Below are 144179 nucleotides of genomic sequence, written 5' to 3'. Positions count from 1 at the left end.
TGCATCACGGGTCGTCCACTGGTTTCTCCAGGGAGCCCATCTAAACCGTCCTTCACCCAGAGTTGCATTGCATCACGAGGTCTTGAAAATCTTGACTTAACCGGTCTTGGTTATTAAATTAATCTCGCATCACTCGTGATAAACTCTCAACGAGAACCCCGTCTACACAAGCATAGCAATATAGAATTTTTCGTCCCGGGCCAAGTAACGGGGTTGTTGGGTGCCTACCACATGATACTACAACAAGTAACCAAATTTCCAAGTACCTACTCAGCATGCAATAGGGTGTTTGAAGGGTAGAACTACAATGCATAAAACATAGGTAATACATAATCAAATGACTTGCCTTGCTGATAGTTGTTGTTATCGAGCGCTTCTAAGTAGCACGCTTCACACTCCGGGTGATCTATCGATACAAAAAATGCACACAATAAGTATTACAATCACTAACAAACAAAATAACATCACAAACATATAAACACCATTGCATAAAGTGAAGAAAATCACCAAACCTAAGCAAAACAGAATCTGTTTTTGATTAAACCCCAACTAAAAATATTTAAATTTTTTTGAAACTTAAACCACTAAAATATATTATCACTAGTAAGCAGCAGCAAAAAGAATAAAATGAAAAGCTATTTTTAAACTCCTGGAATAAGCAAAACAATATTTAAACTAAATCTGATCTAATTCAAATTTTGAAATTTCAAACATAGGAAATAATATGTTTTCAGAAACTACAAGCAAATTGTGATCTACTGGAAAAATAATCAACCTCATTGGGACTCTAGACCAAAAGTTATAGGGAAAACAAAATTGAAAGTCTCTCTGTTTTCTAACTAAAATAGAAAAAAGAAAAAATTAGATCTAGTAAACAGTGGGTAGGTGGCAGCTCCTGATTGGCTTAGGTGGTGTGTGCTGCGGGGCTAACTAGCAAACGGCCGATAACTAAACAAAACTCCAACTAACTAATAAGTGAATAAGAAGACCTTTTCGGTTTTTTGTCTAAAGCCGAAGGGGTATTCTGCGTTCTAATCTATACCGCTCATCTACGATCGAACGACTATGGAGGGGTTGGAGAGATAACTCACACGGGCTGCCGGCTGAGCCTCTTCTCCGGCGAGGCAGATAAGGTGGCGAGGTCGGGGTTGCGGCTCCGGCGAGCTCCGATGGCGTCCGAGGTGTCGGGGAGGTTGCGGCGGGGCTCCGGCGTCGAGTGGCGGCGTCACGGAGTCGAGGGAGCATCGAGGGCGAGCAGCAGGGAGGCTCCTTGTTTCGGTTTGCAGGATGAACTCCGGCGAGGAGTGGGGTGAGGCGTGGGCCGGTGAGGGGGCGGTCTAGGGGGAAAATGGGGTGCAGTGGAGGCGGCGAGCTCTCTGGTGGGGTTGGTTGGTGCGGGAAGGCGAGGTGGTGGCCGGGGCGGGGCGGAGTCGTTCCCTAGAGCTTTGCTCCGGCGAGCAGCAGGGCAGGGGCGGCGATGGGTGGCTACGAGGGGGGGCAAGGTGTGGAGGGGCTCTGTTTATATAGGGGAGAGGGGCGTCGTTCGGGGGGAAGGAGATCGGCTCCGAGGGGAAAGAGATCCGGTCCGATCGGGCCCCGTGGTGCCGTAGACGAGGAAGGAAAGAGAAGGGGCTCGGGAAGGAAGAAGATGGCCGAGGGAGGGAAGGAGATCGAGCGTGGGGCCCACGGCCAGAGAGAGAGAGAGGCGAGGGGGCAAGGTGCGGGCGGCCGATCCGTAATCCCTGCGGATCTGGTGATGGAGTGATTCGGCCGAGACACTAAAAGACGCCGTGGGCGCTTTCCTATTAATAAATTTTTTTCCTATTTTTTTTTAAAACACAAAGTGCAAAAATAAAAGGGGAATAAAATAAATTCCAAATATAGGGGTATTATATACCAAAATTTTCAGAAAAAAAATCTCTACACGTTTAACATTTTTCCAAGACCAAAATAAACACTTAAAAATGTTTTTTTCAGAAAAACCCCTAAAGGCTTTATTTTCTTTTTGTAATTATTTTCTCAATAAAGTTTTGATTTTCTAGGCTAAAAATATTTCAGTAAAGCCCCTGGTTATTGGAGGGTCATATTCCTCCTCTCTTTCTTGTTTGCAAGAATTATTTCCCGGCATTTCTCGCATGAAGAAAAAATAGAAATGCAAAAGCAAAATTTGAAAGAATTCAAATGCAAATCATTATTTCATTCAATATGCATAGATGCTTAGGTACAATTGTAAAACATTCCAAATTAGGAAATTTGGGATGTTACAAACGTACCCACCATAAGATGAATCTCGCCCTCGAGATTTGGGTTGGCCAGAAAATAGGTGCGGGTGGTCTCGACGAAGATCCTCTTCTTGTTCCGAGGTGTCCTCTTCCTCGGTGTGGTGACTCCACAAAACCTTGCAAAACTTGATGATCTTGCTGCGGGTAACTCTGTTGGCTGTCTCGAGAATCCTGATGGGTTTCTCCTCATACGTCAAGTCAGTGTCAAGCTGTATGGCCTCTAGGGGCACTGTATCTCTCAACGGAACATCAGCCATCTCAGCATGGCATTTCTTCAACTGGGAAACATGGAAGACATCATGAACTCCGGACAATCCTTCCAGCAATTCCAGTTTATAAGCAACTTCGCCTCTATGTTCAAGAATTTTGTAGGGGCCAATGAATCAGGGTGCTAACTTTCCTTTTACACCAAATCTCTTGATTCCTCAAAGTGGAGACACCCGAAGGTATGCTCGGTCTCCCACTTCGTACGTTACTTCCTTGCGTTTGTTGTCAGCCTAACTTTTCTGCCTAGACTGAGCTATCTTGAGTCAGTCACGAATCAGCTTGACCTTCTCTTCAGAATCTCGGATAAGGTCGGGACCAAAAAGTTGTCGCTCTCCAACTCCATCCCACATCAACGGTGTTCTGCACCTCCTTCCGTATAGAGCTTCGAAAGGGGCCATCTTCAGACTGGTCTGATAGCTGTTGTTATATGAGAACTCGGCATAAGGCAAATTGTCATCCCAGCTAGACCCATAGTCTAGTGTGCAAGCTCTCAGCATGTCCTCTAGAATCTGATTGACTCTCTCGGTCTGTCCGTCGGTCTGAGGGTGAAAAGCTGTACTGAACTCCAATCTTGTTCCCAAGGTTTCGTGTAGTTGGTGCCAGAATTTTGACGTGAATTGAGTCCCTCTATCTGACACAATACTCTTTGGTACTCCATGTAGGCATACGATCCTCGTCATATATATCTTGGCTAGCTTGGCACTCATGTAAGTAGTCTTCACGGGAATGAAGTGAGCTACCTTGGTCAAACGATCGACCACAACCCAGATAGAATCATAACCAGAACGGGTCCTCGGTAACCCTGTGATGAAGTCCATACTAAGCTTCTCCCATTTCCACTCAGGTATCGACAGAGGTTGAAGCAATCCTGCTGGCTTCTGATGCTCGGCCTTTACTCGCTGACAAACATCGCATATTGCTACAAACTCAGCAATGTCCTTCTTCATTCCTGTCCACCAGAAACTTTCTTTCAAGTCCAGATACATCTTGGTGTTGCCTGGATGTATCGAGTACGGGGAATCGTGGGCCTCCTGAAGTATCAACTTCCTGAGTTCTGGATCATTGGGCACATAGATGTGATCCTGAAACCATAAAGTTCCGTGTTCATCCTCACGAAAACCTTTAGCCTTCCCATCATTCATTCTCTGCTTTATCTCAGCTATCTCCTTGTCTGGTTTCTGTGCTTCACGGATCTTTTCGGTCAAAGTGAACTGAATTTCCAGCGTTGCTACAAATCTCTTGGAACTATCTCCAATTTGGGCTCTCTGAGATCATCGACTAACTCCTGGGGTAGTCCTCCCGCTATGAGTGTGTTCACATAACTCTTGTGGCTCAAAGCATCGGCTACAACATTTGCCTTGCCTGGGTGATAATGTAATCTCATGTCATAGTCCTTGATCAACTCTAGCCATCTCCTCTGTCTGAGGTTCAACTCCTTCTGTGTGAAGATATATTTCAGGCTCTTGTGATCAGTGTAAACATCACAACTATTTCCGATCAGGAAATGTCTCCAGGTCTTGAGAGCGTGCACTACGGCTGCTAGTTCCAAGTCATGTGTGGCATAATTCAACTCATGGGTTCTGAGCTGTCTCGATGCATAGGCTACAACTTTTCCTTCTTGCATGAGCACTCCTCCAAGTCCTTGACGAGAAGCGTCACAATAAACCTGGAAATCCTTCCGAATGTTCGGTAATATCAGCACTGGGGCTGTAACCAGACGTTTCTTCAGCTCTTGGAAGCTGGCTTCACATTCCTCGGTCCAAACATACTTGGACTCCTTCTTCAACAACTCTGTCATGGGCTTGGCGATCTTTGAGAAATTCTCAATGAACCTCCGGTAATATTCAGCAAGTCTGAGGAAACTGCGGATCTCCTTAACTGAAGTGGGTGCTACCTATTCGGTGACTGTTGCGACCTTGGCAGGGTCCACTGCTATTCCTTCTCCTGAAATGACGTGTCCGAGGAATCCGACTTCCTTCACCAAAATTCACATTTACTGAACTTCGCATACAGCTGATGCTCTCGAAGTTTCTCCAACACCAGACGTAAGTGTTCCTTATGTTCCTCCTCATTCTTGGAGAATATCAGTATGTCATTGATGAACACCACGAAAAACTTGTCCAAGTATTCCATAAATACCTTGTTCATCAGATTCATAAAATATGTCGGAGCATTAGACAGTCCAAATGACATGACTGTGTACTCATACAGACCATACCAGGTGGTGAAGGCTGTCTTGGGTATATCTTGTTCACAAATTTTCAGCTGATGATACCCGGATCGAAGATCGATCTTGGAGAACACTCGGGCTCCAACTAACTGGTCAAACAGATCATTGATCATCGGCAAGGGATACTTGTTCTTGATGGTCGCCTCGTTCAATGCACGATAATCGACAACCATTCTCAAGGACTTATCCTTCTTTTCAACCAAGAGCACTAGGGCTCCCCAAGGTGAAGAACTTGGGCGGATATACCCTTTGTCCAACAACTCCTTAATTTGCTTCTTGATTTCTACTAAATCATTTGCGGGCATCCGATAGGGTCTCTTGGATATCGGGGCTGTTCCGGGTAATAGCTCAATCAAGAACTCAATTTCTCTATCCGGTGGCATGCCCGGCAATTCCTCCGGAAATACATGTGGGTATTCTTGCACAATTGGTACTTCCTCCAGGACTACTGCCGTGAGAGAGTTTACCCGATTACTCCGTGTTGGGCGCTAGGATACGTACTTAATCCTCTTTTGCTCGGGGGTGGTGAGCAAAATAGACTTAAGGGCACAATCAATATTCCCTTCGTACTTGCCCAAACCATCCATGCCTAGGATTACATCCAATCCCTGAGACTCTAATACGATGAGGTCGGTGGCAAACTTATGGTTCCCGATGTTGAGACTCAAAGCATGGCATCCTATCCCGGCTGTCATCATGCCTCCTGAGGAATTGACTTTAATAGGCTGGCTGAGGGTTCTAGTTGGCAAACTATACTTTTCGACAACTACCCTTGATATGAATGAATGCGTTGCACCAGACTCAAAAAGTACCAATACTGGACGTGAATTTAGCAAAAACTTACCAACCACAGTATCGGGGTGATCATAGACCTCTTCAACATCAATGTGATTCACCTGAGATTGGGGAAAAGGATTGGGCTTCTTTGCTGTAGAGTTGTCGTTGCCGTTTCCATGTCCCTGCTTGTTCTGAGGACATTAAATGGCATAGGGTCCCGTCTTCTGGCACTTGAAGCAGGTGATGTGATTCAGATCCTTCTGAGCTGGAGCAAAATGATGCTGAGTGCCGATACCGCCATTCTTGAAGTTGTTGTTGTTGTGGTGGTTCCCATTTCCTCCATGGTTGTGCACTGGGTGGTTATGCTAGACGTGTCGTCCAAACTTACCGGATCCAGTCCCGGTATTCCTTGAATAGGGGGTGTAGCGAGGCTTCTGCTGAGTGCCGGAGTTGAACTTCCCATTGCCATACTTCCGCTTGCGGTTCTCCATCTGCTGATGTTTCCCCTCCAAGATGAGGGCCTTATCTACCAGCTCCTGGTAGTTGTTGAAGTTGGCTACAATCAGCTGAATGCTCAGCTCATCATTGAGTCCCTCCAAGAACTTTTCCTGCTTGGCCGCATCATCGGCCACATCTCTAGGTGCATAGAGAGCGACCATGCTGAATTCATCAACATACTGAGACACAGCGATTTCCCTGGCGTAAGTTGCGAAACTCACGCTTCTTTAGACTCATGGCCCTAGCTGAGACATGAGCGGTGCAGAAGGCTTGCTTGAACTGCTCCCAAGTGACTTCGGCAATGGGGTATGTGGTGGTGTAGTTCTCCCACCATGCAGCTACAGGGCCTTCAAGTTGATGCATGGCAAAGCGCACCTTCTCAGCTTCAGTACATCCAACGGTGATTAGTTCTCGGTCCATCTTGCGGAGCCAATCATCTGCCACAATGGGCCCAATGCTGCTAGAGAAAGTCAGAGGGTTCAACCTCAGAAAACGGGTGAGATTGTCGGCCTGGGTGGATGATGGTTGTTGTTATTGATCTAGTTCTGAATGATCAGCTGCATCAGGGTATTCTGTTGCTGAATCAACTGTGTGAGTTCCGGCGGGAAGTTGGAAGCAGGGTCACACCTCGGAGGCATTTGGTGTTTGTAGAGGGGTGGGATTAGCATAGAAAAAGGGTCTAAAGAGTAATTACACTACCCATATGAAATGCAACAAACAAGTATCAGACCACACATTTTATTCAATACCATCACAAAAGGGTCACACACGGGGATACAAGTTTTGATAACCTAAACATCGGCCTAAGCATTTAACGATAAGATAAATTGGTGGACTAGTCTAAATGTCCTCCTCAGAAAAGCATGGTGGTGGGTCCTTCGGTGGAGCTTGCTTCATAGTCCTCCTCATTGCTGATCAAGGGGGCTACGTCTCCTTCGGGATGAAGGTTCTCGCCCATGTCCAGTTCTTCCTCCAGATATGCGACACGAGCCTGCAGCTTCTCGATGCTTTCCAAGAAGTCCTTCACCTCCAATTCGTGCTCATAGTGGGCTTCTCGGGCTGCTTCTTCGAGTTCGAGTTCGCAGAGCGACAGTTGCTTGATCTTCCTGGCGTCCTTGACCACACGATGCTCCAGAGTCCCGCTGTGCTTCTCTAAGGTCTGGGCATAGGACAGGAGAGCGTCTTTGGTCTTGATTGAGATGACTTCTCCATCTTCTCCTCTCCGGGATACCGTGAATAGGTCCGGGAAATAGGGCAGCCTCTGTACACTTCCTTGATACGTCCGAGTGCACAATGGACCACCATGTCCCTTCCGAGAATCGAGCTGGGTGCGATGAACTTGAAGTCCACAGGTTCAGTGCGCGGCTCGAAGGTCCTTCCGAGGATGTGCACCTCAATCTTGTAGCGTGAATCCTCCGGGTAAGACGAAGTAGGCTTCCCTGTGATAGTCGGCAGAGCAATCCTCAAGTACTTGGTGATCTGCATCAGCTCCTTTCCGAAAGGCATAGTGGCGTCGGGCTGGCAAAACTCCGTGAACTTAACGGGATGAAGGTGGCCATCTAAAAATATTGGAAAATCAGAGAGAAGTCAGAAATGAGCAGAAGAGGAAATAGAAGATTTATAGACATAAGAAAAATAGTTTTCTTCCTAAGGCTTTTCCATTCCTAGAGGTTACATCCTACGGTCAGCCTGTGCTCTGATACCATATCTGTAGCGACCCGACCTGAAACGGCCAAGTCTCTGGTGTTTCTGTACCATCCCAAGATCATGCTGGTACACACACAGTACATCAATGTATATATTGAGAGTTCAATCACACAGCTTTATTAATCGAAATCTCATATCACGTACTTTATTACAATAATAAATTACAATAAAGTGGTTGAAGGCCATCTCATGAGATAACTAACGAAGACTAGCGGAAGCTTCAAAGGTAGACGAGTCCATCCGACTCCAGGGCATATCACCGAGCGTAGATCGTAGCCTCACTCCTGGTCGGAAAAGTACTCTGCAACATGATGCCTTGCAGCCGTGTAGGTCAGCATATGGAATATGCCGGCAAGTCATCAAAGAGAGGGGGGTGAAAATAATAATCATCTATTCTACATGCATATATGGCAGGTGGGGCTATAAGTTTTTAGCGAAAAGCAAGTTTTCTCCTACATCAAGAGAGGGCTAAAAGCAAAATGTTACTACATTGTTGGTTGTTAACGAGATGGTTCCGCCAACCAATTCTCGTACCCGAGTTGTCAATAATTTCCACATCATTATTAAATTGTGTTGAGAGTTCAGGAAAATTTCAATGCCTTCGGCTCAAGTTGTCCATGACCGTGGACACGGCTAATTGATTAGGTTTGGGTACTCTGCAGAGTTTTGCACACGTTCCCCACAAGATTTGATCACCTCCGGGTATGTCCTCGCATTTCAGGGTGTTTGAAGACCGGATGATCAAAACATGGTCTTTCAACGGGTCCCTCTGATCCCCGGTCGGTGCCCATCCAATCCTACCGCTCTTCTACATCTACTAGCACTGCCCGTCCAGAGTCGCCACGTTGTCCAACCAAGCCAGAGCCCATAATGACTTGTGGCTGTGCAGGTAAGCCTTGGGTCTTGAAGCCTCCGTCCATCCCTTCGAGCCTGGGTGAAGCTTTCCGCAAGATGTCATTACACTTCCCCATGCATCCCGGGTCGTCCACTGGTTTCTCCAGGGAGCCCATCTAAACCGTCCTTCACCCAGAGTTGCATTGCATCACGAGGTCTTGAAAATCTTGACTTAACCGGTCTTGGTTATTAAATTAATCTCGCATCACTCGTGATAAACTCTCAACCAGAACCCCGTCTACACAAGCATAGCAATATAGAATTTGTTGTCCCGGGCCAAGTAACGGGGTTGTTGGTGCCTACCACATGATACTACAACAAGTAACCAAATTTCCAAGTACCTACTCAGCATGCAATAGGGTGTTTGAAGGGTAGAACTACAATGCATAAAACATAGGTAATACATGATCAAATGACTTGCCTTGCTGATAGTTGTCGTTATCGAGCGCTTCCAAGTAGCACACTTCGCACTCCGGGTGATCTATTGATACAAACAAAATGCACACAATAAGTATTACAATCACTAACAAACAAAATAACATCACAAACATATAAACACCATTGCATAAAGTGAAGAAAATCACCCAACCTAAGCAAAACAGAATATGTTTTTGATAAAACCCCAACTAACAATATTTAAAAAAGTTGAAACTTAAACCACTGAAAGATTATATCACTAGGAAGCAGCAGCAAAAAGAATAAAATTAAAATCTATTTTTAAACTCCTGGAATAAGCAAAACAATATTTAAACTGAATCTGATCTAATTCAAAATTTTAAATTCCAAACATAGGCAAATAATATGTTTTCAGAAACTACAAGAAAATTTTGATCTAATGGAAAAAGAATCAACCTCATTGGACCTCTAGATCAAAAGTTATAGGGAAAACAAAATTGAAACTCTCTGTGTTTTCTAACTGAAACAGAAAAAAGGAAAAAATTAGATCTAGTAAACAGGGGGTAGGTGGCAGCTCCTGATTGGCTCAGGTGGTGTGTGCTGTGGGGCTAACTAGCAAACGGCCGATAACTAAACAAAACTCCGGCTAACTAATAAGTGAAGAAGAAAACCGTTTCGGTTTTTTGTCTAAAGCCGAAGGGGTATTCTGCATTCTAATCTGTACCGCTCATCTATGATCGAACGACTATGGAGGGGTTGGAGAGATAACTCACAGGGGCTGCCGGCTGAGCCTCTTCTCCGAGGAGGCAGAGAAGGTGGCGAGGTCGGGGTTGCGGCTCCGGCGAGCTCCGGCGGCGTCCGAGGTGTCGGGGAGGTTGCGGCGGGGCTCCGGCGTCGAGTGGCGGCGTCGGGGAGTCGAGGGAGCGTCGAGGGCGAGCCGCAGGGAGACTCCTGGCTTCGCTTTGCAGGTCGAACTCCGGTGAGGAGTGGGGTGAGGCATGGGGCGGCGAGGGGCGGTCTAGGGGGGAAAATGGGGTGCAGTGGAGGCGGCGAGCTCTCTGGTGGGGTTGGTTGGTGCGGGGAGGCGAGGTGGTGGCCGGGGCGGGGCAGAGTCGTTCCCTGGAGGTTTGCTCCGGCGAGCAGTAGGGCAGGGGCGGCGATGTGTGGCTACGGGGGGGGGGGCAAGATGCGGAGGGGCGCTGTTTATATACGGGAGAGGGACGTCGCTTGGGGGGAAGGAGATCGGCTCCGAGGGGCAAAGAGATACGGTCCGATCGGGCCCCGTGGTGCTGTAGACGAGGAAGGAAAGAGAAGGGGCTCGGGAAGGAAGAAGATGGTCGAGGGAGGGAAGGAGATCGGGCGTGGGGCCCACGGCCAGAGAGAGAGAGGCGAGGGGGCAAGGTGCGGGCGGCCGATCCATAATCCGTGCGGATCTGGCGATAGGGTGATTTGGCCCAGACACTAAAAGACGCCCCGGGCGCTTTCCTATTAATATTTTTTTTCCTATTTTCTATTTTTTTTAAAAACAGAAAGTGAAAAAATAAAAGGGGAATAAAATAAATTCCAAATATAGGGGTATTATATACCAAAATTTCCAGAAAAAAAATCACTACACGTTTAACATTTTTCCAGGACCAAAATAGAAACTTAAAAAAAATGTTTTTTTCAAAAACTAAAGGCTTTATTTTCTTTTTGTAATTATTTTCTCAATAAAGTTTTGATTTTCTAGGCTAAAAATATTTCAATAAATCCCCTGGTTATTGGAGGATCATATTCGTCCTCTCTTTCTTGCTTGCAAGAATTATTTCCCGGCATTTCTCGCACGAAGAAAAAATAGAAATGCAAAAGCAAAATTTGAAAGAATTCAAATGCAAATCTTTATTTCATTCAATATGCATAGATGCTTAGCTACAATTGTAAAACATTCCAAATTAGGAAATTTGGGATGTTACATCCACCCAATGTGAGGGTTTTGTTCATATTGAATCTCGATTGTGATGACACTCATGTCCATAACATTGAGACCAAAAGATGTAGAGTTAATAATGATAGCGTCACTTTCTTGTGGCACTACCGCTTAGGTCATATTGGTATAAAGCGCATGAAGAAACTCCATGTTGATGCTCTTTTGGAGTCACTTGATTTTGAATCACTTGACACATGCGAACCATGTCCCATGGGCAAGATGACTAAGACTCCGTTCTCCAGAATAATGGAGCTTGCAAGTGACTTGTTGGAGATCATACATATTGATGTGTGCGGACCGATGAGCATAGAGGCACGCAGCGGATACCGTTATTTTCTCACCTTCACTGACGATTTGGATAGGTATGGTCATATCTACTTGATGAAGCACAAGTCTGAAACGTTTGAAAAGTTCAAGCAATTTCAGAGTGAAGTTGAAAATCATCGTAACAAGAAGATCAAGTTCCAATGATCTGATCGAGGAGGTGAATATCTGAGTTACGAGTTTGGTGATCACTTAAGACAATGTTGAATTGTTTCAAAGTTGACACCGCCTGGAACACCACATCGCAATGGTGTGTTCGAAAGTCGTAATCATACTTTATTAGATATGGTGCATTCTATGATGTCTCCTACCGATTTGCTGTTATCATTTTGGGGCTATGCATTGGAGACAGCTGCATTCACTTTAAATAGGGCACCATCAAAATCTGTTGAGATGACACCATATGAGCTGTGGTATGGCAAGAAGCCAAAGTTGTCATTTCTCAAAGTTTGGGGATGTGATGCTTATGCCAAAAAGCTTCAGCCTGAAAAGCTGGAACCCAAAGTGGAAAAGTGCGTCTGCATAGGTTACCAAAAGAGCCAGTTGGGTATACCTTCTATCTCAGATCTGAGTTCAAAGTGTTTGTCGCTAAGAACAAAGCTTTTCTTGAGAAAGAGTTTCTCTCAAAAGAATTGAGTGGGAGTAAGATAGAACTTGATGAGGTTCTGGAACTTCTACATCAACAAGATGGTGGCGCAGGGCAGAAAGAAATTTCTGTCGAGGCAACACCAGTTGAAGAGGAAGCTAGTGATGGTGATCATGAAGCTTCAGATCAAGTTGCCATCGGACCTCACAGGTCAACAAGAGCACGTACTGCTCCTGAGTGTTACGAGATTCCTGTCTTGTGAATCATGTTGTTGGACAACAATGAGCCTGCGAATTATGGAGAAGAAATGGTGGGCCTAGATTCCAACACATGGTTAGAATCCATGAAATCCGAGATAGGATCTATGTATGAAAACAAAGTATGGACTTTGGAAGTATTACCTGAAGGTCGAAAGGCTATTCAGAAGTAATGTGATCGTTTATAAAGCTCGACTTGTGGAAAAGGGTTTTTCACAAGTTCAAGGAGTTGACTATGATGAGACTTTCTCACCCGTAGCGATGCTTAAGTCTGTTCGAATCATGTTAGCAATAGCTGCATTTTTCGATTATGAAATCTTGCAGATGGACGTCAAAACGGTGTTCCTTAATGGGTTTCTTAAGGAAGAGTTGTATATGATGCAACCCGAAGGTTTTGTCGATCCAGAGAATGCTGACAAAGTGTGCAAGCTCCAGTGATTCATTTATGGACTAGTGCAAGCATCTCGGAGTTGGAATCAACGCTTCGATGAGGTGATCAAGGCGTTTGGGTTTATACAAGTTTTTGGAGAAGCTTGTATTTACAAGAAAGTGAGTGGGAGCTCTATAACATTTCTAATATTATATGTGGATGACATATTGCTAATTGGAAATAATGTAGAGTTTTTGGAAACTATAAAGAATTACTTGAATAAAAGTTTTTCAATGAAGGACCTATGAGAAGCTGCTTACATATTGGGCATAAAGATCTATAGAGATAGGTCAAGGCATCTGATAGCTCTTTCACAAAGCACATACCTTGATAAAGTTTTGAAGAAGTTCAAAATGGAACAATCCACGAAGGGGTTCTTGCGTGTGTTACAAGGTATAATGTTGAGTAAGACTCAATGTCAAGTAACTACAGAAGATATAGAAAAGATGAGTGTCGTCCCCTATGCTTCAGCCATAGGGTCTATCATGCAATGCTGTGCACAAGACCGGATGTCAGCCTAGCCATAAGTATGGCAGGCACGTTTCAAAGTGATCCAGGAGTGGAGCACTGGGCAGCGGTCAAAAATATTCTAATGTTCCTGAAAAGGACTAAGGAAATGTTTCTCATTTATGGAGGTGACGAAGAGCTCGTCGTAAAGGGTTATGTCGATGCAAGATTTGACACTGATCCGGATGACTCTTAGTCTCAAACCTGATACGTATTTATTCTTAACGGGGGTGCGGTAAGCTGGTGCAGTTCCAAGCAAAGCGTCGTAACTGATTCTACCCGTGAAGCGGAGTACATAGCTGCCTCAGAGGCGGCGAAGGAGGGTGTCGGGATGAAGCAGTTCATGTCAGATCTTGGAGTAGTGCCAAATGCACTGGACCCAATCAATCTGTTCTATGACAACACTAGTGCCATTGCTCTAGCCAAGGAACCAAGGTTTCACAAGAGGACCAGACACATAAAGCGACGCTTCAATGCCATCCGCGATTACATCAAGGAGGAGGACATAAATATTTGCAAAGCCCACACGGATCTGAATGTTGCACATCCGCTGCCTAAGCCTCTTCCACGAGCAAAGCATGATCAACACCAGAACTGTATGGGTGTTAGATTAATTATATTGTAAATCACATAGAGATGTGAAGCTAGATTATTGACTCTAGTGCAAATGGGAGACTGTTGGAAATATGCCCTAGTGGCAATAATAAAATAATAATAATTATATTTCCCGTTTCAAGATAATAGTTTATTATCCATACTATAATTGTATTGAATGGAACATAAATGCATGTGTGGATATATAGACAAAACAATGTCCCTAGTGAGCCTCTAGTTGACTAGCTTGTTGATCAAGGATGGTTAAGGTTCCCTAGCCATAGACAAGTGTTGTCACTTGATGACGGGATCACATCGTTAGGAGAATGATGTGATGGACAAGACCCAAACTATAAATGTAGCATATCATCGTGTCATTTTGTTGCTATTATTTTCTGCATGTCAAGTATACATTCCTATGACCATGATATCATGTAACTCACTGACACTAGAGGAATGCCTTGTGTGTATCAAACGTCGCAATGTTACTAGGTGACTATAAAGGTGCTCTACAGGTATCTCCGACGGTGTCTGTTGAGTTAGCATGGATCAAGACTAGGATTTGTCACTCCGTGTGACGGAGAGGCATCTCGGGGCCCACTCGGTAATACAACATCACAAACAAAGCCTTGCAAGCAATGTGACTAAAGAGTTAGCCATGATATCTTGTATTACGGAACGTGTAAAGAAACTTGCTGGTAACGAAATTGAAATAGGTATGTCGGTACCGACAATCGAATCTCGAGCAAGTAACATACCGAAGGACAAGGGGAACAATATGCGGGATTGTGGGAATCCTTGACATAGAGGTTCAACCGATAAGATCTTCGTACAATATGTAGGATCCAATATGGATGTGTGATGTCTACGCACGCTTCTATTCTTGTAGACTATGTTGGGCCTCCAAGAGCAGAGGTTTGTAGGACAACAACAATTTCCCTCAAGTGGATGACCTAAGGTTTATCGAACTCACGGAAGTAGAGGTTGAAGATGGTCTCTCTCAAGCAACCCCGCAATTAAGAAACAAGAAGTCTCTTGTGTCCCCAACACACCTAATACAATTGTCAGTTGTATAGGTGCACCAGTTAGGCGAAGAGATGTTAAAAGGCAAGTGGTATGGATGGTAAAGCAAGGTATTGTAAATCTCAAATAAAAATGGCAGCAATCAAACATGAAACAAAACTGAAAATAAAGGGTGTTCAATGGTGGAAAGCAAGGCCTAGGCTTCATACTTTCACTAGTGGCAACTCCCAACAACATTAACATAATCTAATCACATAATATTTCCACTAAAACATGCAATGGAGACGTACTCGGAGGTCATTCCTTTGTGATAAAGAGAGGATGAGAATTATGTAGGGCTACAAAAGCACACCTCAGAGTTCGTAGTTCTCATCTATGGATTTCCCAATGTCACCGCGGCCATCCAAAGAGAGTACCACAATCACCACAACATATCTCAAGGATACTCAAGGACAAGCACCGAAAGACTCTCAATCTTCAATCAATTCACAAAAGAGGAAATCACTCATGAAAATATTCTTCTAATCCATGTTCAATAGACCGATGTTACCATGGTCTCGGGGCTTATACTAGATAAGATCAAGTGAGTACATCAATCCAATACATAAAAGAAGGGGCAACATCATGGGATCACCCTAGATTAACATAGCCTATGATCACAATCAAGATCACATCATGTGAGAGAGAGATAGCCACATAACTACACATAGAGCCCTCAGACCTGAGGGAGACTACTCACACATGGCCAAGGTGAGCAAGAGGTTGATGGAGAGGTGCAGCTCGGAGAGGAGAATACGGCCACGGCGGCGGCCGCGGCCCTTGGGGGCGGCGGCCCATGCCCCCCTTATTCCTTGGATATGGTGCTGGTATGATGGTGGTTCTCCACCCCAAGGCGGCTGCCTGGGAGGAGGAAATGTCGTAGCTTTTGGTGGCTCCCGAGAAATCAGATTTTCCCTCTCCTTATATGAGTCGGGACGATCATCCTTGGCCCTCCGATGGATGCCCCTTTGATCCAAGGGCTCTTGGGCACCTCTAGAATCTTCGTAGGAATCCCTCTTAGCCCTAATGAGGTCCCCAAGTCATGGCTTGGCTGAATCCATCTAATATGGTAAGAGTTGGACTTAATCACGTCACCGATTTCCGTAATCCTGTAATCAGATATTTGTCCTCTAGAAAAACGGGCTTTCCTGTTGCGTCCGAACTCCAAATGGGCCGAATGTTATGTCTAGAATTATCAACATAAAATTCCCCACAACTTTAGCATATATTGTTTTTCCATTTGACGTTATCTTCGAGGAGGAAACAGACAATCTCTAAAATCTGCAGGGGACATATTTCAGGAAAGTCAGAGTCCCACTCCAACAAGGTTTCCTCTTCTATTTTTGATACTTCCTACACATCAAAGTGTAAAACAAGAACATTGTGCACTTCTGCAACTATTAGTAGGTTAGTCCAAATAAATCATATACTTAATATAAAAACAATTAGCAAAAGCAAAAAGTAGCATGAAACCATAAAAAAATATAGATACGTTTTTGACGTATCAACATCCCCAAGCTTAGTTCCTACTCGTCCTCGAGTAGGTGAAACGATAAAAACAAAATAATTTTTGAGGTAACATCCTACCAACATAATCTTGATCATCATATTTGTAAAAGCATTTGTTAGCTGAGATCGTAGCCCTCTAAACATAGGCATGATAGATATAATTCTAACAATGAAACTTAGCAACCATGTTGCAACATGAAAAGTAACACAAACAAAAGATCATGAATAATAATGCACTTGAAAGTTATACGTTTGTTTCGAGCATAAAGAAAACATAGCAAATTGGTATTTCGCTTGTCCTTAAGATTTGGGCAAAACATAAATGCCAGGACACCTTCGAAGTTCAAGTGGTGACTAGATACGAATAATTTGAGAACAAGTAATAACATAATTATGAATCAATCAATAATAAATTTTGGGACTATGCACATTATACTCAGAATGACAACTATGCTCTCTTAATTGGTACATAAAGTTATAAGATGAAGACTCAACATAAAAGTAAAAGAAAGGCCCTTCGTAGAGGGGAGAAGGGATTACTCATGTGCTAGAGCTTTTAGAGATTTTTGAAATCTATAAGATTGTAAAACAAGCTTTTGGGAGGTGCATAATTTGTTAATGAATGCTAGTAGATAGCCCAATACTTCTCATGCTGGACATGTTTTGAGGATCGGCTCCCAAGGTGGGGATGATCACATCCCCTTAGTCTCCTTTGTTTATCAGTATTCTTATTTCTCATGAACAAAGCGTGAAGGAGGTTTTGATTGTTGCTATTATCTTTTATGAGCTGAGCCCACTCATGCCAGTCCCTCCTCATATTAGGGGTTCGCAGATTAGACATGCAAACCCAAGATAAAGCTTGTCAAGTATGTGAAGATCATGAATTATCTACTACTTCCTCATGAGCTAAAACAGAGGCACAAAACAGGAATAATTTTGAAAGTTTTAAAGGTAGCACATGAGAAATTTACTTGGAGAGGCGGTTAAATACCACATGTAGGTAGGTATGGTGGACACATTTGGCAAACTTTTTTTGGGAGTTGGATGCACGAGTAGAGCTCATACTCAGTAGAGGTGGAGGCTAACAAGAGAATGGGAGCGACGAACTAAGAGAGCAATAACGACCATAATCATGCATAGCGACAAAAAATTATTAATCAAAGCATAAATAATATTTCAAGTCAAAAACTAAATGATCATAGAGGCTAGAGGTGAATGGTTTGTAGTCATAACATGGTGTGAGAGTGCGCCAAGTCAACCCAAATGAAGCAGTAAAGGAGAATACCACAATATTATGCTTCGATATGATCAAAACAACACATGATTCTTTCAATGGCACATTAAGCACTCTCAGCTATTTGAGACAAGTCATGCTACAAAAATAACTACTAAGCATACAATTAAGATAATATCTAACATGACATGTTAAAGTCTAAGCCACAGCCTAAACAAGCTTCCTGTTGCACCACTATAAGCATGAAATATTTTACTCTTCTCCAACACCAATCAACTTTCTTGAAACAACTCTCATAGATAATTTAATTAAAGACCAGAGAGATAATCATATATAACTGGAGCAAACTAACAAGCTCTAAAAAAATACGAGTGGAAAACAAGAGCTAAACGTAGTACTCCCTCCATTCCCTTATAAAAGGCCACAAACTCAGATTACACGTACCAAGGTAAAATTTAATGACTACTTTACAAGATAACTTTTCTTCTCATTAACTGGAATCATTAATATGCTGCATGCATGCAAGGAAGAAAATAAGAAGAAAGTAGCTAAGTGTCATTATGACTATATGCATGCGAGCATTAAACAAGAAAACATCATTAATTTTTACCTCGGTAACTGTTTGTGGCCTTGTATAGATACAAAATGTATTTTTCATAGTGGCCTTGTATAAGGGAATGGAGAGAGTACTAGCAAAAAGTGAACACTCACCAAACAATAAGGTTGAAAACCAGAGTGTTCTAACCAATAAAAAAGGAGCGTGTCTCTCTCCCAAATAAGAATGATAGGATGTAACTTATTTATAACCATCAAGAAAAACTAAAACAAACTAAAAAGTAAAGAGCGGGATGCTCCAAGCATAGCACCTAACATATGAAGTGATAAAAATATAGCATGGAGATGGACGAACTGATGATTGTTGATAGAGAAGGGGATGCACGGGGACATACCCAAGCTTAGACACTTGAGTCTTGTTGAATAATTCTTGGGGGTGCATGGGGGCATCCCCAAGCTTGAGCTCTTGACACTCCTGGATCTTCTTTCATCATCTTCCATCGCATACTTGAAAACTCCCTTCATACGAAACTCATCATAAGCTGATTAGAGTGGTTAGTACCCATGATAACATAATTCATTATCTACTAGAAATAAATATTTTCATGAAAAGCTATTGTTTCTCATGATTGCCAAAAGGTTTTTGCAAAGGAAAAGCAAGCTTAAGATTTGCAAAATGATGAAAACGCAAAACGTGGCAGAATCTGTGAAAAACAGAACAATAGGTAGTAAATAATTTTTTTGGGGCACTTCTGCAGCTCAAATCAAAAACTCAGAACAAATTCCAGAAGGACAATTATATAGATCATGCTTTCAAAAAAATCAGATCAAAAAGATGATGTGGTGATTTTGGCGATTTGTTTCGTCAAGCACACAAAATCTGTTTGTGGACAACATGTCACAACTTCTGAACTTTCTTGCAATTGGAGGCTAAAAATTGGCACAAAGCTTGAAAATAAAGATACAATGATATTGATACAGTAGTAACAAGAATCAACACCACTAAAAACTGAAAGTAAAACTAAAAGTAAAGATAAGAAGGGTTGTCTCCCTAGAGCTCTTTTTTTATAGACATAAAGATAGGCTTAAGATTTTAATGATGCTCTCGTAGGAATAAGAGTTGTATAACAAAACAGAGCATCAAGAAGAAAATAGCAAACACATTTAAGTCTAACATGCTTCTTATGCATAAGAATATTGTAATAGAATAATTCATTGAAGCACAAAGCAATAAGCATAGGAAGGCAAAACAAGTGCAACTTCAAAACCTTCAACATAAAGAGAGGGAACTTGATATTATTGAAATATCTATAAGAATATGTTCCCTTCTCATAATAATTTTTAGTGGGATCATGAATAAACTCAACAATACAAGTATCACATAAAGCATTGTTACCATGATCCACATGCAAAAAGGTACTCTTACTCTCCACATAAGCATAATCTTTCTCATTGGTAATAGTGGGAGTAGGACTATCATTATCATCATGGTAATCATCATACAAAATTTTCTCCTCAAAAGTTGGGGGACTAAAAATATCATGTTCATCAAACCCGTCATCCCCAAACTTAGAGCTTTCCATGTCATTATTAATACTGATATTCAAAGGAAGCATACTAATAAGATTGCCACCATCATAATTGTTATGCAAACAATGAAGTTCCATAGGTTTTTTAATTTTCTCCTCAAACACTTCATGTCCTAGTTCAAGATAAAGTTTATAAAGCTCTCTCATATTTTTGTTGTTTTTCATTAAGCCTAACTAGTGAAAATAAAAACAAGAAACGAAAAGATTGAATTGCAAGATCTAAAGATATACCTTCAAGCACTCACCTCTCCGGCAACGGCGCCGTAAATAGATTGATGTCTACGGACGCTTCTATTCTTGTAGACTATGTTGGGCCTCCAAGCACAAAGATTTGTAGGACAGCAGCGATTTCCCTCAAGTGGATGACCTAAGGTTTATCGAACTCAGGTAAGTAGAGGTTGAAGATGGTCTCTCTCAAGCAACCATCCAATTAAGATACAAGAAGTCTCTTGTGTCCCCAACACACCTAATACAATTGTCAGTTGTATAGGTGCACTAGTTCGGCGAAGGGATGTTAAAAGGCATGTGATATGGATGGTAAAACAAGGTATTGTAAATCTGAAATAAAAATGGCAGCAACCAAACATGAAACAAAACTGAAAGTAAAAGGTGTTCATTGGTGAAAAACAAGGCCTAGGTTTCATACTTTCACTAGTGGCAACTCCCAACAACATTAACATAATCTAATCACATTATATTTCCACTAAAACATGCAATAGAGACGTACTCGGAGGTCATTCCTTTGTGATCAAGAGAGGACGAGAATTATGTAGGGCTACAAAAGCACACCTCAGTGTTTGTAGTTCTCATCTATGGATTTCTCAATGTCACCCCGACCATCCAAAGAGAGTACAACAATCAACACAACCTATCTCAAGGATAGCCAAAGACAAGCACCAAAAGACTCTAAATCTCCAATCAATTCACAAAAGAGGAAATCACTCATGAAAATATTCTTCTAATCCATGTCCAATAGACCGCTGTCACCGTGGTCTGGGGCATTATACTAGATAACTTCAAGTGAGTACATCAATCCAATACATAGAAGAACAGGAAACATCATGGGATCACCCTAGATTAACATAGCCTATGATCACAATCAAGATCATATCATGGGAGAGAGAGATAACCACATAGCTACACGTAAAGCCCTCAGCCCTGAGGGAGACTACTTACACAAGGCCAAGGTGAGCAAGAGGTTGATGGAGAGGTGCAACCCGGAGAGGAGACGACGGCCACGGCGGTGGCCACGACCCTTTGGGGTGGCGGCCCTTGCCCCCCTTCTTCCTTGGAGATGGTGCTAGTATGGAGGTGGTTCTCCACCCCAAGGCGGCTGTGTGGGAGGAGGAAATCTCGTAAATCTTGGTGGCTCTCGAGAAATTAGGTTTTTCCTCTCCTTATATGAGTCGGACGATCATCCTTGGCCCTCCGATGGAAGCCCCTTTGATCCAAGGTCTCTTGGGCACCTATAGAACCTTCCTAGGAACCCCTCTCAGCCCTAATGAGGTCCCTAAGTTGTGTCTTGGCCGACTCCATATAATATGGTAAGAGTTGGACTCAATCACGTCACCATTTCCCGTAATCGTGTAATAAGATATTTGTCCTCTAGTAAAACGGGCTTTCCTAGAGCGTGTGAACTCCAAATGGGCTGAACTGTATGTCTAGAATTATCAGCATAAAATTCCCCACAACTTGCGAATCCATTATTTTTCCATTTTACGCCATCTTCAAGGCGGAAACATATGATCTCTAAAATCTGTAGGGGGGACAGATTTCAAGAAAGTCAGAGTCCCACTGCAACAATGTTTCCTCTTCTATTTTTGATAGTTCCTACACATCAAAGTGTAATACAAGAACATTATGCACTTTTGCAACTATTAGTAGGTTAGTCCAAATAAATCATAAACTTAATATAAAAACAATTATGAAAAGCATAAAAGTAGCATGAAACCATCAAAAATTATAGATACGTTTTGGACGTATCAATGTCCAGGTCCCATTATTGGATATTGACCGGAGAGTGGCTCGGTCATGTGTGCATAGTTCTCGAACCCGTAGGGTCTGGACACTTAAGGATCGGTGACGTTTTCGGTATAGTTGAATTATTGATGTTGGTAACTGAATGTTGTTCGGAGTCCCGGATAAGATCCGGACATCACGAGGGTCTCCGAAATGGTCCGGAAACAAAGATTGATATATAGTACTGTTGCATTTGGCTTCCGAAAAGAGTTCGGGCATTACCGATAATGTACCGGGAGTGATGATTGGGTTCAGGGGTTTTAGCGGGAGGGGTCACCCACCCGGGAGAGGACCTAATAGGCCCAGGGGTGGTGCACCAGGCCTTAGTGGGCTGGTGAGGCCAGTCCAATAAGCCTATTTCGGCCAAAGCAATAATAAGAAGGAAAAGAAAAAAAAGAAGGAAGGAGGTGGACAAGATGGGAAGGAGTCCTTCCACCAAACTGAATTGGAGGTGGACTCCTCCCTCTTGGCTCGGCCGACTCCTCCTACTTGGAGTCGCAGGCAAGCCACCCTCCCACTTGTTCCTCCTATATATAGTGGAGGCTTGAGAGGATTTTTGCACCTCAAGCCTTTGTGCAGCCCTCTATCCCTCCACTACTTTGTGACACCCCATAGCTAGTTCGGTACGGCACGAAGAAGCCCTACCGGAGTAGATCCACCATCATCACCGCCACGCCGTCGTGTTGCCGGAGAATTCAGCTACCTCTTCGTTTCTCATGCTGGATCAAGAAGGCGGAGATCATCATCGAGCTGTACGTGTGCTGAACACAGAGGTGCCGTCCGTTCGGCGCTAGATCGGGACAGATCGTGGGACGGCGGTGATTTGGATCGTGAAGATGTTCCACTACATCAACACGTTTCTTAACGCTTCCCGTTTAGCGATCTACAAGGGTATGTGGATCCGATATCCCTCTCGTTGATGATCATCACCATGATAGGTCTTCGTGTGCGTTGGAAATTTTTTGTTTCCCATGCAACATTCCCAAACAATTAGTTCCTGGTTCTCTCCATTCTCGCTGATGAACATTTCGAGACCAACCACACAGGCACGTACCCGTCACACCATTAAAATATTGTTTTTAAAAGTATGGATAAAATTTTCTTAGAATGGGTTGAACGTTGGAGTGTAGTCTTATTTTATTATATGCAAACCGCGTGCCAAATTTCGTCGCATTCGGAGGTTGTTTGATACTTGAACCATTAAACCTATAGCGGCACTATAGACTGTAAAACTGCACATGTTTTGGTATTTAAAAATCTGCCACATGTTGTTCAGTTTTCAATCTTCTCAGCGCAACCCCCTCTACACATCCTACCAAGCCCAACCTACCCTATCTCCGTGATCAGAGCCGTCCTATCGCGATCAGAGGGCTCGAATCAGTGCAAACCCCTCCCGCTAAACCTAGTTACCCCGACTATATAAGGGAAGTTATCCCTACCAGATCCTGCCTAACCTAGCTCCCTCCTCGATCCGCATGCAACCATCCACCTGCAGCTGCCAGGGCCTCCCACCTCCAGCCGTTGGGTCGTGAAGCCCAGATGTGGCCCGCCCTAGGTCCGATCTGGGCCAAGCCACAGCCGCCGCCACTGCCCGTTCGCCGCAGACCGCGCGCGGCCTCAAGTCCCGCTCCCGCAGCTACCCTGCACCCGATCCTCCCCGAGCAGCCGCCTCACCCGACCACTGCCGACCGGTCACCAGGGAGCCACCGGACACCGCCCCTCCGGGTCGCCAGACCTCCCTTGCGCGACCTCTGCTCTCCTCCCTTCTCTTCCTTCTCCCTCTCCCTAATCCTCTCTCCCTCTCTCCAATGGCACGAAGCCATGGTCACCCGAAGTAGCTTCGCCGTCGGCCGCCTCGACCCTCACCACCGTTACCCCCATCGGATTTGGTGTTTCCTTGCCCGTATCTCCCCATGGATAACATTCCCATAGCCTTCCGCTGGCCTCCACTCCCGGACGCGCCGCCTTTGGCCTCCCGGTCGCACTCATGACCTTGCCTCGCAAGAGGACGACGACTTGTACATAGCCGCTTGCATGGGCCAACCTCCTAGCGCCCACATGGGCCTTGTCTCGTATCAAAAGAGACGGCCCATCTCCGCTAGTGTAGCCCCCCAGCCCGCCTCCGCCTCAAGGCCGAGCTCGCCCTCGTCCTAGTGGCCGCTAGGTGAGCGCCCCCACTTCTATCCTTCACCTTGGCCGACTCTTTGTATCCTGTGCCTTGCCGTTTTGGCCCATTAGTATATTTTTCTGTCCATCAAATTTGCCTAATTATTCTTTGCATTGCAATTACAGAAATGCCATTTTTTTTAAATGTTAATAGATAAATAACCGTGCATGGGAATAAAATGTTTTATATATGTAAAATGTGTAGATGCCCAATATCCAACTTTCACACATGTTAAAAATGTTTAAAATTGATGTTTGCATTGTTTTGCGTAAATACCATGTTAAAATGATTTATTTCATAACAAAATAACCATAGCTCCAATTTAAATAAACTTTATATAAAAATGTTCTACTCTTTGTGCTCTACATGATTGTGGCATTTGCATGCATAATAGGGTGCATCTACATGCTCAAATATGTGTAGCAGGTGCTTCATGAGTTAGTCTAAATCTGTTATTTTGGTTAAACTTTGGTGGATGATTATATCTTATCCCTAAGTATTTTTGCATGCGGTACTGATACGTCTCCAACGTATCGATAATTTATGAAATGTTCATGCCATGTTTGCCTGTGTTTACAATACCTCTGTATGGTTTTGATGGACTTTATATGATTTATTTAGAACTAACCCGGAGGCATTGTTTTGAGAAAATTACCATGGTGTTGTTTTTGTGCAGAAAATGAAATTTCTCGGAATCGCCCGAAACCTTTTTATATTTTTTCGGGAGGAAATAAGTAATATTGGAGTGAAGAAGCACGGGAGGGGAGCCACCTATGGGGCACAAGCCAACATGGCGCCCCCTAGGCCGCGCCCTGATGGCTTGTGGGGCCGACGGGGCTCCGTTTGGCATGATTCCAACACTGAAAAAATCCTATATGTACCAAAAAACCTAGAAATAAAGAGAGAACTTCCGCTCCGCTGCCACAACTCAGTGTATCGACGAAAAACTCATCTGGAGCCTTTCAAGTACCCTACTAGAAAGGGGAAATCATCTCTGGTGGCCATATTCATCATCCCGGCGGAGGCCAGGACGAGGAGCGGAATAGTTCACTCTCGGGGCTAAGGGTATGTAGCAGTAGCTATGTATTCAATCTCTCCCCCTCTCTCTCTCTTGTGTTCTTGAGATGGCATGATCTTAATGTATCACGGGCCGTGTTAATCTAGTTGGATCATATGATGTTATTCCCTTGCTACCTTGTTGTGATGAATTGAATCTATCCCTTTAATATCTCGTTATTTTGGATTGAATATTTTGGTTTGAAACACTTGATTTATGTCTTGCATGTGGATACCCGTAGTGACATTGGGGAATTCAAGTGATTCACTTGATATATGTTATGGCGTCAACTTACGGATTCCGGTGACCTTGGGGATCTATGGGTAGGGGTTGATTACACATTTTCATACTATGTTCTCCTATCGAAATCGTGGGGTGCTCCTTGAAGTTCTTTGTGTTGGATTGAATATGATAGATCTGAAATTGTTTGATGCATGTAGCATAATTTACCCACTAACACTTGAGACGATGTTGGAGTATCTAGGTGACATTAGGGTTGATTGATATGTATCGTGGGTGTTATTCTAGTACGAACTCTAGGGTTGTTTGTGACACTTAAAGGAATATCTCAAAAGATTGATCAGAAATAATAACTTTGAGGTGGTTCTACTACCTATGCCAATTTCATCTTATTGTTCTCCGCAGTGTAGGAACTTTGTAGTGATTTTTTATTGCATTTTGAGGGATGATCATATGATTCTACTATGTTAGCATCATTGAGATATTCCACTAGTGAAAGTATGAACCCTAGGACTTATTACCAAGCATTTATACAACATTTTGCTCATTGTTTTACACTTGCTATCATGTTGTTTTTTATATTTTCAGATTAGGAAAACCTATATCTACTATCCATACTACACTTGTATCACCATCAATTCGCTGAACTAGTGCACCTATACAATTTGCCATTGTATTGGGTGTGTTGGGGACATAAGAGATTTTTTGTATTTGATTGGAGGGTTGTTTAACAGAGACCATCCTCATACTACACCTCCCACGGGCTGATAAATCTTAGGTCATCCACTAGAGGAAAAATTGCTGCTGTCCTACAAAACTCTATGCTTGGAGGCCCAATAGAGTCCACAAGAATAAAGTTGCATAGTAGACATCAAGCTTTTTTCTGGCGCCAGTGCCGGGGAGGTGAGTGCTTGAAGGCATCAATTAAATCTTTTAGTTTCTTGCTTTCAGTAGTCTGGTTTTATAGAAAAAAACTATGAAAAATGGTATTTAGGTTGCCTCATTTGCTTTGTCTCTATAATGTCTTTCCTGAAAATGATGGTTTGGGAAATTGTGCTCAATTTCTAGAGGAATGATGACCCACAAGTATAGGGGATCAATCATAGTCCTTTCAATAAGTAAGAGTGTCGAACCCAACAAGGAGTAGAAGGCTCTGATAAACGGGTTTCAGCAAGGTAATAACTGCAAGCACTGAAAGTAGCGGTAACAAGTGATTGTGTAGCGAGGTCAAACGTAGCGAGCAAAAAGTAACAAGTAACAAGTAGTAGCAACGGTGCAGCAAGTGGCCCAATCCCTTTTCTAGCAAGGGAGAAGCCCGAACAAAGTCTTATAGGAGGAAAAACGCTCCCGAGGACACATGGGAATTTCTGTCATGCTAGTTTCATCATGTTCATATGATTCGCGTTCGTTACTTTGATAGTTTGATATGTGGGTGGACCGGCGCTTGGGTACTGCCCTTACTTGGACAAGCATCCCACTTATAATTAACATCTCTCGCAAGCATCCACAACTACAAAAGAAGAATTAAGACAAAGTCTAACCACAACATTAAACTAGGGGATCCAAATCAGCCCCTCACAAAGCAACACATAGACTGGGGTTTAAGCTTCTGTCACTCCAGCAACCCATCATCTACTTACTACTTCCCAATGGCTTCCTCTAGGCCCAAATATGGTGAAGTGCTATGTAGGCGACGTTCACATAACACCACTAGAGGAAAAGACAACATACAACATATCAAAATACCGAACGAATATCAAATTCACATGACTATTATTAACATGACTTATCCCATGTCCTCATGAACAAAAGTAACTACTTACAAAACATAATCATAATCATGATCAGAGGTGTAATGAATAGCATCAAGGATCTGAACATAAACTCTTCCACCAAGTAATCCAACTAGCATCAACTACAAAGAGTAATCAACACTACTAGCAACCTTACAAGTACCAATCGGAGTTGCGAGATGAAGATTGGTTACAAGAGATGAACTAGGGATTGGAGAGGAGATGGTGCTGATGAAGATGTTGATGAAGATGCCTCCCCTCCGACAAGAGGAGTGTTGGTGATGACGATGGCGACGATTTCCCCCTTCGGGAGGGAAGTTTCCCTGACACCATTTTATACGGTGACATGCTTTACCGTATAACATTTTATACGGTGACATGCCCATGGGATTCTTATAAGCAGTCCTAAGCCTATAGTGCATCGTCAAGTTTGCTAGACCAGTTCTTTCGAGATCTATTGACGGTCTTTTGTAGGATTAACTTGATCTCCCTATTACTCAATTCTACTTGACCACTAGACTGAGGATGATAAGGAGATGCAACTCTATGGTTGACATCATACTTAGCTAGCATCTTGCGGAAAACACCATGAATGAAGTATGAACCTGTTGGGGAACGTCGCATGGGAAACAAAAAATTTCCTACGCGCACGAAGACCTATCATGGTGATGTCCATCTACGAGAGGGGATGAGTGATCTACGTACCCTTGTAGACCGTACAGCAGAAGCGTTAGAGAACGCGGTTGATGTAGTGGAACGTCCTCACGTCCCTCGATCCGCCCCGCGAACAATCCCGCGATCAGTCCCACGATCTAGTACCGAACGGACGGCACCTCCGCGTTCAGCACACGTACAACTCGACGATGATCTCGGCCTTCTTGATCCAGCAAGAGAGACGGAGAGGTAGAAGAGTCTCCGGCAGCGTGACGGCGCTCCGGAGGTTGGTGATGACCTTGTCTCAGCAGGGCTCCGCCCGGGCTCCGCAGAAACGCGATCTAGAGGAAAAACTATGGAGGTATGTGGTCGGGCTGCCGTGGAAAAGTCGTCTCAAATCAGCCCTAAAACCTCCGTATATATAGGTGGGAGGGAGGGGACCTTGCCTTGGGGCTCAAGGAGCCCCAAGGGGGTCGGCGGAGTCCAAGGGGGAGGACTCTCCCCCCCCCCCAAACCGAGTTGGACTAGGTTTGGTGGGAGGGAGTCCCCCTTCCTTCCCACCTCCTCCTTTTTTTTTCTTTCTCTCTTGATTTTATTCTCCTTGGCGCATAGAGCCTTTTGGGCTGTCCCACCAGCCCACTAAGGGCTGGTGTGCCACCCTCAAGGCCTATGGGCTTCCCCGGGGTGGGTTGCCCCCCCGGTGAACTCCCGGAACCCATTCGTCATTCCCGGTACATTCCCGGTAACTCCGAAAAACCTTCCGGTAATCAAATGAGGTCATCCTATATATCAATCTTCGTTTCCGGACCATTCCGGAAACCCTCGTGACGTCCGTGATTTCATCCGGGACTCCGAACAACATTCGGTAACCAACCATATAACTCTAATACGCATAAAACAACGTCGAACCTTAAGTATGCAGACCCTGCGGGTTCGAGAACTATGTAGACATGACCCGAGAGACTCCTCGGTCAACATCCAATAGCGGGACCTGGATGCCCATATTGGATCCTACATATTCTACGAAGATCTTATCGTTTGAACCTCAGTGCCAAGGATTCATATAATCCCGTATGTCATTCCCTTTGTCCTTCGGTATGTTACTTGCCCGAGATTCGATCGTCAGTATCCGTATACCTATTTCAATATCGTTTACTGGCAAGTCTCTTTACTCGTTCCGTAATACAAGATCCCGCAACTTACACTAAGTTACTTTGCTTGCAAGGCTTGTGTGTGATGTTGTATTACCGAGTGGGCCCCGAGATACCTCTCCGTTCACACGGAGTGACAAATCCCAGTCTTGATCCATACTAACTCAACTAACACCTTCGGAGATACCTGTAGAGCATCTTTATAGTCACCCAGTTACGTTGCGACGTTTGATACACACAAAGCATTCCTCTGGTGTTGGTGAGTTATATGATCTCATGGTCATAGGAATAAATACTTGACACGCAGAAAACAGTAGCAACAAAATGACACGATCAACATGCTACGTCCATTAGTTTGGGTCTAGTCCATCACGTGATTCTCCTAATGACGTGATCCAGTTATCAATCAACAACACCTTGTTCATAATCAGAAGACACTAACTATCTTTGATCAACTGGCTAGCCAACTAGAGGCTTGCTAGGGACGGTGTTTTGTCTATGTATCCACACATGTAAATGAGTCTTCATTCAATACAATTATAGCATGGATAATAAACGATTATCTTGATACAGGAATTATAATAATAACTATATTTATTATTGCCTCTAGGGCATAATTCCAACAGTCTCCCACTTGCACTAGAGTCAATAATCTAGCCCTCACATCACTATGTGAATTACATTGTAATAAATCAACACCCATGCAGTTCTGGTGTTGATCATGCTTTGGCCGTGGAAGAGGTTTAGTCAGCGGGTCCGCTACATTCAGATCCGTGTGCACTTTGCATATATTCACGTCCTCTCCCTCGACGTAGTCGCGGATGAGGTTGAAGCGTCGTTTGATGTGTCTGGTCTTCTTGTGAAACCGTGGTTCCTTTGCTAAGGCAATGGCACCAGTGTTGTCACAGAACAAGGTTATTGGATTCAGTGCGCTTGGCACCACTCCAAGATCCGTCATGAACTGCTTCATCCAGACACCCTCCTTAGCCGCCTCCGAGGCAGCCATGTACTCCGTTTCACATGTAGAATCTGCTATGACGCTTTGCTTGGAACTGCACCAGCTTACTGCACCCCCATTAAGAATAAATACGTATCCGGTTTGCGACTTAGAGTCGTCCGGATCTGTGTCAAAACTTGCATCGACGTAACCTTTTACGGCGAGCTCTTCGTCACCTCCATATACGAGAAACATCTCCTTAGTCCTTTTCAGGTACTTTAGGATATTCTTGACCGCTGTCCAGTGATCCACTCCTCGATTACTTTGGAACCTACCTGCCATACTTATGGCCAGGCTAACATCCGGTCTAGTGCACAGCATCGCATACATGATAGAACCTATGGCTGAAGCACAGGGGACGGAGTGCATATGCTCTCTATCTTCATCAGTTGCTGGGCACTGAGTCTTACTCAATCTCGTACCTTGTAAAACTGGCAAGAACCCTTTCTTGGACTGTTCCATTTTGAACCTCTTCAAAACTTTATCAAGGTATGTGCTTTGTGAAAGTCCTATCAGGCGTTTTGATCTATCCCTATAGATCTTAATGCCTAGAATGTAAGCAGCTTCTCCTAGGTCCTTCATAGAGAAACTTTTATTCAAGTAACCTTTTATGCTCTCCAAAATCTCTACGTTGTTTCCAATCAGTAATATGTCATCCACATATAATATTAGAAACGCCACAGAGCTCCCACTCACTTTCTTGTAAATACAAGATTCTCCAACCACTTGTATAAACCCAAATGCTTTGATCACCTCATCAAAGCGTTTGTTCCAACTCCGAGATGCTTGCACCAGTCCATAAATGGATCGCTGGAGCTTGCACACCTTGTTAGCATTCTTAGGATCGACAAAACCTTCGGGTTGCATCATATACAACTCTTCCTTAAGGAAACCGTTAAGGAACGCCATTTTGATATCCATCTGCCAGATTTCATAATCGAAAAATGCAGCTATTGCTAACATGATTCTGACGGACTTAAGCATCGCTACGGGTGAGAAAGTCTCATCGTAGTCAACTCCTGGAACTTGTGAAAAACCCTTTGCCACAAGTCGAGCTTTATAAACGGTCACATTGCCGTCAGCGTCCGTCTTCTTCTTAAAGATCCATTTGTTCTGAATAGCCTTGCGGCCCTCAGGTAGTATCTCCAAAGTCCACACTTTGTTCTCATACATGGATCCTATCTCGGACTTCATGGCTTCTAGCCATTTGTTGGAATCTGGGCCCACCATTGCTTCTTCATAATTTGCAGGTTCATTGTTGTCTAACAACATGATTGATAAGACGGGATTACCGTACCACTCTGGAGCAGCACGTGATTTCGTCGACCTGCGTGGTTCAACAGAAACTTGAACTGGAGTTTCATGATCATCATCATTAACTTCCTCCTCAACCGGCATCGCAACGACAGAGGTTTCCCCTTGCCCTGCGCCACCATCTAGAGGGATGAGAGGTTCGACAACCTCGTCAAGTTCTATCTTCCTCCCACTCAATTCTCTCGAGAGAAACTCCTTCTCGAGAAAAGCTCCGTTCTTAGCAACAAACACTTTGCCCTCGGATTTGAGATAGAAGGTGTACCCAACTGTTTCTTTTGGGTAACCTATGAAGACGCACCTTTCCGCTTTGGGTTCCAGCTTTTCAGGCTGAAGCTTTTTGACATAAGCATCACATCCCCAAACTTTAAGAAACGACAATTTTGGCCTTTTGCCATACCACAGTTCGTATGGTGTCGTCTCAACGGATTTTGATGGTGCCCTATTTAAAGTGAATGTAGCTGTTTCTAATGCATAGCCCCAAAATGATAACGGCAAATCAGTAAGAGACATCATAGATCGCACCATCTCTAATAGAGTACGATTACGACGTTCGGACACACCATTACGCTGTGGTGTTCCAGGCGGTGTTAACTGTGAAACAATTCCACATTGTCTTAAGTGAGCACCAAACTCGAAACTCAGATATTCACCCCCACGATCAGACCGCGGGAACTTGATCTTCTTGTTACGACGATTCTCCACTTCACACTAAAATTGCTTGAACTTTTCAAATGTTTCAGACTTGTGCTTCATCAAGTAGACATAACCATATCTACTTAAATCGCCAGTGAAGGTGAGAAAATAACGATATCCCCCGCGTGCCTCCACGCTCATCGGACCACACACATCGGTATGTATGATTTCCAACAAGTCACTTGCACGCTCCATTGTTCCGGAGAACGGAGTCTTAGTCATCTTGCCCATGAGGCATGGTTCGCACGTGTCAAGTGAATCAAAGTCAAGTGACTCCAAAAGTCCATCAGCATGGAGTTTCTTCATGCGCTTTACACCAATATGACCTAAGCGGCAGTGCCACAAAAATATGGCGCTATCATTGTTTACTCTAACTCTTTTGGTCTCAATGTTATGTATATGCGTATCGCTATCAAGATTTAATATGAACAATCCTCTCACATTTGGTGCATGACCATAAAAGATGTTACTCATAGAAACAGAACAACCATTATTCTCTGACTTAAAAGAGTAACCGTCTCGCAATAAACAAGATCCAGATATAATGTTCATGCTCAACGCAGGCACTAAATAACAATGATTTAAGTTCATCACTAATCCTGACGGTAACTGAAGTGACACTGTGCCGACGGCGATTGCATCAACCTTGGAACCATTTCCTACGCGCATCGTCACTTCATCTTTCGCCAGCCTTCGCCTATTCCGCAGTTCCTGTTTCGAGTTGCAAATATGAGCAACAGAACCGGTATCGAATACCCAGGCACTACTACGAGGGCCGGTTAAGTACACATCAATAACATGTATATCAAATATACCTGATTTTTCTTTGCCCGCCTTCTTATCTGCCAGATACTTGGGGCAATTGCGCTTCCAGTGACCCATACCCTTGCAATAGTAACACTCCGTTTCAGGCTTAGGTCCAGCTTTGGGTTTCTTCGGCGGATTGGCAACAGCCTTGCCGCTCTTCTTCGAATTGCTCTTCTTGCCTTTGCCGTTTCTCTTGAAACTAGTGGTCTTATTCACCATCAACACTTGATGCTCTTTACGGAGTTCAGACTCTGCGACTTTAAGCATTGCAAACAACTCGCCGGGAGACTTGTTCGTCCCTTGCATGTTGTAGTTCAACACAAAGCCTTTATAGCTTGGCGACAGTGATTGAAGGATTCTGTCAGTGATAGCCTCTTGCGGGAGTTCAATCCCGAGCACAGCTAGACGGTTTGAGTACCCAGACATTTTGAGCACATGTTCACTGACAGACGAGTTTTCCTCCATCTTGCAAGCATAGAATTTATCGGAGGTCTCATTCCTCTCGATCCGGGCGTTCTTCTGAAAGATAAACTTCAACTCCTGGAACATCTCAAATGCTCCATGACGCTCAAAGCGACGTTGAAGTCCCGGTTCTAAGCCATACAAGACTGCACATTGAACTATTGAGTAGTCCTCCTTATGTGCTAACCAAGCGTTCTTAACATCCTGATCAGCCGTAGCGGGTGGTTCATCTCCTAGCGCAACATTAAGGACATAATCCTTTTTCCCAGCTTGTAAGATTAGCTTAAGATTACGAGCCCAGTCTACAAAGTTGCTTCCATCATCTTTCAACTTAGCTTTCTCTAGGAACGTATTAAAATTCAGGATGACTGTCGCGTGAGCCATGATCTACAACACAAATATATTCAAAGTGGACTTTAGACTATGTTCAAGATAATTAGAGTTTAACTTAATCAAATTATATGCTAAACTCCCACTCAAAAAGTACATCTCTCTAGTCATTTGAGTGGTTCATGATCCACTTACACTATCCCAAGTCCGATCATCACGTGAGTTGAGTATAGTTTCAGTGGTAAGCATCCCTATGCAAATCATCTCATCTATATGATTCATGATCGACCTTTCGGTCATGTGTTCCGAGGCCATGTCTGCACATGCTAGGCTCGTCAAGTTTAACCCGAGTGTTCCGCGTGCGCAACTGTTTTGCACCCGTTGTATGTGAACGTTGAGTCTATCACACCCGATCATCACGTGGTGTCTCGAAACGACGAACTGTAGCAACGATGCACAGTCGGGGAGAACACAATTTCGTCTTGAAATTTTAGTGAGAGATCACCTCATAATGCTACCGTCGTTCTAAGCAAAATAAGGTGCATAAAAGGATTAACATCACATGCAATTCATAAGTGACATGATATGGCCATCATCACGTGCTTCTTGATCTCCATCACCAAAGCACCGGCACGATCTTCTTGTCACCGGCGCCACACCATGATCATCCATCAACTTGTTGCCATCGGGGTTGTCGTGCTACTCATGCTATTACTACTAAAGCTACATCCTAGCAAAATAGTAAACGCATCTGCAAGCACAAACGTTAGTATAAAGACAACCCTATGGCTCCTGCCGGTTGCCGTACCATCGACGTGCAAGTCGATATTTCTATTACAACATGATCATCTCATACATCCAATATATCACATCACATCGTTGGCCATATCACATCACAAGCATACCCTGCAAAAACAAGTTAGACCTCCTCTAATTTTGTTGTTGCATGTTTTACGTGGTGACCAAGGGTATCTAGTAGGATCGCATCTTACTTACGCAAACACCACAACGGAGATATATGAGTTGCTATTTAACCTCATCCAAGGACCTCCTCGGTCAAATATGATTCAACTAAAGTTGGAGAAACCGACACTTGCCAGTCATCTTTGAGCAAAGGGGGTTACTCGTAACGATGAAACCAGTCTCTCGTAAGCGTACGAGTAATGTCGGTCCAAGCCGCTTCAATCCAACAATACCGCGGAATCAAGAAAAGACTAAGGAGGGAAGCAAAATGCACATCACCGCCCACAAAACCTTTTGTGATCTACTCGAGAAGACATCTACGCATGAACCTAGCTCATGATGCCACTGTTGGGGAACGTCGCATGGGAAACAAAAAATTTCCTACGCGCACGAAGACCTATCATGGTGATGTCCATCTACGAGAGGGGATGAGTGATCTACGTACCCTTGTAGACCGTACAGCAGAAGCGTTAGAGAACGTGGTTGATGTAGTGGAACGTCCTCACGTCCCTCGATCCGCCCCGCGAACAATCCCGCGATCAGTCCCACGATCTAGTACCGAACGGACGGCACCTCCGCGTTCAGCACACGTACAGCTCGACGATGATCTCGGCCTTCTTGATCGAGCAAGAGAGACGGAGAGGTAGAAGAGTTCTCCGGCAGCGTGACGGCGCTCCGGAGGTTGGTGATGACCTTGTCTCAGCAGGGCTCCGCCCGGGCTCCGCAGAAACGCGATCTAGAGGAAAAACGGTGGAGGTATGTGGTCGGGCTGCCGTGGAAAAGTCGTCTCAAATCAGCCCTAAAACCTCCGTATATATAGGTGGGAGGGAGGGGACCTTGCCTTGGGGCTCAAGGAGCCCCAAGGGGGTCGGCCGAGTCCAAGGGGGAGGACTCTCCCCCCCCAAACCGAGTTGGACTAGGTTTGGTGGGAGGGAGTCCCCCTTCCTTCCCACCTCCTCCTTTTTTTTTCTTTCTCTCTTGATTTTTTCTCCTTGGCGCATAGAGCCTTTTGGCCTGTCCCACCAGCCCACTAAGGGCTGGTGTGCCACCCTCAAGGCCTATGGGCTTCCCCGGGGTGGGTTGCCCCCCCGGTGAACTCCCGGAACCCATTCGTCATTCTCGGTACATTCCCGGTAACTCCGAAAAACCTTCCGGTAATCAAATGAGGTCATCCTATATATCAATCTTCGTTTCCGGACCATTCCGGAAACCCTCGCGACGTCTGTGATCTCATCCGGGACTCCGAACAACATTCGTTAACCAACCATATAACTCTAATACGCATAAAACAACGTCGAACCTTAAGTGTGCAGACCGTGCTGGTTCGAGAACTATGTAGACATGACCCGAGAGACTCCTCGGTCAACATCCAATAGCGGGACCTGGATGCCCATATTGGATCCTACATATTCTACGGAGATCTTATCGTTTGAACCTCAGTGCCAAGGATTCATATAATCCCGTATGTCATTCCCTTTGTCCTTCGGTATGTTACTTGCCCGAGATCCGATCGTCAGTATCCGTATACCTATTTCAATCTCGTTTACTGGCAAGTCTCTTTACTCGTTCCGTAATACAAGATCCCGCAACTGACACTAAGTTACATTGCTTGCAAGGCTTGTGTGTGATGTTGTATTACCGAGTGGGCCCCGAGATACCTCTCCGTTCACACGGAGTGACAAATCCCAGTCTTGATCCGTACTGACTCAACTAACACCTTCGGAGATACCTGTAGAGCATCTTTATAGTCACCCAGTTACGTTTCGACGTTTGATACACACAAAGCATTCCTTCGGTGTAAGTGAGTTATATGATCTCATGGTCATAGGAATAAATACTTGACACGCAGAAAACAGTAGCAACAAAATGACACGATCAACATGCTACGTCCATTAGTTTGGGTCTAGTCCATCACGTGATTCTCCTAATGACGTGATCCAGTTATCAATCAACAACACCTTGTTCATAATCAGAAGACACTAACTATCTTTGATCAACTGGCTAGCCAACTAGAGGCTTGCTAGGGACGGTGTTTTGTCTATGTATCCACACATGTAAATGAGTCTTCATTCAATACAATTATAGCATGGATAATAAACGATTATCTTGATACAGGAATTATAATAATAACTATATTTATTATTGCCTCTAGGGCATAATTCCAACAGAACCGCCATCAGTCATCAAGTATCCAGGGACTCCAAATCTTGGGAATATGATTTCTTTAAGCATCTTAATAGAGGTGTGGTGATCGACATTTTTAGTGGGGATAGCCTCTACCCACTTGTAACGTAATCCACAGCAACTAAGATGTGAGTGTACCCATTGGAACTCGGGAAGGGTCCCATATAATCAAAGCCCCAAACATCAAATGGTTCAATGACAAGTGAATAGTTCATAGGCATTTCCTGACGCTTACTGATGTTCCCTATTCTTTGGCATTCGTCACAAGACAAGACAAACTTACGGGCATCCTTGAAGAGAGTGGGCCAATAGAAATCTGATTGCAATACCTTATGGGAAGTTCTATCTCAAGCGTGGTGTCCTCCGTAGGCTTCAGAATGACACTTCTGCAAGATCTGCCCCTGTTCATGTTCAGGCACACAACGTCTAATAACACCATCTAGAACGTCTATAACGTCCTTATAAAGGTGAGGATCATCCCAAAAGTAGTGTCTCAAATCAAAGAAGAATTTCTTCTTTTGCTGATAGGTGAAACTAGGTGGTATGTATTTGGCTACAATATAGTTTGCATAATCTGCATACCACGGTGCACTATGTGAAGTGCGGATGACATTTAGTTGCTCATCAGGAAAGCTATCATCAATAGGTAGTGGGTCATCAAGGACATTCTCTAGCCTAGACAAGTTATCTGCTACAGGGTTATCAGCACCCTTTCGGTCAACGACGTGCAAATCAAATTCCTGTAGCAGGAGAACCCATCTGATTAGCCTAGGCTTAGCGTCCTTCTTCTCCATGAGGTACTTAATAGCAGCATGATCAGAGTGAATAGTGACTTTGGAGTCAACTATATAAGATCTGAACTTTTCACATGCAAACACGACTGCTAAAATTTCCTTCTCCGTAGTGGCATAGTTTCTTTGGGCACTGTCTAGAGTTCTACTAGCGTAGTGAATAACATTCAACTTCTTGTCAACTCTCTGTCCTAGAACAACACCAACAGCGTAATCACTAGTGTCACACATGATTTCAAAGGGTAAGTTCCAGTCAGGTGGTTGAACAATAGGTGCGGTTATCAAAGCCTTCTTAAGTATTTCGAAGGCTTCCTCACAATCCTCATCAAAACCAAAAAGAACATCCTGATGCAAGAGGTTGGTAAGAGGCCTAGAAATCTTAGAGAAGTCTTTAATGAACCTTCTATAGAAACCAGCATGACCTAGGAAACTTCGTATACCTCTGATATCTGTGGGGCAATGCATTTTCTCAATTGCATCAACCTTAGCCTTATCAACTTCAATGCCTCTTTCAGAGATTTTGTGTCCTAAGAAGATACCTTCATTAACCATAAAGTGGCACTTCTCCAAATTCAAGATGAGGTTGGTTTCTTTGCATCTCTGTAAGACTCGATCAAGGTTGCTAAGGAAATTATCAAAGGAAGACCCGTAAACGGAGAAGTCATCCATGAAAACCTCGACAATCTTTTCACAAAAGTCAGAGAATATAGCCATCATACATCTTTGGAAGGTGGCAGGAGCATTGCATAAGCCAAAAGGCATGCGTCTGTAGGCAAAGGTACCGAAAGTCCAGGTAAAAGTGGTTTTCTCTTGATTAGATTGTGCAACAAGTATTTGCGAGAAACCTGAATAACCATCTAGAAAGCAGAAGTGTGTGTGTTTTGATAGCCTTTCTAGCATTTGGTCGATGAACGACAAAGGATAATGATCTTTCCTAGTTGCCTTGTTCAGTTTCCGGAAGTCTATCACCATCCTATAGCCAGTAATAATCCTTTGTGGGACTAGTTCATCTTTATCATTAGGAACGACGGTGATACCTCCCTTCTTAGGTACGCAATGTACTGGACTTACCCAATCACCATGAGCAACATGATAAATGATTCCTGCTTCCAGAAGCTTTAATATTTCTTTTCTAACGACCTCTTTCATCTTAGGATTTAATCTCCTTTGATGATCAGCAACTGGTTTAAAGTCGGGATCGATTTTAATCTTGTGCTGACATAGAGTAGGACTAATACCCTTAAAATCATCAAGAGTATATTCAATAGCAACACGATGCTTCCTTAGAGTCCTTAGTAAGTTCTTCTCTTCGTGCTCTGAGAGGAGAGCACTAATAATGACAGGATATATCTCCTTCTCATCAAGATAGGCATACTTAAGAGTATCAGGCAACTGTTTAAGCTCGAACATAGGATCACCCTTTGGTGGGGGAGGATCCCCAAGCAGTTCAACAGGCAGATTATTCTTGAGAATAGGATATTGTTCTAGGACAATTTTATCTATCTCATCTCTCTCCTCCATATGCATATCATTTTCATGCTCAAGAAGATATTGCTCTGAAGGATCCGTAGGAGGTACGTCAATAGAGGCAAGAGCAATAATTTCATCCCTACCAGACGACTCTCTTTCATGGGGTTGCCTTCCAAACTTGGAGAAGTTAAATTCATGAGACACACCCTCGGAACTAACTGTGACAGTCTGCTTAATGCAATCAATGTGAGCATTGACAATGTTGAGAAAGGGTCTACCGAATATGATGGGACAAAAGCTATCTTGTGCAGTACCAAGGACGAGGAAATCAGTAGGATACTTCGTCTTACCACACAGGACGTCTACGTCTCTCACAATTCCCAGAGGGCAAATAGTGTCTCTATTAGCTAGCATGATAGTGACATCAATGGGTTCTAACTCAGCAGGTGCAATCTCATCCTTGGTTTCATCATATAGAGAACGGGGTATTGCACTAACACTAGATCCCATTTCACATAAACCATGGTAACAGTGATCTCCTATCTTAACAGAAACAACGGGCAGGCCAGCTAAAGGTCCGCGTTTGTCTTTCGCGTGAGGTTTAGCAATTCTAGCGGAGTCCTCACAGAATTTGATAACATGCCCATCTATGTCTTCGGCTAAGAGATCTTTGATAATAGAAACACTAGGTTCAACTCTAATCTCTTCAGGGGGTGCAAGTGGACTAATGTAACCCCTACGTATCACAGTTGGAGATTTAGAATAATCCTTTATCCTAGCAGGGTATGGTGGTTTCTCAGTGTAAGCACAAGGAACAACAGGATCACTAAAAGCAATGACTTTCTCTTCAACTAGATTGGTTTTAGCTATGTTGCTTTCTACACGAGGATGATATTTACACCACTTCTCTTTGGGAAGATCAACATGAGCAGCAAAAGATTCACATAGAGAAGCTACTATCTCAGATTCAAGTCCATACTTAGCGCTAAAATCTCTAGAAGTGTTTGTCTCAACAAAAGATTTAACGCAATCAAACTGGAAATTCATACCTGACTCCTTACCTTCCTCCAGCTCCCAATCTTCAGAGTTGCATTTGATTCTTTCCAATAAATTCCACTTGTGACCAATATCCTTCTTCATAAAAGAACCGGTACAAGAAGTGACAAGCATGGTACGATCTTCATGAGAAAGCCGAGCATAAAAGTTTTGAGTGATGATTTCTCTCGAGAGCTCATGATTGGGGCATGCATATAGCATTGACTTAAGCCTCCCCCAAGCTTGAGCTATGCTTTCCCTGTCACGAGGCCAAAAGTTATAAATAAAGTTCCGATCATGATGTACTAAATGCATAGGATAGAACTTTTGATGAAATTCCAATTTCAACCGATTGTAGCCCCATGATCCAGTATCATCACATAGCCTATACCATGTCAACGCCTTATCCTTCAAAGATAAAGGAAGGACTTTCTTATTTACCTCATCCTCGGGCAAACCTGCAAGCTTAAATAAACCACAAACTTCATCTACATAGATGAGATGCAAGTCTGGATGTGAAGATCCATCTCGTGTGAAAGGATTAGCCAACAGTTTCTCAAGCATACCTGAAGGAATTTCATAAAAGATATTTTCAGTAGGTACCTCAGGTTGAGGAACAACTCCTCGTGCTTCCATTCAAGGTGAAGATACCCCAAAAAAACTCCTCAAAGGAACAGTTTCCATAGTGACAAGTGACAATAAATTTCAAGACAGTATATAAATGTTTCCTTACCAATTTCCACTTACCAAAGGCGCTTCACTCCCCGGCAACGGTGGTAGAAAAGAGTCTTGATGACCCACAAGTATAGGGGGTCAATCGTAGTCCTTTCGATAAGTAAGAGTGTCGAACCCAACGAGGAGCAGAAGGCTCTGATAAACGGATTTCAGCAAGGTAATAACTGCAAGCACTGAAAGTAGCGGTAACAAATGATTGTGTAGCGAGGTGAAACGTAGCGAGCAAAAAGTAACAAGTAACAAGTAGTAGCAACGGTGCAGCAAATGGCCCAATCCCTTTTGTAGCAAGGGACAAGCCCGAACAAAGTCTTATAGGAGGAAAAACGCTCCCGAGGACACACGGGAATTTCTGTCATGCTAGTTTCATCATGTTCATATGATTCGCGTTCGTTACTTTGATAGTTTGATATGTGGGTGGACTGGCGCTTGGGTACTGCCCTTACTTCGACAAGCATCCCACTTATAATTAACATCTCTCGCAAGCATCCACAACTACAAAAGAAGAATTAAGACAAAGTCTAACCACAACATTAAACTAGTGGATCCAAATCAGCCCCTCACGAAGCAACACATAGACTGGGGTTTAAGCTTCTGTCACTCCAGCAACCCATCATCTACTTACTACTTCCCAATGCCTTCCTCTAGGCCCAAATATGGTTAAGTGTTATGTAGTCGATGTTCACATAACACCACTAGAGGAAAAGACAACATACAACATATCAAAATACCGAACGAATATTAAATTCACATGACTATTATTAACATGACTTATCCCATGTCCTCAGGAACAAAAGTTACTACTCACAAAACATAATCATAATCATGATCAGAGGTGTAATGAATAGCATCAACGATCTGAACATAAACTCTTCCACCAAGTAATCCAACTAGCATGAACTACAAAGAGTAATCAACACTACTAGCAACCTTACAAGTACCAATCGGAGTTGCGAGACGAAGATTGGTTACAAGAAATGAACTAGGGATTGGAGAGGAGATGGTGCTGATGAAGATGTTGATGAAGATACCTCCCCTCCGACGAGAGGAGTGTTGGTGATGACGATGGCGACGATTTCCCCCTCCGGGAGGGAAGTTTCTCCGATACCATCGTCCTGCCGGAGCTCTAGATTGGATCTGCTCAAGTTCCGCCTCGTGGCGGCGGCGAAACCGCGAAAAAGCTCCCGTCTGATTTTTTCTGGACCAAGACGCTTCATATAGCAAAAGAGGGGGGCTAGTGGGCCGTTAGGGAGCCCACAAGCCCCCACTCCGCCACCCGGGGGGGGGGTGGCGGTGTCAGGGCTTGTGGCGCCCCGGCAGCCCTCCTCTAGTGGTTCTTTCGCCCAATATTTTTTATATAATCCCAAAAAAATCCACGTAACTTTTCAGGGCATTTGGAGATGTGCAGAATAGTGGACTTGGATTTGCTCGTTTTCCAGTCCAGAATTCCAGCTGCCTGAATTCTCCCTCTTCAAATAAACCTTGCAAAATAAGAGAGAAAAGTCATAAATATGGTAACACAAGTAATATAACAGCCCAAAAAGCAATAAATATCAACATGAAAGCATGATGCAAAATGGATGTATCAAGGAAGAATTTATGAAAATGCTTAATGTGAAATCCTTGATTGATTAGCATGATAGAAATATTGTTGGTATGAATTCTCTGAATATCCATGATGCTAATGATATGCAAAGTCACAAGCTTGGGGATGCTATGTTTGATGAAGATTCTATTTTTAGTCCCCCAAGTTTTAATGAGAAAATTTATTATGATGAAATCATGCCTCCTATCTATGATGATTGTTGTGATGCCATTTATGCTATAAACAATAAGGATAACCATGAAACTTGTCATCGTGATTTTAATTTTCACATGGATTATAACAATCAAGTATCTCATGATAGTTATTTTGTCGAGTTTCCTCCCACTACTATGAATGATAAGAATTTTGCTTGTGTGGGTAGTAATAAAAATTATATGCTTGTGCATCATGAAAAGAATGCTTTATGTGATAGTTATCTTGTTGAATTTCTTCATGATCCTACTAAAAATTATCACGAGGGAGGAACATATGCTTGTAGGAATTGCAATAATATCAAGTTTCCTCCATATATGTTCAAAGTTTTGAAGTCATACTTGTTTTGCCTTCCTACGAAAGTTGATTACTGCATGCCTCAGTGGGACATTATTTTCTTGCAAAATCCCTATGCATAGGAAGTGGGTTAGACTTAAATTTTCTTGTCATGTGATTCATGATGCTCTCTTGCATGCCTCAGTTACTAATTTTTATACGAGCATCATTGAAATCATCATGCCTAGCTAAAATGCATTAAAGAAAAGAGCTAGTTGGGGGCTACCTCTTGAGCTCGCGTTTGTTCTCCCTTGAAGAGGAAAGGGTGATGCAGCAAAGTAGATAAGTATTTCCCTTAGTTTGTTGAGAACCAAGGTATCAATCCAGTAGGAGGAACAAGGAAGGCCCCAATCGTAGTACCTACACAAGTAATCAAACTGTTGAACCCAACGCTAAAAAGGGGTTGTCAATCCCTTCAGAGTTATTTGCAAGGATGAGATCTGATAGAGATAGATATAAAAGATTGCGGAAACAAAAGTAAGTAAATTGCATCAAGATATTTTTGGTATTTTTGGTTTATAGATCTGAAAGTATAATATGGAAAATAGACCCGGGGGCCATAGGGTTTCACTAGAGGCTTTTCTCATAAAGGAAAATAATACGGTTCGTGTAAAGTGTCGAGAAATTGATAGAAAAACAAATAATTATGAAGATATCCAAGGCAATGATTATGCATATAGGCATCACGTCCGTGTAAAGTAGACCGGAACGATTCTGCATCTACTACTATTACTCCGCACATCGACTTACTCATGCCTACATCTAGAGCATTAAGTTCATGACGAATAGAGTAACGCATTAAGTAAGATGACATGATGTAGAGGGATAAACTCAAGAAATATGATGAAAACCCCATCTTTTATCCTTGATGGAAACAAAACAATACGTGCCTCGCTACCCCTACTATGTCACTTGGGGAGGACACTGCAAGATGGAACCCAAAACTAAGAACTTCTCCTATTGCAAGAATAACCAATCTAGTTGGCCAAACCAAACCAATAACTCGAAGAGACTTGTTAAGATATGAAATCATGCATATAAGAATTCAGAAGACATTCAAATAACATTCATATATAATCTGAACATAAACTTACAATTCATCGGATCTCGACAAACACACCCCAAAAGAGTATTACATCGGATAGATCTCCATGAAGATCATGACGAACATGGTATTGAAGATCAAAGAGAGAGAAGAAGCCATCTAGCTACTAGCTATGGCCCCATAGGTGTGTGGTGAACTACTGACGCATCATCGGAGGGGCAATTGAGTTGATGTAGATGCCCTCCGTGATTAATTCCCTCTTCGGCATATTATCGGAAAAAGGCTCCCAGATTGGATCTCACGGGAACAGAGGCTCCAAGTGGGGTAAAAATATTTTCGTGGCTATTTTTGGCGATACGAGAATATTTGGGAATTTATAGGCCAAAGAATAGGGTTAGGAGACCTGCAGGGGGCCCACAAGCTAGGGGGCGCGACCACCCCCGAGGGTGCGCCCTGCAGGCTGTGGCCTTCCGGCAGTTGCCCTGCCCCCTACTCCAAGTCTCGTGGGTGTCTTCTGGTCCAAGAAAAATCTTTTCGGAGATTTTGTTCCGTTTGAACTCCGTTTAATATTCCTGTCTGCAATATTCAAAAACGTGGAAAAACAGAAACTAGCACTAGGCTCTAGATTAATAGGTTAGTCCTAAAAATATTATAAAATAGCATATTAATGCATATAAAACATCCAAAACAGATAATATAATAGCATGGAACAATAAAAAATTATAGCATGGAACAATAAAAAATTATATAACTGTTGGGTTCGCAAGAACGTTTCTTACCTACATCACAGCCACAACGTTGATATGCCAATGCTATTTACCCTTCATAAGGACCCTTTTCATCGAATCCAATTCGACTAATGTGGGAGAGACAGATACCCGCTAGCCACCTTATGCAACAAGTGCATGTCAGGCGGTGGAACCACTCTCACGTAAGCGTACGTGTAAAGTCGGTCCGGGCCGCTTCATCCCACAATACCGCCGGAAAAAGATTGGACTATTAACGGCAAGCAATTGACAAAATCATCACCCACAACTTTTGTGTTCTACTCGTGCATAGAATCTACAGCTAGACCTAGATCGGATGCCACTGTTGGGTAACGTAGTAGTAATTCAAAAACAATTCTACGTCATACCAAGATTTATCTAGGATAAACCAGCAACGAGATAGGTTGTAGAGCATCTTCATACCTTTGAAGATCGCAAAGCGGAAGCGTTATTATGAACACGGTTGATGGAGTCGTACTCGTAGCGATTTAGATCGCGAAAGATTCCGATCTATGCGCCGAACAACGGCACCTCCGCGTTCAACACACGTGCAACCCGATGACGTCTCCTTCACCTTGATCCAGCAAGGAGAAATGATAAGTTGAGTGAGAGCTCCAGCAGCACGACGGCGTGGTGACAGTGGAGTTGCGTGGTACTCCGACAGGGCTTCGCCAAGCGCTACGGAGAGGAGGAGGAGGAAGAGCAGGGCTGCGCCGAGGAAGGAAGAAAACTTGTGTGTTTGCAGCCCCAAACCCTTGGGTATATATAGGAGGAAGAGGAGGAGGAGGCCGGCCACCCTAGGATTTCCCCTAGGTGGTGCGGCGGCCAAGGAGGGGGCGGCGGCCAGGGTTGAGGTGGCTTGCCTCCCAAGTTTGGAGGTGGGCCACCATCGCCCTAGGGTTCCCAGCCCTAGGCGCCCATGGGCCTTGGTTCGGCTGATACAGCCCACCTAGGTGGCTGGCTCCCACCTTATTTCGTCCCTTGTGGCCCTCCGTGGCTGGTGGCCCCTCCCGGTGGGCCTCCGACACCCTTTCGGTGGTCCCGGTACAATACCGATATACCCCAAACCTTTCCGATGACCGAAATTCGACTTTCTATATATAAATCTTTACATCCGAAGCTCCTCGTGACGTCCGAGATCTTATCAGGGACTTCGAACAACCTTCGGTAACCACACACTATTCACATTACAACTCTAGCGTCATCGAACCTTAAGTGTGTAGACACCGCAGGTTCAGAAATCATGCAGACATGACTGAGATACCTCTCTAGTCAATAACCAAAAGCGGGATCTGGATATCCATGGTGGCTCCCACATTGTGACAGCCCAAGACCGACGTTCTAGAAGATTCCCCCTTTAGTCCGTGGTTGCCGTGTGTTTATTTTATTTGTGGCATCATCATCACAGCATGCGCATCATCTACATTGCATCCGCATCCCGTTGCCGCCAGTTTTCAAACTTGCACACGTTATTAGTTGCTGGTTCTCTCCGTGTTCGTCCTTGCCCGTTCTGAGCCTGACCACACTTGCACGCGCCCGCAGCATTTTCAAAGTCTTGTTTTTAAAAGTGTGTATAAAACTTTCTCTGATTTGGTTGAAACTTGACGTGCGGTCGTATTTCGTTGTAGTTAGGCCGCCTGTCAAATTTTGTCGCAATCGGAGTCCGTCTGGTACCCGAACGGTCGACCGTAGCGGCACCGTATTCGGTGTATCGTTGGACGTTTTATCGGTGTTTTAATTACGTTGCCGGGTGCCCGTTTTCCCTCTCATCTCCGGCTAACCTACTCTACACGGCACTTAGCCCGTTCCGCGTTCTAGATCGTTGGATTCCGATCACACGGTTGGATCCGGGACGAAAAACTGCTAAACCTAGCCCCCCCAATTGTTATAAATAGACCTCCCATGCATTTTAGACAACAATACCTAATCCCCCTCGAGATCTGTGCCCCTCAAACCCTAGCCGCGCAGCCTCCCACCTCTCTCTCCCCCTCCAGCCGCCGGGCCCGCGAAGCCCATCCGGGGCCCGCCCGAGTCCGGATCTGCCACCGCCGTTTGGAGCCCGAGGATCCCGCAGCTCCTCCCGAGCCCCTCCATGGTAGGCCGTCGGCCTCCTCCCGAGCTCCACTGGAGCCTGGCTTCCCCGCCGAAGCCGCCGTAATCTGCCACCGTCGGCGAGCCGTCGGATGCAGCCGCCCCTCGGTATCCATGCTCGTGCTCGCCTCAAGCCGCCGCAGACCCTGCCTCCTCGATCCATGCGGGATCGGGAGATGCCCGACGAGGCCAGCGCAAGGCATCGCCCTGCATTGACCGGCCTCGCCAGGCTCGCCACCAACCGTGGCCCAGCACGCAAGCCGGCCCACCTGGCGAGTCCTCCTCCCAGGCCAGGCCGCGCCTCACGCCCAGGCCAGCGCTTCCCTCCCTCGGCCCGCGTTGACCGGCCCAGCAGCACTCTCCTCCCCCGCCGACATGGGCCGAGGCCACTCAGGGGAGCAATCCCCCAGCCCCTCTATATTACGCCTAGCCGCGTCTTAGTTAATTTACGGCCTTAGTTTCAGCCCGTAGTATTTTAGGATTTTTCCTATGAATTAGTATTTTCAGCGGAATTGCTAGTTATTAAAATGGCCGTAGTTATTAAACCGTATGTTGGATCGAGGCGAGTCATATATGGAAATCATATAGTTTTCCGCGTAGATTAATAATTTGCAACTTTCATGCATGTTTGAAATGATTTGACTTCACATATGCCTAGTTTTGCGTGCTGTCCCAATAGGGGGTTGTCCCGTATATATTTTCGTGCGTGTCCAGATTGCTCAAACCCCGTAGATAAAATGCTCATGTTTTTAGGGACCCTTTGCCATGTATTTTAGAGTAGTTGTTTGTATTTTTGCATCTATGATTCCGTCGCTAGTTTGTTATACCGTGTTTAGGACATACTCTCGCATATTCGTGTGGCGTTATTTTTGTTTTGCAACCCCACATGTTATATATGTTTTAGGGGTAGAAAAGTCCATAGAATTTAACTATGCATTTAGTTTTAGATTTTGAGGAAGTTAGTGCGTGTGATATTTTGCCATGTTGCCCTTTTGTTTATTTTGTGGGATTTTATCCGTGCATGATATAAAGGACTTGTCAACTAGAGATTTGCCCTTGGATGTGTAGGCTAGCCTCTGGTAATTTTGGTTGTAATAGAAATCCATGTTTAGGTGTGGTTTGCTTGCTCTCAACTTGCTAGAAAATAGTGCTGATTTGGAGATGCTGAAATATTTCTAAGTCTGAAATCTGTTATATTTTGTTGCTGTCGTGTCATGAGTTTATCTGGTGATCTGTAGCTCTTTTGAGGTTGGTCCAATAGAGTTAGTTGTAGACTTTAGGATTCTCTAGCATGCTGTCAATTTTCATTCCATTTGAAGTCCTGTATATTATGGTTTTGCTGCTGTCAATATGCCTTGAGATCGAAAACTGCACTTTTATAAACTGTGTTTTTCACTAAGTCTTAAACTGCTTGTGAGCAACCATTTTGTGACTTCTTTTCCTAGTGATCCATGCTTCCATGCTAGGTGTTATTAGTTGTATGTTGTAGTGCATCTTGCCCTCTGTTACCTCATGCCTTGGTTGAGCATATTGGATTTGTGTAGCTCGTAGTTATGGGGTGTAGAAAATGCTATGTGGCTGATTTTGGCAGATTGTAGTGATTTGTTGTTTAGCTCGTAGTTGTTGAACCCTTGCTCCGTTTTGATCGTGTCCTATATGAAACTTGCTTAGAATCTCGTGCATTTCATAATATCTTGCTGGTTGTGTGTTTTGGATTGCTTGTGGCTGTCGTTGCACACATTTTGCATTCATGCCATCATATCTTGCGGTGTTCGTATCTTTTGAACTGTACCTCCGTTGGAGATGTTCTCTATGTGTAAATTGTTTGTAATGATTCGTAGAATCATGTGAACCTATTTATTTTTTTGTTTAACAAACATTTAAATGTGTTAGTTCAGATCTGGGCATAATTATAAATTAACGTATGAGGTCATCTCGGAGATGCTATATGACATTTCCGACCTCATTTAAAATGCCTAGATAAGTAGATTAATTAGCTTCACTGCTTTCCATGTTTTACCACATTTAATATTGCCGTGTACTTAATCTGGATAGAACTAAATAATTCGTATGTGGAGTTTCATCAATATGCAACTCGTTGCATATTGAACTTCATGTAATGTGTAGTGTTTGATTGTTGTGATTCGCCGTGCCATGTATTTCATATCTTCAGTTGTTCATGCATCATTTGTGTTGTGCATCGTGTGGTGAATCTTGTGTGGTGATTCCTGTTTCCGGTTTGCTTCGTCTTGATAGAGTTCCGCAAGCGTGTCGGATTGTGAGGACCCGTTCGACTTCATCGGTTTGTCAGCTTCACGGAGTCATTCTTCTTCCAAGCGGGATCTCAGGCAAGATGACCATTTCCCCAAATACCATTACTATCATTGCCATGCTAGTTTTACCATTTCTATCGATTATGTCTCGTTGCCTACCACCTATTAAATATCGGCCTCCCAACATTGCCATGAAACCTTCAACCTGTTCACCACCTAGCAAACCATTGTTTGGCTATGTTACTGCTTTCTTAATCATTTGTTAGCGTTTCTAGTTGCAGGTGTAGTTGCTTCCATGTGATAACATGGGTTCCTTGTTATATCACCCTACTAAATGCTATTTAATTAATGCACCTATATACTTGGTAAAAGGCGGAAGGCTCGACCTTTCTAGCCTGGTGTTTTGTTCCACCTTTTTCCCCTTAGTTTCGGCTACCGGTGTTATGTTCCATAATTGAGCGCTCCTAACACGATCGGGGTTGTTATGGGGACCCCCTTAATAATTCGTTCTAGATTAAAGCTGGTCTGGCAAGGCCCAACATTGGTACTACATTTTCCCAACATAATAATTTTGTTAATACTGAAAGCATAGGGCGTCATGAACCCGAGGAGTAATTTTACATAATACAAGGAGGGCCAGTGCTGATGGTGCTGGTCCAAAACAGAGCACTGTGCGGGGCCAACCCAGGGCAACTTGGGTGATTTCTATCAGGACACCGTACACGTCGCTCAACCGTCGTGTCCTGAGAACGAGATACGCGGCTCCTATCAGGATCGTCGACACGCCGGGTAGACTTGCTGGATTAGTTTTACCTTTGACGAGATATCTTGTACATCGGGATTCCGATGATGCTTTGGGTAATCTCAGAGTTGAGGTTTTCCACTAAGGAGTCCGACGAGATTGCGAGTTTCGTGATCGAGGATTCCTATGCGGCTTGTGGTAATTTGTGATGGATTAGTTGGAGCATCCCTACAGGGTTAAATATTTTTGGAAAGTCATGCCCGCGGTTATGTGGCAACATGGAAATGTTGTTTAACACTGGTTCTAGATAACTTGAAGTTAACTTAATTAATATATGCCAACTGAGTGCGTAACCGTGATTGTCTCTTTCGCGAGTTCCTTCTCCGATCGAGGACACGGTGGGGTTATGTTTGATGTAAGTAGGTGTTCAGGATCATTCATTTGATCATCACTAATTCACGTCCGTTATGGGTAGATCACCCCTCTCTTATTCTTGTACTTGTAAGTTAGCCACCAAATAAATGCTTAGCCGCTGCTGCAACCTCACCACTTAACCATATCTCACCTATCAAGCTTTGTTAGTCTTGATACCTTTGGAAATGAGATTGCTGAGTCCCCTGTTGCTCACAGATTACTACAACACCAGTTGGAGGTTCAGGTAAAGGTTACTTGACGCGAGCTCATTGATTGTTCATTTGGAGTTGCTTCTTCTTCTTCTTCATCGATCCAGGATGGGTTCCAGGCCGGCAGCCTGGGATAGCAAGGATGGACGTCGTTTTATTTTCTCATTTGTTTTCGTCCATAGTCGGACCCTGCTCTTCTTCATGATGTTTATATATTGTACTGATGTGACTCTGATTTGGCTTGTGGCGAGTGTAAGCCAATTCCATATATCTCTTCTTTTCAGTACATGTACTTGTAACGATATCCATTCTTGCGAAACGACGAGATGCGCTTCTATCCCTGACGCGGCCCTCGTGCCAAATTAAGGATAGGGTCGCATCTTGGGCGTTACAAGTTGGTTCAGAGCAGTACCGACCTAGGAGCCCCCTTGATTGATCGAACTTGGCCGAGTCGAGTCTAGTTAAAAATTGCTTTGAGTCTAGTTATATGTCGGAGAGTAGGATTCTTTTTTTCTCCTCTTCTATGCTCTGGTGAGGAATCTTGACGTAATAATTTTAATTCTACTCCTCTTGTCACTCAATTTTTTTAGGATCACTCAGATATTCTTGGAATCTATATGATGCCGATGTGACGGAGTTCTGTCTTGGTGCCTCCTATCTGACTTGATTTCTTCCGGGGAGTTGAGCTCCAGGGGATTCTCGAGCACATCGTTATCATTCAGATTTCTTAGTATCTCAGGACGAAGGATGTTCGAAATTGCTTCAATACTAGTAGTGGCAAGAGGAGTCCGGCGTCCCCAGTACTTGTGCAGAGAGTTCCAGATGTACCACCATACTTTGTATCGTTGTGATTACGAGTGTCTGAGATATATATGAGGTTCCGAGATTCTAGTTGTGTGTTGATGGATGTGATACACTGGACGCGTTAAAATAGGAGTTGAGTGATATACTACCCCTTGTATCCGTGGAACAGATTGCATGACCAGAAATTTCGGGAGTTCTTAGGTGGGAATTCAAGTAGTTGCTTATAGGACAATCTTCCAACAAATGCATGATGTTAGGTTGGGGTTCGACATCTAGTGGATTCATTTGTTCATGGTCGACTTACAGCGGTTCTCGTTGGGTCTTAAAGAGCCCTTGTACCTTGCTACGACTCGGCGACGCTTCGTATGTCGTGTGCACTGCCTTGCACAGGATGGCTACTGTAAGGTTCGAGCCCGTGCGATCCTGTCCATGAAAATATCGGACGAAATCTCTCTCATGATTTTGTTCTGGCTTGTTTCATAAGCCTCACCTTTTGTTTTGGTGGAAGATGGTAATTCGAGTTGCTTCGATGTCAAATGGTGCTTCATTTTTTTTCCAAGAGGTGTTCTCATAATTGTATGCGAATGCTGATTCTTTGGCTTAATCAAGTTGTCTTTTCAATTCTTCTCAACCGGAGTTGTTGTATCAATTCTTTTCCAACCAGTGTGCTTCTCTTCAAGTGAATTCAATCCTCTCTAATTTTTGCAAGATCATTCTCTCATTTCTTCCGGAGTTGTCTCATCTGTCCCAAGTGGTCTTTGTTTTCCCCACCCTCCCGCCCTTTTCTTCAGTGATTGGATTTCATCCAAGTGCATTTCATTTCATTGGTGCTTCCGCTATCTTTATTCCGTGTCCTATCCGGTGATTCATTATGAAGATTCTCAGGAGCTTTGTGTTCATCTTTATTCAATCTTGTTATTTTTCCGGTGAATTCAATTCAGTTATCTGTGTTCATCATATCCTTTTTATCCTTTACATTCTTTCCTATTTTGGAGATTCTTATCAAGTCCTTTTGTTGTCATTTCTCTCTATTATATCCGGAGTGTTGAAGGTACCTCAGAAATTTCTTGTTTTCAATTCTTTCAATTATTTCGAGGTGCTCACCTCATCTAGTTTCATTATACTGGTGCAATATCTCTCTTCTAAGCAATCTTTTCAATGGTGGTTTCTTTGAGTAGCCCCATAACCCACAGGTTATTTCCCACGATCTTTTCTGGCTCTTGTAATCTTTATGGAGTTCTCTTATTCTTTTCAACTATGACGTAAGTATGAATTTCATCAGTCATATCCCTTCTTCAAGGTCAATTTGAATTTATTTTCGTCGTTGGATCAACTATACCTTGTTCTTATTCCGGTGTGTCTCAGTCATTCGTGGGGTTGTTTCTCGTCGTCATTTGAGCTTGTTGTTATCATCTTGAATTTGTTTTCAGTCATGAGTAATCCCTTTCTTACTATTCGGTGCATTTCAATGTTGTGTTCATTTTTCGATCCTCCGAAGGCCATCATTTCAGAAGATTCTTCGTTCTCAGCTTTCAGCTTTCATCCTCAATTCTTCTCAATTGTTGCCTCGTCGTTCGTCTCTCAATTATTCTGGTGTCTTGTTTAAGTTTTCTATTAGGTGGCTAATGATCTTTTCGTTCTCACGTATCTCCATTTATTATTGTCATATGCCCATTCAATCCAATTATTACCGATGTCTCCTTCAAGACTTCTTCTAGTTTGTGCAAATATATCTCCTCAATCATTTCTAGAAGAATAAGTGGTACGCTGAATCCGTTGCTTGTCATCAATTAAACTTGATGAAGGATAAGCATAACATAATTCTTATTCTTGTTCATAGTGATCTGAATTATTCTTCCGGGGTGGCTCATGATATCAATTCTTTGTCTCAAGTTGTTCTTCAAGAATCTAGTGGGAGTAGTTCTCAATTTCTTCTTCATTCTTTTCTTGCCAAGAGCTAGTTTATATTCTTTCTAACGGAGGCCTTGTGATGTTGCTCTCTTCAATATATCATTTTGTCTTTTCAAGATCATGTTGTTCTATCAAGATCATATTGTTCCCTTGTTCAATTTAGTTAATTTTTTGTGAATTGTATCAAGATCTGTCCATCTTATCAATTTTTTCCCCTTGTCCTACCGAAGTGCTGCCGAAATGTTCTGTGAATTCTTTCTTGTTTCTCATATCATTCTTCATCTCTTTGCAACCTTCAAGGATCGTTGGTTTCACTCGTTTGTCAAAGAAGCGGCTAAGTTTTATCTTTTGCTCTTTCTCATCCTCTTCCCCTTTCATTCTTGGATCTCGGGTCGGGATACTCTTGTAGTGTAGGAGAGTTGTGACAGCCCGAGACCGATGTTCCAGAAGATTCCCCCTTTAGTCCGTGGTTGCCGTGTGTTCATTTTATTTGTCGCATCATCGTCGCATCATGCGCATCATCTGCATTGCATCGGCATCTCGTTGCCACCAGTTTTCAAACTTGCACACGTTATTAGTTGCCGGTTCTCTCCGTGTTCATCGTTGCCCGTTCTTAGCCTGACCACACTCGCACGCGCCGGCGGCATCGTCAAAGTCTTATTTTTAAAAGTGTGTATAAAACTTTATCTGATTCGGCTGAAACTTGACGTGCGGTCGTATTTAGTTGTAGCTAGGACGTCTGTCAAATTTCGTCGTAATCGGAGTCCGTCTGGTGCCCGAACGGTCGACCGTAGCGGCACCGTATTCGGTCTATCCTCAGACGTTTTATCGGTGTTTTAATTACAGACTTTGTGCTCACGAAATTATTTTTCATTCCTACCCAGAGAGAGATATTGAGCTGATTCTTTTTGCTGCTGATTGATATACAAATTTCCCTAATTTTCATAATTTTTCAGAATGTTTGGAGGTGCAGAAGTATGGTTATTGTTCAGATCATTACAGATTGTTCTGTTTTTGACAGATTCTGTTTTCAATGCATAGTTTGCTTGTTTTAGTGTTTCCATAAATTATATTAAGTGATATAAATTTTGGAAATTATAATATACAGTAGGCATTGTGTGAAAATAATTATGAGTCATGTTTTGATAGTACCCAAGTTATTGATTTGCTCGTTATCATACTAACCCATCTCACGAAGTTCCGTTAAGTTTTGTGTTGTGAAGTTTTCAAGTTTTGGGTAGAGTTTCGATGGACTATGGAACAAGGAGTGGAAATAGCCTAAGCTTGGGGATGCCCAAGGCAACCCAAAGCCATATTCAAGGACACCCAAGAGCCTAAGCTTGGGGATGCCCCAGGAAGGCATCCCCTCTTTCGTCTTCAATCCATCGATAACTTTCTTGGGGATATATTTTTATTCACCACATGATATGTGTTTTGCTTGGAGCATCATTTTATTTTGTTTGAATAAGGCACTTAGGATCTGAAATTCTTAGTCGGGAGAGTCTTCACATAGCCAAATAATTATTCAACTACTCATTGAGCTTCACTTATATCTTTTGGAGTAGTTTGCCTTTTGCTCTAGTACTTCACTTATATCTTTTTGGAGCACGGCGGTGTCATATTTTGTAGAAATAAAAACTCTCGATCTTCACTTATATCTTTTTGAGAGTGCTCTCTCTAAGTAACTTGGTAATTGGCGTGTGGTATGAAATTAGTTCCAAATATGATAGGCATCCAAAGAGGATATAACAAAAACTTCCATATTCAAGTGCATCGATTAGTAAGAAAAGTTTGATTCCTCACAATTAGTTTTGAGATATGGTAATATTAGAGTCATGTTAGTAGGGTGTTGTGAATCTAGAAATACTTGTGTTGAAGTTAGTGATTCCCGTGAATGCACGTATGGTGAACCACTATGTTAGGAAGTCGGAGCATAATTGATTTATTGATTGTCATCCTTTGTGTGGCGGTCGGGATCGCGCGATGGTTAACACCTACCAACCCTCCCCGTAGGAGTATTCGTTTAGCTCTTTGTTTCGATTACTAATAAGAAATTTCGCAATAAGTATATGAGTTCTTCATGACTAATGTGAGTGCATGTTATAGATGCACTTTTACCTTCCACCATTGCTAGTCTCTCTAGTATCGCGCAACTTTCGCCGGTGCACAAACCCACCATATACCTTCCTCAAAACAGCCACCATACCTACCTATTATGGCATTTTCATAGCCATTCCGAGATATATTGCCATGTAACTCCCACCGTTCCGTCTCATGACATGTGTCGTCACTTTCATATTGCCATTGCATGATCGTAAGATAGCTAGCGAGATGTTTCAACGCCATACGCTAAGCTAGATCGTTGCACATCCCGGTACACTACCGAAGGCATTTCATATAGAGTCATCATTGCTCTAAGTATTGAGTTGTGAGTAAATAAAAGTGTGATGATCATCATTACTAGCGCATTGTCCCATGTGAGGAAATAAAAAAAGAGGCCAAAGATGCCCACCAAAAAATAATAATGAAAAGAGGCCAAAGAACCCAAACAAAAGAGAGAGAGAGAAAAAAAAAGAGAGAAGGGACAATGCTACTATCTTTTTCCACACTTGTGCTTCAAAAAGCACCATGTTCTTCATGATAGAGAGTCTCTTGTTTCGACACTTCCATATACTTGTGGGAATTTTCATTATATAACTTGGCTTGTATATTCCAATGACGGGCTTCCTCAAAATTGTCCTAAGTCTTCGTGAGCAAGCAAGTTGGGTGCACACCCACTAGTTCTCCTTTTGAGCTTTCACACACTTATAGCTCTAAGTGCACCCGTTGCATGGTAATCCCTACTCATTCACATTGATATCTATTGATGGGCATCTCCATAACCCGTTGATACGTCGAGTCGATGTGACCATCTCCTCCTTTTTGCCTCACAACCTCCACCACACTCTATTCCACCTATAGTGCTATATCCATGGCTCACGCTCATGTATTGCGTGAGAGTTGAAAAAGTTTGAGAAAGTAAGAGTGCAAAAACCATTACTTGCCCAATACCAGGGTTGTGTATGATTTAAATTCATTGTGTGGGGATGATGGAGAATAGCCAGACTATATGATTTTGTAGGGATAACTTTCTTTGGCCTTGTTATTTCAAAAGTTCATGATTATGTTGCTAGTATGCTTGACGTATTATTGTTTTCATGACAGTAGTAAACTATTGTTTTGAATATTACGGATCTGAACATTCATGCCACAAGAAAGAAGTTACAAAGGACAAATATGTTAGGTAGCATTCCACATCAAAAAATCGGTCTTTATCACTTCCCTACTCGAGGACGAGCAGGAGTTAAGCTTGGGGATGCTTGATACGTCTCCAACGTATCTATAATTTTTGATGGTTCCATGCTATTATCTTGTCAACTTTGGATGTTTTATATGCATGAATACGCTATTTTATATCTGTCGTGGGTATAAGCCTGACAGTAGATGTGTAGGGTACGAAAAGGATGGGCAGAGCCTTAGCTACGGCGAGGTTGTATGAGTTCAGGCCCCTCTGCGGTGGAGGTAATAGCCCTACGTCTCAGTGCTCAGGGAGCTTGTTGTCGAGTAGAATATAGAATACAATGAGTTGCTAACCCTTGCACCAGTGGGGAAGGGTGGCTTATATAGAGTGCGCTGCCGTTCACAACGGTTGGTGCACAGGGGTGGAATTATGGCAAATAAATGCCTACGTTACAGGTAACGTACGGCCTAAATGCTAATAAAAGCGTGGGAAACGTACGACCGTTTCCCTTCTCGGGGGTTACGATGTACAGAGTGGAATCCAGTCGGTCCGTTCGATACGCTCCGAATGTTCGCCTTCGACTGGATGGTCGGATGTCTGTTACCGACTGGATGATGGGAACTCCTTAGTTCAGTCGGAGCTGACTAAGGGCCTTGTCCCTTATGAAGGGTGGTCCTTGGGTAGGACCTATGAGGCAGGCTTATGACCCTATCCTAGGACTATAACCCCATCATTAGTCCCCAAATGGATTGAGGTTGAAATGACGAAGTGATGCTTGAGGTTTGGATCCGACTAGCATGGACGTGACTTTGGCATTGCTTGCCTCGGTCCATTTTATCTTTTTCGATCGACGACCCGAGTGGAAGTACTCGCGAAACAGACTGTCGGAAACCGAGTGCTTCCGCGGCATCTTCTGACGCGACCGGTCAACTGACAGCGGCGGATTTTCCGGGATCCTCAAATTTCGGTTTCCGCGCGCCCAGCGGGGATGTCGCCATCGCGCTCGAGTAGCGCCTGATGCCTCGATTCTCGCGCCTTCAACCTCTCCACTAATATCACCGCGGTGGGTTGGGGGATAAGGTTTCGGGGCCACCTGCCAGCGACCCAGTCGGAACCTTACTTAAATCTCGGCAGCGAGGGTTCTTCGTTACGCTCGCCGAATCTCTTGCCTTCGCTTTCTCCGTCCTTCTCGCCACCTCCAGCGCCTCTACACTCCTTCCTCCTCCTTCCTCCCGTGGGTTCGCAGCTTCCGCCATGACCAAGGGTCAGACCAGCAAGATGGAGGCGAGGAAGAAGAAGGGGAAGGCGGCGGCTCCTGCTCAGCGGCGGCAGCGGCCGCTGCCGGCGGGGTGGATTCAAGGCGACTTCCTCCCCTCCACGGTGACAGAGGGGGATCTGCTGCAGCTGGTGGAGCACGGGATGATCATGCACAAGTCTTGGAGGCTGCCGGCGGAGAACGAGGTCGAGCCGGCGCCCCGGGAGGGGGAGCGCGTCTTGCTGCTCAGCCACGTCCATCGAGGTTTCTCCTTGCCCCCACATCCTTTCTTCAAGGGCGTCATGAATCACTTAGGGGCACAACTTCACCATTTTCCCCCGAACGCCATTGCTCATCTCTCTGCTTTTATAGTTCTGTGCAAGTGTTACATTGGCTGTCCTCCCCATTGGGGGCTGTTCAAGCACATATTTTCTGCTAGATCCCAAACCATCAAACGACTCAGCCAGTCGGATGATAAGACACATTTTCTCCAGCTCTGCGGGGGCTTAGGTTTCCAGAAAAAGAGTCGGAGTAGTTATCCTGCCCTCCAGCTAAGTGAGTCGGTCAGGAACTGGTAGTCGACGTGGTTCTATTTCCAGGATATTGCCTGTCCGAATGCCGCGACAGAGCTGCCTTCCTTTAGCTTAGATCGGCCCGCCCCGCCTAAGCAGCTCGCGCTCACGAAGGCGGATAAGAACGACATCCAGCCTCTGGTTGAGGCACTCGTTGATGTCGTTAGGAGGGGGGTCACCGGCATAGACTTGCTGGAGGTCTTCCTCGGTCGGCGTATCCAACCCCTGCAGGCTCGCGACCACGCCATGTGGCATTATACGGGGCCCGAGGATTCCACTCGGACCATCGTTGTGGGCGTGACTGAGGAGAAGGTGACTTCGTGGGTGCTCCAGATCACAGACCCCTGCGAGAATCCCAAAGGATCTCGGCGAGTGAAGCCTTTCTGCGCGGATAATCCTCCTCCGAATTAGGTGAGCAACATTTGTCGAGTGCGCTTAACTGTCTTATCGTTTGCTTGAATCTCTGTGTGATGTCTAATGTCGCCGACTGAATTTTATGTAGAAGTGGACCAACTGGTTTTCTCCCGTCTCGAACGGGAACCCGGCCGAGGAGGAGGAGGAAGGCAGCCAGGAAGGCAGCATGGAGAGCGCTGAGTATGTCTCCGACCGCGGGGAATCGGAGGAAGAGACTAGCGAGGAAGAGGAGGAAGATGAAGACCAGGACTCGCCGCCTCCGCAATTAGAGCATCGGACCAAGCGCCGACACGAGCCTGCCATTCCCTCGGTCCCTCCGGCATCGTCGAGTGCTCCGCCCACTGCCCCAGTGGTCCCGAGTGCTCGGAGCACGAAGAGGGCCAGGGATGCTGCTGCTGAGCCTGCGGGTCAGTCTTCCAAGGCGGCCAAACCGAGTGGGCCCAAGCCTCGGAAGGCTCTACCGCGGATGAGGGTTGCTGTCCCCGTCACCTCCACGTAAGTGCATCGATCTTTTAATTTCTTCTGATATCCGAGTGGACTTCTGTTTTCTTGGTCGAATGGATTTCCCTCGACAGAGTTGCTACTTCTGCCACCTCTCCGGCGCGCCAGGAGGATGACCCCATGGACACGGACAACGTCGTCTCGTCCCAGCCAGGTGCGTTGTAGTGACTCCGAGAGTTTTGTACTATCGCGTCTCGAATTCTATCGTAGGTCTTGCTTCTTTCTTTTTCTGAGATCTCGCGCCGTTCGGTCTATCAGGGGCGATTTGCATGGACGAGGGTGACCAGGGGAGAGCTGAACAAGCTGCGGAGCCTGTTCTTGAGGCTACTCCGCCTGTTGCTGCTCTCGCCGCAGACGTGCTGCCGACAGAGGCGCTGCCGCAGACTGAACCGGCGCTGGTGGTTGAAGAACCCACTGGAACGGACCTTGGGATGCCTCAGGAACTTCCGACGATGCCAGGCTCGTCGAATGTCGAGTTCAACATCCAGCGTCTCCTGGAGGAGCAGGTGGGAGCGGCCAAGGGAGCCATGGTGCAGGCAGAGCTGATGGTTGGAGAAGCCAAGAGGGCCTACGACTCCGTTGCATCCTTGTACCAGCGGAGCTTGGAGCTGCGGGATGATATCCGAGTAAGTGGGCTAGTAAGTATTTACTTTTCTCTTGTAACCCACTGGGTGTTCTTGGATAGCATCTGTTGTTTGCAATGGGTTCACTCTGAGTGAACCCAGTGGGTGTAGTCCCCGAGACTTCTGTCGAGTGCTTGCACTGGCAATTGTCTTTATACATAGTGTCTTTGCTTTGGTCAGGTCTGACTGCGAATAGTTGTGTCACTCGGGGTGCACTTACTGTAAGAGTCCCCGAGAGTAATTTGTACTCAGGTCGGGTAGTACTGGCCTCGTAGGCGTAGGTGGAACATGCATCTCAATAAGGCGGACCTGCTTGAGTTGCATGCCAGTGGGGTCACTCTTAGTGAACCCACTGGGTGTAGTCCCCGAGACTGCTGTCGACTGCTTGCGTCGGCAGGGGTCTGAAGAACTTAGACGTTTATTGTTGAATTTTCTGATTGTCCCTTGGTGTTTGCTGGCAGAAAACATGTGAAATGGGAACTGCCTATGAGACTCTCAGGGCGGAGAAGAATCAGTTAGCTGGTGAGCTTGATGCGGCGCTGCTTGCAATGGCTGGCATGAAGGATGCTCTGGCGGGACGAGAGAAGTCATTGGAGCAGGCTCGTGAAGCGAACTAACTGCTGACTGAGGAGGTTGAGAAGATGGGGAAACAGAGGACTGCTCTGATGGGGCAGATGGACGTGCTGAACAAACGATGCATAGCTCAGGAGAAATAAGTCAGCGACTGGGCTCGGCAGATGATGACGCGTCTGGCTGGTAAGTCCTGTTTTTTGCCGAGTGGTTGTGGTATGTGCGTCACACTCGGCGCTTATTGTTTGCGTGTCCTTCTGTTGCAGATTTTTGCATTGATGCTGAGGTTGAAGCAGCTGACGTGGAGCGGTCGATTCGCGATAACGTTCCACTCGGCGAGGACGCCAATCGGGACCTGCTCCGGGTGCACATCCGCGTGGGCAAAGTTGGCCCTTTCATCGGCCGAATCAACAAGTATCTTTGGCCAGAAGATGAGTCGCGGCAGGAGATGGAGAACTTGATGGCTCGACTGGAGGAGATTCCGAACCGAGTGCAGTCGTGGAAGAAATCTGCAGCTCGTTGTGGTGCAGATGTTGCTCTGTCCCTGGTCCGAGTCCATTGCAAGGAGGTGCGTGAAGAGAAGCTGAAGACATTGAAGGTCGCCAACACGAAGAAACTTCAATTCGAAGACTTCATGGAAAACTTTCCTTGAGAGTGCTACCCGCATCGCCGACGGTATTGATCTGGACACGTTCATAGAGCCCTCCAGTCCTGGCGTTAATCCAGATGATGCGTAAGAAGACTTTTATCCTCGGTATGCCGAGTGTTGATCTGTAAGGAACTTTGGCCACTGCTGTTGGCCATCACATTCTTGGATCGGTGCGGGTAAGCTTGAACCGCACCGAGTGAACTATCTTTGTTAGAACTTTTGAAGCTGAATCAAAGCGTTTGCTCTTGTGTTGCAATGTTTTTCGTGTTTTTCTGTTTGGCGTTTCTTGGTGAAGCCAAAGGCAAACAAGCGTAGCATGTAAGTGTTAATCATGTATTTAGGCGATTCTGTATCACAGCTAAATCTCCGAGTGTAAGCTCGGAGGAAGTTGGTACTTAGGCGATTCTTGATCGCATCTAAGTCCCCGAGTGTGGCGTGAAGTGCACACTCGAAGAAATTGAATACTTAGGCGATTCTTGATCGCAGCTAAGTCTCCGAGTGTGACGTTGAGTGCACAATCGAAGAATTTTAGTACTTAGGCGATTCGTGATCGCAGCTAAGTCGTCGAGTGCAACGTTTAGTGCGCACTCGGAGAAAGTTATTACTTAGGTGATTCTTGATCACAGCTAAGTCCCTTAGTGCGACGTTTAGTGCACACTCGGAGAAAGTTATTACTTAGGTGATTCTTGATCACAGCTGAGTCCCCGAGTGCGACGTTTAGTGCGCACTTGGAGAAAGTTATTACTTAGGTGATTCTTGATCACAGCTAAGTCCCTGAGTGCGACGTTTAGTGCAAACTCGGAGAAATTTATTACTTAGGTGACTCTTGATCACAGCTAAGTCCCCGAGTGCGACGTTTAGTGCAAACTCGGAGAAATTTATTACTTAGGTGATTCTTGATCACAGCTAAGTCTCCGAGTGCGACGTTTAGTGCACACTCGGAGAAAGTCATTACTTAGGTGATTCTTGATCACAGCTAAGTCTCCGAGTGCGATGTTTAGTGCACACTCAGAGAAAGTTATTACTTAGGTGATTCTTGATCACAACTAAGTCCATGAGTGCGACGTTTAGTGCACACTCGGAGAAATTTATTACTTAGGTGATTCTTGATCACAGCTAAGTCCCCGAGTGCGACGTTTAGTGCACACTCGGAGGAACTTAGAACTTAGGCGATTCTGGATCGCAACTAAGTTTTTTTTGTGACCGGAGTCTGCTACCGCGGAGGAATTCTGAATCTGCAAAAACTGAATCTGCTTTATATTATTTCATCAATACTTGTTCTTTTACACTGGCTCAGTCGACGATCACGTGTAGAAGCGCTTCAGGAGGTCTCCGTTCCATGCACGTGGCTCGTCTGTCTCCCTCTCGATGTTGTAGAGTCTATATGCTCCGTTGTTCAGCACCTTGGAGATGATGAAAGGTCCTTCCCAGGCCGGACCCAACTTGTGAGGTCTTTGCTGATCCACTCGGAGCACCAGGTCGCCTGCTTGGAACGTGCGACTCCTGACGTGGCGTGCATGAAAACGCCGTAGATGTTGTTGATAAATGGTTGAGCGAGTCAGTGCCATCTCGCGCTCCTCCTCCAGAAGGTCCACTCCATCTTGCCTTGCTTGTTCTGCTTCAGCTTCGGAGAAGAGTTCGACTCGTGGCGCATTGTGAAGCAAGTCACTCGGAAGGACCGCTTCTGCTCCATAAACGAGGAAGAACGGTGATCGCCCTGTAGATCTGTTCGGGGTTGTGCGGAGACCCCAAAGTACTGAAGGTAACTCGGTGACCCATGCACCAGCGGCGTGTCCTACCTCTCGCAGGAGTCGGGGCTTCAAACCTTGAAGAATAAGCCCATTCGCCCGCTCTGCTTGTCCATTGGATTGAGGATGTGCTACGGAATAAAAATCCACTCGGATACCTTGGCTTCCACAGAAACCTTTGAATCTGTCCGAGTCAAAGTTTGTCCCGTTGTCTGTGATTATGCTGTGAGGTACACCGAATCTGGAGATGATGTCCCTGATAAACTTGACGGCTGTTGAGGCGTCGAGTTTCTTGATGGGCTTGGCTTCGATCGATTTCGTGAACTTGTCGACTGCCACCAACATATGTGTGTATCCCCCTTGGCCTGTCTTGAACGGTCCGACTGTATCTAATCCCCAAACTGCAAATGGCCACACAAGAGGGATTGTCTTCAACGCAGATGTCGGCTTGTGGGACTTGTTGGAGTAGAACTGACAGCCCTCACATCGGCCGACTATATCTTTAGCCATCTCGTTTGCCTGCAGCCAGAAAAAACCAGCCCTGAATGCCTTGGCGACGATTGCGCTCGAAGAGGCGTGATGACCCCAGGTCCCCGAGTGAATATCTTCCAGGATCAGCTGCCCCTCCTCTGGGAGATGCATCGTTGGAGAACGCCTGACACGCTCTCCTTGTACAATTGGCCATCAATGACAGTGAATGACTTCGACCTGCGGACTATCTGCCTGGCCTGGACTTCGTCTTCTCGTAGTTCCTGTCTGAGGATATACGCAATGATCGGCACAGTCCAATCGGGGATGACAGCAAGAATCTCCATGACCAGATCAACCACAGCAGGTACATCGACTTCAGTCGGATTTGTTGAACTTTTTGGTTTTACTGGTTCCTCTGTAAAAGGATCTTCTTTGACTGAAGGGAGGTGAAGGTGCTCGAGGCAGACGTCACTCGGGACTAGTCTTCGAGTGGATCCGAGTTTTGCCAACTCATCAGCTGCTAGGTTCTTCAGTCTCGGAACGTGATGAAGTTCTAGACCTTCGAACTTCTTCTCAAGCTTCCTCACTGCATTGCAATATGTGGTCATGGTGGGGTTCCTGACATCCCACTCTTTCATCACTTGATTGACCACCAAATCTGAATCGTTGTAGACCATCAGGCGACGGACGCCGAGTGAGATGGCCATGCGCAATCCGTAGAGGAGAGCTTCATACTCTGCCTCGTTGTTGGAGGAACCGAAGTGTATCTGCAGCACATACTTGAGTTTGTCGCCCTTTGGCGATATGATCACAACGCCAGCGCCACAGCCATTCAACATCTTGGACCCATCAAAGAACATTGTCCAATGGGCCGAGTAGATGTGGGTCGGTTGCTGTTGTTCTACCCATTCTTCTATGAAGTCAGCCAGAGCTTGATACTTAATAGCTTTCTTGGCCTCGAACTTGATATCGCAGTACAACATCTCCATTGCCCACTTCGCCACTCGGCCTGACGCGTCTCGATTGTGGAGAATTTCCGACAACGGAGCATCAGAAACGACAGACACCGAGTGGTCTTGGAAATAATGAGCCACCTTCTTCGCAGTCATGTAAATCCCGTAGATAAGTTTTTGATAGTGGGGATACCTCTGCTTGGAAGGAGTCAGGACTTCGGAGACGTAGTACACTGGCCGCTGAACTTTGTATGCTTTGCCTTCTTCTTCTCGTTCGACTGTAAGAACAGTACTGACGACTTGATTTGTAGCCGCGATATACAGAAGAAGGGGCTCTTTACTGACCGGAGCAGTAAGAACCGGCTGGGTGGAAAGTAGGACTTTGAGGTCATCGAATGCGACTTGGGCTTCGTCTGTCCACTCGAAAGTATCTGATTTCTTCATGAGTCGGTACAGAGGAAGTGCTTTCTTGCCGAGTCGACTGATGAACCTGCTCAAAGCCGCTAGGCAACCTATGAGCCGTTGAACATCGTGTATTCTGACCGGCCACTCCATTCGGACGATGGTCCCGATCTTTTCGGGGTTGACATCGATCCCTCGTTCGGAAACGAAGAAACCGAGTAACTTTCCGCTGGGAACGCCGAATGAACATTTGGCGGGGTTGAGCTTGACATCGAACCTACGAAGGTTGGCGAATGTTTCTGCCAAGTCAGTCAGCAGGTCGGAACCTTTGCGTGACTTGACTACGATATCATCCATATATGCCTCCACATTCCGACCGATCTGGTCGAGAAGGCATTTTTGGATCATGCGCATAAAGGTAGCTCCTGCATTCTTCAAACCAAATGGCATAGTGATGTAGCAGAAGCACCCGAATGGGGTGATAAAGGCTGTCTTTAATTCATCGGGGCCATACAGACTGATCTGATGATAGCCCGAGTAGGCATCAAGAAATGACAAACGCTCGCACCCCGCAGTCGAATCGACAATTTGATCTATGCGGGGGAGCGGAAAATGGTCCTTCGGCCAGACCTTATTGAGATGCTTGAAGTCAATGCACATTCGGAGCGACTTGTCCTTCTTGGGCACCATGACAACATTGGCGAGCCACTCGGAGTGGTGAACCTCGCGAATGAAGTTGGCTGCCAGCAGCTTGGCCACCTCCTCTCCAATTGCTTTCCTCTTGTGCGCGGCGGACCGACGCAAGCGCTCTCGGACGGGCCGAGCGACGGGGTCCACATGCAGTCGGTGCTCAGCCAACTCCCTAGGTACACCTGGCATGTCAGAGGGTTTCCATACGAAGATGTCCCAGTTCTCACGGAGGAATTGGGTGAGCTCGGCTTCCTATTTAGGATCGAGGGTGGTGGAGATGTTCGTCGGGGCAGCAGTGTCGTCCGTCGGGTGAATGCTGACCTTCTTCGTCTCTCCCGCCGACTGGAATGCGGATTCTGAAGCTGGCTTCTTTGAACGCATCAGGTCGGCGGGGTCGACTGTTTTCTTGTACTCGTCGAGCTCGAGGACGGCCATCTGCTGGTCGGCGATTCTTGACCCCTGCTGCAGGCACTCTTCGGCTCGCTGTCGATTGCCCGTGATGGTGATCACGCCTTTTGGGCGTGGCATCTTCAACTTCAAGTATACGTAACATGGACGGGCCATGAAACTCACATACGCTGGGCGGCCCAGAATTGCGTGGTAAGCGCTCTGGAAATCCACCACCTCAAACGTGAGCTTTTCCTTGCGAAAGTTCTTGTCGGAGCCGAAAACGACGTCCAACGCGATCTGGCCGAGTGACTTGGCCTTCCGTCCAGGGACGACTCCATGGAACTGCATGCTGCTCTCGCTGAGTTTGGACATCGGAATGCCCATCCCCTTGAGAGTGTCGGCGTACAGGATGTTCAAACCGCTGCCGCCGTCCATGAGGACTTTGCGCAGTCGGACTCCTTCTACCACCGGGTCGACGACCAGAGCTTGTCTTCCTGGGGTGGGTACATGTGCTGGATGATCCGACTGGTCAAAGGTGATTGCAGTCTGAGACCATTTGAGGAACTTGGGGCTGGTAGGGGTGGCCATGTTCACCTCCCTGTTCACCAGCTTCAGTCGACTCTTGCTCTCGACGTCAGCAAAAATCATGAGTGTCGCATGGACTTGGGGGAACGGATCCTCCTTATCCTCCTCATCTTGTTCATTGACCTTCTCACTCGGTTGCCCTTCGCTGAACCCCTGGATCAGGAGGCGACACTGACGAGTGGTATGCTTTGGATATATGGGGTTGCCCTCTTTGTCCATCTTCGTATGAACTGGGCATGGCTGGTCCAGGATGGGATTATTGAACTGCTTCTTCTTGGGGGTAAACTGCGCCTTCCCTTTGCCCTTGAACTTGGCTTTGGTCACGACTGCAGCTTCTGCCTACGGAGTGGATGGAGCTTTTTGCTTTTGCTTCCGAGTGTTGCTTCCATCTCCGTCGCCGACTGTCTTGTGCTTGCCGCTTCGGATGCGGTCCTCTTCTTCGCCATTTGCGTAGCGAGCTGCTATCTCCATCATCTTGCTCATGGAGATGTCACCTGTTCGGCCGAACTTTAGGTACATATCTCTGTACCGCACGCCTGCCTTGAAAGCGCAGACTGCTTGATGCTCGGTGACGTTCTCCACCGTGTGATAGAGAGTTGTCCAACGCTGAATGAAGTCACGCAGGGGCTCATTCTGCTTCTGGACGCAATGCTGGAGCTCCACGAGGCCTGCAGGGCGCTTGCACATCCCTTCGAAGGTCTTGATGAACACTCGGGCCAGATCTGCCCAACTGTAGATGCTTGAGGGGGCCAAATGATTCAGCCACGTTAGCCTCGAGCCATCGAGCATCAGAGGGAGGTGCTTCATGGCGACATGGTCGTCCTCTCCTCCGATCTGTACCGCCACTCGGTAGTCATCTAGCCATGTTTCCGGCTTGGAATCTCCTGTAAACTTGCTGATTCCCATCGCCAATCGGAAGTTGGGCGGGATGTCAGCCGAGCGGATGGCTCGACTAAAACACTCGGGACCAGACACGATGGTCCTGCTTCCACTTGGACGGTCCATATCGTGACCATCGCGGTGGGCTCGGCCCCTGTCGACCCTTCGCTGGGCGATGCGCCCTCTTGCGTCGGGCCTTGGGTCGTAAGTGTCGCCGACTGAACGCCGATCATCATGATGTCGGGACCCATAGGGCCCACCCCGTGGAGGGGTGCGTGAACGGCGGCGATCTTCGTGATTCATGGAACGGCTGCCTCCCCTGTGCCGCTGATGGGAACCAGGGCTGTGAACCGATCGATGCGTATTCGCATGAACAGAACTATTATGGATCCTGTTGTGCGACTGGGAGACTGCCGAATTCTGCTGCTGCACCGTGTGCAACAGGGCTCGGATCTGCTAGATCCCTCTACCAGCCTCTGAATCAGTCGGCTGGAGGGAATCGGCTATCTTGGCAGCCGCAGCCAAGTTGAGGAGGGGTGTGCGAAACAATTCCACGTTGCTCCGCCGAGTGTGCCGACTAGCAGAACGGCGAGGTGCGCGCCGGACGTTTCGCCGACCTCGCGCTTGCTCCGACCAGCTTGACGGGGATCTTCGTGGGAGTTGGCCATGTGTACTTCTGCTGTAGGCCCGCGACCCTCATACTCGGAAGGAAACTTAGTCGGAACCGAGTCCGAGTGCTGGGACAGCGGGGCAACCACAACGGACTCTAGAACCGCCACTTGTGAAGACGCGTTCTGGCGCGCCTGGGCGTGTTGCACCCAACGCTGGAGCCGCGGACGGCAGGACCGCTTGCTGCGGCGCGTGACGGCGGTGCAGGTCGACACCGGAGCCGACTGTTGGAGAAGAAGAATGCCGGGGGCGCCGGCACGGAAGTGCGTAGCCCCACGATGGGGAAGCGCCTCGACGTCGAGAGGAGCATCCCGAAGCCACGCCGAATCGTCGACGATGAAGGAGAGAGCGCCGAAGAAGATCTGGTGACCCAAGCTCGAACCTCCACCGGACAACATGACGAAAGGAAGTAGTCGCAAACTCACCGGAAGTCGCTTAGACGCCTGCCCCGCGGTGGGCGCCAACTGTCGTGGGTATAAGCCTGATAGTAGATGTGTAGGGTACGAAAAGGATGGGCAGAGCCTTAGGTACGGCGAGGTTTTATGAGTTCAGGGCCCTCTGCGGTGGAGGTAATAGCCCTACGTCTCAGTGCTCAGGGAGCTTGTTGTCGAGTGGAATATAGAATACAATGAGTTGCTAACCCTTGCACCAGTGGGGAAGGGTGGCTTATATAGAGTGCGCTGCCCTTCACAACGGTTGGTGCACAGGGGTGGAATACTGGCGAATAAATGCCTACGTTACAGGTAACGTACGGCCTAAATGCTAATAAAAGCGTGGGAAACGTACGACCGTTTCCCTTCTGGGGGTATCCAGTCGGTCCGTTCGATACGCTCCGAATGTTTGCCTTCGACTGGATGGTCGGATGTCTGTTACCGACTGGATGATGGGAACTCCTTAGTTCAGTCGGAGCTGACTAAGGGCCTTGTCCCTTATGAAGGGTAGTCCTTGGGTAGGACCTATAAGGCAGGCTTATGACCCTATCCTAGGACTATAACCCCATCAATATCTTTTTGGGACTAACCTATTAACTCAGTGCCAAGTGCTAGTTTCTGTTTTTTCCGTGTTTTTCACCCTTTTACAGACGGTGTCCAAATAGAATAAAACTTTCGCAATGATTTTTTTGGACCAAAAGAGACCCCCGAAGCTTTGGAAGAAGTCCAAAAGAGCCGCGAGGGAGTCACAAGCCCAGGAGGCGCCCCCACCCCCCTAGGCCGCCCCAACCAGGCTTGTGACCTTCTCATGGGCCCAACCGATGTAATTCCAACGCCATAAATTCCTATAAATTCAGAAACCCCCAAAAAGAAACCTAGATCAGGAGTTCTGCCGCCACAAGCCTCTGTAGCCACCAAAAACCAATCGGGAGCCCGTGCCGGCACCCTGCCGGAGGGGGAATCCATCTCCGGTGGCCATCTTCATCATCCCGGCGATATCCATGACAAGGAGGGAGTAGTTCTCCCTTGGGCCTGAGAGTATGTACCAGTAGCTATGTGTTTGATCTCTCTCTCTCTCGTGTTCTTGAGATGTCTTGATCTTGATGTACCGCGGGCTTTGCCACTATAGTTGGATCTTATGATGTTCTTCCCCCTCTCCCTTCTTGTAATGAATTGAGTTTTCCCTTTGGAGTTATCTTATCGGATTGAGTCCTTAAGAACACTTGATGTATGTCTTGCACGTGTCTATATGTGGTGACAATGGGATATTCATGTGAGTAATTGATGTATGTTTTGGTGATCAACTTGCGGGTTTCGTGGCATCGGGAACCTATGCATATGGGTTGGCACACGTTTTGACTCTCCAGTAGAAACTTCAGGGCACTCTTTGAAGTTCTATGTGTTGGTTGAATAGATGATTCTGAGATTGTGTGATGCATATCGTATAATGAAGCCCATGGATACTTGGGGTGACAATGGAGTATCTAGGTGACATTAGGGTCTTGGTTGAAATGTGTCTTAAGGTGTTATTCTAGTACAAACTCTATGATGGATCGAACGGAAATAATAGCTTCGTGTTATTTTACAACGGACTCTTGAATAGATCGATCAGAAAGAATAACTTTGTGGTGGTTCCGTACCCGACAATAATCTCTTCGTTTTTGCTCTGCTATTGGTGACTTTGGAGTGACTCTTTGTTGCATGTTGAGGGCTAGTTATATGATTCAATTATGTTATTATTGTTGAGAGAACTTCACTAGTGAAAGTATGAACCCTAGGCCTTGTTTCCATGCATTGTAATACCGTTCATGCTCCCTTTTACTTTTAGTTACCTTGTTGTTTTGTAATTTCAGATTACAAAAACCTATATCTACCATCCATTTTGCACTTGTATCACCATCTCTTCGCCGAACTAGTGCACCTATACAATTTACCATTGTATTGGGTGTGTTGGGGACACAAGAGACTCTTTGTTATTTGGTTGCAGGGTTGCTTGAGAGAGACCATCTTCATCCTACGCCTCCCGCGGATTGATAAACCTTAGGTCACCCACTTGAGGGAAAATTGCTACTGGCCTACAAACCTCTGTACTTGGAGGCCCAACAACGTCTACAAGGAGAAGGTTGCGTAGTAGACATCAAGCTCTTTTCTGGCGCCGTTGCCGGGGAGGTTAGGGCTTGAAGGTATATCTTTAGATCTTGCAATCGAATCTTTTAGTTTCTTGTTTTATCACTAGTTTAGTCTATAAAAGAAAATTACAAAAAAATGGAATTGAGTTGGCCTCATATGCTTCATCTTTTCAATGTCTTTCGTGAAAATGATGGAAATGAAAATTGTGCTCAAGTGCTAAAAGAAGAATTACATAGAATGTTTGGCATAAAATATGTGAATGATGAGCATGTTTGCAATGTTGTTAGTATGAATTCTTTGAATACCCTTGATGCTAATGATATGCAAAGCCACAAGCTTGGGGATGCTATGTTTGATGAAGATGATCTTTTTAGTTGCCCCACTTTGAATGATCAAAATTATTATGATGAAAGCATGCCCCCTATCTATGATGATTATTGTGATGATACTTGTGCTATAAAGAAGAGGGACGATAAAACTTGTCATACTCTTGAGTACCCTCTTACTGAACACTACTCTTTTAATGTGGAAACAATTCATAGTGTTCAAGTCTTTTACGATACTCCGACTACTATTGATGAGAATAAAATTCCTTATGTGGAGAGTAGTAAAATTTCTATGCTTGTAGATCATGAAATGAATGTTTTAGGTGCTTGTTATATTGTTGAATTCATTCATGATGCTACTGAAAATTATTATGAGAGAGGATCATATTCTTCTACGTATTGCAATAATATCAAGTTTCCCCTCTATGTGTTGAAATTTTTGAAGCTATGCTTGTTTTGCCTTCCTATGCTAGTTGATTCTTGCTCCAATAAATTGTTTCCTCACAAAATCCCTATGCATAGGAAGTGGGTTAGACTTAAATATGCTAGTCATATGCTCCATGACGCTACCATTATGTTTCAATCCTTATCTTATATGTGAGCATCATTGAAATCATCATGCCTAGCTTGAAAGGCATTAAAGAAAAGTGCTTGTTGGGAGACAACCCAATATGTATCCTTACTGTTTTTGTGTGTTCACAAGATTAAACTGTTGTATTAATCATGTTTTATTTCCTTAGTTTCAATAAAGTGCCAAGTAAAGCCTTTATGATTAGTTTGGGTGATAGTTGTTTGATCATGCTGAAAAAGACAGAAACTTTGCGCTCACAAAATTATTTTTCATTCCTATCCAGAGAGAGATATTGAGCTTATTCTTTTTGATTCTGATTGATATACAAATTTCCCTAATTTTCATAATGTTTCAGAATTTTTGGAGGTGTAGAAGTATGGTCATTGTTCATATCATTACAGATTGTTCTGTTTTTGATAGATTCTGTTTTCAATGCATAGTTTGCTTGTTTTAGTGTTTCCATAGATTATATTAAGCGATATAAATTGTGGAAATGATAACATACAGTAGGCATTCTGTGAAAATAATTATGAGTCTTGTTTTGACAGTACCCAAGTGATTGATTTGCTCGTTATCATACTAACCCATCTCACGAAGTTCCGTTAAGTTTTGTGTTGTGAAGTTTTCAAGTTTTGGGTAGAGTTTGGATGGACTATGGAACAAGGAGTGGCAATAGCCTAAGCTTGGGGATGCCCAAGGCACCCCAAATCCATATTCAAGGACACCCAAGAGCCTAAGCTTGGGGATGCCCCGCGAAGGAATACCCTCTTTCATCTTCAATCCATCGGTAACTTTACTTGGGGCTATATTTTTATTCACCACATGATATGTGTTTTGCTTGGAGCGTCATTTTATTTTGTTTGAATAAGGTACCACTAGTAGAAAAAGGGCCTTTTGTCCCGGTTCATAAGGGCCTTCTGTCCAGGTTTTGGAACTGGGACAAAAAGGTCGTTACTAATGCCCTTTGCCTATAGTCCCGGTTCTTACACGAACCGGGACAGGTGGGCCTCCACGTGGCCGCTGCGACCAAGCCAGGCAGGGGGGCCTTTAGTCCCGGTTGATGACACCAACCGGGACCAAAAGGCATCCACGCGTCAGCACCTGGCTGGAGCTGAGTTTTTTAAAGGGGCTGGTTTAGGGGTTAATTTAGGTTGTTATTAGCTAGATAATAGAGAAAAGTGTCCTCTCTTATATATCTTCGTGCTTGGTCATCCGTCGTGCTTTGTTGAACATATTTACAAAATGTAGACACGAGTTACATGCACATATATGCATCTTTTTTACACTATATCATTTCATATCATTTTCGTCGAATGGCAATAGTATTCTAATCGATCATCTAACAACTCATCATCAACTTAATCATATACCAAGTTATCATATGATACACATAAAATAAAACAGAGAAATATCATAATATATATATAGTCATCATATGCATCATGCATCCTAATTAATCGATCATGTCAAGTAATAATATAAACTAGAATAACTTGTCTCTCATAAGACCTAGTCCTCGCTCTTAGATATAATGTCACAAAATAGAATAACACCTATGGCTCCATGATGAATCACAGAGATCCAACGGTCTCCAGCTTGTGGCTTGCGAACCTTCTTTATTTCTCTCCATGCTTCAATTTGGAGGCTTTTTGATCTTGATTTGAAGTTAATCAAGTATGGAGCATAGAACTCAGCCCTCAGCGGGCTTCTAATTCTCATTTGACCTTCTGGGTCCATTAACGGAGGCACTACATCATGTGACAGTTGCTGTTGAAGAACATAATAATAACCTAGTTAGCACTGTAATCAACACCATTTATGCAATAGTGGAGCGTACTTAATTAGGAAACTCTTAACAAGACATTTCGGCGAATGTCATCTGGACTCAACCTATGCACTAGTGGCATGTAAAATGAATAATTTTGGCCAATTCCAAAATGATACGGGAAGGTATCCTTAGAAGCCAGAACACCAGCAACAAGAAAGTGGAGAAGATGGTCCTTCTCCTCCCAAGTTAGATGTGATCCATACGTGTAGTGTGTCGTGTCAATTAATTTTCGTAATTCAGTCAAAGCAACGAAATAAGCTGTAAATTATAATTTAACAAATTTAGTATATAGATGAACACCAACTATTTCTAAATATAAATGCAAATTACTTCACATGGAGGTAAAACATGAAGCATATCATCGACAACCACCCAAATTTTGTAATAATTTAATGTTTCAAAAATACTTAGAAATTTTGAATTGTCCACAAGATGTGGGCATTATATAAACCATTCAAAACGACCACATGTGCTACGATCATTCAAAGGACAATTTGGGTTGTTGTTGTTGTTTGTATAACATGTAACATGATATAATTATAACTATGGCCCAATAACTAGGAACCTGCAACGTGTGGCCAATGTTTTAATAGACGATGAACACCACATGACATGTAAATTGCGAGAGGAAAACAAGTTGACTACACCAACTATTTATAAATATAAATGCAAATTACTCTACAAATATGGTTGAGAAACTCACATGGAGGTAAAACAGGAAGCATATCATCGACAACCACCCAAATGTCGATGTAGTCTGGCATATTATCTTCAGGACGAATATCGAAGGTGATTTCCATTCCCTTCTGAAGTCCATATGCCTTGCAAAGATCTTCTCACTTTGGGCACCCAAATTCTATTTGAAAAACTGAATTAAATACTTGGATAACAAATGTGTGACCATGTATAGTCCTCAGCTTAGTGCTCCTCGTCTCAATTCTCTCGTGGTCTTCGAAACCGAGCCTCTCCAACACATATATTCTTGCATGGCAAGGGAGGTACATATCGCCGTTCTTGTCAAGCTTCATGCTGAAGAACCTATCGTCTCGCAGGTGAGGCATGTCGCACATACCCCGAGAGTCGCCGCAATATTCACACTCCCAATATCCATCGTCACACATTTCCTATTTTAATGTGGTAAATGTGTGTAAACAATAATATAATCGTGACACACTATATATATCGAAAGAATTGAACATCTATATATAATAACTCTTCATGCTCCCATCATGCATCATCATATATAACAACAAGTCCTACTAATTAATCATCATCATACATAGTTAAATAAAGTGTGTCACGATTATATATAACAACAAGTCGACGTCGATGTGGGAACTACTTCTATATATAGTTAAATAAAGTAGTTTTATTAATGAAATCAACTAGTTCAACTACTAAGCACTTACTATAAATAAATAAAGTAGTACTTACTAAAAACAAACTACTTCTATATATAGTAAAATAAAGTAGTTTATTAAATCAACTAGCTAGTTCAACTATATATGAAGCACTTACTATAAATAAAATAAAGTAGTACTTACTAAAAATAAACTAGTTTAAGTATAGTTCTATTATTTTTCTAACTAATTATATAAACACTTTCTTTTCTTATTTTTTCCTTTTTCCTCTATTCTAAATATGAACATATTCATAAATGACTTTGATCATGGACAATTTTTCTATACATACACAATATGAACATATACATAAATTGACAAAGAAAATAGTATGAACAAAAAAATCATTAAAATTCTACGAACAAAATTACAACAGAAAAAATCATAAAAGTTCTATGAACAGAAAAAAATCTTAAAAATTTGACATATTCGATCTTTGCATATATATCAGCGAAAAAATAGTGTGCTACAAAATATAGCGAGGCCCTTCTCCAAATGCTACACAAGTTATATCGCGCTAATAACGTGCTATATTTCAAAATAGCATTTGCAAAAAAATAAAAAATATATCCATAAATAAAGTATTTAAGTACTTTTTTGCGGGATAAGTATTGAAGTACCTTGAGACACAATAATAGAGAAACATAATCTAGCCAGAAGCATAAATTTTAAACTAAATCTCAAATTGTAGTCAATTTATTTAATATGTCAACCATAAACATTGAGCAGCCTAAATCTATACCATGCACGGACCATAAAGTAAACCTGTGCTGACCTACATCTACTCTGAAGATTGATCTGCTACCTGAGTTAACATACAAAGAGCACCGGACCTATCTGAGTTGACCTTATTTTTGAAAAAAAAATCTTTGCTCACGGCGACGGTGTCGGGGACGGCGACGGCGAGGTGCGGCGCGGGGCGGCATCGGGGCGGGGCGACACGGGACGGCGCGGGGCGATGACGACGACGTCGACGGCGAGACGGGCAGCCTGGCGGCGTCGGGATCGAATGGAGAGAGGGGGAGTGATCAAAATTTCTCAACTGACGCTTATATAGCCCCAGCTTTAGTCCCGATTGGTGGCACCAACCGGGACCAAAGGTCTCTTTTCAGCAGCCCAAAGGGCGGGAAGCAGAGGCATTGGTACCGGTTGGTGGCACAAACCGGGACCAAAGGTCTCTTTTCAGCAGCCCAAAGGGCGGGACGCAGAGGCATTGGTACCGGTTGGTGGCTCAAACCGGGACCAAAGGTCTCTTTTCAGCAGCCCAAAGGGCGGGAAGCAGAGACATTGGTACTGGTTGGTGGCACAAACCGGTACCAATGCCTCCCTTTAGTCCCGGTTGGTACCACCAACCGGGACCAAAGGCCTTGCGCTAGCCGAGGGGGGCTCGGAGTGGTTTATAAGCCCTCCCGAACCAACCACTTCGAGCTCCCGTCTACTGCAGGCTTACGGGCCTAAATTCACTCTCTGTGCTTGTGGGCCTATTTGGCCTACTGCGGGCCTGCATCCTGGCCCTAGTAATGGGTTTCTAGTCGTATGCAGGCCGTGGTGGCCCTCTAGGTGGCACTTTTTTTTAATTTTTTTTCCTGTTTTTTGCTTTCTTTTTTGTTTCTAATTACTTATTTATTTTCTTTTACGATAATTCATTTTGCGATTAAAGTTTGTAACAAAATTCTAATTATTTATTTATTTTCTTTTACGATAATTCTTTTTTGCTTTTAATGTTATGAACAAAATTCTAATTACTTATTTATTTTCTTTTATGATAATTCTTTTTGCTATTAAAGTTTGTAACAAAATTCTATATAATTTTAGTTTCAATAATACTAGAGGCAAAAACTGGATGCACTTCGTTTACAAAACGGACAATCTCTTTGGAAGTATTAGGGTTTCATACGGAAACTCGTGTGTTACAAAGGCATTTCATTTTTTTGAACTTATTTGAACTCCATAGTTTTTCTGTGTTCAAAATGCACCATTCAGAGCCACATCATCAATTTACAACCCTTTCTGACTTCCTTTGTTATTTTTCATGCATTTACTGATTATTTTGAGCTATAAGACCATGAAATTGAAAAGCATTTGAAATGAACTCTGAAAAGGTTCCAAGTTGGCATGGTATCATCATTTCACCCACATAGCATGTGCGAGAAAGTAGAGAGGGTTACGGCAAAAACTGGATGCACTTCGTGTACAAAACGGACAATCTCTTTGGAAGTATCAGGGTTTCATACGGAAACTCGTCTGTTACAAAGGGATTTCATTTTTTGAACTTATTTGAACTCCATAGTTTTTCTGTGTTCAAAATGCACCATTCAAAGCCACATCATCAATTTACAACCCTTTCTGACTTCATTTGTTATTTTTCATGCATTTACTGATTATTTTGAGCTATAAGACCATGAAATTGAAAAGCACTTGAAATGAACTCTGAAAAGGTTCCAAGTTGGCATGGTATCATCATTTCACCCACATAGCAAGTGCGAGAAAGTTGAGAGGGTTACGGCAAAAACTAGATGCACTTCGTGTACAAAACGGACAATCTCTCTCGAAGTATCACGGTTTCAAACGAGAACTCATCCGTTACAAACGGATTTCATTTTTTGAACTTATTTAAAATCCATACTTTTTGTGTGTTCAAAATGCACCATTCAAAGCCACATCATCAATTTACAACCCTTTCTGACTTCATTTGTTATTTTTCATGCATTTACTGATTATTTGGGCTATAAGACCATGTAATTGAAAAGCATTTGAAATGAACTCTGAAAAGGTTCCAAGTTGGCATGGTATCATCATTTCACCCACATAGCATGTGCGAGAAAGTTGAGAGGGTTACGGTAAAAACTGGATGCACTTCGTGTACGAAACGGACAATCTCTTTGGAAGTATCAAGGTTTCATACGGAAACTCGTCTGTTACAAAGGGATTTCATATTTTTGAACTTATTTGAAGTTCATAGTTTTTCTGTGTTCAAAATGCACCATTCAAAGCCACATCATCAATTTACAACCCATTGTGACTTCATTTGTTATTTTTCATGCATTTACTGATTATTTTGAGCTATAAGACAATGAAATTGAAAAGCATTTGAAATGAACTCTGAAAAGGTTCCAAGTTGGCATGGTATCATCATTTAACCCACATAGCATGTGCGAGAAAGTTGAGAGGGTTACGGCAAACACTGGATGCACTTCGTGTACAAAATGGAAAATCTCTTTGGAAATATCACGGTTTCATACGGAAACTCGTCTGTTACAAACGGATTTCATTTTGTTGAACTTATTTGAACTCCATAGTTTTTCTGTGTTCAAAATGCACCATTCAAAGGCACATCATCAATTTACAACCCTTTCTGATTTCATTTGTTATTTTTCATGCATTTACTGATTATTTTGAGCTATAAGACCATGAAATTGAACAGCATTTGAAATGAACTCTGAAAAGGTTCCAAGTTGGCATGGTATCATCATTTCACCCACATAGCATGTGCGAGAAAGTTGAGAGGGTTACGGCAAAAACTGGATGCACTTCGTGTACAAAACGGACAATCTCTCTCGAAGTATCAGGGTTTCAAACGAGAACTCATCCGTTACAAAGGGATTTCATTTTTTTGAACTTATTTAAACTCCATACTTTTTGTGTGTTCAAAATGCACCATTCAAAGGCACATAACAAATATCTAGCACAAGGAGAACAAGGAGAAGTGACCCCCATAACAAGAGGCGACATTCTTCTTCTCTCATATATGGTGGACACTAGCTCACCTGGTTTTTCAACCGTCGATGATGGTCGCTACTCGTACTTCCCCTAGCGCATAACAAATATCTAGCACAAGGAGAAGAAGGAGAAACGACCCCCACATGAACAGTCGACATTCTTCTTCTCTCATATATGGTGGACACTCTCTCACCTGATTTTTCGACCGTCAATGATGGTCGCTACTCCTTCTTCCCCTAGTGCATAACAAATATCTAGCACAAAGAGAAGAAGGAGAAGCAACCCCCACAAAAACAGTCGGCATTCTTCTTCTCTCATGTATGCTGGACACTCCCTCAGCTGATTTTTCGACCGTCGATGATGGTCGCTATTCCTTCTTTCCCTAATGCATAACAAATATCTAGCACAAGGAGAAGAAGGAAAAGCGACCCCCACAACAAAAGTGGTTCCGCGGCACGCCACGTGGTTCCGCTGCACGCCACGTGGTTCCACTTCACGCCACGTGGGACTAATGGTCTTTCATTTTTAAATGACTGTTTTAATCAAAAACAGATCTGTTACAAAAGGGATTTCATTTTTTGAACTTATTTGAACTGAAGACTTTTTGTATATATATGTGGTCGAAATGCATGATACCATGAAGTTAGAAAGGGCTAAACCATTCAAAAGTAGCAAATGAAGTTAGAAAGGGCTAAACCATTCAAATTTCGAAACTATAATGGCAGAAACAGAAACTAGACATATATAAATTGGTCCAAGCAGTACATGATACTAGTCCAAATAGTACATAAGAATAGCTACCATAGATATATATACAAGTGTTCTACATTGAGAACACTACTCGTCTGAATCGTCTGAATCAGAATGTCCACCTTCCTTGAGGTGACGCTGACCATAGTTGACGACTCGAGTCTTGCGGTACAACTCGTATGAAACGTATGCATCTTTTGCTGCATACTCAATGTTGATACGATCAAGTGGGGCCTTCTCCCAAAGTTTGTGCTGAGACTTTGGGAAATTGGTCTTCATATTACCATACTCCTCGTCGATCAAGGCAACTGCCATATGAGGCAACCAGTTGGTATCTCAATACCGAAGTTGTACCTCATATTCAGCTTGTCGTTCATTATGTCAACGGTAGCAAAAGTGATGCCGCTGCGAAGGAAGTCCATGAGTTCTGGACAATGCTTGTCACTACTGCAACAGAAACAAATTAAAATGGAACAAATGTTACATACTGCTGCAATAAGGAAACATGTTTCACTACAACTAAAGAGAAAATTATCTTTAGGATTCAAATGGAACATATTGCTATCCTATGCAATTTTCATATCCTACGAATTGATCAAGAAACCGTAAATTAACTATGACATATATATATATTCTCCCACGGTTTTGCAAATATTCAATAAGCTAGACATATTGCATATTGCTATCCAATGGAACCTAGAGAGATCACTATAGCTATCCAATGGAACATAGAGAGATCACTAGCTATATGCAATTTTCATGACTATGACATATCATATTGCTATCGAATGGAACCTAGAGAGATCACTAGCTATATGCAATTTTCATAACCTTGGATCAAAGAACGCCGCATAAAATTGTATCGCTACAACTATGATTTCAATGGAAAATATTGAACCAATCATATTTTTCAGATTGTGGAACACTATTCCAATCAGATTGTGTTCCCTTCAACTAATCAAAATTGTTTCACTACAACTATTTGAAGCGAACCCACTATGATTCCAATGGAACATATTAAACACTAGTTGATTCTAATAAGATTTTTCAGATTATGGAACACTATTCCAATCAGATTTTGTTCCCCTTCAACTAATCAAAATTGTTTCACTACAACTATTTGAAGGGAACCAACTATGATTGAAACAAATAAACTTACAATGTCATTACCTTGGATCAAAGAAAGCCTCAAAAGTTACCTCGCCCATTGGAAGATCAAGACATGGTGTTTCAAACATAGTTGGATGATGGAAACACCGCGTTGATCGGCCGTGTACTCCAGATCAAGCCCCAAGAACTTCTCATGATCCACTGCGGCGCCAAGCCATCGTTCCTTCAATTGTCTAAGAAAATGCGGCACCTCCCTGCTCTCGTTCGTGTACACGACATCGATCTTGGTCTTGCCATGGGCGAGCACCTCTCCAAAGCGAGTTGGCATGGTGGAAGAAGAGAAGGGAAGAATAGAGGGGAAGAACAGAGCAAGAGCGAGAGAGGAACAAGAACAGAGAAATGGTGACGCAACAGAGACTCTGCTTCGGTTGTGGTTTTGGGAAGCGGGATGCAAACCATTTGGGCCTTTAGTCCTGGGTTGAGCCACCAACTGGGACTAAAGAGGGATACCAACGGTTGCCACCACTACGGCAGGCCACGTGTCAGACCTTTAGTACCGGGTTGAGCCACCAACCGGGACTAAAGGGGGATACGAACGGTTGCCACCACCGCGGAACACCACATGTCAGTCGCTGGATCTTTAGTCCCAGTTTTTGGAGCGAACCGGGGCTAATGCGTCGAACCGAACCGGGGCTATTGCCCCGCTAGGGCCTGGCATCTCGAACCGGGACCAATGCCTGGCATTGGTCCCGGTTTTAGTTGGAACCGGGGCTAATATGGTTTTGGGCTTCGACCGAAAGACCCATTTTCTACTAGTGTACTTAGGATATGAAATTCTTAGTTGGGAGAGTCTTCACATAGCCAAATAATTATTCAACTACTCATTGAGCTTCACTTATATCTTTTGGAGTAGTTTGCCTTTTGCTCTAGTACTTCACTTATATCTTTTTAGAGCACAACGGTGTCATATTTTGTAGAAATAAAAGCTCTCAATCTTCACTTATATATTTTTGAGAGTGCTCTCTCTAAGTAACTTGGTAATTGGCATGTGCTATGAAATTAGTTCCAAATATGATAGGCGTCCAAAGAGGATATAATAAAAACTTCCATATTCATGTGCATCGATTAGTAAGAGAAGTTTGATTCCTCACAATTAGTTTTGAGATATGGATATGGTAATATTAGAGTCATGTTAGTAGGGTGTTGTGAATCTAGAAATACTTGTGTTGAAGTTAGTGATTCCCGTAGCATGCACGTATGGTGAACCGCTATGTTAGGAAGTCGGAGCATAATTGATTTATTGATTGTCATCCTTTGTGTGGCGGTCGGGATCGCGTGATGGTTAACACCTACCAACCCTTCCCCTAGGAGTATGCGTTTAGCACTTTGTTTCGATTATTAATAAAAACTTTCGGAATAAGTATATGAGTTCTTCATGACTAATGTGAGTCCATGGTATAGATGCACTTTAACCTTCCACCATTGCTAGTCTCTCTAGTACCGCGCAACTTTCGCAGGTGCACAAACCCACCATATACCTTCCTCAAAACAGCCACCATACCTACCTATTATGGCATTTTCATAGCCATTCCAAGATATATTGCCATGTAACTCCCACCGTTCCGTCTCTTGACATGTGCCGTCACTTTCATATTGCCATTGCATGATCATAAGATAGCTAGCGAGACGTTTCAATGTCATACGCTAAGCTAGATTGTTGCACATCCCGGTACACTGCCGGAGGGACTTCATATAGAGTTATCATTGCTCTAAGTATTGAGTTCTGAGTAAATAAAAGTGTGATGATCATCATTATTAGAGCATTGTCCTATGTGAGGAAAAAAAAACATGCCAAAGATGCCCACCAAAAAATATATGAAAAGAGGCCAAAGAGCCCAAAAAAGAGAGAGAGAGAGAGAGAAAGAGAGAAGGGACAATGCTACTATCTTTTTCCACACTTGTGCTTCAAAAAGCACCATGTTCTTCATGATAGAGAGTCTCTTGTTTCGACACTTCCATATACTAGTGGGAATTTTCATTATATAACTTGGCTTGTATATTCCAATGACGGGCTTCCTCAAAATTGTCCTAAGTCTTCGTGAGCAAGCAAGTTGGGTGCACACCCACTAGTTCTCCTTTTGAGCTTTCACACACTTATAGCTCTAAGTGCACCCGTTGCATGGTAATCCCTACTCATTCACATTGATATCTATTGATGGGCATCTCCATAGCCCGTTGATACGTCGAGTCGATGTGACCATCTCCTCCTTTTTGCCTCACAACCTCCACCACACTCTATTCCACCTATAGTGCTATATCCATGGCTCACACTCATGTATTGTGTGAGAGTTGAAAAAGTTTGAGAAAGTAAGAATGCAAAAACAATTACTTGGCCAATACCGGGGTTGTGCATGATTTAAATTCATTGTGTGGGGATGATGGAGAATAGTCAGACTATATGATTTTGTAGTATTTCAAAAGTTCATGATTACGTTGCTAGTATGCTTGAAGTATTATTGTTTTCATGTCAATAGTAAACTATTGTTGTGAATCTTACGGATCTAAACATTCATGCCACAAGAAAGAAGTTACAAAGGACAAATATGTTAGGTAGCATTCCACATCAAAAAGTCGGTCTTTATCACTTCCCTACTCAAGGACGAGCAGGAGTTAAGCTTGGGGATGCTTGATACGTCTCCAACGTATCTACAATTTTTGATGGTTCCATGTTATTATCTTGTCAACTTTGGATGTTTTATATGCATGAATACGCTATTTTATATCTTTTTTGGGACTAACCTATTAACTCAGTGCCAAGTGCCAGTTTTTGTTTTTTTCTGTGTTTTTGACCCTTTTTCAGACGGAGTCCAAATGGAGTAAAACTTTAGCGATGATTTTTTGGACCAAAATAGAGCCCCGAAGCTTTGGAAGAAGGCGAGAAGAGCCACGAGGGAGTCACAAGCCCAGGAGGCGCCCCCACCCCCTAGGGCGCACCTACTAGGCTTGTGACCTCCTCGTGGGCCCAACCGACGTAATTCCACCGCCATAAATTCCTATAAATTCAGAAACCCCCAAAAAGAAACCTAGATCAGGAGTTCCGCCGCCGCAAGCCTCTGTAGCCACCAAAAACCAATCGGGAGCCCGTTCCGGCACCCTGCCGGTGGGGGAATCCATCTCCAGTGGCCATCTTCATCACCCCGGCGATCTCGATGACGAGGAGGGAGTAGTTCTCCCTCGGGGCTGATGGTATGTACCAGTAGCTATGTGTTTGATCTCTCTCTCTCTCTCGTTTTCTTGAGATTTCATGATCTCGATGTATCGCGGGCTTTGCTACTAGAGTTGGATCTTATGATGTTCTTCCCCCTCTCCCTTCTTGTAGTGAATTGAGTTTTCCCTTTGGAGTTATCTTATCGGATTGAGTCTTTAAGAACACTTGATGTATGTCTTGCACGTGTCTATCTGTGGTGACAACGGGATATTCATGTGAGTACTTGATGTATGTTTTGGTGATCAACTTGCGGGTTTCGTGGCATCGGGAACCTCTGCATAGGGGTTGGCACACGTTTTGACTCTCAAGTAGAAACTTCGGGGCACTCTTTGAAGTTCTATGTGTTGGTTGAATAGATGATTCTGAGATTGTGTGATGCATATCGTATAATCATGCCCACGGATACTTGAGGTGACAATGGAGTATCTAGGTGACATTAGGGTCTTGGTTGATATGTGTCTTAAGGTGTTATTCTAGTACGTACTCTATGATGGATCGAACGGAAAGAATAGCTTCGTGTTATTTTACTACGGACTCTTGAATAGACCGATCAGAAAGGATAACTTTGTGGTGGTTTCGTACCCGACAATAATCTCTTCGTTTGTTCTCCGCTATTAGTGACTTTGGAGTGACTCTTTGTTGCATGTTGAGGGCTACTTATATGATCCAATTATGTTATCATTGTTGAGAAAAATTCACTAGTGAAAGTATGAACCCTAGGCCTTGTTTCCACCCATTGCAATACCGTTCGTGCTCACTTTTACTTTTAGTTACCTTGCTGTTTTTGTAATTTCAGATTACAAAAACCTATATCTACCATCCATTTTGCACTTGTATCACCATGTCTTCATCGAACTAGTGCACCAATACAATTTACCATTGTATTGGGTGTGTTGGGGACACAAGAGACTCTTTATTATTTGGTTGCAGGGTTGCTTGAGAGAGACCATCTTCATCCTACGCCTCCCGCGGATTGATAAACCTTAGGTCACCCACTTGAGGGAAAATTGCTACTGGCCTACAAACCTCTGTACTTGGAGGCCCAACAACGTCTACAAGGAAGGTAGTGCGCGTGATATTTTGCCATGTTGCCCTTTTGTTTATTTTGTGGGATTTTATCCATGCATGATATGAAGGAGTTGTCAACTAGAGATTTGCCCTTGGATGTGTAGGCTAGCCTCTGGTAATTTTGGTTGTAATAGAAATCCATGTTTATGTGTGGTTTGCTTGCTCTCAACTTGCTAGAAAATAGTGCTGATTTGGAGATGCTGAAATATTTCAAAGTTTGAAGTCTGTTATATTTTGTTGGTGTCTTCTCATGAGTTTATCTGGTGATCTGTAGCTCTTTTGAGGTTGGTGCAATGGAGTTAGTTGTAGGCTTTAGGATTCTCTAGCATGCTGTCAATTTTCATGCCATTTAGAGTCCTGTAGCTTATGGTTTTGCTGTTGTCAATATGCCTTCAGATAAAAAACTGCACTTTCATAAACTGTGTTTTTCACTAAGTCTGAAACTGCTTGTGAGCAACCATTTTGTGACTTCTTTTCCTAGTGATCCATGATTCCATGCTAGGTGTTATTAGTTGTATGTTTTAGTGCATCTTTCCCTCTATTGACTCATGCCTTGGTTGAGCATATTGGATTTGTGTAGCTCGTAGTTGTGGGGTGTAGAAAATGCTATGTGGCTGATTTTGGCAGATTGTAGTGATTTCTTGTTTAGCTCGTAGTTGTTGAACCCTTGCTCCGTTTTGATCGTGTCCTATATGAAACTTGCTTAGAGTCTCGTGTAGTTTCATAATATCTTGCTGGTTGTGTGTTTTGGAATGCTTGTGGCTGTCGTTCCACACATTTTGCATTCATGCCATCATATCTTGCGGTGTTCGTATCTTTTGAACCGTAGTTCCGTTGGAGATGTTCTCTATGTGTAAATTGTTTGTAATGACGCGTAGAATCACGTGAAATATTTATTTTGCTGTTTAAAAAACACTTAAACGTGTTAGTTCAGATCTGGGCAGAATTATAAATTAACATATGAGGTCATCTCGGAGATGCTATATGACATTTCCGACCTCATTTAAAATGCCTAGATAAGTAAATTAATTAGGCTTCACCTCTTGCCATGTTTAACCACATTTAATATTGTCGTGTACTTAATCGGGATAGAACTAAATAATTCGTATGTGGATTTTCGTTAATATGCAACTTGTTGCATATTGAACTTCACTTAACGTGTAGTGTTTGATTGTTGTGATTCGCCGTGCCATGTCTTGTACATCTTCAACTGTTCATGCATCATTTATGTTGTGTATCGTGTGGTGAATCTTGTGTGTTGATTCCTGTTTCTGGTTTGCTTCGTCTCGATAGAGTTCCGCAAGCGTGTCAGATTGTGAGGACCCGTTCGACTACATCGGTACGTCTGCTTCACGGAGTAATTCTGCTTCCAAGTGGGATCTCAGGAAAGATGACTATTTCCCCAGATACCATTACTATCATTGCCATGCTAGTTTTACCATTTCTATCGATTATGTCTCGTTGCCTACCAGCTGTTAAATATCTGCCTCCCAACATTGCTATGAAACCTTCAACCTGTTCACCACCTAGGAAACCACTGTTTGGCTATGTTACTGCTTGCTTAACCATTTGTTAGCGTTGCTAGTGTGAGGTGCAGTTGCTCCCATGTGATAACATGGGTTCCATGTTATATCACCCTATTAAATGCTATTTAATTAGTGCACCTATATACTTGGTAAAAGGTGGAAGGCTCGGCCTTTCTAGCCTGGTGTTTTGTTCCACCTTTGCCCCCTTAGTTTCGGCTACGGGTGTTATGTTCCATAATTGAGCGCTCCTAACACGATCGGGTTGTTATGGGGACCCCCTTGATAATTCGTTTTAGATTAAAGCTCGTGTGGCAAGGCCCAACATTGGTACTACATTTGCCGAACATAATAATTTTGTTAATACTGAAAGCATAGGGCGTCATGAACCCGAGGAATAATTTTACATAATAAAGGGAGGGTCAGTGCTGATGGTGCTGGTCCAAAATAGAGCACTGTGCGGGGCCAACCCAGGGCAACTTGGGTGATTTCTATCAGGCCACCGTACGCGTCGCTCATCCGTTGTGTCCTGAGAACGAGATATGCGGCTCCTATCGGGATCGTCGAGACGCCGGGCGGCCTTGCAGGATTATTTTTACCTTTGACGAGATATCTTGTACATCGGGATTCCGGTGATGCTTTGGGTAATCTCAGATTTGAGGTTTTCCACTAAGGAATCCGACGAGATCGCGAGTTTCGTGGTCGAGTATTTCTATGCGGCTTGTGATAATTTGTGATGGATTAGTTGGAGCACCCCTGGAGGGTTAAATCTTTTCGGAAAGCCGTGCCCGCGGTTATGTGGGAACATGGAAACTTTGTTTAACACTGGTTCTAGATAACTTGAAGTTAACTTAATTAAAATATGCCAACTGAGTGTGTAACCATGACTGTCTCTTTCGCGAGTTCCTTCTCCGATCGAGGGCACGGTGGGGTTATGTTTGACGTAAGTAGGTGTTCACGGTCATTCATTTGATCATCAGTAGTTCACGTCCGTTATGCATAGATCATCCCTCTCTTATTCTTGTACTCGTAAGTTAGCCACCAAATAAATGCTTAGCCGCTAGTGCAACCTCACCACTTAACCATATCTCACCTATTAAGCTTTGTTAGTCTTGATACCTTTGGAAATGAGATTGCCGAGTCCCCTGTGGCTCACAGGTTACTACAACACCAGTTGCAGGTTCAGGTAAAGGTTACTTGACGCGAGCGCGTTGATTGTTCATTTGGAGTTGCTTCTTCTTCTTCTTCTTCTTCTTCTTCTTCTTCTTCATCGATCCAGGATGGGTTCGAGGCCGGCAACCTGGGATAGCAAGGATGGACGTCGTTTTCTTTTCTCGTTTGTTTTCGTCCATAGTCGGACACTGCTCTTCTTCATGATGTTTATATATTGTACCGATGTGACTCTGATGTAGCTTCTGGCAAGTGTAAGCAAATTCCATATATCTCTTCTTTTCAGTACATGTACTTGTAACAATATCCATTCTTGCAAAACGACGAGATGCGCTTCTATCCCTGACGAGGCCCTCGTGCTAAATTAAGGATAGGGTCGCATCTTGGGCGTTACACACATGTTCCACGATGATCTCATCGGATGAACCACGATGTCAGGGATTCAATCAATCTCGTATGCAATTCCCTTTGTCTATCGGTATGATACTTGCCCGAGATTCGATCGTCTATATCCCTATACCTTGTTCAATATCGTTACCGGCAAGTCTCTTTACTCATTCCATAACACATCATCCCGTGGCTAACTCCTTAGTCACATTGAGCTCAATACGATGATGCACTACCGAGTGGTCCCAGAGATACCTCCCCGTCACACGGAGTGACAAATCCCAGTCTCGATTCGTGCCAACCCAACAAATACTTTCGGAGATACTTGCAGTGCACCTTTATAATCACCCAGTTACGTTGTGACGTTTTGTACACCCAAAGCACTCCTACGGTATCCAGGGGTTGCACAATCTCATGGTCTAAGGAAACAATACTTGATATTATAAAAACTCTAGCAGATGAACTATACGATCTTGTGCTATGCTCATGATTGGATCTTGTCCATCACATCATTCTCCTAATGATGTGATCATGTTATCAATGACATCCAGTGTCCATGATCAGGAAACCATGACCATCTATTGATCAACGAGCTAGTCAACTAGAGGCTCACTAGGGACATGTTGTGGTCTATGTATTCACACACATGTATTATAGTTTCCGGTTAATACAATTATAGCATGAATAACAAACAATCATCATGAACAAGGAAACATAATAGTAACCACTTTATTATTGCCTCTAGGGCATATTTCCAACAAATACTTATCTACTTTGCTGCATCACCCTTTCCTGTTCAAGGGAAAACCAAGGCATGCACAAGAGGTAGCATATATTTAGTGATATAAATTATGGTAATGATAGAATACATTAGGTATTATGTGAGAACAATTATGAATCTTGTCTTGACAATACCTAGGTGAATGATCTATCTTTATTACACTAACCCATCTCACAAAGTTCTGTTAAGTTTTGTGTGATTGAAGTTTTCAAGTTTTGGATGAGTTACTGATATGAGGTGAATAAGGAGCAGCAAGAACCTAATCTTGGCGATTCCCAAGGCACCCCAAGGTAATATCGAAAAAGACTCAAGCGTCCAAGCTTGGGGATGCCCCGGAAGGCATCCCCTCTTATGTCTCCAACATTATCGGTATACCTTACTTGGAGGTATATTTTTATTCATCACATGATATCTGTTGTGCTTGGAGAGTCATTTTATTTTGTACTTATATGTTATATGTTACTTATAGTCTTGTTTTTAAATAAAAAGTTACAAGAATTGCCTTTAGAATTCTTGAATTCCATGTGTGATGTGTGTTGTACAAAAAAGAAACTTTTGCTGTAGTGTTTGAATTATTAGATTTTACTGGGACGTGGCAAGTTTCTGAATGTTTTACATAGTAATTGTATAAAAATATTTATATTGTCCTAAATTTTAACAATTTTTGGAGTTACATAAGTACATGGTTTTAATAGATTGCTATAGACTGTCGTGTTTAGACAGATTGCTATCACAGTTTTGTTATCTACTTATCCTATAGTTTCCAAACATATATTGGTAGATATAAATAGTGGAAGTGATAGTATACAGTACGTGATGTTTGCAAATTATTGTGCAACTTGTCTTGACAGTACATGAAGTGTTGATTTATTCCTATGTGTACTAACCTATCTCACGAGTTCTTTTCAAGTTTTGTGTGGATTAAGATTTTGAGACGTAGGTGAAGCCGGGATATGAGAGGGTCGGACGAGATACAAAAGATAAAGCTTGGGGATGCACAAGGCATACCAAGTAAATATTTCAAGAAGTCTCAACCATCTAAGCTTGGGGATGCTACGCATCCCACCTCTCTTCGTCAACAAATATCCGTTAACCTATGTTGGGCCTAATTTTTTTTGTCCACATGATATGTGCTATTATTGGAGTGTATTTTTGTTTTCTTTGCTATTTGAAATAAAATATCATATCTGAAAAATCTTTATTGGGAGAGAGTCCTCACATAGCTTCTTAATTGGTTGACTACTCGTTGACCTTCACTTATATCTTTTGAGAGTAGTTTGATTGTTTGCTCTTGTGCTTCACTTATATCCTAAGAGTAAATTGTGAAATGAAATATCATAAATATGAAATTATCAGTGTGCTTTATATCTTGTAGTAGTTTCACATTTGGTTAAGAAAGTAAAATCTATTGAAGTTTAACAAACACTTTATTGGTCATATGAGCAATTCATGAATGGTTATTGTAAGAAATATAACTTCCACATACAAATAAATTATCTTGGACATATCTTATGATTGTGAATACCCATTACTTATTTTCAAACTTGATCAAATAGTTGAAGTTGGACAAGGACGACAACATAATGGTTATATTTGGGTATATTTGCATAGAAGTTATATTGTTATTGATCCTCCAACATGCGATGCTTGTTTAGAACCTTCTGCTAGCCAAAACTTCATACTAAGTAGAGATACTACTTGTGCATCCAAACCCTTGAGACAAGTTTATCCCACGAGAGTCCACCATACCTACCTATATATGGTATTTCAATGCCATTCCAAGTAAATTTGCATGTGCCACCTCAAAACATTCAAATAAACATCTCTTTTGTGTGCTCGTATCGCTCATAAAGCAACGAGACAATCATTATTTTCGATGCTAAGCGAGTTATTCTCAAGATGAGTGTTTATTCACTTGTCATTGCATGAGAGAGACTGGTAAAAGGAAGCCCAATCCTGCATAAAGACAAAAATAAACAAACAAGAACTTCCCTTAGAAAGTTGATTGTTTGGAGGGCACCCGTGGATATGGTTAGCCATGGAATATGTTTGAATGGTTGAGGGGGAGTAAAATTTCAATTTTGTTTGGGAACCACCAACAATGAGATTAGCATGGAAGATATTGAAAACTCTGTTGTGACGTTGACAGGAAAGGCACACCACCCAAAATTACATATTCATCTCTATTTTAAAACAATGAGCTCTGGCACCTGTGCAAATCCCGGCTTCCCTCTGCGAAGGGACAATATATTTACTTTCATGTTACTTACTTTTCATGTTGAGTCAACTTCTTATTCCAACCACGGCCTATTAGTTGGCAAGTACCATGTGGTCGGGAAAGATCCAAACATATATATCCACTCAAATACATTTGATCATGATTCATTATTGTGACAATTATCTTTATGATAAATATGTTGGGAGGCGGAACATTAAGTCCCTATCTTTCTTTGTGTTCGGTGGATGTTATTTGTTCTAAAAATATGCTTTGAATATTAGCAATCATAGAAGACTATATGACAACTGAGTATGTGAAGCTCTTACTTAGACTTGATGATGCATTGAAATTGTTTGATGACTAAGAACATATGATGTTGAGTTTCAAGAGAATGGATTGTTTGAACCATGCCATGTGAATTGATTACTACTCAACCATGATGATTTTTATGAAAAAGTTGCTCGTTATGATGCAAGAAAAAGTGATTGGAATTATCATTGATCAAACTTATATACTATGCTAGCATTAACACTTCATAAATTATTCTTTTATAATTTACCTACTCGATAATTTATGAAGTATTCATGCCATGTTTTCCTATGTTTACAATAATTTTATATGGTTTTGATGTACTTTATATGATTCATTTAGAACTAACACAGTGACGTTGTTTTCAGCAAAATTATCATGGTGTTGTTTCTGTGCAGAAAATGGAAGTTCTCGGAATCGCCCGAAACTTTTTTTTCTAGAGGAAATAAGAAATATTGGAGGGAGAACCATCGAAGGGGAGCCATCTATGGGGAACAAGCCAACAGGGCGCCCCTAGGCCATGTCTAATGGCTTGTGGGTCCCATGTGGCTCCGTTTGGCGCGATTCCAACGTTGAAAAATCTTATATATACCAGAAACCCTAGAAATAAAGAGAGAACTTCCGCTCCGCTGCTGTAACTCTGTGTATCGACGAGAAACCCATTTGGATCCTTTTCAGTACCATACCAGAAAGGGGAAATCATCTCAGGTGGCCATCTTCATCATCCAGTAGAGGCCATGAAGAGAAGGGAGTAGTTCACCCTCGGGGCTGAGGGTATGTACAAGTAGGCATGTGTTGGATCTCTCTCTCTCTCTCTCTCTCTCTCTCTCCCTCTCCTGTTCTTGAGATGGCACATTATTTATGTATCACGGGTCTTTTTAATCTAGTTGGATCATATGATGTTATTCCCTTGCTACCTTGTTGTGATGAATTGAATCTTTCCCTTTAAGTCCTCATTATGTTGGATTGAATTTTTGGTTTGAGAACACTTGATGTATGTCTTGCAAGCAGATACCCGTAGTGACATTGGGGTATTCAAGTGATTCACTTGATATATGTTATGGCATCAACTTGCAGATTCTGGTGACCTTGGGGATCTATGCATAGGGGTTGGTTGCACGTTTTCATACTATGTTCTCCGATAGAAATCTTGGGGTGCTCCTTGAAAATCTTTGTGTTGGATTGAATATGATAGATCTAAAATTGTTTGATGCATGTCGCATAATTTACCCACGGATAATTGAGGTGACATTGGAGTATCTAGGTGACATTAGGGTTGATTGATATGTATCATGGGTGTTATTCTAGTACGAACTCTAGGGATGTTTGTGACACTTATAGGAATAGCTAAAAAATTGATCAGAAAGATTAAGTTTGAGGTGGTTCTACTACCTACACCAATTTCATCTTAGTTTTCATCGCGAGATAGGAACCTTGGAGTGATTCTTTGTTACATGTTGAGGGATCATAATGTGATTCTATTATGTTTGCACTGTTGAGAGATTGCACTAGTGAAAGTATGAACCCTAGGCCTTATTAGCAAGCATTTATACAATGTTTTGCTCGTTGTTTTACACTTACTACCTTGCTATTTTTATATTTCAGATTACAAAAACTTACATCTACTATCCATACTACACTTGTATCACCATCTCTTCGCCGAACTAGTGCACCTATACAATTTGCCATTGTTTTGGGTGTGTTGGGGCACAAGAGATTTTTTTATTTGATTGGAGGGTTGTTTGAGAGAGACCATATTCATCGTACACCTCCCACAGATTGATAAACCTCAGGTCATCCACTTGAGTGACAATTGCTACTGCCCCACAAAACTCTACGCTTGGAGGCCCAACAGAGTCTAAAAGAATAAAGTTGTGTAGTAGACATCAGGTACCTTCTTGAGATTTGATCCCTGTGATGTCTACTTTGATGCCATGCCCCTTATTGCCATGTAAATATTCTCTATCATGTTCATATGTTTCTCTAAAGTGCTATCATGTTAAAACTGTGAATTTGTAAGCTCGAATTAAGCAAACCATGCCTCTTTGTAATGTGTGCCAATGGAGTGATTTGTAGTATGCCAGGTCTAGTTGTTGTTAGTAGGTTTGCCATACAATGAATGTTATGTTTAGCTGCAGGTTTCTTCATGTGAGCATGCCATGAAAATGTTGTTGTTTGTAGGGTCAAAATAATTCTAAGTCTGGAATCTGCTATATGTTGTTGCTATGTTTCCATGTCCTTTGCTAGTGATCTACAACCCCTTTGTGGTTGGTCCAATGAAGTGAATTGTAAAACATGTTATCCTCTGTTAGTTTGTGCCATTACTTTTAAATAACATGTTTTGCATCCTACTTAATTTTTCTTTCAAACATGGCAACCTCATAAAACTATTGTTCATTGCACCATATTAATTTTTTGAAGTTTGAGAATCTGCTTAGTTTATGCCATGTTGGGTGGATGCTAGCCATGATTCTCAGCATAGTTTGATGTTGTTCCTTTGGAATTATTTGTAGTGCATCATGTATGCGACCTTGCTGTAAATTTTAATGCCATTATATGCCCTGTAGCATGTGTTTTTCTTGTTGCCAATATGTCTACAGAATAAAACAACTATGTTAAAAACTGTTATTTTCACTAAGTCTGGAACTCTGTTCAAGTAGCCATCTTGTGAGCTCATTTACTATTGATCCATGTTTCTAATCAATTTGCTGTTATGAGATGAATTGTTGTGCATCATGTCAACTACTCACTACAAGAAATATGCTCATACATGACGTTCTTTAAGATGTCGTTGATGAATTCGTCATAACTCTATGACTATTTCATCCGAGATTGTCGTAAGCCGCTTGAGGGGATCAAATCTACATATAAATTATGACGATGTGAGTCAAAAACGTCGTAACCGCATAAGATGAGTTCGTCATAACATTTACGACGATTATAAAAATGTCGTAACATGTTCTAACTATGTTGACATGTCACTCGTGGGGCCATTCTATCCCACCTCATCCTAGTTTGTGAACCAACTACTATTCTGTCATTTCAAAAATTCTCGAAATTTTTTCATAACTACTTTTGATCATATATTCCTCAAATATGTGAAAACCCTTCCTTCCATAGTTCAAAAATAATTCAGCAATATTCATTTTCCTATTATGTTCAGGATAGCACTTTGTGAAGAAAGTGCTATTTTTATTTCTTTAACACACACCACACCATGTATTTATGATTAAATAGGTACTTATGTACCTATAAACGCTTTTTAGTAAAAAGAAAGAGCAAACTATAATGCAACTGCAGTTCAAATTTAACCCGCTTCGAGCTGAATCGACATAAATCTGTCTTTTTCACGAGAGGTGGATAAAAGCTTTTAACACCCAACCATTTTGTCAATTGTACATTAAATATGGCCTAGTATTTTATAAAAATAATTTGGTCCAATTTTGAAACAAATATATGGTAGGTCATTCAGAAAAAAAAATTCATTTTAGGCACTTGAAAAATGGAAAATAATTTTCACATACAAGGAAAATGAAAACTTTCTTAATCAACATTGTTTGCCATTCCAATATGCACCCTTGTGCATAATATTATATCATTTGAACAAACTATGTCATGAATGTGGCCATAAAATTGATCATTTGGCTTGAAATCACGAATTTTCACACACGATAGCCCATTTAGAAGAACACTTTTTAAACATAATTGTCGTATTACAAATTTATTATTTTTTCTGGTAACTTTGTCACATATAATGACACAATGCAATGGTTTTCCATTTTTTCATTTTTTTTGAATTTTTCATGGCCATTTCAAAATGCGGTCAAAACAGCGGGTATGACCGTTCCTACCTAGTGGTTGAATCTTTGAAATATTTTGGTGTTCCTCTCAGTAAATAGATACTTGTGTATCGAGAAATGATTTTTGGGAAAAACAAAGAGCAAACTATAATGTAGCTGCAGTTCAAATTTGACCCGCTTCTGGCTGATTCAATGAAAATTTGTCTTTATCACGAGAGGTCGATAAAAGCCTTTAACACACAACCATTGGGTTAATTGTACATTAAATACGTCCTAGTATGTTAGAAAAATGATTTGGTCTAATTTTGCAACAAATATATGGTAGGTCCTTCACAAAAAAACTTATTTTGGGTACTCGAAAAATGGAAAATGAATTTTCCATCCAAAGAAAATGAAAACTTTCTTAGGCAACATTGTTTTCCATTCCAATACGCACCCTTGTGCATAATACGAGATCATTTGGACAAACTATGCCATGAATGTGGCCACAAGATTGATCATTTGGCTTGAAAGTCATGAATCTTCACACATGATAGCTCATTTCTAAGAACACTTTTTAAAAATAATTGCCATATTACAAGTTTATTATTTTACCCGGTAACTTTATCACATATAATGACACAATGAGAAGGTTTTCCAGTTTTTTGATTTTGTTTGAATTTTTCATGCCCATTTCAAAAAACGGTCAAAACGGCGGGTATGGCCCTTCGTAGCTAGGGCTTGATTTTTGCAAATATTTTGGAGTATCTATGAAGAAATAGATAATTTTGTACCTAGAAATAATTTTTGAAAAAAATAAATAGCAAACTATGAGGCAGCTGCACTTCAAATTTGACCTGCTTCCAACTGAATGGACATAAATTTTTCTTTTTCACGAGAGATGGATAAAAGCTTTTGACACACGATCATTTGGTCAATTATATATTAAATATGTACTACTATTTTAGAAAATTGATGGAGTTCAATTTTGCAACAAATATTTGGTAGGTTCTTCTAAAAAAACCAAATTTTACCACTCGGAAAATAATTAAAAATAGCTAGAAAGATAAGAAATGCATACAAATTGGTCCTCATCCGTAAAATGTGGTCTAAATTTAGTGAAAATTTGTGTGGTGCCCTTTTGAAAAACATTTTTGATAGATGCTTCATAAAATTCCTCTATTTTTAGTACTTGGAAAACTTTTTTAAATCACTGATTTTCTGACCCAATCGGAACCCTTCCCACAGATCGATGACATGGCGCCCATCCATCCATCCATCCATCCATCTCTCCATCCTACATCCATCCATCCATCTATCTACAGAAAAAAAACTGAAAAAATAACCCCACCCATAGCCCAAACCCTAGCTCAGATCCCCCATCCCACCCTTGCTCCCTCGTCCCCATCTCCTCACCGCCGCCGCCACCTCCTCCCCGTCCCTGCCCCCCTCCCGATCCCCACCTCCTCCCTGTCCCCACCTCGAGCAACTCCAGGCCGACGCCCCCGACGACGCCAAGTTCCGGGACCATGCCACGAACCTCTGGAAGGTCTACTACATCGACATGGAGTATGGCGCCCGCGCGCTCACAACCTCCCTTGAGATCGCCATCTAGAACGGCGGCCGCTTCGCCATGAACTCCTCCTTTGTCGTCATGCCGGACGACTAGCTCCACGACGCGCTGCTCGCGCGGCGCCTCCCGGCCCGCCCCACCACCCAGCCCGATCCCCTGGCTTGCGTCGAGGCCGCGCTCTTCGCCGTGAAACTTCCCGAAGAGTACCACATCCCGCGCTGCATCGAGCACCTCGTCGCACGTCAAGCCCAAGACCGCCGTCGACCTGGACAAGACGCTCGACTTCCTGGACCGCGGGTGCACGGTCCTCAGCCTCGCCCTAAAGCACATCGACCTCGCCTACATCTCCCAGGTCTGTCCAAAGTCCAAACCTTTCATCCATCAATCTATCTAATTGTCCAATTCATCCACCACTTTGTCTTCTTACTGTCTAATCCATCCATTAATCTGAGTGTCCAATTCATCTTGTTCCAGGATGGGCCATACCCATCATCAGATTAGGCAGCTCGATCACTAGTACTTCACCTGATGGGTGTTCCTCATCCTATCTGATGGCATGAACCCTCACTGTTACCTGATGATGCATTGCAGGGGCCTCCCACCGACGACCAACTGAAGCTCCCTGCCCTGGAGTAGAGTCTCTTCTTCGCTGTCAGCAGCTCGTTTCCTTGATGAGAAGGTACATGTCTGGATCGCCCTCCACCAGGACGAGAAGGTAACCTAATCGCCGGCCTATTCTTCCCCCTTACCCCACCAAATCCGTTGGCTCTCCGCGCTAGATCTACCAGGTCTTCTCCGTACCCGATCTTCTCCGCCTTCGATTAGCTTTGTATGTGTCCCGTACGACCTGACCGGATGAACTGTAGATTCTGGGCAGTTTGTCTAGGTGCGATGCCGAGATTTGGAGCAGGGGGGTTTCACCAATCGGTAGTTTTGCCACGTTACAGAGGACTTGCTCAGGGGCTGCAATTTATGCCTCGATTTTTTTAAGTAGGTCATGGCGAAATGGAGCTACTAATGATCCTTACAGAGTTGTAGAACACAGAGGGAAGACCGTATAAGTGCCATCATTACAGATGTATCTGATCATATCTATCAAGAAAGCCATGTTAGCACTAGGAGAAGTATCTGGTCATATCCAGCAAGAAGGCCAGGTCAGCCAATTCTGAAACAAAAATACGAGCATCTAGCCAGAGAAGAGTGCGTTAGTATTCAACAGGTCTTACACTCGCATAGCCGCTCGAATGCGTCGCCAATGGCGGCGACCTTTGCCACGGCTCCGGCATGGATATATGTTCACTCCCGATCGACATTGCATCCCGCGTCGCTTGGAGCCGCGTTCAGGCGCACGACCAACCTTGCTGCATGTTCCTTTACTGTGGACTCCACGCCTGTGTTATCAGTTATCACAGCGAGCGACTGCTCCCTCACACGCTCTCTGCCTGCATCTGTTTCAAGGAGTGGCCTCTTTGCTCTAAGGTTGTGTGTTCCATTCTTGCTGGGCTGTTGTTGCATCACGCATGCTCGCATGGTGTACTGCCACTGTGCTGTGCAGTGCAGTTCTTGGTCGACAAGAATGAGGTTGCAAGTGAAAAAAATAAGCAAAAATGCGCATGAGCTTGGTGTGCAACGGCAACAATAATTTGCTGGAGTGGTGGGCTTGATCTCTTAACTTGACCATCACCTGAACAGCGGAGCAGGGGATTATCATACTTAGTATTATCATCAGTAGACAAACATACTACAAGGAATATGCTAATACAGTATGCTATTTTTTCGTCGCTACATCGTCATGGTTTTTAATTTACGATGATTTAACGAGGAAAAACCAAGCATCGAAAATGGAGCGTCACAAATGAACAACAGTGACGTTTTGATCAAAATCGTCGTAACTTTTACGAAGATTCCTGGATTGTTGTAACCTTTACGACGATCCTTAATCATCGTTGGCAATCAAACCCAGTCCTACGTGGCAGTCCTACGTGGCAAAATTACGACGAAATCAAAACGTCATGGTTGAAATCAGCCCAACCCATTTAAATTGATCACATGGGCTCGCTTTATTTTTTGGGCTTTTTCCTATTTGGCTTCTTTTTGGGCCTTACCCTATTTACAACCACTTTAGTATTTTTTCGAATTTTGGTTTGTGGCCTTTTTACTTTCTACTGATTTTCTTTTTTGGCTATTTTATTTTTGTACTGGTCCCACATATCATGTTGATCTCAAAATTAGTCCCACACGTCAGAAATTTCACATTTTTTCAAATAAATATCATAACTTGGTCCCCTTGTCAAGTTGCCATTTTATAAGTATTCAAATCACATTCAAAATCAATATTTCAAACAGGCTAGGGAGCAAATGAAATTCGTCCAAACCAACATTAAATTTGTCTATTACAGTCTTTACACTACACTACAACCCAGATATACCTAATACTGCCTACTATTACAATACATATGCTACTCTTTGTTGATACGCTTCATAGCTTCACACTTGGCTTTGTACTTAACCTGTGCAAAAAATAAGAATAAGATGTGAACTAACACTGCAGGTATTTAAATAACAGCATTTACAAAAAAAGTGTGAACTAACACTTCAGGTATTTAAATAACAAAATTTACAAAAAAATGAATAGTGGACGAGGTGCACATTATTTAACTATGTAAAGATGAATAGTTCCACGTTTCAAATTAATTGTAGGGCAAGTCATCAGGATATTAGCAATGGTGCACATGAAGGTAGAACATGAGCATGGCCATATTTTTATCTCATCTATCGTTTATACAAACACACTAACATGTCATCCAAGCAACAAAACATATGTACTATTTTCACTTCTAGTACCAAATAGCATTTGAATGTTCAGACTTGAGATAAGCAGGGATACAAATGTACCAAGTAGGCTAGCACCATCTTCACACTTGCTGCCACTATTCATCTTTAAATAACAGTTTCTATCAAGCTTCGTTGCTGCCACTATTCATCTTTAAATAACAGTTCCTATCAAGCTTCGTTGCTGCCACTAACCATAAGCATAAATCGGTTGAAACGCCCATTGGGTTTTGTGCAGCATGCGAGGTTTGGTTTACAGAAGGAGTTTCAGCTTCCTCAACAACAGTTTATCAAGACGCCACAGGGGCACACAGAGAGGAGCACGTAATTTCGGCGGAGGAGGCACTGGCGGAGAAGTGATGAGCGATGCTCCCACGCTCCCAGTCCAGGACACCATGCACCCTTCGCAGCTGCATATAGGCGAAAAACGTGCAGCCATGAGCATATGAAAAAACGTACATGTGAACGGCTTGAAGCCTGTGAAATAGACGCGAGACCAAGGTTCTGCAACGACTTGAAATTACATATTTGCCAATAGACAGGCTGCGAGACCAAGGTTCGAACACGGCGCTAGAAAGGCAAGGAAATTACAGATTTGCCAATATGAAGGCGATTTATGACTGCGAATCGGCACTTCCTAGTGTATAAACTTAGATGTGGCTATGTGAGAGATCAGACCATCAGCTCATCTTGGCTATGCGAGTGTAAGAACTGTTGAATACTAATGCACTCTTCTCTGGCTACTGAATATGAATGCACTTCCTAGTGTTTAAACTTAGGTGCCACCTGAGTGGAGCATAAATGGAAAAGCCTCTCCACAAACAAGAAATTTTTCTTTGCATGCAAGGAGGTGGTCTGATTTGATTTCTTGCACGACCTATCCAGCTAGAACCCTGCATCCATCCCGTGGGGTTCTTTCAAACGGCACGTGTAGAAGAAAGAAAATAAAGAAGGGGCAAAACAAATTGGTTCTAAGAGACGCACCATGCATGTAGTAGCGGTTGCCAAATGGAGTAATGATAGTCAATTGCCAGCTTAGAAACTATATTTAGTGACCCATGGTTTCCTTATAATGGATGTGTAAGAGGTAGTCGTAGAGCATTTCTATTTCTCTCTCTCTCTAGTTATAAAGGTGATAGATGTTGTGACATTATCATGAATTTATGGGCCTGCCTCGTATTACAGTCTAGCAACACGTCTTGGTCAAGCATACTAAAATGGACCATAATTTTTTGAACCTTTGGAGCTTGGCATGTTTGTCTACTGACGATAATACTAAGTATGATAATCTCCTGCTCCGTTGTTCAGGTGATGGTCAAGTTAAGAGATCAAGCCCACCACCCCAGCAAATTATTGTTGCCGTTGCACACCAAGCTCATGCGCATTTTTGCTTATTTTTTTCACTTGCAACCTCATTCTTGTCGACCAAGAACTGCACTGCACAGCACACTGGCAGTACACCATGCGAGCATGCGTGATGCAACAGCAGCCCAGCAACAATGGAACACACAGCCTTAGAGCAAAGAGGCCACTCCTTGAAACAGATGCAGGCAGAGAGCGTGCCAGGGAGCAGTCGTTCGCTGTGATAACTGATAACACAGGCGTGGAGTCCACAGTAAAGGAACATGCAGCGAGGTTGGTGGCGCGCCTTAATGCGGCTCGAAGTGACGCGGGATGCGATGTCGATCGGGAGTAAACATATATCCATGCCGGAGCCGCAGCAAAGGTCGCCGCCATTGGCGACGCACTCGGGTGGCTATGCGAGTGTAAGCCCTGCTGAATACTAATGCACTCTTCTCTGGCTAGATGCTTGTATTTTTGTTTTAGAATTGGCTGACCTGGCCTTCTTGCTAGATATGATCAGATACTTCTCCTAGTGCTAACATGGCCTTCTTGATAGATATGATCAGATACATCTGTAATGATGGCACTTATACGGTCTTCCCTCTGTGTTCTACAACTCTGTAAGGATCATTTGTAGCTCCATTTCGCCATGTCCTACTTAAAAAAATCGAGGCATAAATTGCAGCCTCTGAGCAAGTCCTCTGTAACATGCCAAAACTACCGATTTGTGAAACCCCCTGCTCCAAATCTCGGCATCGCACCTAGACAAACCACCCAGAATCTACAGTTCATCCGGTCAGGTCGGATGGGACACATACAAAGCTAATCGAAGGCGGAGAAGATCGGGTACGGAGAAGACCTGGTAGATCTAGCGCGGCGAGCCAACGAATTTAGTGGGGGAAAGGGGAAAGAATAGGCCGGCGATTAGGTTACCTTCTCGTCCTGTTGGAGGGCGATCCAGACGTGTACCTTCTCATCAAGGAAACGAGCTGCTGATAGCAAAGAAGAGACTCTACTCCAGGGCAGGGAGCTTCAGTTGGTCGTCAGTGGGAGGCCCCTGCAATGCATCATCAGGTAACAATGAGAGCTCATGCCATCAGATAGGATTAGGAACACCCATCAGGTGAAGTACTAGTGATCAAGCTACCTAATCTGATGATGGGTATGGCCCGTCCTGCAACAAGATGAATTGGACACTCAGATTAATGGATGGATTAGACAGTAATAAGACAGACTGGTGGATGAATTGGACAGTCAGAAAGATTGATGGATGAAAGGTTTGGACTTTGGACAGACCTGGGAGGTGTAGGCGAAGTCTATGTGCTTCATGGCGAGGCTGAGGACCGTGCACCCGCGGTCCAGGAAGTCGAGCGCCTTGTCCAGGTCGACGGCGGTCTTGGGCTTGACGTTCGACGAGGTGCTCGATGCAGCGCGGCACGTGGTACTCTTCGGGCAGCTTCACGGGAAAGAACGCGGCCTCGACGCGGGCCAGGGGATCGGGTTGGGTGGTGGGGCGGGCCGGGAGGCGTCGCGCGAGTAGCGCGTCGTGGAGCTAGTCGTCCGGCATGATGGCAAGGGAGGGGTTCATGGCGAAGCGGCCGCCGTTCTAGACGGTGATCTCGAGGCAGGTTGTGAGCGCGCGGGCGCCATACTCCATGTCGATGTAGTAGACCTTCCACAGGTTCGTGGCGAGGTCCCGGAGCTTGGCGTCGTCGGGGGCGTCGGCCTGGAGTTTCTTGAGGTGGGGACAGGGAGGAGGTGGGGATCGGGAGGGGGGCGAGGACGGGGAGGAGGTGGCGGCGGCAGTGAGGAGATGGGGACGAGGGAGCAAGGGTGGGATGGGGGGTCTGAGCTATGGTTTGGGCTATGGGTGGGGTTATTTTTTTTTAGTTTTTTTTTCTGTAGATAGATGGATGGATGGATGTGGGATGGAGAGATGAATGGATGGATGGATGGGCGCCATGTCATCGATCTGTGGGAAGGGTTCTGATTGGGTCGGAAAATCAGTGATTTAAAATAGTTTTGCAAGTACAAAAAATAGAGGAATTTTGTGAAGCATCTATCAAAAATGTTTTTCAAAAGGGCACCACACAAATTTTCACTAAAGTTAGACCACATTTTACGAATGAGGACCAATTTGTATGCATTTCTTATCTTTCTAGCTATTTTTAATTATTTTCCGAGTGGTAAAATTTAGTTTTTTGTGAAGAAACCTACCAAATATTTGTTGAAAAATTGAACTCCATCAATTTTCTAAAATAGTAGACATATTTAATATATAATTGACCAAATGATTGTGTGTCAAAAGCTTTTATCCATCTCTCGTGTAAAAGAAAAAAAAAATGTCGATTCAGTTGGAAGGAGGTCAAATTTGAACTGCAGCTGCCTCATAGTTTGCTATTTATTTTTTTCAAAAATTATTTCTAGGTACAAAATTATCTATTTCTTCATAGATACTCCAAAATATTTGCAAAAATCAAGCCCTAGCTACGAACGACCATACCCGTCGTTTTGACCGTTTTTTGAAATGGGCATGAAAAATTCAAACAAAATCAAAACACTGGAAAACCTTCTCATTGTGTCATTATATGTGATAAAGTTACCGGGTAAAATAATAAACTTGTAATATGGTAATTATTTTTAAAAAGTATTCTTAGAAATGAGCTATCATGTGTGAAGATTCATGACTTTCAAGCCAAATGATCAATCTTATGGCCACATTCATGGCATAGTTTGTCCAAATGATCTCGTATTATGCACAAGGGTGCGTATTGGAATGGCAAACAATGTTGCCTAAGAAAGTTTTCATTTTCTTTGGATGGAAAATTCATTTTCCATTTTTCGAGTAGCCAAAAGCGGGTCAAATTTGAACTGCAGCTACATTATAGTTTGCTCTTTATTTTTCCCAAAAATCATTTCTCGATACACAAGTATCTATTTAGTGAGAGAAACACCAAAATATTTCAAAGATTCAACCACTAGGTAGGAACGTTCATACCCGCTGTTTTGACCGCATTTTGAAATGGCCATGAAAAATTCAAAAAAATGAAAAAATGGAAAACCATTGCATTGTGTCATTATATGTGACAAAGTTACCAGAAAAAATAATAAATTTGTAATACGACAATTACGTTTAAAAATTGTTCTTCTAAATGGGCTATCCTGTGTGAAGATTCGTGATTTCAAGCCAAATGATCAATTTTATGGCCACATTCATGACATAGTTTGTTGAAATGATATAATATTATGCACAAGGGTGCATATTGGAATGGCAAACAATGTTGATTAATAAAGTTTTCATTTTCCTTGTATGTGAAAATTATTTTCCATTTTTCAAGTGCCTAAAATGAATTATTTTTTCTGAATGACCTAAAATATATTTGTTTCAAAATTGGACCAAATCATTTTTATAAAATACTATGCCATATTTAATGTATAATTGACAAAATGGTTGGGTGTTAAAAGCTTTTATCCACCTCTCGTGAAAAAGACAAATTTATGTCGATTCAGCTCGAAGCGGGTTAAATTTGAACTGCAGTTGCAATATAGTTTGCTCTTTATTTTAACCAAAAATCATTTATAGGTACATAAATACCTATTTAATCATAAATACATGGTGTGGTGGGTGTTAAATAAATAAAAATAGCATTTCCTTCACAAAGTGCTATTCTAAACATAATAGGAAAATGAATATTGCTGAATTATTTTTGAACTATGGAAGGAAGGGTTTTCACATATTTGAGGAATATATGATCAAAAGTATTTATGAATTTTTTTCGAGAATTTTTGAAATGACAGAATAGTAGGTTGCTTCACAAACTAGGATGAGGTGGGATAGAATGGTCCCACAGTGACATGTCAACATAGTTAGGACATGTTACGACATTTTTATAATCGTCGTAAAAGTTATGACGATCTCATCTTATGCGGTTACGACGTTTTTAACTCACATCGTCGTAATTTATATGTAGATTTGATCCCTCAAGCGGCTTACGACAATCTCGGATGAAATCGCCATATATTTATGACGAATTCATCAACGACATCTTAAAGAACGTCATGTATGAGCATATTTCTTCTAGTGTTGGTATAATGATACTATTTTAGAAGTGTCACGTAGGATAAATATGAGGTGAAGAAGGGAGGACTCGTAATTTTTTTTGCCTTCTTTTATTTATGAGAAAATAAAAGATGATCTTTTAATGCAATATGTATCACCATGTTTATAGAAATATCTAGTTATTCAAGATAAGACTAAGAAATGATTGATTATAGACTTTTTTATCGCCTTTAAATTAAATACAGAAGTTAAGATAAAACTATCTTTGTAACCCTAGCAACTACCCCCTCTCATGCGCCACGATGCCAAGCTTGGGGTCCACTTCGTCGGCGCCAAACGCGACGGGGGAGTCTTTCACTGGTGCAACATGTTGGGACAAACTCATTGATGACGAATGCCGAGTATCCCTCCAGCGACACGAACGTCGGATGGACCTCTTTATCTCTCTCTCGTTCGCTGAGATGGAAGTGAAAGAAGAAGCACACTAGACACAAGGTTTTTTCGACGACAAACGCCTCGCCGCACTAACAACGCCATGCCGCATCAACGGCGCCCCGACCGCACACACAACCTCTTCTATTTTGTGCAATTCAAACTGTTGGCTCGACGCATAACTACACGATCGAACAATACACGAGGGGCCTTTTTATACCAGCTGCACATACACGCACATCCAAGCCACTCACCCTAAGGCTGCCCATAATGGTGGTATCATAAGTAGTATCATGCATGTCAACTAGACAATTTTAATGAGATGACATAGAACGAAATGAAGAAAGAGATGGTTGAATATCATATTATGTTACCGTATCATATTAAATGATCTGTTATTATGTGTCATGCATGACAATAAATGAACCATTATATGATACTAACTTCTAATACACTGTATTTGATACTAACTTCTAATACACAGTAGTATCATACACTGTATCATATGCATATGCATATACTATACTAACTTATGACGCTCTCCATTACAGCCAGCCTGATCCACTTCCAACGCTTACATCCACATCCAGGACGTGGCCAACTATTTGCATCCCACCTCCAGTAAACTACTCCCTCCGTTTTCAAATATAAGTCTGTTTAGAAATTCCACTAGAAAACTATATATGTATATAGACATACTTTAAAGTATATATGTTGACTTATTTTATTTGTAGTCCCTTCGTGCAATTTTTCGAAAGATTTATATTTAGAAACGGAGGGAGTACATACACGAACTAATCTAATCTGCTACCTGATTCATGCGACGCATGCACACCGGCCCGGAACGCTGACCACGGCTATCAACTCGTCCGTGCACGGCATCCGGACTCGACCGACACGCACACGCTGATCACCGCGGTGGCGTGTCTTATTCCTAACACAGCAGCCAGGCGGCGATCCCGGCGGACTCCGCTGGCCACACCGCACACCATCCATGCGATGGCCGCTGTCGCAGCAACCAGGGGCCCTCCGGCTCGCAGCCAAAGCTGCTCGGCATCACTACAAGAAATATGCTCACACATGACGTTCTTTAAGATGTCGTTGATGAATTCATCATAAATCTATAACGATTTCATCCGAGATTGTCGTAAGCCGTTTGAGGGGATCAAATCTACATATAAATTATGACGATGTGAGTCAAAAACGTCGTAACCGCATAAGATGAGATCGTCAGAACTTTTACGACGATTATAAAAACATCGTAACATGTTTTAACTATGTTGACGTGTCACTCGTGGGTCTATTCTATCCCACCTCATCCTAGTTCAATTTTGCAACAAATATTTGGCAGGTCCTTCATAAAAAACCAAATTTTGCCACTCGGAAAATAATTAAAAATAGCCTGAAAGATCAAGAATGCATACATGTTGGTCCTCATCCGTAAAATATGGTCTAACTTTAGTAAAAATTTGTGTGGCGCCCTTTTGAAAAACATTTTTGATAGATGTTTCACAAAATTCCTCTATTTTTAGTACTTGCAAACTATTTTAAATCACTGATTTTCCGAACCAATCAGAACCCTTCCCACGGATCGATGACATGGCGTCCATCCATCCATCCATCTCTCCATCCCACATCCATCGATCCATCTACTACAAAAAAAACTAAAAAAAATAACCATATCCGCAGCCCAAACCTAACTCAGATCCCCTCGTCCCACCCTTCCTCCCTCGTCCCCATCTCCTCGCCGCCGCCGCCACCTCTTCCCCATCCCCGCCCCCTCACGATCCCCACCTCCGCCCTATACCTCTGCACTCCGCAGGGTCAACCTCGGCGCCGGCCAACCATGGAGGCCGCGACGGCCACGGGGCTCCGCCCCTTCACCGCGCAGCTTGGGGCCGCGAAGAGGGCGGGCGCGGGCGGTGGTGTAGGCTAGCGTTGTGCGCCGGGCCAGCGGCGGCATGGGAGGGGCGCGCGCGTGGTGGCGAGGCTGGACGGGGGCGTGTGGAAGGGGGTGCGCACCACAAACTACGTTGTGCCGCTCGACAAGGCCACCGGGATGACCTAAACCTTTGCCCCCCATTCCTCCACCCCACCCCATGGGCGCTGACTCCCTCTTCCACCTCGTCCACGCGTTGGCGGCCGCCCCCGCGGCTCCTCTCCGCGGCCACCCCCGCCCGCACAGCCTGGTCCGCTCATGCTACCGTCCACCGCCAGGATGCGCGGTGTCGCCGTGTCTTGCTCTGCCTCCGGCCCCGCTGACGAGGAAGGCATGACCTACAAGGGCGTCGGCACTGAGCTGGTGTGCCGCATCCGCAAGCTGGCCCCCGGGATTGACTTCGGCGGCCTCTACCCCCACGGTGCGCTTCTAATATTCCTCCTCGTCTTGCTCGTATTTTTCTCCAGTTGGCGGTCCTCTGTACCACGATTCAGAATTCAAGCGTGGGGATGCAAGCAATCCATTGCTTGTGATTGTGCGTAGATTGGAAGTTGTTTGTACGGGAGTAGTTGAGTAATCAATTGACATATTAGCCATTTTTGTGTCAGTGAGAGGGGGCGATTTGTGAGGCACTACTATACTACTGTTTGGTAGGTACAGTATATGTTGGCAGGTGTGGAAAGTGAGAGTTTCTATTGCTGTGACATGTATTTGACTGAATAGTAATTGGTATATGTATCTACCAAGCAGAAACAATATTGTAGTATTAGGCTAGTAAGAGGTATGTGTCATGTATTTGACTAGTTATTACTCATTTAATTACCTGGATACATAAATGTATTGCCATGTTAGTAAATTTTGGTTTTCCTTATTTATTTATTGAGCAGGGGATGAGTATCTTGTGGCTGGCACTGATTGAGTATTTTTTGTGTACCACCTAATTTGTTTTGCAGGTATCTATCTTTGGTGTTGATTGTCGCCTCACATTTTTGTCAGAGCTTTGGTTAATAGCAGATATCTTGGGAGTTTAGGTAACTGCTTTGCCCCCAACTGGTATTAACATCAGTGATCGGCTGACTCATTTCAAAAATTTAATTTACTATGTATGCTTGCATTTATTTTATCTTATGAAATAGAAGTAGTACATCACCAGAAGAGTTGAACAACCATAAACATGCACAACTACTCTAAGTGTTGTTAGTTGAATGTGCACATCTCTTGTGTTTGAACTGATGATGTCGTAAGAAATGTAGAACTTGCTCATGATCCATATGACAGAACCATGTTCATAGGAACACAGAAGTGGTGCATCCATCTACCTCCTCTCTTTATAGTACTAAGGATAATCTTTACCCTATCAAAAGAAAATAGTTCATTACATTGTTAATACCAGTTGCTTGGTTGATTAGCACAATACAATATAGTTCAGAGAGCCCTGTGGTATTTGTTTATTCAGTGGAGACATTTGATAGGTGCGGATTCAGAAAACAACAATTGATAGATAGGGACGAGCCTTGCATATTTCTAAAAGAAAATCTCGCTCTAGGCCTCAGTTTTCCTTTTTTGCGGTGCGCAGCTTTCAGTTTCTTTTTAAGCACCACATTTAATTACATCTAGCTAATATCACTGGTCTACCCATTGCTTCATTTATACCCTTTGATGTAAACATCTTTCATAATACTCTGTTTTGGTGACTCAAGAAAGAAAGAAACCCAAGAGCTCCTGATATTTATGAGAAACCATATGACGAATACCTGATATATTACACATTGCATGTATCTGTTACATCCTGATTGTAATATCAGCCATAGGTAACACACATGGTTTGTTTTCTGTATCTATATTGTCACATTGATGGACTGGTCTAACCGTATAAGGTATATGCAAATCTGCACACATCTTGACCTATCTGCATACATGAATGACTAATATTGCCATTTTTCCATTCTCTTGCTGATGTTTACATAACACTTTGCCTTTCCAAGTCTACAAATGTTTTCTCCTCTGCAAACCATAGAGGGATGCGTCCCAGCACAGTCAATGCCATGTTTTCAATGTACTAGAAAGACTGATTGTCCTGATCAGTTTTGAGTTGTTCTCCTTAAAGTTACATTATGTGCCATTTAATCTAACCGTTATGATCAAATTGTCTCCAGGGTTAGGTACCTAGATCGTATTTTAATACGAGGAAATAATGAGCAGGAAGGTCAGACAAGTGAGGGACCTTTCTCAAGTTGGATATTTCTTAGTAGTGTTACGATAGTTGTCATTTATTCTTTTAACTCATGCATTGCTGCAGGTTTTTGGCGTCTATGATGAGTGTCTTCGTAAATACGGCTCGGTGAATGTGTGGAGATGTTGCCCAGAAATATTCGACTATTTAAGGTAATATTTCTATGTTGCTTTTATATTGCATGTGGTAATGCTATGAGGCTGCTACTTTATTTCTTTGAATTAAAATCCTAATATACAAGAGCGGATGTATTTGTTATTTTCAGTTTGTCTGCACTTATCGAGAACAAAATTTTCAATGTCCATGGTCCCTTGCTATTACAACACTAGATCGGCTAAATTACTCTCCAGTGTTACATTTTGTAGTTCATGCATTCAATTTCTATTATGTTATTATCGTGTGCGCCCAACGGATCGAAATAATAGATCGCAAGTAGAAAGGTGCCTCATATTGATGTGTGTGACCGTCTTTGGTCTGATCCACAGGGTTTCTGCAGAGATAATGGAACTCTTGCAATCAATAGTAATCCAATTATTAAATCAATTTTCGCTGGCTTATATATTGTGAAGCATCTAAATTTAAAATCTGAACCCATAGACCAAGCATGTGTGTGAAACTAATGGCACTTCAAAACGCATCATACTGGAGGATAATTATAAGCATTTGCATTTCCTAAAGAGTCACCATGCTTTGCACCCTAGTTAAAATAAGGCTAAATTGATCGAATTCAGTGGGATTTTCCAGTTATAGTTAGCTTCAGGACTAGTACTGTACCTGCAGCAAAAAGATCTTGCCAATGGTGCTAGTATTGAACATAATTCGACAGGACTGCGATGAGCAGGATATAAGTCGTCAACCTAGTACGCTCTGCAAATAATTCCAATGCACTTGGAGGGGCTAAAAGCCAAAATGAAATGAATTGAAATGAGGTTTCACAGGCTCGCACACTTAGGAAGTAACCTGAAGTCGAGCTAACCAACATAAACGTGCAAGGAAGAATCCTATTAACAATTTAGCGCTTCCTAGGTGTGTCTGCAATGTTGGATTGATGATTGAAGCAGAGTAGCGGTTTCTCTTCTTCTTTATAGGTTTGTTTGCAATGAATGTACATAACTAACAGTTTTTGTTCCTACTGTTAAACATATACTTCTTTTAAAGGAAACATACCTATTGTTTTAATTAACCCTGTATATATAGCAAATTTCTTCTAATTTGTTGTTCTTAACTCCTGAAGGAGCCTTTTTGTGGCACGTGCACACAATTTCATATGCATAGGTATAGCTATAATGAACATACAGTACTGAGAAAAATTTATTTTTGAGTTACATGATGACAATGTTAGAACCCTTACTGTTTATAACTTTTGTATGTATGAAAGATGAAAAATCAATACAATAATTTCCCTGTTTGTGAGGTGTACTTATTAAGACTGGTGGCATTGGGGAAATCATTATCAATGTCCTTTTATACCTTATCTGGTAAACATAGTGTTAGTTGAGAACCCATGATAAGAACAATTACTTCCTATCGAATTACTCGGCTAAGTATGCTATTTTTGCCATTGCGCTTTCAGTCAACTTGTTTGCTCAAGCTCTCTGGTTTGGTTCCAGGAACGCAGGACTACAACCAGCAGCGGCCGTCTCAGGAGCTGGTCGCCAAGGATTTGTACGGCACCGAGTGGAAGTTCCGCCACATCTATCGAGGTAGTACCACAACTGAACAAACACATTCATGATTTTACCTTGGTTCCATAGCAACATACATAGATATGAGCTTGTGCACTTGGTACATTCCAACTCCTGCACAGAACATTCATTTTCCAGTTCTGAGTTGATGCCATGGATGGACCAGCTATGCCTTTGAATCCTTACATCTGGGATTTTGAGTGATCATACATCGATTTCGAGTTGATGTTGTGGCTGCACCAGCAAGCAAGCTTGAATCCTTTCATTTGAGATTTTGAGTATTCATACATCGATTTTTGCGAGAGCGCTCACTTCTTCACTGAGCACGTTGTGTGGCAAGCTGTGACTGTAGCTAGACATGAAAAAAAATTAAAATAATCGGCAAGCTGTGACTGTAGCTAGACATGAAAAAAAAATTAAAATAATCTCATCAGTTAGAAGTGGTATTGCGTCTGCGTATAGTGAAAGCGTAGATTGACCAACCTCTCTTCCTTGTACGTATATTATTATCATGTACTATGTATGTATTTATATTCTGACTTTCCTTCTAAGTTCTAGGTGCTACTTGTTCTTTGTCCATGTATGTTGACAGCTGAATCTGTTACCGTTTCCAGCACCACCCACGAAGCTCACTTCCTTTTTCTTAGCTAAACTGCCGCTAACACTTACTCCACAAATGTTATTTAACTATATGTGCAGTAGGAGTATTATATTGTGCCAGTATTCTTATCCATCTTTTTATAACTAGTGTAATAAATGTAACCCAAGCTCACTATATGCAGCAGCTTGTTGATCCAAAAAGCTACCATCAACAATAATTTAGTGAGATGCGGCACGCCGAAAGGTTCCTAAAGTACATATTACACATACTGCACACTCCTTTAATTTACACAACCTCTAAGAATAATGATGCACTAGCACTAGGGATGAAAATGGAGTGGAAACTAAGTGCATGTCTCTCTCACTTTTGTTCGCATTTCTTTTTTACATCATCTTCAGGATGAACACAAATCTTTTCATTTCTAATATTTTTTATATTTATTTCCTTTTGATTGATTCATGTGTAGTGTAATGTTCTTGTAGGATGACAAATTGTCGCATCTCGAGCATGTCTCATAGGAGAGTGGAATGAAGTCCATTGTATTGTTGGAATAGTAGCTCATGTGGCATTGTTCTATTGTGCAATTCTATTCGTTCTTGCTATATTCCTGTGTAAGGAAATGTATTCATGAGATGAGTTATTGTGTTATGTAAACCTGGGAGATGTATTATGTGATGTTATATAATGGATGATTTTAATTCGATTTGGAGTTTTCTTGATTTGAATATGAAATAGTGTTGGATTTATTATTGGACAAATAATTGGGTTGAAAAGGCCCAACAAATAGAAATGGAATCAAGTTTTGGAACAAAAAGTTGCTGAATTCAAAAATGAAAAAGGGCCAAAACTGAAACTAGACCAAATGTATTTGGGCACTATAAGGCCATGGCCCAAATTATAATGATAAATTTTTTTCGAAAGAATACTAGAAGTGTGTGTAAATAGGCTAAGGCCCAATAAGAAAAAGCCAAAAAAAAACCCAGCCCATGTGATCAATTGAAGTGGGTTGGGCTGATTTCAACTATGATGTTTGTCACATCCCTGACACCTTAAGCAAGTTAGCTTTGTGCTCATGTTTTCTTTGCATTGCATCTAGGAAATTCTCAACTAGAACAAAGCAAGTGGTGAAGGAAAATGCTAAAACCCTAGCCACTTCTCAAAATAAAGGAAATCTCAAACTAGTTAAAATCAATGAACCCAAAATGGCCTCAAGAAAAGTTCAAACTTTCTTATAAATCATGAAAGTATATAAGCAATGAAGAAAACCATTTTCTAGACACTTTAAGCATTTTAAATAAATGCAAAAAGCTACTGGTTTCAAGTTTTAAATTTGAAATCAAAAACTTTAAACTTTCAAAAATGTTGAAAACTTTAGGAATGGTTGGAAATATTCCAACAAATATTCTAGGGTGCTTAACATAGTTTTTACAAATTATTTGGGAGCTGAAATAAATAGTAGATCAATGTCAGCAATTAAAACAGAAATAAAACAGAAAGAAAATGGGAAAAGGTCTACCTGTCGCTCACCTAGCCCAGCCCAGCTCCCCCTGCCGTCTTCCTCCTCGCCAGTAGGAGCACGAGGTGGCCGCCGCGTCGCCGCGCGCCTCCACGCACCTGTGCGCCTGCCTGGCCGCCGCTTCGCGCTGGCAAGCACGGGGATAAGCTCCCCGAGCCCGTCCCTATCTATTCCCGTGCTCATTCCTCCCCCTCTCCTCTCGGTTCTCCCGATCCCCTGTGCCGCCATTGATAGGAGCTCGAGCTCGAGCTGCCCGTGCCCCTAGCCATAGGATCCTCATTCTAGGTGTGCTGTTAGCTCCGCCTCATCGGTCTGGTCCTCCCTGCAGAAGCCGAAGCCTCCCCGAGCCCTGCAACGCCCACGGCACCGTCGTCTTCAACCTTCGGCCGCCGGCGAGCTCTACTCGATTCGTCGCCCTCAGCCCTTCCTCGAGCCGTCTAAGCCCTGCTCTGCACTGCCTGTGAGCATGCGGTCATTTTCCCTAAACTCCCCCCGTCGATCCCCTCCTCTAGGCTTAGTTCCATCGGAGCCCGTCGAGGACCGCCGCTGCAGCTCGTCGCCGGTAGCCTCCGGTGAAGGGTTGGTCCGTCTAAGGCCACCAGCAGCCTCACGACATCACGTAGATGCTTTAGGTGCCCAGCCCCGCACGTTTTGACCCCGTATTCGTCGGCTTCGACGATGGGCGAACTTGGTCGCCGCCAAGCTCATCGCCGGCGTTGATTCCGGCCACCCAAGCCCCTGGGGTTTGTCCTATCGTGCGCGCCGTCGAGTGGCCGTTCTCCCCGTGGTCTCTGCCGTGAGTTTGGCCGTCGGAGGTGAGTTTCCGATGCCCTCCACCGTACTGGGGGTCGCCGGAGGCTCCCCGCCGGCGAGGATGACCTTGCCACCGGTGGATCTCAGCTGGCCTGAGCCACTGACGTGTGGGGCCAGCCTCTGGATAGTTTAGAAATAATAAAAATAAATCAGATAAATTAATAAGACACTGACATGTGGGTCCAGTAAGATTAATCAGCTAATTAAGTTTAATTTTAATCTAAAACTGACCAGAGACACTGACTAGTGGGTCCCACTTGTCAGGTTTGACTTTCAACGGCCAGTTGGACCTGCTGATGTCATGCTGATGCAGTAAAAGTATTTTCCATTATAAAAATAATTCTAGAAATGTTTAAAACTTCAAAAATTCATAGAAATTAATCTGTAACTCCAATGAAAATAATTTATATATGAAAAAGTATCAGAAAAATTCAGGGAATCTGAATATGCTATTTTCAATCATGTTTGAAAAAGTTACACAACCCAAACATGTAGATTAATGAATAATTCAATTCTTATAAATACTTTATAAATGGAATTTGGAAAATATTTAAATTTCGTTATGAATGACATGATCAAATACTGTTCTAAATCCAAACCAACAACTTAACATGTCATCCCATGCATGTTAACCTCAAGTTGATCTGAGCATTAGGTCGAATCAATTTAAACGGTATCCGAGAATACCTTGTTTGAAGTGATATTTGAATTTGATTCAAATCAACTTCAAACCTAATACATGCTAGCTATATTAGTTTATCACCTTGCATTCTCATGCCATGCTCATGCATCATCTTGTTTGCATATGATTGTTATTGATTGTTGTCATTCCTTTCGGTAGGCTCCGCTCCCCCGGATTCCACCGAATATTCGTCTGACGGATATTGTCACTCCTCTGAGCAACAAGGGAAGCAACCATTTTTTATCATCCCGATAAATCCCATGTTCTTGCTCCTGCACTTATTTATTGCATTAGGATCAAATGCTTCAACTGCTTTTGCCATGTTAGTTGAACCCACTTCCTTTGCATGGCCTATCCTTGTCACAGTAAATAGCCGAACCTTGCAACCTAGCATACCTGGTAGTTGCTTGAGCCATGATGTGTCTTATCCTGCTATGCATGCTATGCTTAGAGTTGTGTATGGTCTGTCATCTGGGAGATGAACAGGATTGTGAGAATGTGTTCGATAAGCAAAGGTTGTGTGTTGAACCTGATTTGGTAAAGGTACCGGTGAAAGGCTGTGTAGGAGTACATGGCGGGTTGTTTCATTGGAACCGTCCTTAGGAACTGAGTTCCGTGTATGTAGTCCAAGACTAGATACTACCACATGCTGGGCCCTGAAATATGACCCCGCTCGACTTATTAATCTCTTAGTACTCGGTCCAGGAGTTGCAAGTAGTTTCTGGTGTTTATAGTCATGCTGGAGGCCGTGCATAGCGCTGACCTGAGAGGTGGGCTGTGATGCGGTAGGCAGTGGCACGGTGTACCAAGTGGCACCCGGATGGTGGGCTTGGGAACCCTGCGCACATCGTTTGAGGCCATGGTGGAAACCTCGGCCGGACTTCCGTACGGGTTACTCTCAGATAGGCGATAAACCTGGACTAGGTACTAGTGTGGTTAACGGTCGTGGCCGACTCCCTCGCTAGGCTTCCGCTTGAAGGTTGCCGAGGTGCATGACGTGCACATGGCGATAAGTGGCGAGAGCGTGTGTGACGAAGTACACCCCTGCAGGGTAATGATCTATTCGAACAGCCGCGTCCGCGGATATGGACTACTTGGAGACATATGTTGTACTTAGATAACTTAAATGGCTACTCATAAAATTGTCAAGATAAGCGTGAGTGTCGTGGACGGCATTCCTGTATGGAGAAGGAATGATTCGACGATGTTGTATTGTTGTGGTGTTAGTGGACTCGTGTGCGAGAAATCAAGTTGTCAAAATAATTTGAAAATGCAAGTTGTCTAGCCACGAGTCAAATGTTGGCTTTCCGCATGAAACCCCACAAAACCTTATTGATACATTGCATGAGTAGATAGTTATCCTAAAGTCTTGCTGAGTACCTTCGTACTCATGTTTGCTTAATAAATGTTGCGGAGGTTGCTAATGACCCTAATGGAGGGTTCTTCGTAGACATCGACGACGACGACTAGCTGGTGTCCCAGCTACGATCTGGCCCTACCTTGGGTCTGTAGTATAGTCAGGCCATGTGCCTTCTAGATGTCCTGTCTGTACTTAGACATTTTTAAACTCTTTCGCTGGATTGTAACTGAATGACTGCTATTATGGGTCGTGAGACCCTTAATGTGTAATATTATGTGTGTGGCTCTTCCGAGCCTCTTAGATAAAGCTTGTATGTTTATGGTTATGTTGTGATGCCATCGATATATCTATACTTATCGGTATGCCATGCGTACGTGTGTCGTACTTGATATGTATGGGGTTCGATCACCTGGTCGTGAACTTTAGTAGCCCTCCTTACAAGGAAATGCCCCTTTGTGATCCAACGAGCCTTGGTAGTTCGCTACTGCTCCGGACACATTGGTTGACCGGCATGTGTCCTTCTTGGCTGCTGTGTCTGTCCCCTTTTGGGAAATGTCACGCGATGTAATGGAGTCCTTGTAGCTTGCTACGACTCGTCTACACTCGCTGGTGACCGACACCTGCTTTGTTGGGTCATGTATGCCTGTCCTTGTGCGGTACTGCCACTTTGGTTTGTGACTAGACTTGTCGATCCGGGTTCTTTGACATTGGGATGCTAGCGACACTATTGCATACGTGAGTCAAAAGACGCAAACGGTCCCGGCAAAGTTAAGGCTGCAGCCCTGGAGTTAATCGTGTGTGAGACCGCAAAGAGATGCGATGTGTTACAGGCTGGATTCCTATGACTTAGGATCGGGGTCCCGACAGCGTTGGTATCAGAGCCTGACTGACTGTAGGATTACTAAGCCAAACTGGTCGAAGTTGAGTCTAGAATTGCTTTAGTTATATATAAGGGAATTGTTTATGGAAGGGAACGTAATACTCTGGTTCTCTTCTCAAGTTATTCTATTCTGGTCATCCTCGTCTTTTCTACGGGAATTAAGGACTAGGTTACTTATCTTCTTCTAGGCTCGTGTTTCTGATCGGTAGATTTTAGGACTACGGGTCAAGAGATATTTGGGTTTCTTTTATTCCTAGGAAAAAGGAAGTAAGTTTGATGATCAGAGAGTTGAACTTGATAGTTGAGTGGTCACGCTATTCCATTTGGGGTTGTCTCAAAATTTGTTTTTGAGCATTTACAGCCGTTATGCTGCCCAATTTTGCATTCAGAGCTCTAATGCTTTTGCATTACTCTCTATTTACAGATGCCTGGTCGTCCTTCTCGACACGTGGTACGTCTGACCAGGTGCATTGATGTACCGGGTCATACGGCCATGCTGGTCAGGGTGATGTCGGTGTGCGGTTACCGCTGGTACCCCGAGTACACAGTGGAGGAACAGTACCGAGACTTCAACCAGAGCCAGTACATCTGCACTGTTAGGGTATTTCCAGACTACCCTGGAGCTGAGGAGCCAATCCATTGGTCCTATGGGTTGGGAGTCACTGTTGACATGGCAGTACAAGATGCTGCCTATTCAATGCTGACCATTATGAGAGCGAGACATGCACTGCTGCAGAATTCAGAGTTCTGATATGTTCCGGCCTCTCAGCCTGGTGAAGAGGGATACCTCGGTGGAGTCTATTCTGATTCTTCTATGGAGGATCCACTACTGCAGTCCACTGTTGAGATGCTAGAGAACAGAGACAGGGATGCTCGTGCTCTCCGCATGGAGCTTTATGCTACACGTGCCCGTCTGTGGATGGCTTTGACGCAGCTGGCACCGGTAGTCCAGACAGGGTACGGAGAGATGGAGATGCTAAACCCTGTTAGGACCCATCTTCCGGCCCACGTTGACTGGCCAGCTATAGGAGGAGTCACCCCTCTTCGGGGACCCCTCTTACCACCAGTCAGGGGACCAAGGCCACATCTGTGTCCTTATGGATCCCAGGAATCTCAGGCTAGAGTGTTTCCTGATCCGCAGGTTGAGCTTCCAGGTCATGGAGGTAATCTCTATGAGATGTTCTATGCGGATGCCTGAGCTGTGAGCGGAAGGATTGTATGGTAGTAGCCGTACGTTCACAGTCCTGTGTGACTTGTGAAGTATGCGTGTGATGTGGAATGAATTCCAGAGGCCTAGATAAATAATGTATAGGAAGTTTGTAAGCCTTTGATGAGTAGTTTCATAATTTCAGTAGTTTGATCTTCGGTTAAGGTTGTACTGAACTATGTAAGGGTGTGTATGAACCATGGTGTATATATAGCAGTTGCTTGTTACCATGCTGTCCGGATATTCATTTCCGCATTCCGTGTGTTCAGTACATTCTTAATCCATAGCTAGTATTGATATGATATTGGTCTAAGCTGTGAGTTTGTTTGTCAGGATGGTGCTCACCAGCTTGAACCGTGCCCCTGGTCATGAGCAAGGCGAGGGTAGTCAAGCGTCGCAGGAAGACCTGCCTCACCCGCCCTCTCTGGCGGAAGTGATGCTTGAGGCAGAGAGAAACAAAAGGGAGACCAACCGACTGTTAGACCGTATTGAGCAGAATACGGCTCGTCAGCCTAGGAATGCTGCAGTGTCCATCAACGACTTTGTGAAGCTGAATCCTCCAAAGTTTCATCATTCCGTCGATCCCCTCGACGCTGATGACTGGTTGTGCAACATCTGACGCAAGAGTCGCTCTGCGAATGTGTCTGAGGCCGACAAGGTGACCTTTGCGGCGTATTTCCTGGAAGGACCCGCCAATCTGTGGTGGGAGAACTTTGAAGCTATGCGCCCTGCTGAACCAGTAGCCACATGGGTAGACTTCAGTGCAGCCTTTCATCTGCACCATATTCCAGAGGGCCTGATGGACAGAAAGAGAGAGGAGTTCTGTGCCTTCTCTCAGGGCAAGTTGACCGTGGATGCCTATAGCCGCGATTTCGGTACTCTCGCCCGCTATGCAACAGAGGAGGTGTCTACCGACGCCAAGAAGCAAGCAAGATTCCGTAAGGGTCTGAGCCCTGAGCTTCGTCATGATCTGCGCCTCCACGAGTGTGCAAGCTTTCAAGCCCTGGTCAACAAGGCGATCAGTGCCGAGACTGGTCATTCTGACTTTGAAGCCACAAGGAAGCACTCCCGTGACTTTGGCCCATCTTCTGGTTCCGCATTCCGAAAATGCAAGCTGTGGGTTCCAAACAGTTCTCTGCCGCCAAGATACACTCCGAGGCCATCCTACGTGGCGCCTCAGACGAATCAGGCCAACCCTCCAGCAAAAACCTTTGGTGGTCCAGCTAGCAATGCTGCACCACGTGCCAACCAAGTGATATGCTACAAGTGTGGAGAACTAGGGCACTATTCCCGTGAGTGTCCTCAAAGTGTGGGTGCCAAACAACCCGGAAAGTCCGTCGGGCAAAGCTTTCTATGTGAAGCCAACTCCTGCATGTGGCCGTGTGAACTATGTGTCAGCAGAAGAAGCTGCAGAGGATCCCGATGTCATGCTGGGTACGCTTCTTGTTAATCATCACCCAGCGTCCGTTCTCTTTGACACTGGGTCTTCTCATTCCTTCATTTTGGAAAGTTATGCACAGTTGCATAACATGTCTTTTTGTGATATGCCAATTCCATTGGTTGTCCAAACTCCTGGTAGTAAATGGCAAACCTCTAGGATAACCTATGACAATGAAATTCTAGTAGACAGGCTAGTTTTTCTAGCCTCTTTGATAGCCTTGAAATCTTCGGATATTAATATCATCTTGGGTATGGACTGGATGTCAGCTCACTATGCCAAGATTGATACTCATTCTAGAAATGTCCAGCTTACCCATCCCTCGGGTGAGATAGTAAATGTCTCTACTCGAGTTGCCAAATGCCAACTCTATTCCTTAAATGCCAACCCTCTTCCGGAACTTGAAGACATTCCGGTAGTCCGTGACTTCCCGGATGTTTTTCCAGAGGAACTGCCAGGAATTCCACCTGACAAAGATGTAGAGTTCGTGATAGATCTTGTTCCGGGAACTGTCCCAATAGCCAGAAGACCTTATAAGATGGCACCCCTGAAGCTAGCCGAACTTAAGAAGCAACTAGATGAGGCCTTGAATAAAGGTTTCATTCGTCCTAGCTCTTCTCCTTGGGCTTGCCCCGTCCTCTTCGTCAAGAAGAAAGACGGAACGGATCGGATGGTTGTAGATTACCGACCAGTTAATCTGGTCACCATAAAGAACAAGTATCCGCTCCCCAGGATCAACGACTTGTACGATCAGCTCACTGGATCCTCAATCTTTTCCAAAATGGATTTGAGGTTGGGATACCATCAAATCAAGATCAAGAACGGGGACATTCCAAAAACGGCTTTTGTTACTCGTTATGGCCAATACGAGTATACCGTCATGTCCTTCGGTTTAACCAATGCCCCAGCCACCTTCTCTCGTCTGATGAATTCAATCTTCATGGAGTATTTGGATAAATTCGTCGTGGTATACCTCGATGATATTCTCATCTACTCGAGGAACGAACAACAACATGCCGAGCATCTAAGGCTGGTATTGATGAAACTTCGAGAGCATCGCCTTTATGCCAAGTTTTCAAAATGTGAATTTTGGTTACCAGAAGTGACCTATCTAGGTCACGTAATCTCTGGTAAGGGTATTGATGTCAATCCCGAGAGAGTTCAAGCTGTCCTTCATTGGACTCAACCTGAATCGGTTAAGCAAGTTAGGAGTTTTCTTGGTCTAGCGAGCTATTGTCGCCGCTTTGTCGAGAATTTCTCCAAGGTTGCAAAGCCTCTAGCTGAACTCCTCAAGAAGGTTAAAAAGTTCGAGTGGACACCACAGTGTGAGCATAGTTTTCAGGAACTGAAAAGACGCCTGACTTCCGCACCTGTGTTGCTACCACCAGATTTTTCTAAGGACTTTGTTATCTATTGTGACGCCTCGCGACAAGGATTAGGTTGCATTCTCATACAAGATCGTCATGTGATCGCTTACGCATCTTGACAGTTGCGTCCACATGAGGATAATTATCCCACACATGACCTTGAGCTTGCAGCTGTGGTCCATGCACTAAAAACCTGGCGACATTACCTTCTGGGTAATCGTTGCGAAATATTCACTGATCACCAAAGTCTGAAATATATCTTCACCCAGCAGGATTTGAATCTCAGGCAAAGACGGTGGGTTGAGTTGATCTCGGATTACGACTTAGCGATAACTTACACCCCGGGGAAGGACAATATTATGACCGATGCACTAAGTCGTAAATCTTATTGTAACAATTTGATGCTATAACAAGGTCAACCACATCTCTATGAGGACTTTCGGAAGTTGAATCTTCATATTGTTCCTCAAGGATTCCTTTCTACCCTGGTGGCGAAGCCTACTCTTAAGGATCAAATTATAGCTGGCCAAAAGCATGACAAGGGTATATCACGGATCAAGGAGAATATTTCTAGCGGAAACGCTAAAGAATTTTCCATAAATGATCAAGGTGTTGTGTTCTTCCAGAATCGTCTAGTGGTTCCTAAGAACCCACATCTAAGGCAGTTAATCCTTAAGGAGGCTCATGATTCTCCTCTCACCATTCATCCCGGTAGTACTAAGATGTATCAGGACCTACGCCAGAGGTTCTGGTGGACTAGGATGAAGAGAGAAATTGCTGAGTTCGTTGCTAACTGCGACGTTTGTCGTCGAGTTAAGGCAGAACACCAAAGGCCTGCTGGCACCCTCCAACCTCTAGCTATTCCTGAATGGAAATGGGATAAAGTTAGCATGGATTTCATTACCGGATTTCCCAAGACCAAGAAAGGAAATAATGCTATCTTTGTGGTCATTGACCGTCTTTCCAAAGTGGCTCATTTTCTTCCTGTTCGTGAGAGTATAACAGCTAGCCAGCTAGCAGAGTTATATATCTCTCGAATAGTGTCTCTTCATGGTGTTCCCCTGGAAATTAACTCGGACCGTGGAAGTATCTTTACTTCTCGCTTCTGGGAAAGTTTTCAGAATGCCATGGGGACTCACCTATCTTTTAGCACTCCTTTCCATCCCCAATCAAGTGGTCAAGTAGAAAGAGTGAATCAAATCCTAGAAGATATGCTCCGAGCTTGTGTTATTTCGTTCGGTATGAATTGGGAGAAGTGCCTTCCATTCGCCGAATTCGCTTATAACAATAGTTATCAATCAAGCTTGGGCAAAGCCCCTTTTGAAGTTCTCTATGGACGAAGATGTCGAACCCCTCTTAATTGGTCAGAAACCGGAGAGAGGCAACTCTTTGGCCCGGACATGATCCAGGATGCAGAAGAGCAGGTTCGCATTATCCGTGAAAAGTTGAAAACAACCCAGTCTCGTCAAAAGAGCCAATATGATCGTCATCATAAGGCTGTGACCTTTGAAGTTGACGAGAAGGCTTACCTTTGGGTTACACCTTTGAAGGGTACCCATCGATTCGGTATCAAGGGCAAGTTGGCTCCTCGTTACATTGGTCCTTTTCGCATTCTTGCTAAACGAGGAGAAGTTGCCTACCAGTTGGAATTTCCTCCGCATCTTTCCAAGGTTCATGATGTCGTCCATGTCTCGCAACTCAGGTGTTTCTTTTCGGATCCTATCCATGAAGTGGACCACGAAACGCTTGATCTCCAAGATAACGTTTCATACCGAGAATACCCCGTGCGTATTATTGATCAAGCTGAGCTTACCACTCGATGTCGAAACCTCAAGTTTCTTAAAGTTCAATGGTCAAATCATTCTGAAAAGGAGGCAACTTGGGAAAGAGAGGATTGTCTCCGACTTGAGTATCCTGCGTTATTCCCGACGACTTCTAAATCACGGGACGAGATTCTTTTGAGTGGGGGTGAGTTGTCACATCCCTGACACCTTAAGCAAGTTAGCTTTGTGCTCATGTTTTCTTTGCATTGCATCTAGGAAATTCTCAACTAGAACAAAGCAAGTGGTGAAGGAAAATGCTAAAACCCTAGCCACTTCTCAAAATAAAGGAAATCTCAAACTAGTTAAAATCAATGAACCCAAAATGGCCTCAAGAAAAGTTCAAACTTTCTGATAAATCATGAAAGTATATAAGCAATGAAGAAAACCTTTTTCTTGACACTTTAAGCATTTTAAATAAATGCAAAAAGCTACTGGTTTCAAGTTTTAAATTTGAAATCAGAAACTTTAAACTTTCAAAAATGTTGAAAACTTTAGGAATGGTTGGAAATATTCCAACAAATATTCTAGGGTGCTTAACATAGTTTTTACAAATTATTTGGGAGCTGAAATAAATAGTAGATCAATTTCAGCAATTAAAACAGAAATAAAACAGAAAAAAAATGGGAAAAGGTCTACCTGTCGCTCACCTGGCCCAGCCCAGCTCCCCCTGCCGTCTTCCTCCTCGCTAGTAGGAGCAGGAGGTGGCCGCCGCGTCGCCGCGCGCCTCCACGCACCTGTGCGCCTGCCTGGCCGCCGCTTCGCGCTGGCAAGCACGGGGATAAGCTCCCCGAGCCCGTCCCTATCCATTCCCGTGCTCATTCCTCCCCCTCTCCTCTCGGTTCTCCCGATCCCCTCTGCCGCCATTGACAGGAGCTCGAGCTCGAGCTGCTCGTGCCCCTAGCCATAGGATCCTCATTCTGGGTGTGCTGTTAACTCCGCCTCATCGATCTGGTCCTCCCTGCAGAAGCCGAAGCCTCCCCGAGCCCTGCAACGCCCACGGCACCGTTTTCTTCAACCTTCGGCCGCCGGCGAGCTCTGCTCGATTCGTCGCCCTTAGCCCTTCCCCGAGCCGTCTAAGCCCTGCTCTGCACTCCCCGTGAGCATGCGGTCATTTTCCCTAAACTCTCCCCGTCGATCCCCTCCTCTAGGCTGAGTTCCATCGGAGCCCGTCGAGGACCGCCGCTGCAGCTCGTCGCCGGTAGCCTCCGGTGAAGGGTTGGTCCGTCTGAGGGCACCAGCAGCCTCAGGACATCACGTAGATGCTTTAGGTGCCCAGCCCCGCGCGTTTTGACCTCGTATTCGACGGCTTCGACGACGGCCGACCTTGGTCGCCGCCAAGCTCATCGCCGGCGTTGATTCCGGCCACCCCAGCCCCTGGGGTTTGTCCCATCGTGCGTGCCGTCGAGTTGCCGTTCTCCCCATGGTCTCTGCCGTGAGTTTGGCCGTCGAAGGTGAGTTTCCGATGCCCTCCACCGTACTGGGGGTCGCCGGAGGCTCCCCGCCGGCGAGGACGACCTCGCCGCCGGTGGATCTCAGCTGGCCTGAGCCACTGACGTATGGGGCCAGCCTCTGGATAGTTTAGAAATAATAAAAATAAATCAGATAAATTAATAAGACACTGACATGTGGGTCCAGTAAGATTAATCAGCTAATTAAGTCTAATTTTAATCTAAAACTAACCAGAGACACTGACCAGAGACACTGACCAGTGGGTCCCACTGGTCAGGTTTGACTTTCAATGCCCAGTTGGACCTGCTGATGTCATGCTGATGCAGTAAAAGTATTTTCCAGTATAAAAATAATTCCAGAAATGTTTAAAACTTCAAAAATTCATAGAAATTAATCTGTAACTCCAATGAAAATAATTTATATATGAAAAAGTATCAGAAAAATTCAAGGAATCTGAATATGCTATTTTCAATCATGTTTGAAAAAGTTACAGAACCCAAACATGTAGATTAATGAATAAGTCAATTCTTATAAATACTTTATAAATGGAATTTGGAAAATATTTAAATTTCATTATGAATGACATGATCAAACACTGTTCTAAATCCAAACCAGCAACTTAACATGTCATCCCATGCATGTTAACCTCAAGTTGATCTGAGCATCAGGTCGAATCAATTTAAACAGTATCCGAGAATACCTTGTTTGAAGTGATATTTGAATTTGATTCAAATCAACTTCAAACCTAATTCATGCTAGCTATATTAATTTATCACCTTGCATTGTCATGCCATGCTCATGCATCATCTTGTTTGCATATGATTGTTATGGATTGTTGTCATTCCTTTCGGTAGGCTCTGCTCCCCCGGATTCCACCGAATATTCGTGTGACGGATATTGTCACTCCTCTGAGCAACAAGGGAAGCAACCATTTTTGATCATCCCGATAAATCCCATGTTCTTGCTCCCGCAGTTATTTATTGCATTAGGATCAAATGCTTCAACTGCTTTTGCCACGTTAGTTGAACCCACTTCCTTTGCATGGCCTATCCTTGTCACAGTAAATAGCCGAACCTTGCAACCTAGCATGCCTGGTAGTTGCTTGAGGCATGATGTGTCTTATCCTGCTATGCATTCTATGCTTAGAGTTGTGTATGGTCTGTCATCTGGGAGATGAACAGAATTGTGAGAATCTGTTCGGTAAACAAAGGTTGTGTGTTGAACCTGATTTGGTAAAGGTACCGGTGAAAGGCTGTGTAGGAGTACATGGCGGGTTGTTTCATTGGAACCGTCCTTAGGAATTGAGTTCCGTGTATGTAATCCAGGACTAGATACTACCACATGCTGGGCCCTGAAATATCACCCCGCTCGACTTATTAATCGCTTAGTACTCGGTCCAGGAGTTGCAAGTAGTTTCTTGTGTTTATAGTCATGCTGGAGGCCGTGCATAGCGCTGAACTGAGAGGTGGGCTGTGATGCGGTAGGCAGTGGCACGGTGTACCAAGTGGCACCCGGATGGTGGGCTTGGGAACCCTGCGCACATCGTTTGAGGCCGTGGTGGAAACCTCGACCGGACTTCCGTACGGGTTACTCTCAGATAGGCGATAAACCTGGACTAGGTACTAGTGTGGTTAACGGTCGTGGCCGACTCCCTCGCTGGGCTTCCGCTTGAAGGTTGCCGAGGTGCATGACATGCACATGGCGATAAGTGGCGAGAGCGGGTGTGACGAAGTACACCCCTGCAGGGTAATGATCTATTCAAATAGCCGCGTCCGCGGATATGGACTACTTGGAGACATATGTTGTTCATAGATAACTTAAATGGCTACTCGTAAAATTGTCAAGATAAGCGTGAGTGTCGTGGACGGCATTCCCGTATGGAGACGGAATGATTCCACGATGGTGTATTGTTGTGGTGTTAGTGGACTCGTGTGCGAGAAATCAAGTTGTCAAAATAATTTCGAAATGCAAGTTGTCTAGCCACGAGTCAAATGTTGGCTTTCCGCATGAAACCCCACAAAACCTTATTGATACATTGCATGAGTAGATAGTTATCCTAAAGTCTTGCTGAGTACCTTCGTACTGATGTTTGCTTAATAAATGTTGCAGAGGTTGCTAATGACCCTAATGGAGGGTTCTTCGTAGACATCGACGACGACGAGTAGCTGGTGTCCCTGGTACGATCTGGCCCTATGTTGGGTCTCTAGTATACTCAGGCCATGTGCCTTCCAGATGTACTGTGTGTACTCAGACAGTTTTAAACTCTTCCGCTGGCTTGTAACTGAATGACTGCTATTATGGGTCGTGAGACCCTTAATGTGTAATATTATGTGTGTGGCTCTTCCGAGCCTCTTAGATAAAGCTTGTATGTTTATGGTTATGTTGTGATGCCATCGATGTATCTATACTTATCGGTATGCCATGCGTACGTGTGTCGTACTTGATATGTATGGGGTTCGATCACCTGGTCGTGAACTTTAGTAGCCCTCCTTACAAGGAAATGCCCCTTTGTGATCCAACGAGCCTTGGTAGTTCGCTACTGCTCCGGACACATTGGTTGACCGGCATGTGTCCTTCTTGGCTGCTGTGTCTGTCCCCTTTTGGGAAATGTCACGCGATGTAATGGAGTCCTTGTAGCTTGCTACGACTCGTCTACACTCGCTGGTGACCGACACCTGCTTTGTTGGGTCATGTATGCCTGTCCTTGTGCGGTACTGCCACTTTGGTTTGTGACTAGACTTGTCGATCCGGGTTCTTTGACATTGGGATGCTAGCAACACTATTGCATACGTGAGTCAAAAGACGCAAACGGTCCCGGCTAAGGTAAGGCTGCAGCCGCGGAGTTAACCGTGCGTGAGACCGCAAAGAGATGCGATATGTTACAGGCTAGATTCCTATGACTTAGGATCAGGGTCCCGACAATGTTTTGATTTCGTCGTAATTTTGCCACGTAGGACTGCCACATAGGACTGGGTTAGATTGCCAACGATGATTTAGGATCGTCGTAAAGGTTACGACAATCGAGGAATCATCGTAAAAGTTACGATGATTTTGATCAAAACATCGCTGCTGTTCATTTGTGACGCTCCGTTTTCGACGCTTGGTTTTTCGTTGTGAGATCGTCGTAAATTAAAAACCGTGATGATGTAGGGACGAAAAAATAGCGTCGTGGATTAGCATATTCCTTGTAGTGCATCACGAATCTAGTCGTCGTCTCCGCTGCTTTGCTGTCCACAACGCGCACCACACAAGCCCATTCGCTGGTGCCGCCGATATCCATGGGATACCCGCCATCGTCGCAACCAGGGCCCAGGGGGGCTCCGCGCTCGCCGCCATGGTCTTCGTCACCCCGCATCTCGCCGTCTATCTCTCTCACCGTAAAAGGATATAAGGAGAAATGTTAAATCGCGGTCGAGAGGGTGGGAGTCATTTGGGGTTACAGAGAAGCATTCGGGCGCTTGGCTTAGGCAGCGAAGGGGTACATGGGCGTGACGTGACAAACAACTTGCTCCAAGATCTATGCTGCCTGACTAGACAACAACCAAGGCTTTCGTTGGGATCTTCCCCCAATGGAGTGTTGATCAGACATTATTTTTCTAAATCTTACACCATCATATAGATATGATTTGAGTATAGATTGGGGAAGTTATAAAAAGTTTTTATTTAGGTTGAGCTTTTGTAAAAATAGATTTTGATATGTTAATGGCGATATGACTCTCTTGGCTCCTTTGCCTACGCCATGTAATATAGGTTGTGTGACATATCTCCCTATTTTTTACTCCTTACTTTCTCTTTCGAATTACTCCCTCCGTAAACTAATATAAGAGCATTTAGAACACTACTTTAGTAATCTAAACGCTTTTATATTAGTTTACAGAGAGAGTACGTCAGAAGATTGGTAAATCTAACCCCTAAATTAATTAAAGGCAATATCATTTAGATATACTTTTTCGGTTCTTCAATATAAGGTAATTAGTTTTTCAAAAAGTCAACCGTTGTCTATGTTTGATCAACAATATAGCAAAATATATAAATATTTGCAATATCGAATATATATAATCTAAAAATATATTTCAGGATGAAGAATCTAGTAATACTGATTTTGTATTATATATATTGATATTTTTGTCAATAAACTTCGTTAAAGTTTAAAAAGTTTGACTTTAAAAAAATTAATACATCTTATATTTGGAAACAGAGTAATAACTGAGATAAAATGCATGGTGATAATTCAGCTAACCATCATAAGGTTGCGCTTAGTATACATAGTATCATAGATAACCTCATTTATTGTTTTATAGAAACACATATTATCTTTATTATTAAAGAAAAATCTGTTGTTGTGATGGTTCAACCTTCTTCTATCCCACCTTCTCCCTGCCGTCATTCGCGAACAAGAAGAAGAATTGTTTTTGCCGAAAACTTCGCCCACCAAATCGACCCAAAAACAGGGAAGAACCCACGTCCTACACCCTCTCCCCGACCCAATCTCCAACTCCCGGCATCCCTCCCTCCCGAACTACCGCGAGTCTGCGACCACCAACGACAATCCCTCTCTTCGCTGAGAAAAATCGCCGGATCACCGCCCCAAGTCCCCAAAACTCCTGCCGCGGTTGGGGTCTCGGCCTCTCCGTTGTAGGAGGAGCCGCAGCCCGCGGACAACAGAGACGGTTGAGCTTGGGGAGCGCGTACTTCTTTGCCGTGTGGAGCCCGCGGAGAGCAGGGCGACGAGCGACGTGATGGCACAACACGGGCCGATGGTGGAGCGGTTCTCCTTGATGCCCGACAAGCTGAGCAGCGCGCATGCAGCATTCTGCTTGGCTGAGGCCGTCCCGGTCCGCACCGCATAGACGAGCGGCTTGATGGCGCCCGCCGCCGTGATGGCCAAATGGTTGCGCTCCTCGAGCGAGAGGTTGAGCAGCGCCGTCACCGCGTTCTCCTATGCCACCGGGTTGGTGCTCTGCAGCAACGGCACCAGTGCGGGGATCGCCCAGACACGTCGACAAGATCGCGGATGTCCGAGCGGTGCTTGGCCAGCAACCTTATCCTGGCCGCCACCGCACGCCGTGCGTCGGGCGCCACGTCAGGCCCAAGCGCCTGCACGCACGCCACCACGAACGGCTCCACGCGCTCGAGCGGCACCGTGTCTGCCGAAAGATCCATGGAGCCGAGATCGTTTAGATCCACGGCGGCGAGGTCCAGCGCGTCAGATCTAGGCATGCCGGCCACAACGGCCAGTCGCTCGAGCTCCCCGGAGATGTCAGAGTTAAAGCTGGAGTAGTCGGAGAAGTCCGGGACAGCTCGAGCTTCTCCGTGGCCGCGACGTTGGTGGAGGAGGACTTGGCGACATCTGTCGGGTGCACTAGCCCTGCGGTGGTCGCCATCTCACTAAGGTGGAAGTCGATGACGGAGTTGGTGAGGTTCTCGATGTCCGAGTCACCTTCGTCCTCCACGACGCGCAGGCGGGAGCTGGGCCCCAGGGGGGAGTCCGGGTGCAGCAGCGCGGAGCGGATGGTGCGCATGGAGTGGCTCAAGATGGAACGGTTGCGCTTGTAATGGTCTTCTCCCCTGCACCCCGAGCTCCGATGGCCTCACTCTGGGAGCTGAGTAAAGGCATGGCGGTGTCAAGAATGGCGACGCCGATCCAGATGGCGTCCTCGCCACGGGACCGGCGACACGCCCTCACGAGGGTCCCGCAAGGGGGCGATAGGAGAGGGTGGCACTAACTGTAGCTGCACCGATGAGTTCACAACCGTCATGAACGTCGACATTGGATTTGGCACCGACGAGATCGACATAGGTTGCCGCACCGGCGAGCTCTATGGTACAAGCGATGATGCCAGTGTAGATCCACAAGATTAGACCCTGTTTGGTTCCAATAAGTCAGGTGACTTAAACCAGTGACTTATAAGTCACCCCTGTTTGGTTGTCACCTGACCACACCTTTTCATCCTGTTTTTTTTTCGCCATTCTTCTCTTCCCGCCATTTCATTTTACAAATACATTTCAAATATGCGTACAAATACAAATACAAATACTCTGTAGCACTCGGTTCTCCCCTTGGTATTAGCTTGCCACCATGACTCGCTTGCCAGGATTTCACCATTTGGACCTCGGCCTAGTCCACTGGACTTCACCTGCACCTCTTTCTAGTAAGTCGCCAAGACCTTTGCTTGGGTATACCTATTCTTCATAGCCTTCACGTTATATTTCTGTCCACAAGATCTACGAAAATCTCTGCATATGTTCTTCCACCCAACAGGAGCCATTTGATTGTTTGGGCGGTTCCCGTCACTAATCTCGCGAATGACTAATTTTAAAAAGAGTTCTAGCCTTGGTTCATTCCATTTAGCATTATCAAAGCCACGCTGTCATGCATTGCAACTCGATTACAAAACGATACCATGTGATACTTTGCAATTGTGAAACACATGAGTACTGCAAATGTTACCTCATCCGAGTCGTCTTCTTCCTCGTCGGACTTCTGGAGCATGTTGAAGTTGGTACAGTAGAAGCCTTCCTCGTCGTCGTCCAGGTCAATGTGGCCTCCAGTCTGAGCGCTTGCGGCATTGGTCAGGGACCTGCCGCGCTTGACTACACCACCACCGCGACCAGCCCCTGACCTTGCTGGACGAGGAGGCATGCCGGCGCTGGATGAGGTTCCTCGGCCACCTGCGCCTCAGCCCGCACATCGACCGCGTCCAGCCATGGCCACCACATGCTTGCCGCTGCGTCGACGGGGAGGAGCCTCCTGGGGCTGCAGAACATGCTGGTACTCCGATTGTGTAGGAAATGCCGCCGCCTCGGAGTTCAGGTCCAGTCCCCCCCGGCGCTGGCGGATCGAGGAAGGTCGGGGCCGCACCCAGGCCTCCAGTCACCGCGCCCAGACCTCCAATCGCCGCGCCCAGGCCACCCACACGCGGAGAGAAGCCTCCAGCCGCCGGAGCACGGAACGGAGCAGCAGCCGCACGAATCGGTGGGGAGTAGTTCCCGACCTGGGTGCCGTCAGCAAAGAAGTCCTCTTCCTCGTTGGTGCCTTGGGAATCTTGGAAAAGGGCGGCGAAGCTCCTACCGACCATGGTGGAGACCGGGCGGCGAGCGGAGTAGGCGAGCGGATCCGGGCGGAGGCAAGCGGATCCGGCCGGGGCAAGCTCGCGATGGAGGGCGGCGGCGACGAGCTCGCGATGGAGGGTGGCGGCGGCGAGCTCGCAATGGAGGCTGGGGTGCGCGGTGCCTGGGATGTGCGATGGGGAGGCATGGGGTGCGCGGTGCGTGAGGTGCGCGGTGGTCACGGGTGGGATGGGCTGTGGGCTGGCTGAAAAAGTGGTGGGACCCACCCAAAAGTAAGTGACTTATAAGTTTTAAGTTGGGGTGGAGCAACTTATGACTTATAAGTTGGGGTGACTTATAAGTTGGACCTTTTTAGCAAAATAAGTCACTTTTTGCACTTTTTAACTTATAAGTTGGTGACTTATTTGGAACCAAACAGGGCCTTAGATGCGTGCACTTGTAAGGCTCTTCCCAACTCCCATCCTCTGCTTCATCTCTATTCTATAACGATCTGCACATGTACATCGTTGATAGGTGCGTCATTCTGTATCTTGGGTGCAGGCTGGTGATGAACTGATGATAGCCATCTTGGACATCTTCTTCGAGGACCGAGGCCTGCTTAAGCTGATGATTTCTCGTCCAACTTACTCTAACTGTGGCATAGGATGCACACTAAGTGTTCGCTCATTTGTTTGTTTTTCCTTGTATGTTTCCTGCCTTTCAATTTTTTTCTTTGGCAAGAAGTGCATATTGTTGATTGGTCCGGCTTACAAAAAGCAGTACCAGCTTCTCGAGTTTTACAGAGGCACTCAAGTAAGTCTGGTACTCGCATTTGTTGCTCTGTTAAGCTCATTAGCTTTTGAGATGCACTGTGCAGATAAAAATACTTGTCTTTGTAGTTGTAGCTCCGTCTATGAGGTGATTCTTTGACTTCAGTTAACACCTGTTTTTTTTCCTGAATGTTACCTGAATCCAGGAAACTACCTGATTGCATAATTGTGGCTAATATGATTTTTGGTTATCAGTCTACTGTGTGCACTCCTACTTCTCTTTTGTGTGTGTGTGTGTGTGTGTGTGTTTTGTGGAGAATTAGAGAGGAGGGACTGTTGCGCATTAGCTTGATTATCATAGGTTTGCACATATACATGTTTGTTTACCACTTTTATACTCAACAGTCTTCTAGATTCATGTGCCTATTCATGAATGATTTCTTATTTTCAATTTAACTTTGACATATTAAATAAGAGGAACATGCTCATCCACAATTACATGTATGTCTATTGCCGTTGTGATACAAGGTTAGGTGTGTAATATGTTCAGATATGTGTTACGACATAAATCTTTATATTTCCTTTCCATTGATAACATTAATTGGAATGACCATTGCTTTGTTGTAGTTAACCTTAAGGATTGTTTGGGCAGCAAAATGAAGCAGCAAATTTCTGATCTGGGATACTTGATTGATGTCAGTAGGGAGCACCAGAATTGTGTCATGAGCATATTGGATTAGAGGGAAATCTGGGCATGAATTGGCTTGCAAAGGAGCATAAATAATGTTGTTTCTCATGGCTTCATTTTCAATTTATTGCAGCAATCCCCTGCTAGAACAAAGAGTAAGGGTGATAAGGGATCTGGCTGTCTAATTCCTCTCTTACAATGGAAGATCTTTCGTGGAATTCCATTAAGGAGTACTGCACAGGTTCCAAAAGAAAAAATGTTTTGCATCCAACTAATCTAAGTCTGTCCAAAGCCTCTGGCTCTCATTACTTTTAGCATGAACTCCTGGTCAATTATATCAAAAGCTTCCTCAAAGTCCAATTTCAGAATGATGATCTCTTGCTTAGATTGATGGCACTAGTGAAGGTATTCAAAATCCCAAGCCAGACAGTCTTGTATGGATCTATCTTTTAAGAAGCCATATTGATTAATGTGAACCTACTTCAGAATGACTTTTTTGAGCCTATTTGTGAGCAATTTTGTGATGATTTCAATAGTACAATTGGGCAGATAGATTGGCCTAAAATCATTGGTTGAAACTAGAATGTCTTTCTTGGGGACAAGAGTGATGTAAGAGCTGCTGATGCTATGTAATTTTACTTTGCCTTGGTGTAAATATTTAATGAGCTCATAAAAATCCTCACAAGTGATATTCCAACATTTTTTGATGAAATCCCCATTGAAGCCACCAGGACCTGGTGCTTTGTCATTGTGTAGTTCAGCTACAACATCATCAATTTATTTTTTGCTAAAAGGTTCCTCCAGCTCTCTCAAGTTTTCACATCTGGGCGACAAATCCTCAAGATTGAAAGTCTGATAGGTGTGTGTAGTGGTGCTAAGTCTCTGCTTAAAATCCTCTATAAATCAGCAGCTTTTCGTTGGTGCTCCTGGACTTCATTTCCATGTTCTTCTTGAATCATGGATATATGATTTTCTCTGTATTTGAGGGTTGCTTTAGCTTGGAAATTTTTCATATTTTTTTTGAATAATCACCGGGTGGGGGAGAGTCCCCACCTGAATATATTACTCAAAGGCCCGAGGGCAGGTTACATCATAGATTACATGGAGATGAGAGGTATAACCGTCAAGACATGGCAGCCTCCCTACAAACAGAGTCCTTAAATATTAGGACCCAAAATGTAATGTTCGAAATGATGTTCCAAAGAGTAATTTGTGGTTTGTGTAGCTCGTTTCGAAAGACCTGAGCGTTCCTGGAGTCCCACAACTTCCAGAGAATGGCGAGGGCGACGGTAGGCCAGATGTTGATGTCGAGGCCGACCGGTGTCGTAGTCTCCCAAAGGCGATCTATGGAGTAAGGGGGCTGCAACCCTAGGAGTGCCCATACCTGAACCGCGTATGGGCAAAGGATGGAGATGTGTAATGCGTCCTCATGAGAGATAGCGCACCGTGGACAGTCCGGATGAGAGGTAATGGTCTTATGATGTAGGTTTGCCATCGTGCTCAACCTGTCATGGTAGAGAAGCCAGTCGAAGATTCTGACCTTTATAGGTGCCTTAGAGCTCTAGATGTACCCAGCGTTGAGATCGATCTCATGGTCGGAGGAGAGCAACGAGTAGGCGCACCTGGAGGAGAACAAGGAGCCGTGGGTGAGGAACCTGTCGTCGGGCGCGTCGTTCATGGCAACATCACAAAACAGACGCAAGCTCGAGAGAAGCAACATTTGTTAGGCGGTTCCGAAGAGTAGCGAGTAAACCGTTATGCATGACTTGTGATACCAGGACATAGGGTGATGTGGAGTGGGAGAAGAGGTGTGGGTAGGTGTCTGCGAGCGGAGTTCGAGTAAGCCAAGTGTCAAGCCAGAAGAAGGTGGAGGTGCCGTTATTGGTAAGGACAAAGGAGATTTTGTGTAGGGCTGGAAGTTGTTTGTTTATGATTTTCCAAAGGTAGGAGGGTATGTGGGGTTTGCTTTTGAAGTCGAGAGAGTAATGTTGGAAGAACCAGTTGACCCAAGGTAAGTCTTGTTTTTGGAGTAGCTTGAAGGCAAATTTCATGAGAAGGCAATCGTTCTAGAGCATCAGCATTTTTATGCCTAGGCCACCGATAGTTTTTGGGGTGCAGACATTTTTCCAAGCTATCAGGCACCTGGCTCCAGAGCAATTTTCGTCAGCAGCCGAAAAGAAGGACCGACGGATAGCGTCAAGCCTTTTGATGATTTTTTTGGTAGCCGAAAATTGGACATGAAATGGGTAGCAAGGGTGTCGAGAGTAGATGAGATAAGTGTTAGTCTCGTGCCGCGAGAGAGCAATTTTGCCGCCCAACCTGATAAGTAATTTAGGAAGCGCTAGATGATGGGTTCAAAGGCAGAGTATGGTAGGCGCATGTGTGAGAGAGGTAAGCCAAGGTAAATTTGGGGGAAGGCTGAAATGTCGTGGCCGAAGGTGGAGGCGATGTTTTGGGTAGTGATGGTATCCATGTGGAGCGGGACGAGGGTGGTTTTGTGAAAGTTGATGGTAAGACTGGTAGCTAGGGAAAACTTGTCTAGAATATCTTTGAGGGTGGTCGTGGCTTAGGAAGAGGCGTGGGCTATGATTAGAGTGCCGTCGGCATACTGAAGCACAGTAGGCGGACGATCCATGTATATGGGGTGGCAGAGCTGGCCCGGAGAGAAAGCCCTAAAGATCAAGCGTTGAAGAAGGTCGGCGATGATTATGAAAAGGTAGGGGGACATGGGGTCACCTTGTCAGAGATTGTTTTGACATTTAAACCATGGGCCTGGCTTTCCATTAAGGACAACCGCCGTCCTACTGGAGATAAGCAACGTTCCGATCCAGTCAATAGATTTTGATGGGAAACCTCTAGCAAGCAAGATGACAAGGAGCGAGTCCCAACTTATTGAGTCGAAAGCTTTGTGAAAGTCGAGTTTGAGCACTATAGTGGGCGCCTTCCTAATGTGACAAGCAGTTAGAAGGTCAGCAGCATAGATAAAGTTTTCGGCAATGCACCTGCCCGATATGAAACCACTTTGGTCCCCATGGACAAGGAGAGGAATGATGGGTTTTATCCTGTTGGTAATAACCTTTGCGATCGCCTTGAGAGGGCAGTTTTGCAAGGATATGGGTCTGAAGTTTTTAGGAGTTATGGCCGAGTCATTTTTGGGGAGGAGGATCATATGGGCCCTATTAAAGCGCTCAACATCCACCCGAAGGTTGGCAAAGTCATGAAAGAAGGGTAGGATCGTAAGCTTGATGTTGTGCCAGAATCGTCTGTAGAAACCTGGTCCTAGCCCATCAGGCCCCGGGCTTGCGTTGACATTCATCTGAAAGAAGGCGTCCTTAATTTCCTGAGTAGAGAAGTCTGAGTCTAAGTGTCGAAGTTGAGGAAGATGCGTCGGGTAAAGGTCGGCGAGGGGGAAGTGCCATGTTGGCATTCTCTTCGTGCCCAACAGGTTGTGGAAGAAGTTGTGAAGGATGGCGTCTTTATTATCATGGGCAGAGAACTCTACACCATTGTCTTCGAGGATTGCGATGTTGTTCTTGCGGAACCTTTGAGAGGCATAGACATGAATTTTTTTTTGTTCTCGTCATCGTCGATTGTGGCTTTAACCTTTCCCCTTTGTTTCCAGAAGAGGACTTTCTGTCTAATAGCTCATTGGAGAGTGGTGACAATAACGAGTCTGAGGGAAGCCTCGGGCCGAGAAAGGGTTCTTTTTTCTTCCAGACGGTCGATCCTGTGTATAATTAGTTTGTAGTGAATCTCATGTTGGTGTACTGGTCTAAGTGTTTTGGAAAAACTTTTGAGGTTTGCCCTAGTGCGCTTGATGGCAGAGGCGAGTGCATGGTCGGATTTGATAGCCGGAAGAGGTCGGTTCCATGCCTTAGTGAAGATACATTTGCATGCCGGGTGAAGGGCCCAGAAGGACTCAAAACGAAAAAGTCGGGAGCGAGGGATATGAGAATAGATGTTGACCATGAGACGAACGTGGTCGGAGGAGAAACGAGTTAGGGAGGAAAGCGTAGTGTTAGGAAACCGGTCATCCCAGGCGAGGTTAAAAAAGGCTCTGTCGATGCGTTCAAGAGTTGGGTTTATCCGTTTGTTGGACCAAGTGTACGTACGATCGAGAAGAAGAAGCTCGATGAGTTGCAAGTTTGAGATGGTTGTGTTGAACGTGGCAGCTTCTGAGGAGCGGAAGTTGTTGTTATTCTTCTCGCAAGCGAACCGGATTAGGTTGAAGACAACGATAAGTAACCAATGAATGGAACTATTAGGGGCTATTTGAGTGAGTTCGTGAAGGAAGTCGGTTTTAAGAGAGCGTTGGGACGGAGCATAGATATTAGAGATCAAGAGTTTTGTGCCGGAGAGAGGGCAAGACAATTTAAGAGAAGTGGAAGAAAGACCGCGATAGTGATTAGTGAGGGTTAGGTTGTGGGAATTAACAACAGAGAAAATTCCTCTGGCGGATCCCGTGGCAGGGAGAGAGACATTTTTTTCTAGGAAGCGCGGTAAGAAGGAGTTAAGCTTAGTGACATGGATGTTCTCAAGCCTTGATTCTTGAAGGAGGGCAACCGACGGCCTGATCGTAATAAGCTCTGAAAGAATTTCTTTGCACTTATCTTCGTCACCAAGTCCACGCACATTCCAAGAGATAACAGAGAAACTAGATTGATTCATAGGCAAACAAAGGTTCACCAGAGGCCAGGTAGCGAAACAGCAAGGAAATACATGAGGTGGTGCATCGAGAAACTACCCTATAGGTGCACATAAACAAACTAAACCTATTGAGATTACAGAGAGGACGAGAGATGGGTGCGGCTTCTGGCGCGATGGACCGAAAGCACCCTTACCAAGGGCGCGCATTCCTGGCGACATATCTAGCACTCATCATGGAGAGGGCAGGGCACCGGCAGCGTGAATAGCGTCTGCATCGTCGGCGTTAGCTCTGTAGACGAGCGCAATGTGAGCAAGCTTGTCCGCAGCGTCGTCAGCATCCGATGCCTCCCCCTCAGAGAGACAAAGGGACGAGCCGTGCACAGCAGCCACGAGGTGGTCGGACGCCTTGGCTAGGTTGAAGCGAGAGGCTTTCAGGCGCGATACTTTCTGTGTGGCCGTTGAGTAGAATGGCGTCTCCCGGTCGGCGATGCGTGCACTGCGATGCAGCTTTGAAGCGGAGACGACGCGCTGGGAGTAGACAACACGTTTGCGGATGACATTGTCGTGGATGTCTAGGTTGCAGATGGCAGCAGATGAGGAAGAGAAAGCCTTGGGCCCCACCGGTGCGACGAGGTGGGGGGAGACTGCAGCGTTGTCGGCAGCCCTGGGCAGTGTGGGCAGGACGACCGAGAGTGGTTGAGACGGCGACGTTGAGGGCGCCGGAAGTGTCGGCACCACGTTGGAGACAACCGGAAGGATGAGAGCCTCGTCGTATGCGTGCGCCGTGGCAGTGGAGACGGAGAGGGTAGCAAAGGTGTCGTGAGGCGCGAGAGGAGCAACCGGAGATAGCGCAGATGACGTGGTGGGGATGAGGAGAGCCGACAGGGCTGGAACCGGTTGGAGCGCGATCATGGTGGGCGCGAGAGCCTCATACCGTTTCTTTTTGGCGCTAGCTTTGGCGCGACGGGTCCAGATGGAGCCGTGCCGAGAGGGAGGAGGGCCTCTCGCTCGAGCCCGATCTGCGAACTCGCTAGAGTCGTCTCATGGGTGGCGGCGTCGTGGAAGTCGTAGGAGTCCGAGTCGCTGCCATCGTCCGAGGACAAGGGTGACGGGTCGTCGAGCCCGATCCCGTGGGCATGGAAGGCGAGTTGGGTGAGGGAGACCATGATGAGGTCGCGGCCAGGGAGCAGCACCACCATGCCAGGCGGGAGACGCATGCCGCGGGTGACCATGACCATCGCGCACACGTTGACAAAGTTGCCAGCGCCGATGCAGTACTGATCAAGGGCGCAGACCGAGCCGAGGTGCACGAAGAAGTATTTCACTCCGTCCTCATGCCAAAGCTCGTGAGGGAAGTCGTTGGCCCCGATCTCCATGAGGTCATCGAAGTTGGCCATGGCGCGGTTGTCTGTGTGCTCGACATAAAGTGTGTTCCCTTCGAACTCGATGTCACCAAAGCTGGTGACGTTCCAGCGAGCATCTCGATTGGGGAGGGACAGCAGTGTCACGCCACGGGAAGAGGACGTGATGACGACGGAAGGATTGTTGCGTTTGGCATCGAGAACACATTTGATAAAACCAAATGGGTTATGCATGGGAGAGGCGAGGTGCACAAAGCACATGTGGTCCACCTCCAGAATGAGGCACGAAGGTGGAGCGATCAGCGGCAGCTCAGCGGCCAATGGGGGTGGCATGTATGGTGGAAGCATGTGTTCTGGTTCAGGTGTGGGAGGAGGAGCGGAGGTAGTGCGGGAGGCTTGTGTGGGTGCGAGAGCGGGCGTACTCCACCGAGAGGATGATGGCTTGGTGGAGGGAAGGAATAACGGTGGCCGATGACCCGAGTGGCCGTTGACGTGGTCGGAGGAGGAGTTTTGGTGGTAGCAGTGCCGAACTGCCTCGGAAGCGTTTGTGTGGAGTGTTTCTCGATGAAGTAGCAGTGCAGGCCGAACCAAATCGGGCGTGAGGCGTTGTCATTGGACCCGGCGGAAGAGCCCGAGGCGGTGTGGGTGCCAGTGGTGTTTGCCATGGCGCTGCTGCGGAGGAAGGCCGGGTTAGACTTCGGACTGGTAGGAAGAACTGCGAAGAAGGGATGAAGGCGGATAGCTTTGCACCTGAACGAGCGATGGGCCAAGCGCCAGCACTGTGAGCAGCGGGCGGGGTCCCGAAAGACATCAATGCGATGGTCGCTAGCCAGGCACCGAAAGCAGCGGGCGACGATTTGGTGTTTGTGTGTGGAGCGAGCTGAGTGAGAATGGTGAGGCTGCATGGGTGAGATATAGGCATGGAGTTCTATGACAGCTTCTGACGGAGTGGATAGCAAGACATCCCTGTATGAGCGACTAGGCGAAGCGTTTTAGATAGTGTTCGGGCAGGTGAGCGGAGGTGGTCTGGGACGTGCAACAACGATCTTGCTGGTGATGGGTGGCTTCGGGCTGAGTCTGGCCCAGTTTGATCCACCTAATTGTAGCCCTTTGTTTCCAATATGTTTCATGGAAGGAGAACAGATGGAGGTAGTGATCTTTAATAATACCTCTACCATTCCATTCTTCTATAGAGAGATCCCTGAATTCTTCAATGATATCTAGCAGAAGGATAAACTCACTGCATGCTTTTACTGAGGCAGACAAAGAAGATAGAGACCTAGCCCAGATTTTGAGACCCTTCCCAAACCTTAAATTTGGCGGTGAATTTTTTTGCACTATCTTCTTTGTTAACTTCCCGAGACCAAATATTCTTCACCACATATTTGAAATCACTATTTTTGAACCAGTAATTTTCAAATCTGGATAGTCTAGACTTGGGGATTGATGTGCGAATTTTAATTATACAAGGAATACGATCAGAGATGGGTTTAGCAAGAGCACATGCCATAGTATCTAGGTAGGAAATGGTCCATGACTCCGAGGAGAATATCAAGTCTAATTTCTCAAGAAAGGGGCATATTTGCATATCACTCCAAGTGAAGTTTCTAGCCTTGATAGAAATTTCCAGAAGGCCCACATTGCTAATTGCTTCATTGAATTGCAACATCTCATCAAAGATACCTCTCTATTGATTTCTATTTTCAGGATATCTAATACAGTTAAAATCACCCAGGATTAGCAATCAATGTTATGAGGAGCTTGAATATCATGGAACCACTCAATAAATTCCATTTTCTCCTCATGTTGGCATGGTTCATAAATGTTTGTGAGAATCCAGGTAGCATGAGTGTGCATTGAGGTGAATTGAATTGACAGGGAGAATTTATTCTGAAAGATCTTTTGGCCATGAAACATGTTATCATTCCAGACAGTCAGCAGACCCCGTGATCCCCCAATTGAAGGCGGAAATTCAAACTTATTGAGCCTTTTAGGGTAGGACTTCTTAATATATGCAACATCAGATTGTTCTCTTTTGGTTTCTAGAAGACAAAGGATAGAACAACCAGATTCTTCTATCTTATTAGAAATAGAAAGCAATTTATCTCAGGAGTTAATCCCTCTAACATTCCAGTTTCTATGATAGTCATTCAAAATAGATATGGAAACAAAAAGGGGACCAAACAAAGCAATTAGCACAAAAGTACACTCTTAACTGAGAAATGGTATGAGCCCTTAGAACAGGTTTTTTAGTCACATCCATAGAGAGAGGTTTAAAGGAGTGCAGACTTATTACAGACTTATCCCAAAAGGTTATAAGAAACCAAAGAATCTTTCTCATTGACCAGCAACTAGTTACTTCTTCAAGCATTAGGGTTGCTGGAGCTCTTGGAGCCCTCTTCGTTGTCCTTGCCCTTAGCTCCCTTCCTTTTCTTTGATTTTGTGAGAAGTGTCTCACTAACTAGTTTAGCATCCACCTTGCAAAAGGAAGTGGAGAGGTTATTAACAGTTTTGCGAGCAATGGAGTAGGGTCACAACTACATGGCATGCAATTCTTATTAACACATGTTTTCTATTTGAAACCCCTATTTAAACCTTGAAGTCTCATACTTCTTCTTACCTCTATTTCCACCAGAGACACTCTTTATTTTATTCTATTTCTTGCTCATTAGGGCACTGGTGGTAGAGGCATGCTCAACTTCAACCTGCACATCAGAGGAGGAAGCTTTGGATTGTGGTGTGGGGGAAAGAGGGTTCCTCCATGTCAAGTCCTTCCTTATCTCCCTATAATTCACAAGTTGGGGGAGGGATTAAGACATATTTCTTAGGAAGTTGAAATGAGAATAAGTATTGGATTCCTGATCCTTGAATAATTATATTGCACATATTAGAGACTAAGAAATTCTTTACCCGATCATATCTATGAGAAGAAATAAAAGCAGTCGTAATAAAATCGACCCATTCCATGGGTACTTGAATAGTCTTATCCCAGGTGTTTGAAGGAGTAAACAAATGTTGCCAAATCTCCCGAAAGGACGTGGATGTCCCCTAGGGGGGTGAATAGGTGCTTTAAATTAATTACGGTTTAGGCTTGACCAAATGCAGAATAAAACTAATGTTTAATTAGTCAAGCACAAAATCTAAAATAACTAGGCTCACCTATGTGCACCAACAACTTATGCTAAGAAATATAAATAACTAAGTGATAGCAAGATATATAACAAGAAACAATATGGCTAACACAAAGTAAAGTGCATAAGTAAAGGGCTCGGGTAAGAGATAACCGAGGCACGAGGAGACGAGGATGTATCCCGAAGTTCACACCCTTGCGGATGCTAATCTCCGTTTGGAGCAGTGTGGAGGCACAATTGTCACATCCCTAACCCTTAAGCAAGTTAGTCTTGTGCTCATGTCTTCTTTGCATTGGCATCTAAGAAGTTTCATCAAAAACAACAAAGTGGCAAAGGAAAAACTCAAAACCCTAGCCACTATTTCAATTAAAGGAAACCTCAAACTAGTTCAAATCAATGAACCCAAAATGGCCTCAAGAAATGTTCAAACTTTCTGATAAATCATGAAAGTAAATGAGCATTGGAGAAAACTATTTTCTTGACACCTTAAGCATTTTTAAACTAATACAAAAGCCACTGGTTTCAAACTTTAAATTTGAAATCAGAATCTATAAATTTCCAAAAATGTTGAAAACTTTGGAAATGGTTGAGAATGTTATAACAATATTTCAGGAGGTCTAAAATAGTTTATACTTTTTGTTTTGGAGCTGAAATAATTAGCAAAACAATAGTTAGCAAAACAAAAAAACAAAAATAGAAGAAAAAGGGAAAAGAGTTACCTGTCGCCTAGCCTGGCCCGACCCATCTCCCTCGCTCGTCCCCTCCCTCGCGCCAGCAGGCAGCAGGAGGTGGCCGCCGCCTCCTCCGGCGCGGCCACGCACCTGTGCGCCTGCCTGGCCGCCTCCTCGCGCTGGCAAGGCCAGGGATAAGCCCCCTGAGGCCTCCCCTATCCATTCCCCGCTTCGGCTCTCTCCCTCCTCCCGGATCTCTTCTTCCTCCTTGCTGCCGCCATTGGAGCCGAGCTCGAGCTCGAGCAGCAGCACCTCTAGCCATGGGATCCCGCCTCCGAGTAGTCTGTTAGCTCCGCCTCGTCGCCCTGGTCATCTCTGCAGAAGCCGAAGCTTCCCCAAGCTCTGCATCGCCCCCAACGCCGTCGTCTTCCACCTCCGGCCGCCGGACCTCTCCCGTCGATTCGCTCCCTCCGGCGCATCCCCGAGCCCCTCTTCAGCACCATCGGAACCGCCGTGAGCTCGTCATCGTTTCCCCTCTCGCCCCACGCTCTCCCGTGCATCGTAGCCTAGTTCCCCAGCAAGGCCGAGAGCTCCGCGCCGCCGGCCATGTCGTCGCCGTCTCTGTGGTGTCCGATCCACACGCTCGAGCTAGGATTCGAGCTCCTGGAGCCTCCAGGAGTGTGTCGAGCCCTCCAGCTGCCCTCCCCGTTCCCTAGAGCCGTCTCTCATAGAAGGCCGAGCTTCGGCCGCCGCTCCGGCTCGTCGCCGGCGCCTTTTACGGTGACCCTAGCCTCCCCTGATGCTCCTGCCAGATCGGCCACTTCGCTAGCGTGCCATAGCTGCAAACCGCGTGCGTTTTGGTGCTGTGCAGCGCCGTTTAGGTCGCCTCCGGCGAGCCCTCCGCCGCGGGCCTGGTCGCCGGCGACCACCCTCCGGTGGGGGTCGACGTGGCAAAGCTAACCCAGCAGCTCAGGACTTAATCACTCGCTGACAAGTGGGCCCAAGGCCAAGTCAAACCTCAATTAGGGCTGGTCAGCGCGGGATTAGTCCCACAGAGGCTGACCAGTGGGGCCCCCTATCAGGTTTGACCTGAACAGGTCGGCTGACCTGCTGACGTCAGTCTGATGCAATAAATAGAATTTCCAGTATAAAACTAATTCAGGAAATTGCTAAAACTTGTAAAAATCATAGAAATTAATCTGTAACTCCAATGAAAATAATTTATATAAGAAAAAGTATCAGAAAAATTCAAGGATTCTGATTATGCTATTTTCAACTATGTTTGAAAAAGTTACAGAACCCTAAATTGTGGAATAAGGAATAATTCAATTCTTATAATTACTTTTTAAATGGAATTTGGAAAATTATTCAAATTTCATTATGAATACAATGATCACCACTGTCCTAATTACAAATCAGTACCATAACATGACATTTCATGCATGTTAACATCAAGTTGATCTGAGCATCAGGTCGAATCAATTAAAACGGTATCCGAATACCCCATTTGGAATTGATATTCGAATGCGATTCAAATCAACTCTAAATCTAATACATGTTGAAAATAATAACTTATCACCTTGCATTCTCATGCCATGCTCATGCATCATTTTGAGTGCATATGATTGTTATTGAATGTTGCCATTCATTTCGGTAGGCTCCGCACCCCCGGATTCCACCGAATATCCGTCTGACGGATATCGTTCCTCCTCTGAGCAACAAGGCAAGCAACCCCTTTGATCATCCCGATAACTCCCATGTTCTTGCTCCTGCACCTAATTATTGCATTAAGATCAAATGCTTCAACTGCTTTTGCCACGATTGTTGAACCCACTTCCTTTGCATGACGTAACCTTGTCACAGTAAATAGCCGAACCTTGCAACCTAGCATACCTGGTAGTTGCTTGAGCTATGATGTGCCTTATCCTGCTATGCATGCTATGCTTAGAGTTGTGTATGGTCTGTCATCTGGGAGATGAACAGAAATGTGGAATGTGTTCGGTGAGCAAAGGTTGTGTGTTGAACTTGATTTGGTAAAGGTACCGGTGAAAGGCTGTGTAGGAGTACATGGCGGGTTGTTACATTGGAACCGTCCTTAGGAACTGAGTTCCGGGTATGTAATCCAAGACAAGATACTACCACATGCTGGGCCCTGAAATATGACCCCGCTCGGCCTATTAATCGCATAGTACTCGGTCCAGGAGTTGCAAGTAGTTTCTGGTGTTTATAGTAATGCTGGAGGCCGTGCATGGTGCTGACCTGAGTGGTGGGCCGTGATGCGGTAGGCAGTGGCA

The 144179-nt window shown here is 44.2% G+C and overlaps 2 pseudogenes; one reads left to right on the top strand and one right to left on the bottom strand.

Annotated features, from left to right (window-relative positions):
- The first annotated feature begins 46652 nt into the window (after nt 1-46652).
- Nucleotides 46653-96542, top strand: LOC123408490 (annotated as a pseudogene).
- Nucleotides 96543-110747: 14205 nt separating this feature from the next.
- On the bottom strand, nt 110748-129089 carry LOC123408489 (annotated as a pseudogene).
- Between the last annotated feature and the right edge of the window lie 15090 nt (nt 129090-144179).

The sequence above is a fragment of the Hordeum vulgare genome, chromosome 7H, assembly GCF_904849725.1.
Source record: "Hordeum vulgare subsp. vulgare chromosome 7H, MorexV3_pseudomolecules_assembly, whole genome shotgun sequence".
Lineage (NCBI taxonomy): Eukaryota > Viridiplantae > Streptophyta > Magnoliopsida > Poales > Poaceae > Hordeum > Hordeum vulgare.
The sequence above is the reverse complement of the archived record's forward strand: the minus strand, read 5'-3'. Positions and strand labels throughout refer to the sequence as shown.